Raw genomic sequence first — 144,179 nt, 5'->3', positions numbered from 1 at the left:
AGGAAAACTATCCTACCTGGAAAGGGGGAGGAGTCAGACTGGTCTGAGATGGCTCTGAAACTCTGTGTGCTTGGAGGTTGTCAGGACAACTTAGCCTTCTGAGGTTGTTTATGACGTCACGGTGAACATGTCCCCCAAGATGTCCGCATGGTTACAGTCTGACGATTGGCCTAGGCTGGGCTATTAAAGGGAGACATACCCAGAAACAGCTTTGACAAACAGAAAGCGGGCACAGAAACTGGAAGAGATCAAACCGACTCTGATTCCAGGCATAAGAAAGGAATCCTTGGCAAGAAGCGAGAATAGAGGGACAAGCACTGAGAGGACAACATTGTCATCTGTTCAAGTCTATGGGGAGGCCATGCTGATTCAAGCTTGAAACTTGATTGGAAACACGAGGCCGGACTTGGGCCTTATCAGACCTACAGTGTCCTTCTGCCTTAAGCATAATCCAAAGTCAAGAAGGATCTCTTGAGGACATTGAAGAGAAGAGTCGATGCCTCCTTTCCTAGGCCCCTAGCATTCTTTGAAGATCAGTCTCACTTTCCATAGCTCTGGCGTCACGGGGGCCCACTGGCCACATGCTAAAGCGTCCCAAGACATGTCTTGGAAGCCTTGAAGGAATGGAGCCCTGTCATGCTTGGGGTAGGTCTCTTTGTTGGGAAGGGCTCTACAAGTGTGCTGAAAATCACCCTTTTCCAGAGGGCTTGGTTCCTTTGTGAAGGCTGCCCTCCCAGGCTGGAGTGCTCACTTTGGCTCCAATGAAATTCTCTCCCCCTACCTCTTGCCGTAGAGGGATTATTGATTATGTGCTTTGACGCCATATGGAAGGAAGCTGGCTGAAAATTAGAACACTACAATTCTGTTTCCAGAAAAATGGACATGCCAGGGCTGAGGATGTAGGTCAATCAAATGGCACACCCTATAGACATAAAGTAAGCCCGTATCTAGACGGAATCTAGGGCAACGTTCAAGGGTCAGGGGTGAAGTTCGAAACTTCCCAAGTCATCAAAAGAGAAAGAAAAATATCTTTCCTGGAGAGAGGAATTCATCAGATTTGTCTAATTTGTCTCGGAAAAATATTATCTCCATGAAGGGGGTTGCCAGGAACACCTCGAATTTGGATTTTCTGATCTCAGGATGTCAAACCAACCCAGATGACCACGGGTTCTCAGTGCTTCGTTTGACCTAGGCTAGGATAGCAAAGAGTCCTACAAGTGACCGGTGCAAATTCAAAGACAGCAACCAAGAATCACGAAAGCACTCACACCTCGGCCTAGAGAACATCCGCTGATTCAAGAAATACAAAATTAATCCCTGGGACTGAAGGAGAATGGACTGATAAGCATATCTAAGGGAGATAGCTGAGAAAGACCATGACGAGTATACTGTGGAAAAGAAAAAAAGGTCCCAGAACATGCAAGGCGAACAGATATCACACCTGAATAATCCACGATGAAAGATGTCAGTCTTTAGACAGGCTCTGCTTGAACGTGTGAAAGTCAGAGAAAGTCAGAAGCCAAAAGACGGCAGCGGAGGTCAAACCTGGGCTCACTGGGAAGGGTGAGTTATGAGACTGCTCCAAGCGGGCTCTGAAGCCCTGTGTCCATGAAGCTTGCCGGGACAGCAGACACACAATTATGACCAATCCTCTGACGTCACAGTGGCCCCGACAAACAACCTGGCCTCCTCTACACAGTGCCAGAGTTGGGCTCAAGCAGCATATTCAAGCCCCATTGCGCTCAACTGCAGGTTGCCAATGGAACATGAAAGGGGCCGGCCGGTGGTGCAGTGGTGATGTCCGCATCTTCTGGGTCGGTGGCCCGGGGTGGGCCGGGTGGAATCCTGGTGGTGAGCCTCCTCACCACTGCTTCAGTCATTCTGCGGCAGGCGTCCGAGGGGGTGTAGAACTGCCTCAGAAATTTAAGAATCCATGTCCCATAGGATCCAGCTATTCCTCGGGGGCGTGTTTAGCCAAAGAACTCGGAAACACAACTGCCTAAAGACATGTGCACCGCTGAGTTCACCACAGCCTTGCTCCCGCTCTCCAAGACTTGGAAGCCGCCCTGGTGCCCAGCAAGGGAAGAATGGAGAAGGAGCATGGGCTATAGCCACACAATGGCATACCACTCAGCGGGAACAAAGGATGCAATCCAGCCATTTGTGACCACCAGAACGGCTGGGAGGGTTTTAGGGGAAGTGAAACAGGCCCCAGGGACATAGTCAAATACCGTAGGATCTCACTTTCAAGGAGAAGAAAAAAGAAGCACTAACCAACAGGTGGCGCTGGACATTTGATTGGGGGTGCCCAGAGGCAAAGCGGGGTGGTGGGGGAGGGTGAAAGAGATGATGAGGCACAAGTGTGTGGTGAGGGCCTGTGATTCGGCTTACGCTGGTGAAGAGGATGTCACCTACACGGAAGTCTAAATCGATGAGGATGTAAATCTGAAAGACATAGGATGTTCTAATGCAGGGTTATGGCAATAAATTCACCTACAATCAAAAATCCAAAAAGGGGTCCAGAATGACGGCATACAGCTCTGGGGGCTGAAAGAGATTAGAGAAGGTGAACTTCCAAGGATGGAAAATCACCTCAAAAGGCTTGCTGATGCTACAGAAGGGTAGACCATTCCAAATACATGCCGAGGAATACTACCAAGAGAACCTGATCCGTGCTAAGCCCAGGAACCAACGGAAAACGTTACCGTCCATGATGTTACTACTAATCACCTTCACGAATAATCCAAACAGGCCCACATCTTCCCAAGTTCAGGCCACAGGTTGGTCCAAAAGTACAAGTCAGGGCCGGCCCTGTGGTAGAGAGGGCAAGTGCCCACGTTCCGCTTGGGTGGCCCGGGCCTCACTCTTTCACAGCACGGGTGCAGATCACATTAGCACTGTTAGGAAATAGAGATTTCATGGGACGGTGCGGACAGAGGTCATAAAGAAGTAGCAATTGTGAGGGTCCGTTATCAATACGCCCCAGAAAAACAACCATGAGAATATTCCAATCTCTGAAGGCATCTGGTACACTTCCCCAAAGGAAGAAGGAAGGAAAACATGGGACCTGCCAAGGTGGACTTGGCCTAGTGCTAGGAGATGACACGATCATTGCGCATCAGAGGATTGCCTGGGCAACTTCAACTTGGGAGGGAGTCCAGGACTTTCTCTGGGGAAGGTCCAGCCACTTGGCCCTCTCCCCAAGACATAAGAGAGAAGAGCCAGGGTAATCTTGCAGGGAAGAAACCAGTGTCTCGAGAGAATGGAGCAGGCCTTTCCAAGTTCGAGGAGAAAGTTAGAAACCCACAAGAAATCCAGAAAAAGGAAAACTATCCTACCTGGAAAGGGGGAGGAGTCAGACTGGTCTGAGATGGCTCTGAAACTCTGTGTGCTTGGAGGTTGTCAGGACAACTTAGCCTTCTGAGGTTGTTTATGACGTCACGGTGAACATGTCCCCCAAGATGGCCGCATGGTTACCGTCTGAGGATTGGCCTAGGCTGGGCTATTAAAGGGAGACATACCCAGAAACAGCTTTGACAAACAGAAAGCGGGCACAGAAACTGGAAGAGATCAAACAGACTCTGATTCCAGGCATAAGAAAGGAATCCTTGGCAAGAAGCGAGAATAGAGGGACAAGCACTGAGAGGACAACATTGTCATCTGTTCAAGTCTATGGGGAGGCCATGCTGATTCAAGCTTGAAACTTGATTGGAAACACGAGGCCGGACTTGGGCCTTATCACACCTACAGTGTCCTTCTGCCTTAAGCATAATCCAAAGTCAAGAAGGATCTCTTGAGGACATTGAAGAGAAGAGTCGATGCCTCCTTTCCTAGGCCCCTAGCATTCTTTGAAGATCAGTCTCACTTTCCATAGCTCTGGCGTCACGGGGGCCCACTGGCCACATGCTAATGCGTCCCCAGAGATGTCTTGGAAGCCTTGAAGGAATGGAGCCCTGTCATGCTTGGGGTAGGTCTCTTTGTTGGGAAGGGCTCTACAAGTGTGCTGAAAATCACCCTTTTCCAGAGGGCTTGGTTCCTTTGTGAAGGCTGCCCTCCCAGGCTGGAGTGCTCACTTTGGCTCCAATGAAATTCTCTCCCCCTACCTCTTGCCGTAGAGGGATTATTGATTATGTGCTTTGACGCCATATGGAAGGAAGCTGGCTGAAAATTAGAACACTACAATTCTGTTTCCAGAAAAATGGACATGTCAGGGCTGAGGATGTAGGTCAATCAAATGGCACACCCTATAGACATAAAGTAAGCCCGTATATAGACGGAATCTAGGGCAACGTTCAAGGGTCAGGGGTCAAGTTCGAAACTTCCCAAATCATCAAAAGAGAAAGAAAAATATCTTTCCTGGAGAGAGGAATTCATCAGATTTGTCTAATTTGTCTCGGAAAAACATTATGTCCATGAAGGGGGTTGCCAGGACCACCTCGAATTTGGAGTTTCTGATCTCAGGATGTCAAACCAACCCAGATGACCACGGGTTCTCAGTGCTTCGTTTGACCTAGGCTAGGATAGCAAAGAGTCCTACAAGTGACCGGTGCAAATTCAAAGACAGCAACCAAGAATCACGAAAGCACTCACACCTTGGCCTAGAGAACATCCGGTGATTCAAGAAATACAAAATTAATCCCTGGGACTGAACGAGAACGGACTGATAAGCATATCGAAGGGAGATAGCTGAGAAAGACCATGACGAGTATACTGTGGAAAAGAAAAAAAGTCCCAGAAAATGCAAGGCGAACAGATATCACACCTGAATAATGCACGATGACAGATGTCAGTCTTTAGACAGGCTCTGCTTGAACGTGTGAAAGTCAGAGAAAGTCACAAGCCAAAAGACGGCAGCGGAGGTCAAACCTGGGCTCACTGGGAAGGGTGAGTTATGAGACTGCTCCAAGCGGGCTCTGAAGCCCTGTGTCCATGAAGCTTGCCGGGACAGCAGACACACAATTATGCCCAATCCTCTGACGTCACAGTGGCCGCGACAAACAACCTGGCCTCCTCTACACAGTGCCAGAGTTGGGCTCAAGCAGCATATTCAAGCCCCATTGCGCTCAACTGCAGGTTGCCAATGGAACATGAAAGGGGCCGGCCGGTGGTGCAGCGGTGAGGTCCGCATCTTCTGGGTCGGTGGCCCGGGGTGGGCCGGGTGGAATCCTGGGGGTGAGCCTCCTCACCACTGCTTCAGTCATTCTGCGGCAGGCGTCCGAGGGGGTGTAGAACTGCCTCAGAAATTTAAGAATCCATGTCCCATAGGATCCAGCTATTCCTCGGGGGCGTGTTTAGCCAAAGAACTCGGAAACACAACCGCCTAAAGACATGTGCACCGCTGAGTTCACCACAGCCTTGCTCCCGCTCTCCAAGACTTGGAAGCCGCCCTGGTGCCCAGCAAGGGAAGAATGGAGAAGGAACATGGGCTATAGCCACACAATGGCATACCACTCAGCGGGAACAAAGGATGCAATCCAGCCATTTGTGACCCCCAGAACGGCTGGGAGGGTTTTCGGGGAAGTGAAACAGGCCCCAGGGACATAGTCAAATACCGTAGGATCTCACTTTCAAGGAGAAGAAAAAAGAAGCACTAACCAACAGGTGGCGCTGGACATTTGATTGGGGGTGCCCAGAGGCAAAGCGGGGTGGTGGGGGAGGGTGAAAGAGATGATGAGGCACAAGTGTGTGGTGAGGGCCTGTGATTCGGCTTATGCTGGTGAAGAGGATGTCACCTACACGGAAGTCTAAATCGATGAGGATGTAAATCTGAAAGACATAGGATGTTCTAATGCAGGGTTATGGCAATAAATTCACCTACAATCAAAAATCCAAAAAGGGGTCCAGAATGACGGCATACAGCTCTGGGGGCTGAAAGAGATTAGAGAAGGTGAACTTCCAAGGATGGAAAATCACCTCAAAAGGCTTACTGATGCTACAGAAGGGTAGACCATTCCAAATACATGCAGAGGAATACTACCAAGAGAACCTGATCCGTGCTAAGCCCAGGAACCAACGGAAAACGTTACCGTCCATGATGTTACTACTAATCACCTTCACGAATAATCCAAACAGGCCCACATCTTCCCAAGTTCAGGCCACAGGTTGGTCCAAAAGTACAAGTCAGGGCCGGCCCTGTGGTAGAGAGGGCAAGTGCCCACGTTCCGCTTGGGTGGCCCGGGCCTCACTCTTTCACAGCGCAGGTGCAGATCACATTAGCACTGCTAGGAAATAGAGATTGCATGGGACGGTGCGGACAGAGGTCATAAAGAAGTAGCAATTGTGAGGGTCCGTTATCAATACGCCCCAGAAAAACAACCATGAGAATATTCCAATCTCTGAAGGCATCTGGTACACTTCCCCAAAGGAAGAAGGAAGGAAAACATGGGACCTGCCAAGGTGGACTTGGCAGAGTGCTAGGAGATGACACGATCATTGCGCATCAGAGGATTGCCTGGGCAACTTCAACTTGGGAGGGAGTCCAGGACTTTCTCTGGGGAAGGTCCAGCCACTTGGCCCTCTCCCCAAGACATAAGAGAGAAGAGCCAGGGTAATCTTGCAGGGAAGAAACCAGTGTCTCGAGAGAATGGAGCAGGCCTTTCCAAGTTCGAGGAGAAAGTCAGAAACCCACAAGAAATCCAGAAAAAGGAAAACTATCCTACCTGGAAAGGGGGAGGAGTCAGACTGGTCTGAGATGGCTCTGAAACTCTGTGTGCTTGGAGGTTGTCAGGACAACTTAGCCTTCTGAGGTTGTTTATGACGTCACGGTGAACATGTCCCCCAAGATGTCCGCATGGTTACCGTCTGAGGATTGGCCTAGGCTGGGCTATTAAAGGGAGACATACCCAGAAACAGCTTTGACAAACAGAAAGCGGGCACAGAAACTGGAAGAGATCAAACCGACTCTGATTCCAGGCATAAGAAAGGAATCCTTGGCAAGAAGCGAGAATAGAGGGACAAGCACTGAGAGGACAACATTGTCATCTGTTCAAGTCTATGGGGAGGCCATGCTGATTCAAGCTTGAAACTTGATTGGAAACACGAGGCCGGACTTGGGCCTTATCAGACCTACAGTGTCCTTCTGCCTTAAGCATAATCCAAAGTCAAGAAGGATCTCTTGAGGACATTGAAGAGAAGAGTCGATGCCTCCTTTCCTAGGCCCCTAGCATTCTTTGAAGATCAGTCTCACTTTCCATAGCTCTGGCGTCACGGGGGCGCACTGGCCACATGCTAATGCGTCCCCAGAGATGTCTTGGAAGCCTTGAAGGAATGGAACCCTGTCATGCTTGGGGTAGGTCTCTTTGTTGGGAAGGGCTCTACAAGTGTGCTGAAAATCACCCTTTTCCAGAGGGCTTGGTTCCTTTGTGAAGGCTGCCCTCCCAGGCTGGAGTGCTCACTTTGGCTCCAATGAAATTCTCTCCCCCTACCTCTTGCCGTAGAGGGATTATTGATTATGTGCTTTGACGCCATATGGAAGGAAGCTGGCTGAAAATTAGAACACTACAATTCTGTTTCCAGAAAAATGGACATGCCAGGGCTGAGGTTGTAGGTCAATCAAATGGCACACCCTATAGACATAAAGTAAGCCCGTATCTAGACGGAATCTAGGGCAACGTTCAAGGGTCAGGGGTGAAGTTCGAAACTTCCCAAGTCATCAAAAGAGAAAGAAAAATATCTTACCTGGAGAGAGGAATTCATCAGATTTGTCTAATTTGTCTCGGAAAAACATTATGTCCATGAAGGGGGTTGCCAGGACCACCTCGAATTTGGAGTTTCTGATCTCAGGATGTCAAACCAACCCAGATGACCACGGGTTCTCAGTGCTTCGTTTGACCTAGGCTAGGATAGCAAAGAGTCCTACAAGTGACCGGTGCAAATTCAAAGACAGCAACCAAGAATCACGAAAGCACTCACACCTCGGCCTAGAGAACATCCGGTGATTCAAGAAATACAAAATTAATCCCTGGGACTGAAGGAGAACGGACTGATAAGCATATCGAAGGGAGATAGCTGAGAAAGACAATGACGAGTATACTGTGGAAAAGAAAAAAAGTCCCAGAAAATGCAAGGCGAACAGATATCACACCTGAATAATCCACGATGACAGATGTCAGTCTTTAGACAGGCTCTGCTTGAACGTGTGAAAGTCAGAGAAAGTCACAAGCCAAAAGACGGCAGCGGAGGTCAAACCTGGGCTCACTGGGAAGGGTGAGTTATGAGACTGCTCCAAGCGGGCTCTGAAGCCCTGTGTCCATGAAGCTTGCCGGGACAGCAGACACACAATTATGCCCAATCCTCTGACGTCACAGTGGCCCCGACAAACAACCTGGCCTCCTCTACACAGTGCCAGAGTTGGGCTCAAGCAGCATATTCAAGCCCCATTGCGCTCAACTGCAGGTTGCCAATGGAACATGAAAGGGGCCGGCCGGTGGTGCAGCGGTGAGGTCCGCAGCTTCTGGGTCGGTGGCCCGGGGTGGGCCGGGTGGAATCCTGGGGGTGAGCCTCCTCACCACTGCTTCAGTCATTCTGGGGCAGGCGTCCGAGGGGGTGTAGAACTGCCCCAGAAATTTAAGAATCCATGTCCCATAGGATCCAGCTATTCCTCGGGGGCGTGTTTAGCCAAAGAACTCGGAAACACAACCGCCTAAAGACATGTGCACCGCTGAGTTCACCACAGCCTTACTCCCGCTCTCCAAGACTTGGAAGCCGCCCTGGTGCCCAGCAAGGGAAGAATGGAGAAGGAACATGGGCTATAGCCACACAATGGCATACCACTCAGCGGGAACAAAGGATGCAATCCAGCCATTTGTGACACCCAGAACGGCTGGGAGGGTTTTAGGGGAAGTGAAACAGGCCCCAGGGACATAGTCAAATACCGTAGGATCTCACTTTCAAGGAGAAGAAAAAAGAAGCACTAACCAACAGGTGGCGCTGGACATTTGATTGGGGGTGCCCAGAGGCAAAGCGGGGTGGTGGGGGAGGGTGAAAGAGATGATGAGGCACAAGTGTGTGGTGAGGGCCTGTGATTCGGCTTACGCTTGTGAGGAGGATGTCACCTACACGGAAGTCTAAATCGATGAGGATGTAAATCTGAAAGACATAGGATGTTCTAATGCAGGGTTATGGCAATAAATTCACCTACAATCAAAAATCCAAAAAGGGGTCCAGAATGACGGCATACAGCTCTGGGGGCTGAAAGAGATTAGAGAAGGTGAACTTCCAAGGATGGAAAATCACCTCAAAAGGCTTACTGATGCTACAGAAGGGTTGACCATTCCAAATACACGCAGAGGAATACTAGCAAGAAAACCTGATCCGTGCTAAGCCCAGGAACCAACGGAAAACGTTACCGTCCATGATGTTACTACTAATCACCTTCACGAATAATCCAAACAGGCCCACATCTTCCCAAGTTCAGGCCACAGGTTGGTCCAAAAGTACAAGTCAGGGCCGGCCCTGTGGTAGAGAGGGCAAGTGCCCACGTTCCGCTTGGGTGGCCCGGGCCTCACTCTTTCACAGCACGGGTGCAGATCACATTAGCACTGTTAGGAAATAGAGATTTCATGGGACGGTGCGGACAGAGGTCATAAAGAAGTAGCAATTGTGAGGGTCCGTTATCAATACGCCCCAGAAAAACAACCATGAGAATATTCCAATCTCTGAAGGCATCTGGTACACTTCCCCAAAGGAAGAAGGAAGGAAAACATGGGACCTGCCAAGGTGGACTTGGCCGAGTGCTAGGAGATGACACGATCATTGCGCATCAGAGGATTGCCTGGGCAACTTCAACTTGGGAGGGAGTCCAGGACTTTCTCTGGGGAAGGTCCAGCCACTTGGCCCTCTCCCCAAGACATAAGAGAGAAGAGCCAGGGTAATCTTGCAGGGAAGAAACCAGTGTCTCGAGAGAATGGAGCAGGCCTTTCCAAGTTCGAGGAGAAAGTCAGAAACCCACAAGAAATCCAGAAAAAGGAAAACTATCCTACCTGGAAAGGGGGAGGAGTCAGACTGGTCTGAGATGGCTCTGAAACTCTGTGTGCTTGGAGGTTGTCAGGACAACTTAGCCTTCTGAGGTTGTTTATGACGTCACGGTGAACATGTCCCCCAAGATGTCCGCATGGTTACCGTCTGAGGATTGGCCTAGGCTGGGCTATTAAAGGGAGACATACCCAGAAACAGCTTTGACAAACAGAAAGCGGGCACAGAAACTGGAAGAGATCAAACCGACTCTGATTCCAGGCATAAGAAAGGAATCCTTGGCAAGAAGCGAGAATAGAGGGACAAGCACTGAGAGGACAACATTGTCATCTGTTCAAGTCTATGGGGAGGCCATGCTGATTCAAGCTTGAAACTTGATTGGAAACACGAGGCCGGACTTGGGCCTTATCAGACCTACAGTGTCCTTCTGCCTTAAGCATAATCCAAAGTCAAGAAGGATCTCTTGAGGACATTGAAGAGAAGAGTCGATGCCTCCTTTCCTAGGCCCCTAGCATTCTTTGAAGATCAGTCTCACTTTCCATAGCTCTGGCGTCACGGGGGCCCACTGGCCACATGCTAATGCGTCCCCAGAGATGTCTTGGAAGCCTTGAAGGAATGGAACCCTGTCATGCTTGGGGTAGGTCTCTTTGTTGGGAAGGGCTCTACAAGTGTGCTGAAAATCACCCTTTTCCAGAGGGCTTGGTTCCTTTGTGAAGGCTGCCCTCCCAGGCTGGAGTGCTCACTTTGGCTCCAATGAAATTCTCTCCCCCTACCTCTTGCCGTAGAGGGATTATTGATTATGTGCTTTGACGCCATATGGAAGGAAGCTGGCTGAAAATTAGAACACTACAATTCTGTTTCCAGAAAAATGGACATGCCAGGGCTGAGGATGTAGGTCAATCAAATGGCACACCCTATAGACATAAAGTAAGCCCGTATCTAGACGGAATCTAGGGCAACGTTCAAGGGTCAGGGGTGAAGTTCGAAACTTCCCAAGTCATCAAAAGAGAAAGAAAAATATCTTACCTGGAGAGAGGAATTCATCAGATTTGTCTAATTTGTCTCGGAAAAACATTATGTCCATGAAGGGGGTTGCCAGGACCACCTCGAATTTGGAGTTTCTGATCTCAGGATGTCAAACCAACCCAGATGACCACGGGTTCTCAGTGCTTCGTTTGACCTAGGCTAGGATAGCAAAGAGTCCTACAAGTGACCGGTGCAAATTCAAAGACAGCAACCAAGAATCACGAAAGCACTCACACCTCGGCCTAGAGAACATCCGGTGATTCAAGAAATACAAAATTAATCCCTGGGACTGAAGGAGAACGGACTGATAAGCATATCGAAGGGAGATAGCTGAGAAAGACAATGACGAGTATACTGTGGAAAAGAAAAAAAGTCCCAGAAAATGCAAGGCGAACAGATATCACACCTGAATAATCCACGATGACAGATGTCAGTCTTTAGACAGGCTCTGCTTGAACGTGTGAAAGTCAGAGAAAGTCACAAGCCAAAAGACGGCAGCGGAGGTCAAACCTGGGCTCACTGGGAAGGGTGAGTTATGAGACTGCTCCAAGCGGGCTCTGAAGCCCTGTGTCCATGAAGCTTGCCGGGACAGCAGACACACAATTATGCCCAATCCTCTGACGTCACAGTGGCCCCGACAAACAACCTGGCCTCCTCTACACAGTGCCAGAGTTGGGCTCAAGCAGCATATTCAAGCCCCATTGCGCTCAACTGCAGGTTGCCAATGGAACATGAAAGGGGCCGGCCGGTGGTGCAGCGGTGAGGTCCGCATCTTCTGGGTCGGTGGCCCGGGGTGGGCCGGGTGGAATCCTGGGGGTGAGCCTCCTCACCACTGCTTCAGTCATTCTGCGGCAGGCGTCCGAGGGGGTGTAGAACTGCCTCAGAAATTTAAGAATCCATGTCCCATAGGATCCAGCTATTCCTCGGGGGCGTGTTTAGCCAAAGAACTCGGAAACACAACCGCCTAAAGACATGTGCACCGCTGAGTTCACCACAGCCTTACTCCCGCTCTCCAAGACTTGGAAGCCGCCCTGGTGCCCAGCAAGGGAAGAATGGAGAAGGAAGATGGGCTATAGCCACACAATGGCATACCACTCAGCGGGAACAAAGGATGCAATCCAGCCATTTGTGACACCCAGAACGGCTGGGAGGGTTTTAGGGGAAGTGAAACAGGCCCCAGGGACATAGTCAAATACCGTAGGATCTCACTTTCGAGGAGAAGAAAAAAGAAGCACTAACCAACAGGTGGCGCTGGACATTTGATTGGGGGTGCCCAGAGGCAAAGCGGGGTGGTGGGGGAGGGTGAAAGAGATGATGAGGCACAAGTGTGTGGTGAGGGCCTGTGATTCGGCTTACGCTTGTGAGGAGGATGTCACCTACACGGAAGTCTAAATCGATGAGGATGTAAATCTGAAAGACATAGGATGTTCTAATGCAGGGTTATGGCAATAAATTCACCTACAATCAAAAATCCAAAAAGGGGTCCAGAATGACGGCATACAGCTCTGGGGGCTGAAAGAGATTAGAGAAGGTGAACTTCCAAGGATGGAAAATCACCTCAAAAGGCTTACTGATGCTACAGAAGGGTTGACCATTCCAAATACACGCAGAGGAATACTAGCAAGAAAACCTGATCCGTGCTAAGCCCAGGAACCAACGGAAAACGTTACCGTCCATGATGTTACTACTAATCACCTTCACGAATAATCCAAACAGGCCCACATCTTCCCAAGTTCAGGCCACAGGTTGGTCCAAAAGTACAAGTCAGGGCCGGCCCTGTGGTAGAGAGGGCAAGTGCCCACGTTCCGCTTGGGTGGCCCGGGCCTCACTCTTTCACAGCACGGGTGCAGATCACATTAGCACTGTTAGGAAATAGAGATTTCATGGGACGGTGCGGACAGAGGTCATAAAGAAGTAGCAATTGTGAGGGTCCGTTATCAATACGCCCCAGAAAAACAACCATGAGAATATTCCAATCTCTGAAGGCATCTGGTACACTTCCCCAAAGGAAGAAGGAAGGAAAACATGGGACCTGCCAAGGTGGACTTGGCCGAGTGCTAGGAGATGACACGATCATTGCGCATCAGAGGATTGCCTGGGCAACTTCAACTTGGGAGGGAGTCCAGGACTTTCTCTGGGGAAGGTCCAGCCACTTGGCCCTCTCCCCAAGACATAAGAGAGAAGAGCCAGGGTAATCTTGCAGGGAAGAAACCAGTGTCTCGAGAGAATGGAGCAGGCCTTTCCAAGTTCGAGGAGAAAGTCAGAAACCCACAAGAAATCCAGAAAAAGGAAAACTATCCTACCTGGAAAGGGGGAGGAGTCAGACTGGTCTGAGATGGCTCTGAAACTCTGTGTGCTTGGAGGTTGTCAGGACAACTTAGCCTTCTGAGGTTGTTTATGACGTCACGGTGAACATGTCCCCCAAGATGTCCGCATGGTTACCGTCTGAGGATTGGCCTAGGCTGGGCTATTAAAGGGAGACATACCCAGAAACAGCTTTGACAAACAGAAAGCGGGCACAGAAACTGGAAGAGATCAAACCGACTCTGATTCCAGGCATAAGAAAGGAATCCTTGGCAAGAAGCGAGAATAGAGGGACAAGCACTGAGAGGACAACATTGTCATCTGTTCAAGTCTATGGGGAGGCCATGCTGATTCAAGCTTGAAACTTGATTGGAAACACGAGGCCGGACTTGGGCCTTATCAGACCTACAGTGTCCTTCTGCCTTAAGCATAATCCAAAGTCAAGAAGGATCTCTTGAGGACATTGAAGAGAAGAGTCGATGCCTCCTTTCCTAGGCCCCTAGCATTCTTTGAAGATCAGTCTCACTTTCCATAGCTCTGGCGTCACGGGGGCCCACTGGCCACATGCTAATGCGTCCCCAGAGATGTCTTGGAAGCCTTGAAGGAATGGAACCCTGTCATGCTTGGGGTAGGTCTCTTTGTTGGGAAGGGCTCTACAAGTGTGCTGAAAATCACCCTTTTCCAGAGGGCTTGGTTCCTTTGTGAAGGCTGCCCTCCCAGGCTGGAGTGCTCACTTTGGCTCCAATGAAATTCTCTCCCCCTACCTCTTGCCGTAGAGGGATTATTGATTATGTGCTTTGACGCCATATGGAAGGAAGCTGGCTGAAAATTAGAACACTACAATTCTGTTTCCAGAAAAATGGACATGCCAGGGCTGAGGATGTAGGTCAATCAAATGGCACACCCTATAGACATAAAGTAAGCCCGTATCTAGACGGAATCTAGGGCAACGTTCAAGGGTCAGGGGTGAAGTTCGAAACTTCCCAAGTCATCAAAAGAGAAAGAAAAATATCTTACCTGGAGAGAGGAATTCATCAGATTTGTCTAATTTGTCTCGGAAAAACATTATGTCCATGAAGGGGGTTGCCAGGACCACCTCGAATTTGGAGTTTCTGATCTCAGGATGTCAAACCAACCCAGATGACCACGGGTTCTCAGTGCTTCGTTTGACCTAGGCTAGGATAGCAAAGAGTCCTACAAGTGACCGCTGCAAATTCAAAGACAGCAACCAAGAATCACGAAAGCACTCACACCTCGGCCTAGAGAACATCCGGTGATTCAAGAAATACAAAATTAATCCCTGGGACTGAAGGAGAACGGACTGATAAGCATATCGAAGGGAGATAGCTGAGAAAGACAATGACGAGTATACTGTGGAAAAGAAAAAAAGTCCCAGAAAATGCAAGGCGAACAGATATAACACCTGAATAATCCACGATGACAGATGTCAGTCTTTAGACAGGCTCTGCTTGAACGTGTGAAAGTCAGAGAAAGTCACAAGCCAAAAGACGGCAGCGGAGGTCAAACCTGGGCTCACTAGGAAGGGTGAGTTATGAGACTGCTCCAAGCGGGCTCTGAAGCCCTGTGTCCATGAAGCTTGCCGGGACAGCAGACACACAATTATGCCCAATCCTCTGACGTCACAGTGGCCCCGACAAACAACCTGGCCTCCTCTACACAGTGCCAGAGTTGGGCTCAAGCAGCATATTCAAGCCCCATTGCGCTCAACTGCAGGTTGCCAATGGAACATGAAAGGGGCCGGCCAGTGGTGCAGCGGTGAGGTCCGCATCTTCTGGGTCGGTGGCCCGGGGTGGGCCGGGTGGAATCCTGGGGGTGAGCCTCCTCACCACTGCTTCAGTCATTCTGCGGCAGGCGTCCGAGGGGGTGTAGAACTGCCTCAGAAATTTAAGAATCCATGTCCCATAGGATCCAGCTATTCCTCGGGGGCGTGTTTAGCCAAAGAACTCGGAAACACAACCGCCTAAAGACATGTGCACCGCTGAGTTCACCACAGCCTTACTCCCGCTCTCCAAGACTTGGAAGCCGCCCTGGTGCCCAGCAAGGGAAGAATGGAGAAGGAACATGGGCTATAGCCACACAATGGCATACCACTCAGCGGGAACAAAGGATGCAATCCAGCCATTTGTGACACCCAGAACGGCTGGGAGGGTTTTAGGGGAAGTGAAACAGGCCCCAGGGACATAGTCAAATACCGTAGGATCTCACTTTCGAGGAGAAGAAAAAAGAAGCACTAACCAACAGGTGGCGCTGGACATTTGATTGGGGGTGCCCAGAGGCAAAGCGGGGTGGTGGGGGAGGGTGAAAGAGATGATGAGGCACAAGTGTGTGGTGAGGGCCTGTGATTCGGCTTATGCTGGTGAAGAGGATGTCACCTACACGGAAGTCTAAATCGATGAGGATGTAAATCTGAAAGACATAGGATGTTCTAATGCAGGGTTAGGGCAATAAATTCACCTACAATCAAAAATCCAAAAAGGGGTCCAGAATGACGGCATACAGCTCTGGGGGCTGAAAGAGATTAGAGAAGGTGAACATCCAAGGATGGAAAATCACCTCAAAAGTCTTACGGATGCTACAGAAGGGTAGACCATTCCAAATACATGCAGAGGAATACTACCAAGAGAATCTGATCCGTGCTAAGCCCAGGAACCAACGGAAAACGTTACCGTCCATGATGTTACTACTAATCACCTTCACGAATAATGCAAACAGGCCCACATCTTCCCAAGTTCAGGCCACAGGTTGGTCCAAAAGTACAAGTCAGGGCCGGCCCTGTGGTAGAGAGGGCAAGTGCCCACGTTCCGCTTGGGTGGCCCGGGCCTCACTCTTTCACAGCACGGGTGCAGATCACATTAGCACTGTTAGGAAATAGAGATTTCATGGGACGGTGCGGACAGAGGTCATAAAGAAGTAGCAATTGTGAGGGTCCGTTATCAATACGCCCCAGAAAAACAACCATGAGAATATTCCAATCTCTGAAGGCATCTGGTACACTTCCCCAAAGGAAGAAGGAAGGAAAACATGGGACCTGCCAAGGTGGACTTGGCCGAGTGCTAGGAGATGACACGATCATTGCGCATCAGAGGATTGCCTGGGCAACTTCAACTTGGGAGGGAGTCCAGGACTTTCTCTGGGGAAGGTCCAGCCACTTGGCCCTCTCCCCAAGACATAAGAGAGAAGAGCCAGGGTAATCTTGCAGGGAAGAAACCAGTGTCTCGAGAGAATGGAGCAGGCCTTTCCAAGATCGAGGAGAAAGTTAGAAACCCACAAGAAATCCAGAAAAGGGAAAACTATACTAACTGGAATGGGGGAGGAGTCAGACTGGTCTGAGATGGCTCTGAAACTCTGTGTGCTTGGAGGTTGTCAGGACAACTTAGCCTTCTGAGGTTGTTTATGACGTCACGGTGAACATGTCCCCCAAGATGGCCGCATGGTTACCGTCTGAGGATTGGCCTAGGCTGGGCTATTAAAGGGAGACATACCCAGAAACAGCTTTGACAAACAGAAAGCGGGCACAGAAACTGGAAGAGATCAAACAGACTCTGATTCGAGGCATAAGAAAGGAATCCTTGGCAAGAAGCGAGAATAGAGGGACAAGCACTGAGAGGACAACATTGTCATCTGTTCAAGTCTATGGGGAGGCCATGCTGATTCAAGCTTGAAACTTGATTGGAAACACGAGGCCGGACTTGGGCCTTATCAGACCTACAGTGTCCTTCTGCCTTAAGCATAATCCAAAGTCAAGAAGGATCTCTTGAGGACATTGAAGAGAAGAGTCGATGCCTCCTTTCCTAGGACCCTAGCATTCTTTGAAGATCAGTCTCACTTTCCATAGCTCTGGCGTCACGGGGGCCCACTGGCCACATGCTAATGCGTCCCCAGAGATGTCTTGGAAGCCTTGAAGGAATGGAGCCCTGTCATGCTTGGGGTAGGTCTCTTTGTTGGGAAGGGCTCTACAAGTGTGCTGAAAATCACCCTTTTCCAGAGGGCTTGGTTCCTTTGTGAAGGCTGCCCTCCCAGGCTGGAGTGCTCACTTTGGCTCCAATGAAATTCTCTCCCCCTACCTCTTGCCGTAGAGGGATTATTGATTATGTGCTTTGACGCCATATGGAAGGAAGCTGGCTGAAAATTAGAACACTACAATTCTGTTTCCAGAAAAATAGACATGCCAGGGCTGAGGATGTAGGTCCAACAAATGGCACACCCTATAGACATAAAGTAAGCCCGTATCTAGACGGAATCTAGGGCAACGTTCAAGGGTCAGGGCTCAAGTTCGAAACTTCCCAAATCCACAAAAGAGAAAGAAAAATATCTTTCCTGGAGAGAGGAATTCATCAGATTTGTCTAATTTGTCTCGGAAAAACATTATGTCCATGAAGGGGGTTGCCAGGACCACCTCGAATTTGGAGTTTCTGATCTCAGGATGTCAAACCAACCCAGATGACCACGGGTTCTCAGTGCTTCGCTTCACGTAGCCTAGGATAGCAAAGAGTCCTACAAGTGACCGGTGCAAATTCAAAGACAGCAACCAAGAATCACGAAAGCACTCACACCTCGGCCTAGAGAACATCCGGTGATTCAAGAAATACAAAATTAATCCCTGGGACTGAAGGAGAACGGACTGATAAGCATATCTAAGGGAGATAGCTGAGAAAGACCATGACGAGTATACTGTGGAAAAGAAAAAAAGGTCCCAGAAAATGCAAGGCGAACAGATATCACACCTGAATAATCCACGATGAAAGATGTCAGTCTTTAGACAGGCTCTGCTTGAACGTGTGAAAGTCAGAGAAAGTCACAAGCCAAAAGATGGCAGCGGAGGTCAAACCTGGGCTCACTGGGAAGGGTGAGTTATGAGACTGCTCCAAGCGGGCTCTGAAGCCCTGTGTCCATGAAGCTTGCCGGGACAGCAGACACACATTTATGCCCAATCCTCTGACGTCACAGTGGCCCCGACAAACAACCTGGCCTCCTCTACACAGTGCCAGAGTTGGGCTCAAGCAGCATATTCAAACCCCATTGCGCTCAACTTCAGGTTGCCAATGGAACATGAAAAGGGCCGGCCGGTGGTGCAGCGGTGAGGTCCGCAGCTTCTGGGTCGGTGGCGCGTGGTGGGCCGGGTGGAATCCTGGGGGTGATCCTCCTCACCACTGCTTCAGTCATTCTGGGGCAGGCGTCCGAGGGGGTGTAGAACTGCCTCAGAAATTTAAGAATCCATGTCCCATAGGATCCAGCTATTCCTTGGTGGCGTGTTTAGCCAAAGAACTCGGAAACACAACCGCCTAAAGACATGTGCACCGCTGAGTTCACCACAGCCTTACTCCCGCTCTCCAAGACTTGGAAGCCGCCCTGGTGCCCAGCAAGGGAAGAATGGAGAAGGAACATGGGCTATAGCCACACAATGGCATACCACTCAGCAGGAACTAAGGATGCAATCCAGCCATTTGTGACCCCCAGAACGGCTGGGAGGGTTTTAGGGGAAGTGAAACAGGTCCCAGGGACATAGTCAAATACCGTAGGATCTCACTTTCAAGGAGAAGAAAAAAGAAGCACTAACCAACAGGTGGCGCTGGACATTTGATTGGGGGTGCCCAGAGGCAAAGCGGGGTGGTGGGGGAGGGTGAAAGAGATGATGAGGCACAAGTGTGTGGTGAGGGCCTGTGATTCGGCGTACGCTGGTGAAGAGGATGTCATCTACACGGAAGTCTAAATCGATGAGGATGTAAATCTGAAAGACATAGGATGTTCTAATGCAGGGTTAGGGCAATAAATTCACCTACAATCAAAAATAAAAAAGGGGTCCAGAATGACGGCATACAGCTCTGGGGGCTGAAAGAGATTAGAGAAGGTGAACTTCCAAGGATGGAAAATCACCTCAAAAGGCTTACTGATGCTACAGAAGGGTAGACCATTCCAAATACATGCAGAGGAATACTACCAAGAGAACCTGATCCGTGCTAAGCCCGGGAACCAACGGAAAACGTTACCGTCCATGATGTTACTACTAATCACCTTCACGAATAATCCAAACAGGCCCACATCTTCCCCAGATCAGGCCATAGGTTGGTCCAAAAGTACAAGTCAGGGCCGGCCCTGTGGTAGAGAGGGCAAGTGCCCACGTTCCGCTTGGGTGGCCCGGGCCTCACTCTTTCACAGCACGGGTGCACATCACATTAGCACTGTTAGGAAATAGAGATTTCATGGGACGGTGCAGACAGAGGTCATAAAGAAGTAGCAATTGTGAGGGTCCGTTATCAATACGCCCCAGAAAAACAACCATGAGAATATTCCAATCTCTGAAGGCATCTGGTACACTTCCCCAAAGGAAGAAGGAAGGAAAACATGGGACCTGCCAAGGTGGACTTGGCAGAGTGCTAGGAGATGACACGATCATTGCGCATCAGAGGATTGCCTGGGCAACTTCAACTTGGGAGGGAGTCCAGGACTTTCTCTGGGGAAGGTCCAGCCACTTGGCCCTCTCCCCAAGACATAAGAGAGAAGAGCCAGGGTAATCTTGCAGGGAAGAAACCAGTGTCTCGAGAGAATGGAGCAGGCCTTTCCAAGTTCGAGGAGAAAGTTAGAAACCCACCAGCAATCCAGAAAAAGGAAAACTATCCTACCTGGAAAGGGGGAGGAGTCAGACTGGTCTGAGATGGCTCTGAAACTCTGTGTGCTTGGAGGTTGTCAGGACAACTTAGCCTTCTGAGGTTGTTTATGACGTCACGGTGAACATGTCCCCCAAGATGGCCGCATGGTTACAGTCTGAGGATTGGCCTAGGCTGGGCTATTAAAGGGAGACATACCCAGAAACAGCTTTGACAAACAGAAAGCGGGCTCAGAAACTGGAAGAGATCAAACAGACTCTGATTCCAGGCATAAGAAAGGAATCCTTGGCAAGAAGCGAGAATAGAGGGACAAGCACTGAGAGGACAACATTGTCATCTGTTCAAGTCTATGGGGAGGCCATGCTGATTCAAGCCTGAAACTTGATTGGAAACACGAGGCTGGACTTGGGCCTTATCAGACCTACAGTGTCCTTCTGCCTTAAGCGTAATCCAAAGTCAAGAAGGATCTCTTGAGGACATTGAAGAGAAGAGTCGATGCCTCCTTTCCTAGGCCCCTAGCATTCTTTGAAGATCAGTCTCACTTTCCATAGCTCTGGCGTCACGGGGGCCCACTGGCCACATGCTAATGTGTCCCCAGAGATGTCTTGGAAGCCTTGAAGGAATGGAGCCCTGTCATGCTTGGGGTAGGTCTCTTTGTTGGGAAGGGCTCTACAAGTGTGCTGAAAATCACCCTTTTCCAGAGGGCTTGGTTCCTTTGTGAAGGCTGCCCTCCCAGGCTGGAGTGCTCACTTTGGCTCCAATGAAATTCTCTTCCCCTACCTCTTGCCGTAGAGGTATTATTGATTATGTGCTTTGACGCCATATGGAAGGAAGCTGGCTGAAAATTAGAACATTACAATTCTGTTTCCAGAAAAATAGACATGCCAGGTCTGAGGATGTAGGTCCAACAAATGGCACACCCTATAGACATAAAGGAAGCCCGTATCTAGACGGAATCTAGGGCAACGTTCAAGGGTCGGGGCTCAAGTTAGAAACTTCCCAAATCCACAAAAGAGAAAGAAAAATATCTTTCCTGGAGAGAGGAATTCATCAGATTTTTCTAATTTGTCTCGGAAAAACATTATGTCCATGAAGGGGGTTGCCAGGACCACCTCGAATTTGGAGTTTCTGCTCTCAGGATGTCAAACCAACCCAGATGACCATGGGTTCTCAGTGCTTCGTTTGACCTAGGCTAGGATAGCAAAGAGTCCTACAAGTGACCGGTGCAAATTCAAAGACAGCAACCAAGAATCACGAAAGCACTCACACCTCGGCCTAGAGAACATCCGGTGATTCAAGAAATACAAAATTAATCCCTGGGACTGAAGGAGAACGGACTGATAAGCATATCTAAGGGAGATAGCTGAGAAAGACCATGACGAGTATACTGTGGAAAAGAAAAAAAGGTCCCAGAAAATGCAAGGCGAACAGATATCACACCTGAATAATCCACGATGAAAGATGTCAGTCTTTAGACAGGCTCTGCTTGAACGTGTGAAAGTCAGAGAAATTCACAAGCCAAAAGACGGCAGCGGAGGTCAAACCTGGGCTCACTGGGAAGGGTGAGTTATGAGACTGCTCCAAGCGGGCTCTGAAGCCCTGTGTCCATGAAGCTTGCCAGGACAGCAGACACACAATTATGCCCAATCCTCTGACGTCACAGTGGCCCCGACAAACAACCTGGCCTCCTCTACACAGTGCCAGAGTTGGGCTCAAGCAGCATATTCAAGCCCCATTGCGCTCAACTGCAGGTTGCCAATGGAACATGAAAGGGGCCGGCCGGTGGTGCAGCGGTGAGGTCCGCAGCTTCTGGGTCGGGGCCCGGGGTGGGCCGGGTGGAATCCTGGGGGTGAGCCTCCTCACCACTGCTTCAGTCATTCTGGGGCAGGCGTCCGAGGGGGTGTAGAACTGCCTCAGAAATTTAAGAATCCATGTCCCATAGGATCCAGCTATTCCTCGGGGGCGTGTTTAGCCAAAGAACTCGGAAACACAACCACCTAAAGACATGTGCACCGCTGAGTTCACCACAGCCTCACTCCCGCTCTCCAAGACTTGGAAGCCGCCCTGGTGCCCAGCAAGGGAAGAATGGAGAAGGAACATGGGCTATAGCCACACAATGGCATACCACTCAGCGGGAACAAAGGATGCAATCCAGCCATTTGTGACCCCCAGAACGGCTGGGAGGGTTTTAGGGGAAGTGAAACAGGCCCCAGGGACATAGTCAAATACCGTAGGATCTCACTTTCGAGGACAAGAAAAAAGAAGCACTAACCAACAGGTGGCGCTGGACATTTGATTGGGGGTGCCCAGAGGCAAAGCGGGGTGGTGGGGGAGGGTGAAAGAGATGATGAGGCACAAGTGTGTGGTGAGGGCCTGTGATTCGGCTTACGCTGGTGAAGAGGATGTCACCTACACGGAAGTCTAAATCGATGAGGATGTAAATCTGAAAGACATAGGATGTTCTAATGCAGGGTTAGGGCAATAAATTCACCTACAATCAAAAATCCAAAAAGGGGTCCAGAATGACGGCATACAGCTCTGGGGGCTGAAAGAGATGAGAGAAGGTGAACATCCAAGGATGGAAAATCACCTCAAAAGGCTTACTGATGCTACAGAAGGGTAGACCATTCCAAATACATGCAGAGGAATACTACCAAGAGAACCTGATCCGTGCTAAGCCCAGGAACCAACGGAAAACGTTACCGTCCATGATGTTACTACTAATCACCTTCACGAATAATCCAAACAGGCCCACATCTTCCCAAGTTCAGGCCACAGGTTGGTCCAAAAGTACAAGTCAGGGCCGGCCCTGTGGTAGAGAGGGCAAGTGCCCACGTTCCGCTTGGGTGGCCCGGGCCTCACTCTTTCACAGCACGGGTGCAGATCACATTAGCACTGTTAGGAAATAGAGATTGCATGGGACGGTGCGGACAGAGGTCATAAAGAAGTAGCAATTGTGAGGGTCCGTTATCAATACGCCCCAGAAAAACAACCATGAGAATATTCCAATCTCTGAAGGCATCTGGTACACTTCCCCAAAGGAAGAAGGAAGGAAAACATGGGACCTGCCAAGGTGGACTTGGCAGAGTGCTAGCAGATGACACGATCATTGCGCATCAGAGGATTGCCTGGGCAACTTCAACTTGGGAGGGCGTCCAGGACTTTCTCTGGGGAAGGTCCAGCCACTTGGCCCTCTCCCCAAGACATAAGAGAGAAGAGCCAGGGTAATCTTGCAGGGAAGAAACCAGTGTCTCGAGAGAATGGAGCAGGCCTTTCCAAGTTCAAGGAGAAAGTTAGAAACCCACAAGCAATCCAGAAAAAGGAAAACTATCCTACCTGGAAAGGGGGAGGAGTCAGACTGGTCTGAGATGGCTCTGAAACTCTGTGTGCTTGGAGGTTGTCAGGACAACTTAGCCTTCTGAGGTTGTTTATGACGTCACGGTGAACATGTCCCCCAAGATGGCCGCATGGTTACAGTCTGAAGATTGGCCTAGGCTGGGCTATTAAAGGGAGACATACCCAGAAACAGCTTTGACAAACAGAAAGCGGGCACAGAAACTGGAAGAGATCAAACAGACTCTGATTCCAGGCATAAGAAAGGAATCCTTGGCAAGAAGCGAGAATAGAGGGACAAGCAGTGAGAGGACAACATTGTCATCTGTTCAAGTCTATGGGGAGGCCATGCTGATTCAAGCTTGAAACTTGATTGGAAACACGAGGCCGGACTTGGGCCTTATCAGACCTACAGTGTCCTTCTGCCTTAAGCATAATCCAAAGTCAAGAAGGATCTCTTGAGGACATCGAAGAGAAGAGTCGATGCCTCCTTTCCTAGGCCCCTAGCATTCTTTGAAGATCAGTCTCACTTTCCATAGCTCTGGCATCACGGGGGCCCACTGGCCACATGCTAATGCGTCCCAAGAGATGTCTTGGAGGCCTTGAAGGAATGGAGCCCTGTCAGGCTTGGGGTAGGTCTCTTTGTTGGGAAGGGCTCTACAAGTGTGCTGAAAATCACCCTTTTCCAGAGGGCTTGGTTCCTTTGTGAAGGCTGCCCTCCCAGGCTGGAGTGCTCACTTTGGCTCCAATGAAATTCTCTCCCCCTTCCTCTTGCCGTAGAGGGATTATTGATTATGTGCTTTGACGCCATATGGAAGGAAGCTGGCTGAAAATTAGAACATTACAATTCTGTTTCCAGAAAAATAGACATGCCAGGGCTGAGGATGTAGGTCCAACAAATGGCACACCCTATAGACATAAAGTAAGCCCGTATCTAGACGGAATCTAGGGCAACGTTCAAGGGTCAGGGCTCAAGTTCGAAACTTCCCAAATCCACAAAAGAGAAAGAAAAATATCTTTCCTGGAGAGAGGAATTCATCAGATTTGTCTAATTTGTCTCGGAAAAACATTATGTCCATGAAGGGGGTTGCCAGGACCACCTCGAATTTGGAGTTTCTGCTCTCAGGATGTCAAACCAACCCAGATGACCATGGGTTCTCAGTGCTTCGTTTGACCTAGGCTAGGATAGGAAAGAGTCCTACAAGTGACCGGTGCAAATTCAAAGACAGCAACCAAGAATCACGAAAGCACTCACACCTCGGCCTAGAGAACATCCGGTGATTCAAGAAATACAAAATTAATCCCTGGGACTGAAGGAGAACGGACTGATAAGCATATCTAAGGGAGATAGCTGAGAAAGACCATGACGAGTATACTGTGGAAAAGAAAAAAAGGTCCCAGAAAATGCAAGGCGAACAGATATCACACCTGAATAATCCACGATGAAAGATGTCAGTCTTTAGACAGGCTCTGCTTGAACGTGTGAAAGTCAGAGAAAGTCACAAGCCAAAAGACGGCAGCGGAGGTCAAACCTGGGCTCACTGGGAAGGGTGAGTTATGAGACTGCTCCAAGCGGGCTCTGAAGCCCTGTGTCCATGAAGCTTGCCGGGACAGCAGACACACAATTATGACCAATCCTCTGACGTCACAGTGGCCCCGACAAACAACCTGGCCTCCTCTACACAGTGCCAGAGTTGGGCTCAAGCAGCATATTCAAGCCCCATTGCGCTCAACTGCAGGTTGCCAATGGAACATGAAAGGGGCCGTCCGGGGGTGCAGCGGTGAGGTCCGCATCTTCTGGGTCGGTGGCCCGGGTGGGCCGGGTGGAATCCTGGGTGTGAGCCTCCTCACCACTGCTTCAGTCATTCTGGGGCAGGCGTCCGAGGGGGTGTAGAACTGCCTCAGAAATTTAAGAATCCATGTCCCATAGGATCCAGCTATTCCTCGGGGGCGTGTTTAGCCAAAGAACTCGGAAACACAACCGCCTAAAGACATGTGCACCGCTGAGTTCACCACAGCCTTACTCCCGCTCTCCAAGACTTGGAAGCCGCCCTGGTGCCCAGCAAGGGAAGAATGGAGAAGGAACATGGGCTATAGACACACAATGGCATACCACTCAGCGGGAACCAAGGATGCAATCCAGCCATTTGTGACCTCCAGAATGGCTGGGAGTGTTTTAGGGGAAGTAAAACAAGCCCCAGGGACATAGTCAAATACCCTATGATCTCACTTACATGGAGAAGAAAAAACAAGGACTAACCAACAGGTGGTGCTGGACATTTGACTGGGGGTAGCCAGAGGCAAAACGGGGCGGTGGGGAGGGTGAAAGAGATGATGAGGCACAAGTGTGTGGTGAGGGCCTGTGATTCGGCTTACGCTGGTGAAGAGGATGTCACCTACACGGAAGTCTAAATCGATGAGGATGTAAATCTGAAAGACATAGGATGTTCTAATGCAGGCTTATGGCAATAAATTCACCTACAATCAAAAATCCAAAAAGGGGGCCAGAATGACGGCATACAGCTCTGGGGGCTGAAAGAGATTAGAGAAGGTGAACTTCCAAGGATGGAAAATCACCTCAAAAGGCTTACTGATGCTACAGAAGGGTAGACCATTCCAAATACATGCAGAGGAATACTACCAGGAGAACCTGATCCGTGCTAAGCCCAGGAACCAAAGGAAAACGTTACCGTCCATGATGTTACTACTAATCACCTTCACGAATAATCCAAACAGGCCCACATCTTCCCAAGTTCAGGCCACAGGTTGGTCCAAAAGTACAAGTCAGGGCCGGCCCTGTGGTAGAGAGGGCAAGTGCCCACGTTCCGCTTGGGTGGCCCGGGCCTCACTCTTTCACAGCACGGGTGCAGATCACATTCGCACTGTTAGGAAATAGAGATTTCATGGGACGGTGCGGACAGAGGTCATAAAGAAGTAGCAATTGTGAGGGTCCGTTATCAATACGCCCCAGAAAAACAACCATGAGAATATTCCAATCTCTGAAGGCATCTGGTACACTTCCCCAAAGGAGGAAGGAAGGAAAACATGGGACCTGCCAAGGTGGACTTGGCAGAGTGCTAGGAGATGACACGATCATTGCACATCAGAGGATTGCCTGGGCAACTTCAACTTGGGAGGGAGTCCAGGACTTTCTCTGGGGAAGGTCCAGCCACTTGGCCCTCTCCCCAAGACATAAGAGAGAAGAGCCAGGGTAATCTTGCAGGGAAGAAACCAGTGTCTCGAGAGAATGGAGCAGGCCTTTCCAAGTTCGAGGAGAAAGTTAGAAACCCACAAGAAATCCAGAAAAAGGAAAACTATCCTACCTGGAAAGGGGGAGGAGTCAGACTGGTCTGAGATGGCTCTGAAACTCTGTGTGCTTGGAGGTTGTCAGGACAACTTAGCCTTCTGAGGTTGTTTATGACGTCACGGTGAACATGTCCCCCAACATGGCCGCATGGTTACAGTCTGAGGATTGGCCTAGGCTGGGCTATTAAAGGGAGACATACCCAGAAACAGCTTTGACAAACAGAAAGCGGGCACAGAAACTGGAAGAGATCAAACAGACTCTGATTCCAGGCATAAGAAAGGAATCCTTGGCAAGAAGCGAGAATACAGGGACAAGCACTGAGAGGACATTGTCATCTGTTCAAGTCTATGGGGAGGCCATGCTGATTCAAGCTTGAAACTTGATTGGAAACACGAGGCCGGACTTGGGCCTTATCAGACCTACAGTGTCCTTCTGCCTTAAGCATAATCCAAAGTCAAGAAGGATCTCTTGAGGACATCGAAGAGAAGAGTCGATGCCTCCTTTCCTAGGCCCCTAGCATTCTTTGAAGATCAGTCTCACTTTCCATAGCTCTGGCGTCACGGGGGCCCACTGGCCACATGCTAATGCGTCCCAAGAGATGTCTTGGAGGCCTTGAAGGAATGGAGCCCTGTCCTGCTTGGGGTAGGTCTCTTTGTTGGGAAGGGCTCTACAAGTGTGCTGAAAATCACCCTTTTCCAGAGGGCTTGGTTCCTTTGTGAAGGCTGCCCTCCCAGGCTGGAGTGCTCACTTTGGCTCCAATGAAATTCTCTCCCCCTACCTCTTGCCGTAGAGGGATTATTGATTATGTGCTTTGACGCCATATGGAAGGAAGCTGGCTGAAAATTAGAACATTACAATTCTGTTTCCAGAAAAATAGACATGCCAGGGCTGAGGATGTAGGTCCAACAAATGGCACACCCTATAGACATAAAGTAAGCCCGTATCTAGACGGAATCTAGGGCAACGTTCAAGGGTCAGGGGTCAAGTTCGAAACTTCCCAAATCCACAAAGGAGAAAGAAAAATATCTTTCCTGGAGAGAGGAATTCATCAGATTTGTCTAATTTGTCTCGGGAAAACATTATGTCCATGAAGGGGGTTGCCAGGACCACCTCGAATTTGGAGTTTCTGCTCTCAGGATGTCAAACCAACCCAGATGACCACGGGTTCTCAGTGCTTCGTTTGACCTAGGCTAGGATAGCAAAGAGTCCTACAAGTGACCGGTGCAAATTCAAAGACAGCAACCAAGAATCACGAAAGCACTCACACCTCGGCCTAGAGAACATCCGGTGATTCAAGAAATACAAAATTAATCTCTGGGACTGAAGGAGAACGGACTGATAAGCATATCTAACGGAGATAGCTGAAAAAGACCATGAAGAGTATACTGTGGAAAAGAAAAAAGGTCCCAGAAAATGCAAAGCGAACAGATATCACACCTGAATAATCCACGATGAAAGATGTCAGTCTTTAGACAGGCTCTGCTTGAACGTGTGAAAGTCAGAGAAAGTCAGAAGCCAAAAGACGGCAGCGGAGGTCAAACCTGGGCTCACTGGGAAGGGTGAGTTATGAGACTGCTCCAAGCGGGCTCTGAAGCCCTGTGTCCATGAAGCTTGCCGGGACAGCAGACACACAATTATGACCAATCCTCTGACGTCACAGTGGCCCCGACAAACAACCTGGCCTCCTCTACACAGTGCCAGAGTTGGGCTCAAGCAGCATATTCAAGCCCCATTGCGCTCAACTGCAGGTTGCCAATGGAACATGAAAGGGGCCGTCCGGGGGTGCATCGGTGAGGTCCGCATCTTCTGGGTCGGTGGCCCGGGGTGGGCCGGGTGGAATCCTGGGAGTGAGACTCCTCACCACAGCTTCAGTCATTCTGGGGCAGGCGTTCGAGGGGGTGTAGAACTGCCTCAGAAATTTAAGAATCCATGTCCCATAGGATCCATCTATTCCTCGGGGGCGTGTTTAGCCAAAGAACTCGGAAACACAACCGCCTAAAGACATGTGCACCGCTGAGTTCACCAAAGCCTTGCACCCGCTCTCCAAGACTTGGAAGCCGCCCTGGTGCCCAGCAAGGGAAGAATGGAGAAGGAGCATGGGCTATAGCCACACAATGGCATACCACTCAGTGGGAACAAAGGATGCAATCCAGCCATTTGTGACCACCAGAACGGCTGGGAGGGTTTTAGGGGAAGTGAAACAGGCCCCAGGGACATAGTCAAATACCGTAGGATCTCACTTTCGAGGAGAAGAAAAAAGAAGCACTAACCAACTGGTGGCGCTGGACATTTGATTGGGGGTACCCAGAGGCAAAGCGGGGTGGTGGGGGAGGGTGAAAGAGATGATGAGGCACAAGTGTGTGGTGAGGGCCTGTGATTCGGCTTACGCTGGTGAAGAGGATGTCACCTACACGGAAGTCTAAATCGATGAGGATGTAAATCTGAAAGACATAGGATGTTCTAATGCAGGGTTATGGCAATAAATTCACCTACAATCAAAAATCCAAAAAGGGGGCCAGAATGACGGCATACAGCTCTGGGGGCTGAAAGAGATTAGAGAAGGTGAACTTCCAAGGATGGAAAATCACCTCAAAAGGCTTACGGATGCTACAGAAGGGTAGACCATTCCAAATACATGCAGAGGAATACTACCAAGAGAACCTGATCCGTGCTAAGCCCAGGAACCAACGGAAAACGTTACCGTCCATGATGTTACTACTAATCACCTTCACGAATAATCCAAACAGGCCCACATCTTCCCAAGTTCAGGCCACAGGTTGGTCCAAAAGTACAAGTCAGGGCCGGCCCTGTGGTAGAGAGGGCAAGTGCCCACGTTCCGCTTGGGTGGCCCGGGCCTCACTCTTTCACAGCACGGGTGCAGATCACATTAGCACTGTTAGGAAATAGAGATTGCATGGGACGGTGCGGACAGAGGTCATAAAGAAGTAGCAATTGTGAGGGTCCGTTATCAATACGCCCCAGAAAAACAACCATGAGAATATTCCAATCTCTGAAGGCATCTGGTACACTTCCCCAAAGGAAGAAGGAAGGAAAACATGGGACCTGCCAAGGTGGACTTGGCAGAGTGCTAGGAGATGACACGATCATTGCGTATCAGAGGATTGCCTGGGCAACTTCAACTTGGGAGGGAGTCCAGGACTTTCACTGGGGAAGGTCCAGCCACTTGGCCCTCTCCCCAAGACATAAGAGAGAAGAGCCAGGGTAATCTTGCAGGGAAGAAACCAGTGTCTCGAGAGAATGGAGCAGGCCTTTCCAAGTTCGAGGAGAAAGTTAGAAAGCCACAAGAAATCCAGAAAAAGGAAAACTATCCTACCTGGAAAGGGGGAGGAGTCAGACTGGTCTGAGATGGCTCTGAAACTCTGTGTGCTTGGAGGTTGTCAGGACAACTTAGCCTTCTGAGGTTGTTTATGACGTCACGGTGAACATGTCCCCCAAGATGGCCGCATGGTTACAGTCTGAGGATTGGCCTAGGCTGGGCTATTAAAGGGAGACATACCCAGAAACAGCTTTGACAAACAGAAAGCGGGCACAGAAACTGGAAGAGATCAAACAGACTCTGATTCCAGGCATAAGAAAGGAATCCTTGGCAAGAAGCGAGAATAGAGGGACAAGCACTGAGAGGACAACATTGTCATCTGTTCAAGTCTATGGGGAGGCCATGCTGATTCAAGCTTGAAACTTGATTGGAAACACGAGGCCGGACTTGGGCCTTATCAGACCTACAGTGTCCTTCTGCCTTAAGCATAATCCAAAGTCAAGAAGGATCTCTTGAGGACATTGAAGAGAAGAGTCGATGCCTCCTTTCCTAGGACCCTAGCATTCTTTGAAGATCAGTCTCACTTTCCATAGCTCTGGCGTCACGGGGGCCCACTGGCCACATGCTAATGCGTCCCAAGAGATGTCTTGGAAGCCTTGAAGGAATGGAGCCCTGTCATGCTTGGGCTAGGTCTCTTTGTTGGGAAGGGCTCTACAAGTGTGCTGAAAATCACCCTTTTCCAGAGGGCTTGGTTCCTTTGTGAAGGCTGCCCTCCCAGGCTGGAGTGCTCACTTTGGCTCCAATGAAATTCTCTCCCCCTACCTCTTGCCGTAGAGGGATTATTGATTATGTGTTTGACGCCATATGGAAGGAAGCTGGCTGAAAATTAGAACACTACAATTCTGTTTCCAGAAAAATAGACATGCCAGGGCTGAGGATGTAGGTCCAACAAATGGCACACCCTATAGACATAAAGTAAGCCCGTATCTAGACGGAATCTAGGGCAACGTTCAAGGGTCAGGGGTCAAGTTCGAAACTTCCCAAATCCACAAAAGAGAAAGAAAAATATCTTTCCTGGAGAGAGGAATTCATCAGATTTGTCTAATTTGTCTCGGGAAAACATTATGTCCATGAAGGGTGTTGCCAGGACCACCTCGAATTTGGAGTTTCTGCTCTCAGGATGTCAAACCAACCCAGATGACCACGGGTTCTCAGTGCTTCGTTTGACCTAGGCTAGGATAGCAAAGAGTCCTACAAGTGACCGGTGCAAATTCAAAGACAGCAACCAAGAATCACGAAAGCACTCACACCTCGGCCTAGAGAACATCCGGTGATTCAAGAAATACAATTTTAATCCCAGGGACTGAAGGAGAACGGACTGATAAGCATATCTAAGGGAGATAGCTGAGAAAGACCATGACGAGTATACTGTGGAAAAGAAAAAAAGGTCCCAGAAAATGCAAGGCGAACAGATATCACACCTGAATAATCCACGATGAAAGATGTCAGTCTTTAGACAGGCTCTGCTTGAACGTGTGAAAGTCAGAGAAAGTCACAAGCCAAAAGACGGCAGCGGATTTCAAACCTGGGCTCACTAGGAAGGGTGAGTTATGAGACTGCTCCAAGCGGGCTCTGAAGCCCTGTGTCCATGAAGCTTGCCGGGACAGCAGACAAACAATTATGACGAACCCGCTGACGTCACAGTGGCCCCGACAAACAACCTGGCCTCCTCTACACAGTGCCAGAGTTGGGCTCAAGCAGCATATTCAAGCCCCATTGCGCTCAACTGCAGGTTGCCAATGGAACATGAAAGGGGCCGGCCGGTGGTGCATCAGTGAGGTCGCAGCTTCTGGGTCGGTGGCCCGGGGTGGGCCGGGTGGAATACTGGGGGTGAGCCTCCTCAACACTGCTTCAGTCATTCTGGGGCAGGCATTCGAGGGGGTGTAGAACTGCCTCAGAAATTTAAGAGTCCGTGTCCCATAGGATCCATCTATTCCTCGGGGGCGTGTTTAGCCAAAGAACTCGGAAACACAACCGCCTAAAGACATGTGCACCGCTGAGTTCACCACAGCCTTGCTCCCGCTCTCCAAGACTTGGAAGCCGCCCTGGTGCCCAGCAAGGGAAGAATGGAGAAGGAGCATGGGCTATAGCCACACAATGGCATACCACTCAGCGGGAGCAAAGGATGCAATCCAGCCATTTGTGACCAGCAGAACTGCTGGGAGGGTTCTAGGGGAAGTGAAACAGGCCCCAGGGACATAGTCAAATACCGTAGGATCTCACCTTCAAGGAGAAGAAAAAAGAAGCACTAACCAAAGGGTGGCACTGGACATTTGATTGGGGGTGCCCAGAGGCAAAGCGGGGTGGTGGGGGAGGGTGAAAGAGATGATGAGGCACAAGTGTGTGGTGAGGGCCTGTGATTCGGCTTACGCTGGTGAAGAGGATGTCACCTACACGGAAGTCTAAATCGATGAGGATGTAAATCTGAAAGACATAGGATGTTCTAATGCAGGGTTATGGCAATAAATTCACCTACAATCAAAAATCCAAAAAGGGGTCCAGAATGACGGCATACAGCTCTGGGGGCTGAAAGAGATTAGAGAAGGTGAACTTCCAAGGATGGAAAATCACCTCAAAAGGCTTACTGATGCTACAGAAGGGTAGACCATTCCAAATACATGCAGAGGAATACTACCAAGAGAACCTGATCCGTGCTAAGCCCAGGAACCAGCGGAAAACGTTACCGTCCATGATGTTACTACTACTCACCTTCACGAATAATCCAAACAGGCCCACATCTTCCCAAGTTCAGGCCACAGGTTGGTCCAAAAGTACAAGTCAGGGCCAGCCCTGTGGTAGATAGGGCAAGTGCCCACGTTCCGCTTGGGTGGCCCGGGCCTCACTCTTTCACAGCACGGGTGCAGATCACATTAGCACTGTTAGGAAATAGAGATTGCATGGGACGGTGAGGACAGAGGTCATAAAGAAGTAGCAATTGTGAGGGTCCGTTATCAATACGCCCCAGAAAAACAACCATGAGAATATTCCAATCTCTGAAGGCATCTGGTACACTTCCCCAAAGGAAGAAGGAAGGAAAACATGGGACCTGCCAAGGTGGACTTGGCAGAGTGCTAGGAGATGACACGATCATTGCGCATCCGAGGATTGCCTGGGCAACTTCAACTTGGGAGGGAGTCCAGGACTTTCTCTGGGGAAGGTCCAGCCACTTGGCCCTCTCCCCAAGACATAAGAGAGAAGAGCCAGGGTAATCTTGCAGGGAAGAAACCAGTGTCTCGAGAGAATGGAGCAGGCCTTTCCAAGTTCGAGGAGAAAGTTAGAAACCCACAAGAAATCCAGAAAAAGGAAAACTATCCTACCTGGAAAGGGGGAGGAGTCAGACTGGTCTGAGATGGCTCTGAAACTCTGTGTGCTTGGAGGTTGTCAGGACAACTTAGCCTTCTGAGGTTGTTTATGACGTCACGGTGAACATGTCCCCCAAGATGGCCGCATGGTTACAGTCTGAGGATTGGCCTAGGCTGGGCTATTAAAGGGAGACATACCCAGAAACAGCTTTGACAAACAGAAAGCGGGCACAGAAACTGGAAGAGATCAAACAGACTCTGATTCCAGGCATAAGAAAGGAATCCTTGGCAAGAAGCGAGAATAGAGGGACAAGCACTGAGAGGACAACATTGTCATCTGTTCAAGTCTATGGGGAGGCCATGCTGATTCAAGCTTGAAACTTGATTGGAAACACGAGGCCGGACTTGGGCCTTATCAGACCTACAGTGTCCTTCAGCCTTAAGCATAATCCAAAGTCAAGAAGGATCTCTTGAGGACATTGAAGAGAAGAGTCGATGCCTCCTTTCCTAGGCCCCTAGCATTCTTTGAAGATCAGTCTCACTTGCCATAGCTCTGGCGTCACGGGGGCCCACTGGCCACATGCTAATGCGTCCCAAGAGATGTCTTGGAAGCCTTGAAGGAATGGAGCCCTGTCATGCTTGGGCTAGGTCTCTTTGTTGGGAAGGGCTCTACAAGTGTGCTGAAAATCACCCTTTTCCAGAGGGCTTGGTTCCTTTGTGAAGGCTGCCCTCCCAGGCTGGAGTGCTCACTTTGGCTCCAATGAAATTCTCTCCCCCTACCTCTTGCCGTAGAGGGATTATTGATTATGTGCTTTGACGCCATATGGAAGGAAGCTGGCTGAAAATTAGAACACTACAATTCTGTTTCCAGAAAAATAGACATGCCAGGGCTGAGGATGTAGGTCAAACCAATAGCACACCCTATAGACATAAAGTAAGCCCGTATCTAGACGGAATCTAGGGCAACGTTCAAGGGTCAAGGGTCAAGTTCGAAACTTCCCAAATCCACAAAAGAGAAAGAAAAATATCTTTCCTGGAGAGAGGAATTCATCAGATTTGTCTAATTTGTCTCGGAAAAACATTATGTCCATGAAGGGGGTTGCCAGGACCACCTCGAATTTGGAGTTTCTGCTCTCAGGATGTCAAACCAACCCAGATGACCACGGGTTCTCAGTGCTTCGTTTGACCTAGGCTAGGATAGCAAAGAGTCCTACAAGTGACCGGTGCAAATTCAAAGACAGCAACCAAGAATCACGAAAGCACTCACACCTCGGCCTAGAGAACATCCGGTGATTCAACAAATACAAAATTAATCCCTGGGACTGAAGGAGAATGGACTGATAAGCATATCTAAGGGAGATAGCTGAGAAAGACCATGACGAGTATATTGTGGAAAAGAAAAAAACGTCCCAGAAAATGCAAGGCGAACAGATATCACACCTGAATAATCCACGATGACAGATGTCAGTCTTTAGACAGGCTCTGCTTGAACGTGTGAAAGTCAGAGAAAGTCACAAGCCAAAAGACGGCAGCGGAGGTCAAACCTGGGCTCACTGGGAAGGGTGAGTTATGAGACTGCTCCAAGCGGGCTCTGAAGCCCTGTGTCCATCAAGCTTGCCGGGAGAGCAGACACACAATTATGCCCAATCCTCTGACGTCACAGTGGCCCCGACAAACAACCTGGCCTCCTCTACACAGTGCCAGAGTTGGGCTCAAGCAGCATATTCAAGCCCCATTGCGCTCAACTGCAGGTTGCCAATGGAACATGAAAGGGGCCGGCCGGTGGTGCAGCGGTGAGGTCCGCATCTTCTGGGTCGGTGGCCCGGGGTGGGCCGGGTGGAATCCTGGGGGTGAGCCTCCTCACCACTGCTTCAGTCATTCTGGGGCAGGCGTCCGAGGGGGTGTAGAACTGCCTCAGAAATTTAAGAATCCATGTCCCATAGGATCCAGCTATTCCTCGGGGGCGTGTTTAGCCAAAGAACTCGGAAACACAACCGCCTAAAGACCTGGGCACCGCTGAGTTCACCACAGCCTTGCTCCCGCTCTCCAAGACTTGGAAGCCGCCCTGGTGCCCAGCAAGGGATGAATGGAGAAGGATCATGGGCTATAGCCACACAATGGCATACCACTCAGCGGGAGCAAAGGATGCAATCCAGCCATTTGTGACCAGCAGAACTGCTGGGAGGGTTCTAGGGGAAGTGAAACAGGCCCCAGGGACATAGTCAAATACCGTAGGATCTCACCTTCAAGGAGAAGAAAAAAGAAGCACTAACCAAAGGGTGGCACTGGACATTTGATTGGGGGTGCCCAGAGGCAAAGCGGGGTGGTGGGGGAGGGTGAAAGAGATGATGAGGCACAAGTGTGTGGTGAGGGCCTGTGATTCGGCTTACGCTGGTGAAGAGGATGTCACCTACACGGAAGTCTAAATCGATGAGGATGTAAATCTGAAAGACATAGGATGTTCTAATGCAGGGTTATGGCAATAAATTCACCTACAATCAAAAATCCAAAAAGGGGTCCAGAATGACGGCATACAGCTCTGGGGGCTGAAAGAGATTAGAGAAGGTGAACTTCCAAGGATGGAAAATCACCTCAAAAGGCTTACTGATGCTACAGAAGGGTAGACCATTCCAAATACATGCAGAGGAATACTACCAAGAGAACCTGATCCGTGCTAAGCCCAGGAACCAGCGGAAAACGTTACCGTCCAAGATGTTACTACTACTCACCTTCACGAATAATCCAAACAGGCCCACATCTTCCCAAGTTCAGGCCACAGGTTGGTCCAAAAGTACAAGTCAGGGCCAGCCCTGTGGTAGAGAGGGCAAGTGCCCACGTTCCGCTTGGGTGGCCCGGGCCTCACTCTTTCACAGCACGGGTGCAGATCACATTAGCACTGTTAGGAAATAGAGATTGCATGGGACGGTGAGGACAGAGGTCATAAAGAAGTAGCAATTGTGAGGGTCCGTTATCAATACGCCCCAGAAAAACAACCATGAGAATATTCCAATCTCTGAAGGCATCTGGTACACTTCCCCAAAGGAAGGAGGAAGGAAAACATGGGACCTGCCAAGGTGGACTTGGCAGAGTGCTAGGAGATGACACGATCATTGCGCATCCGAGGATTGCCTGGGCAACTTCAACTTGGGAGGGAGTCCAGGACTTTCTCTGGGGAAGGTCCAGCCACTTGGCCCTCTCCCCAAGACATAAGAGAGAAGAGCCAGGGTAATCTTGCAGGGAAGAAATCAGTGTCTCGAGAGAATGGAGCAGGCCTTTCCAAGTTCGAGGAGAAAGTTAGAAACCCACAAGAAATCCAGAAAAAGGAAAACTATCCTACCTGGAAAGGGGGAGGAGTCAGACTGGTCTGAGATGGCTCTGAAACTCTGTGTGCTTGGAGGTTGTCAGGACAACTTAGCCTTCTGAGGTTGTTTATGACGTCACGGTGAACATGTCCCCCAAGATGGCCGCATGGTTACAGTCTGAGGATTGGCCTAGGCTGGGCTATTAAAGGGAGACATACCCAGAAACAGCTTTGACAAACAGAAAGCGGGCACAGAAACTGGAAGAGATCAAACAGACTCTGATTCCAGGCATAAGAAAGGAATCCTTGGCAAGAAGCGAGAATAGAGGGACAAGCACTGAGAGGACAACATTGTCATCTGTTCAAGTCTATGGGGAGGCCATGCTGATTCAAGCTTGAAACTTGATTGGAAACACGAGGCCGGACTTGGGCCTTATCAGACCTACAGTGTCCTTCAGCCTTAAGCATAATCCAAAGTCAAGAAGGATCTCTTGAGGACATTGAAGAGAAGAGTCGATGCCTCCTTTCCTAGGCCCCTAGCATTCTTTGAAGATCAGTCTCACTTGCCATAGCTCTGGCGTCACGGGGGCCCACTGGCCACATGCTAATGCGTCCCAAGAGATGTCTTGGAAGCCTTGAAGGAATGGAGCCCTGTCATGCTTGGGCTAGGTCTCTTTGTTGGGAAGGGCTCTACAAGTGTGCTGAAAATCACCCTTTTCCAGAGGGCTTGGTTCCTTTGTGAAGGCTGCCCTCCCAGGCTGGAGTGCTCACTTTGGCTCCAATGAAATTCTCTCCCCCTACCTCTTGCCGTAGAGGGATTATTGATTATGTGCTTTGACGCCATATGGAAGGAAGCTGGCTGAAAATTAGAACACTACAATTCTGTTTCCAGAAAAATAGACATGCCAGGGCTGAGGATGTAGGTCAAACCAATAGCACACCCTATAGACATAAAGTAAGCCCGTATCTAGACGGAATCTAGGGCAACGTTCAAGGGTCAAGGGTCAAGTTCGAAACTTCCCAAATCCACAAAAGAGAAAGAAAAATATCTTTCCTGGAGAGAGGAATTCATCAGATTTGTCTAATTTGTCTCGGAAAAACATTATGTCCATGAAGGGGGTTGCCAGGACCACCTCGAATTTGGAGTTTCTGCTCTCAGGATGTCAAACCAACCCAGATGACCACGGGTTCTCAGTGCTTCGTTTGACCTAGGCTAGGATAGCAAAGAGTCCTACAAGTGACCGGTGCAAATTCAAAGACAGCAACCAAGAATCACGAAAGCACTCACACCTCGGCCTAGAGAACATCCGGTGATTCAACAAATACAAAATTAATCCCTGGGACTGAAGGAGAATGGACTGATAAGCATATCTAAGGGAGATAGCTGAGAAAGACCATGACGAGTATATTGTGGAAAAGAAAAAAACGTCCCAGAAAATGCAAGGCGAACAGATATCACACCTGAATAATCCACGATGACAGATGTCAGTCTTTAGACAGGCTCTGCTTGAACGTGCTAAAGTCAGAGAAAGTCACAAGCCAAAAGACGGCAGCGGAGGTCAAACCTGGGCTCACTGGGAAGGGTGAGTTATGAGACTGCTCCAAGCGGGCTCTGAAGCCCTGTGTCCATCAAGCTTGCCGGGAGAGCAGACACACAATTATGCCCAATCCTCTGACGTCACAGTGGCCCCGACAAACAACCTGGCCTCCTCTACACAGTGCCAGAGTTGGGCTCAAGCAGCATATTCAAGCCCCATTGCGCTCAACTGCAGGTTGCCAATGGAACATGAAAGGGGCCGGCCGGTGGTGCAGCGGTGAGGTCCGCATCTTCTGGGTCGGTGGCCCGGGGTGGGCCGGGTGGAATCCTGGGGGTGAGCCTCCTCACCACTGCTTCAGTCATTCTGGGGCAGGCGTCCGAGGGGGTGTAGAACTGCCTCAGAAATTTAAGAATCCATGTCCCATAGGATCCAGCTATTCCTCGGGGGCGTGTTTAGCCAAAGAACTCGGAAACACAACCGCCTAAAGACCTGGGCACCGCTGAGTTCACCACAGCCTTGCTCCCGCTCTCCAAGACTTGGAAGCCGCCCTGGTGCCCAGCAAGGGATGAATGGAGAAGGATCATGGGCTATAGCCACACAATGGCATACCACTCAGCGGGAGCAAAGGATGCAATCCAGCCATTTGTGACCAGCAGAACTGCTGGGAGGGTTCTAGGGGAAGTGAAACAGGCCCCAGGGACATAGTCAAATACCGTAGGATCTCACCTTCAAGGAGAAGAAAAAAGAAGCACTAACCAAAGGGTGGCACTGGACATTTGATTGGGGGTGCCCAGAGGCAAAGCGGGGTGGTGGGGGAGGGTGAAAGAGATGATGAGGCACAAGTGTGTGGTGAGGGCCTGTGATTCGGCTTACGCTGGTGAAGAGGATGTCACCTACACGGAAGTCTAAATCGATGAGGATGTAAATCTGAAAGACATAGGATGTTCTAATGCAGGGTTATGGCAATAAATTCACCTACAATCAAAAATCCAAAAAGGGGTCCAGAATGACGGCATACAGCTCTGGGGGCTGAAAGAGATTAGAGAAGGTGAACTTCCAAGGATGGAAAATCACCTCAAAAGGCTTACTGATGCTACAGAAGGGTAGACCATTCCAAATACATGCAGAGGAATACTACCAAGAGAACCTGATCCGTGCTAAGCCCAGGAACCAGCGGAAAACGTTACCGTCCAAGATGTTACTACTACTCACCTTCACGAATAATCCAAACAGGCCCACATCTTCCCAAGTTCAGGCCACAGGTTGGTCCAAAAGTACAAGTCAGGGCCAACCCTGTGGTAGAGAGGGCAAGTGCCCACGTTCCGCTTGGGTGGCCCGGGCCTCACTCTTTCACAGCACGGGTGCAGATCACATTAGCACTGTTAGGAAATAGAGATTGCATGGGACGGTGAGGACAGAGGTCATAAAGAAGTAGCAATTGTGAGGGTCCGTTATCAATACGCCCCAGAAAAACAACCATGAGAATATTCCAATCTCTGAAGGCATCTGGTACACTTCCCCAAAGGAAGAAGGAAGGAAAACATGGGACCTGCCAAGGTGGACTTGGCAGAGTGCTAGGAGATGACACGATCATTGCGCATCCGAGGATTGCCTGGGCAACTTCAACTTGGGAGGGAGTCCAGGACTTTCTCTGGGGAAGGTCCAGCCACTTGGCCCTCTCCCCAAGACATAAGAGAGAAGAGCCAGGGTAATCTTGCAGGGAAGAAACCAGTGTCTCGAGAGAATGGAGCAGGCCTTTCCAAGTTCGAGGAGAAAGTTAGAAACCCACCAGCAATCCAGAAAAAGGAAAACTATCCTACCTGGAAAGGGGGAGGAGTCAGACTGGTCTGAGATGGCTCTGAAACTCTGTGTGCTTGGAGGTTGTCAGGACAACTTAGCCTTCTGAGGTTGTTTATGACGTCACGGTGAACATGTCCCCCAAGATGGCCGCATGGTTACAGTCTGAGGATTGGCCTAGGCTGGGCTATTAAAGGGAGACATACCCAGAAACAGCTTTGACAAACAGAAAGCGGGCACAGAAACTGGAAGAGATCAAACAGACTCTGATTCCAGGCATAAGAAAGGAATCCTTGGCAAGAAGCGAGAATAGAGGGACAAGCACTGAGAGGACAACCTTGTCATCTGTTCAAGTCTATGCGGAGGCCATGCTGATTCAAGCTTGAAACTTGATTGGAAACACGAGGCCGGACTTGGGCCTTATCAGACCTACAGTGTCCTTCTGCCTTAAGCATAATCCAAAGTCAAGAAGGATCTCTTGAGGACATTGAAGAGAAGAGTCGATGCCTCCTTTCCTAGGCCCCTAGCATTCTTTGAAGATCAGTCTCACTTTCCATAGCTCTGGCGTCACGGGGGCCCACTGGCCACATGCTAATGCGTCCCAAGAGATGTCTTGGAAGCCTTGAAGGAATGGAGCCCTGTCATGCTTGGGCTAGGTCTCTTTGTTGGGAAGGGCTCTACAAGTGTGCTGAAAATCACCCTTTTCCAGAGGGCTTGGTTCCTTTGTGAAGGCTGCCCTCCCAGGCTGGAGTGCTCACTTTGGCTCCAATGAAATTCTCTCCCCGTACCTCTTCAAGTAGAGGGATTATTGATTATGTGCTTTGACGCCATATGGAAGGAAGCTGGCTGAAAATTAGAACATTACAATTCTGTTTCCAGAAAAATAGACATGCCAGGGCTGAGGATGTAGGTCCAACAAATGGCACACCCTATAGACATAAAGTAAGCCCGTATCTAGACGGAATCTAGGGCAACGTTCAAGGGTCAGGGCTCAAGTTCGAAACTTCCCAAATCCACAAAAGAGAAAGAAAAGTATCTTTCCTGGAGAGAGGAATTCATCAGATTTGTCTAATTTGTCTCGGGAAAACATTATGTCCATGAAGGGGGTTGCCAGGACCACCTCGAATTTGGAGTTTCTGCTCTCAGGATGTCAAACCAACCCAGATGACCACGGGTTCTCAGTGCTTCGTTTGACCTAGGCTAGGATAGCAAAGAGTCCTACAAGTGACCGGTGCAAATTCAAAGACAGCAACCAAGAATCACGAAAGCACTCACACCTCGGCCTAGAGAACATCCGGCGATTCAAGAAATACAAAATTAATCCCTGGGACTGAAGGAGAACGGACTGATAAGCATATCTAAGGGAGATAGCTGAGAAAGACCATGACGAGTATACTGTGGAAAAGAAAAAAACGTCCCAGAAAATGCAAGGCGAACAGATATCACACCTGAATAATCCACGATGAAAGATGTCAGTCTTTAGACAGGCTCTGCTTGAACGTGTGAAAGTCAGAGAAAGTCACAAGCCAAAAGACGGCAGCGGAGGTCAAACCTGGGCTCACTGGGAAGGGTGAGTTATGAGACTGCTCCAAGCGGGCTCGGAAGCCCTGTGTCCATGAAGCTTGCCGGGACAGCAGACACACAATTATGCCCAATCCTCTGACGTCACAGTGGGCCCGACAAACAAACTGGCCTCCTCTACACAGTGCCAGAGTTGGGCTCAAGCAGCATATTCAAGCCCCATTGCGCTCAACTGCAGGTTGCCAATGGAACATGAAATGGGCCGGCCGGTGGTGCATCGGTGAGGTCCGCAGCTTCTGGTTCGGTGGCCCGGGGTGGGCCGGGTGGAATCCTGTGGGTGAGCCTCCTCACCACGGCTTCAGTCATTCTGGGGCAGGCGTTCGAGGGGGTGTAGAACTGATTCAGAAATTTAGGAATCCATGTCCCATAGGATCCAGGTATTCCTCGGGGGCGTGTTTAGCCAAAGAACTCGGAAACACAACCGCCTAAAGACATGTGCACCGCTGAGTTCACCACAGCCTTACTCCCGCTCTCCAAGACTTGGAAGCCGCCCTGGTGCCCAGCAAGGGAAGAATGGAGAAGGAACATGGGCTATAGCCACACAATGGCATACCACTCAGCGGGAACAAAGGATGCAATCCAGCCATTTGTGACCACCAGAACGGCTTGGAGGGTTTTAGGGGAAGTGAAACAGGCCCCAGGGACATAGTCAAATACCGTAGGATCTCACTTTCAAGGAGAAGAAAAAAGAAGCACTAACCAACAGGTGGCGCTGGACATTTGATTGGGGGTGCCCAGAGGCAAAGCGGGGTGGTGGGGGAGGGTGAAAGAGAAGATGAGACACAAGTGTGTGGTGAGGGCCTGTGATTCGGCTTACGCTGGTGAAGAGGATGTCACCTACACGGAAGTCTAAATCGATGAGGATGTAAATCTGAAAGACATAGGATGTTCTAATGCAGGGTTATGGCAATAAATTCACCTACAATCAAAAATCCAAAAAGGGGTCCAGAATGACGGCATACAGCTCTGGGGGCTGAAAGAGATTAGAGAAGGTGAACTTCCAAGGATGGAAAATCACCTCAAAAGGCTTACTGATGCTACAGAAGGGTAGACCATTCCAAATACATGCAGAGGACTACTACCAAGAGAACCTGATCCGTGCTAAGCCCAGGAACCAACGGAAAACGTTACCGTCCATGATGTTACTACTAATCACCTTCACGAATAATCCAAACAGGCCCACATCTTCCCAAGTTCAGGCCACAGGTTGGTCCAAAAGTACAAGTCAGGGCCGGCCCTGTGGTAGAGAGGGCAAGTGCCCACGTTCCGCTTGGGTGGCCCGGGCCTCACTCTTTCACAGCACGGGTGCAGATCACATTAGCACTGTTAGGAAATAGAGATTTCATGGGACTGTGCGGACAGAGGTCATAAAGAAGTAGCAATTGTGAGGGTCCGTTATCAATACGCCCCAGAAAGACAACCATGGGAATATTCCAATCTCTGAAGGCATCTGGTACACTTCCCCAAAGGAAGAAGGAAGGAAAACATGGGACCTGCCAAGGTGGACTTGGCAGAGTGCTAGGAGATGACACGATCATTGCGCATCAGAGGATTGCCTGGGCAACTTCAAGTTGGGAGGGAGTCCAGGACTTTCTCTGGGGAAGGTCCAGCCACTTGGCCCTCTCCCCAAGACATAAGAGAGAAGAGCCAGGGTAATCTTGCAGGGAAGAAACCAGTGTCTCGAGAGAATGGAGCAGGCCTTTCCAAGTTCGAGGAGAAAGTTAGAAAGCCACAAGAAATCCAGAAAAAGGAAAACTATCCTACCTGGAAAGGGGGAGGAGTCAGACTGGTCTGAGATGGCTCTGAAACTCTGTGTGCTTGGAGGTTGTCAGGACAACTTAGCCTTCTGAGGCTGTTTATGAGGTCACGGTGAACATGTCCCCGAAGATGGCCGCATGGTTACAGTCTGAGGATTGGCCTAGGCTGGGCTATTAAAGGGAGACATACCCAGAAACAGCTTTGAGAAACAGAAAGCGGGCACAGAAACTGGAAGAGATCAAACAGACTCTGATTCCAGGCATAAGAAAGGAATCCTTGGCAAGAAGCGAGAATAGAGGGACAAGCTCTGAGAGGACAACATTGTCATCTGTTCAAGTCTATGGGGAGGCCATGCTGATTCAAGCTTGAAACTTGATTGGAAACACGAGGCCGGACTTGGGCCTTATCACACCTACAGTGTCCTTCTGCCTTAAGCATAATCCAAAGTCAAGAAGGATCTCTTGAGGACATTGAAGAGAAGAGTCGATGCCTCCTTTCCTAGGCCCCTAGCATTCTTTGAAGATCAGTCTCACTTTCCATAGCTCTGGCGTCACGGGGGCCCACTGGCCACATGCTAATGCGTCCCCAGAGATGTCTTGGAAGCCTTGAAGGAATGGAGCCCTGTCATGCTTGGGGTAGGTCTCTTTGTTGGGAAGGGCTCTACAAGTGTGCTGAAAATCACCCTTTTCCAGAGGGCTTGGTTCCTTTGTGAAGGCTGCCCTCCCAGGCTGGAGTGCTCACTTTGGCTCCAATGAAATTCTCTCCCCCTACCTCTTGCCGTAGAGGGATTATTGATTATGTGCTTTGACGCCATATGGAAGGAAGCTGGCTGAAAATTAGAACATTACAATTCTGTTTCCAGAAAAATAGACATGCCAGGGCTGAGGATGTACGTCAAACAAATGGCACACACTATAGATATAAAGTAAGCCCGTATCTAGACAGAATCTAGGGCAACGTTCAAGGGTCAGGGCTCAAGTTCGAAACTTCCCAAATCCACAAAAGAGAAAGAAAAATATCTTTCCTGGAGAGAGGAATTCATCAGATTTGTCTAATTTGTCTCGGGAAAACATTATGTCCATGAAGGGGGTTGCCAGGACCACCTCGAATTTGGAGTTTCTGCTCTCAGGATGTCAAACCAACCCAGATGACCACGGGTTCTCAGTGCTTCGTTTGACCTAGGCTAGGATAGCAAAGAGTCCTACAAGTGACCGGTGCAAATTCAAAGACAGCAACCAAGAATCACGAAAGCACTCACACCTCGGCCTAGAGAACATCCGGTGATTCAAGAAATACAAAATTAACCCCTGGGACTGAAGGAGAACGGACTGATAAGCATATCTAAGGGAGATAGCTGAGAAAGACCATCACGAGTATACTGTGGAAAAGAAAAAAACATCCCAGAAAATGCAAGGCGAACAGATATCACACCTGAATAATCCACGATGAAAGATGTCAGTCTTTAGACAGGCTCTGCTTGAACGTGTGAAAGTCAGAGAAAGTCACAAGCCAAAAGACGGCAGCGGAGGTCAAACCTGGGCTCACTGGGAAGGGTGAGTTATGAGACTGCTCCAAGCGGGCTCTGAAGCCCTGTGTCCATGAAGCTTGCCGGGACAGCAGACACACAATTATGACCAATCCTCTGACGTCACAGTGGCCCCGACAAACAACCTGGCCTCCTCTACACAGTGCCAGAGTTGGGCTCAAGCAGCATATTCAAGCCCCATTGCGCTCAACTGCAGGTTGCCAATGGAACATGAAAGGGGCCGGCCGGTGGTGCAGCGGTGAGGTCCACATCTTCTGGGTCGGTGGCCCGGGGTGGGCCGGGTGGAATCCTGGGTGTGAGCCTCCTCACCACTGCTTCAGTCATTCTGGGGCAGGCGTCCGAGGGGGTGTAGAACTGCCTCAGAAATTTAAGAATCCATGTCCCATAGGATCCAGCTATTCCTCGGGGGCGTGTTTAGCCAAAGAACTCGGAAACACAACCGCCTAAAGACATGTGCACCGCTGAGTTCACCACAGCCTTGCTCCCGCTCTCCAAGACTTGGAAGCCGCCCTGGTGCCCAGCAAGGGAAGAATGGAGAAGGAGCATGGGCTATAGCCACACAATGGCATACCACTCAGCGGGAACAAAGGATGCAATCCAGCCATTTGTGACCACCAGAACGGCTGGGAGGGTTTTAGGGGAAGTGAAACAGGCCCCAGGGACATAGACAAATACCGTAGGATCTCACTTTCAAGGAGAAGAAAAAAGAAGCACTAACCAACAGGTGGCGCTGGACATTTGATTGGGGGTGCCCAGAGGCAAAGCGGGGTGGTGGGGGAGGGTGAAAGAGATGATGAGGCACAAGTGTGTGGTGAGGGCCTGTGATTCGGCTTACGCTGGTGAAGAGGATGTCACCTACACGGAAGTCTAAATCGATGAGGATGTAAATCTGATAGACATAGGATGTTCCAATGCAGGGTTATGGCAATAAATTCACCTACAATCAAAAATCCAAAAAGGGGTCCAGAATGACGGCATACAGCTGGGGGCAGAATGAGATTAGAGAAGGTGAACTTCCAAGGATGGAAAATCACCTCAAAAGGCTTACTGATGCTACAGAAGGGTAGACCATTCCAAATACATGCAGAGCAATACTACCAAGAGAACCTGATCCGTGCTAAGCCCAGGAACCAACGGAAAACGTTACCGTCCATGATGTTACTACTAATCACCTTCACGAATAATCCAAACAGGCCCACATCTTCCCAAGTTCAGGCCACAGGTTGGTCCAAAAGTACAAGTCAGGGCCGGCCTTGTGGTAGAGAGGGCAAGTGCCCACGTTCCGCTTGGGTGGCCCGGGCCTCACTCTTTCACAGCACGGGTGCAGATCACATTAGCACTGTTAGGAAATAGAGATTTCATGGGACGGTGCGGACAGAGGTCATAAAGAAGTAGCAATTGTGAGGGTCCGTTATCAATACGCCCCAGAAAAACAACCATGAGAATATTCCAATCTCTGAAGGCATCTGGTACACTTCCCCAAAGGAAGAAGGAAGGAAAACATGGGACCTGCCAAGGTGGACTTGGCAGAGTGCTAGGAGATGACACGATCATTGCGCATCAGAGGATTGCCTGGGCAACTTCAACTTGGGAGGGAGTCCAGGACTTTCTCTGGGGAAGGTCCAGCCACTTGGCCCTCTCCCCAAGACATAAGAGAGAAGAGCCAGGGTAATCTTGCAGGGAAGAAACCAGTGTCTCGAGAGAATGGAGCAGGCCTTTCCAAGTTCGAGGAGAAAGTCAGAAACCCACAAGAAATCCAGAAAAAGGAAAACTATCCTACCTGGAAAGGGGGAGGAGTCAGACTGGTCTGAGATGGCTCTGAAACTCTGTGTGCTTGGAGGTTGTCAGGACAACTTAGCCTTCTGAGGTTGTTTATGACGTCACGGTGAACATGTCCCCCAAGATGGCCGCATGGTTACAGTCTGAGGATTGGCCTAGGCTGGGCTATTAAAGGGAGACATACCCAGAAACAGCTTTGACAAACAGAAAGCGGGCACAGAAACTGGAAGAGATCAAACAGACTCTGATTCCAGGCATAAGAAAGGAATCCTTGGCAAGAAGCGAGAATAGAGGGACAAGCTCTGAGAGGACAACATTGTCATCTGTTCAAGTCTATGGGGAGGCCATGCTGATTCAAGCTTGAAACTTGATTGGAAACACGAGTCCGGACTTGGGCCTTATCAGACCTACAGTGTCCTTCTGCCTTAAGCATAATCCAAAGTCAAGAAGGATCTCTTGAGGACATTGAAGAGAAGAGTCGATGCCTCCTTTCCTAGGCCCCTAGCATTCTTTGAAGATCAGTCTCACTTGCCATAGCTCTGGCGTCACGGGGGCCCACTGGCCACATGCTAATGCGTCCCAAGAGATGTCTTGGAAGCCTTGAAGGAATGGAGCCCTGTCATGCTTGGGGTAGGTCTCTTTGTTGGGAAGGGCTCTACAAGTGTGCTGAAAATCACCCTTTTCCAGAGGGCTTTTTCCTTTGTGAAGGCTGCCCTCCCAGGCTGGAGTGCTCACTTTGGCTCCAATGAAATTCTCTCCCTCTACCTCTTTCCGTAGAGGGATTATTGATTATGTGCTTTGACGCCGTATGGAAGGAAGCTGGCTGAAAATTAGAACATTACAATTCTGTTTGCAGAAAAATAGACATGCCAGGGCTGAGGATGTAGGTCAAACCAATGGCACACCCTATAGACATAAAGTAAGCCCCTATCTAGACGGAATCTAGGGCAACATTCAAGGGTCAGGTGTCAAGTTCGAAACTTCCCAAATCCACAAAAGAGAAAGAAAAATATCTTTCCTGGAGAGAGGAATTCATCAGATTTGTCTAATTTGTCTCGGGAAAACATTATGTCCATGAAGGGGGTTGCCAGGACCACCTCGAATTTGGAGTTTCTGCTCTCAGGATGTCAAACCAACCCAGATGACCACGGGTTCTCAGTGCTTCGTTTGACCTAGGCTAGGATAGCAAAGAGTCCTACAAGTGACCGGTGCAAATTCAAAGACAGCAACCATGAATCACGAAAGAACTCACACCTCGGCCTAGAGAACATCCGGTGATTCAAGAAATACAAAATTAATCCCTGGGGCTGAAGGAGAACGGACTGATAAGCATATCTAAGGGAGATAGCTGAGAAAGACCATGACGAGTATACTGTGGAAAAGGAAAAATGGTCCCAGAAAATGCAAGGCGAACAGATATCACACCTGAATAATCCACGATGACAGATGTCAGTCTTTAGACAGGCTCTGCTTGAACGTGTGAAAGTCAGAGAAAGTCACAAGCCAAAAGATGGCAGCGGAGGTCAAACCTGGGCTCACTGGGAAGGGTGAGTTATGAGACTGCTCCAAGCGGGCTCGGAAGCCCTGTGTCCATGAAGCTTGCCGGGACAGCAGACACACAATTATGCCCAATCCTCTGACGTCACAGTGGCCCCGACAAACAACCTGGCCTCCTCTACACAGTGCCAGAGTTGGGCTCAAGCAGCATATTCAAGCCCCATTGCGCTCAACTGCAGGTTGCCAATGGAACATGAAAGGGGCCGGCCGGTGGTGCAGCGGTGAGGTCCACATCTTCTGGGTCGGTGGCCCGGGGTGGGCCGGGTGGAATCCTGGGGGTGAGCCTCCTCACCACTGCTTCAGTCATTCTGGGGCAGGCGTCCGAGGGGGTGTAGAACTGCCTCAGAAATTTAAGAATCCATGTCCCATAGGATCCAGCTATTCCTCGGGGGTGTGTTTAGCCAAAGAACTCGGAAACACAACCGCCTAAAGACAGGTGCACCGCTGAGTTCACCACAGCCTTGCTCCCGCTCTCCAAGACTAGGAAGCCGCCCAGGTGCCCAGCAAGGGAAGAATGGAGAAGGAGCATGGGCTATAGCCACACAATGGCATACCACTCAGCGGGAACAAAGGATGCAATCCAGCCATTTGTGACCACCAGAACGGATGGGAGGGTTTTAGGGGAAGTGAAACAGGCCCCAGGGACATAGTCAAATACCGTAGGATCTCACTTTCAAGAATAAGAAAAAAGAAGCACTAACCAACAGGTGGCGCTGGACATTTGATTGGGGGTGCCCAGAGGCAAAGCGGGGTGGTGGGGGAGGGTGAGAGAGATGATGAGGCACAAGTGTGTGGTGAGGGCCTGTGATTCGGCTTACGCTGGTGAAGAGGATGTCACCTACACGGAAGTCTAAATCGATGAGGATGTAAATCTGAAAGACATAGGATGTTCTAATGCAGGGTTATGGCAATAAATTCACCTACAATCAAAAATCCAAAAAGGGGTCCAGAATGACGGCATACAGCTCTGGGGGCTGAAAGAGATTAGAGAAGGTGAACTTCCAAGGATGGAAAATCACCTCAAAAGGCTTACTGATGCTACAGAAGGGTAGACCATTCCAAATACATGCAGAGGAATACTACCAAGAGAACCTGATCCGTGCTAAGCCCAGGAACCAACGGAAAACGTTACCGTCCATGATGTTACTACTAATCACCTTCACGAATAATCCAAACAGGCCCACATCTTCCCAAGTTCAGGCCACAGGTTGGTCCAAAAGTACAAGTCAGGGCCGGCCCTGTGGTGGAGAGGGCAAGTGCCCACGTTCCGCTTTGGTGGCCCGGGCCTCACTCTTTCAGAGCACGGGTGCAGATCACATTAGCACTGTTAGGAAATAGAGATTTCATCGGACGGTGCGGACAGAGGTCATAAAGAAGTAGCAATTGTGAGGGTCCGTTATCAATACGCCCCAGAAAAACAACCATGAGAATATTCCAATCTCTGAAGGCATCTGGTACACTTCCCCAAAGGAAGAAGGAAGGAAAACATGGGACCTGCCAAGGTGGACTTGGCAGAGTGCTAGGAGATGACACGATCATTGCGCATCAGAGGATTGCCTGGGCAACTTCAACTTGGGAGGGAGTCCAGGACTTTCTCTGGGGAAGGTCCAGCCACTTGGCCCTCTCCCCAAGACATAAGAGAGAAGAGCCAGGGTAATCTTGCAGGGAAGAAACCAGTGTCTCGAGAGAATGGAGCAGGCCTTTCCAAGTTCGAGGAGAAAGTTAGAAACCCACAAGAAATCCAGAAAAAGGAAAACTATCCTACCTGGAAAGGGGGAGGAGTCAGACTGGTCTGAGATGGCTCTGAAACTCTGTGTGCTTGGAGGTTGTCAGGACAACTTAGCCTTCTGAGGTTGTTTATGACGTCACGGTGAACATGTCCCCCAAGATGGCCGCATGGTTACAGTCTGAGGATTGGCCTAGGCTGGGCTATTAAAGGGAGACATACCCAGAAACAGCTTTGACAAACAGAAAGCGGGCACAGAAACTGGAAGAGATCCAACAGACTCTTATTCCAGGCATAAGAAAGGAATCCTTGGCAAGAAGCGACAAAAGAGGGACAAGCACTGAGAGGACAACATTGTCATCTGTTCAAGTCTATGGGGAGGCCATGCTGATTCAAGCTTGAAACTTGATTGGAAACACGAGGCCGGACTTGGGCCTTATCAGACCTACAGTGTCCTTCTGCCTTAAGCATAATCCAAAGTCAAGAAGGATCTCTTGAGGACATTGAAGAGAAGAGTCGATGCCTCCTTTCCTAGGCCCCTAGCATTCTTTGAAGATCAGTCTCACTTTCCATAGCTCTGGCGTCACGGGGGCCCACTGGCCACATGCTAATGCGTTCCAAGAGATGTCTTGGAAGCCTTGAAGGAATGGAGCCCTGTCATGCTTGGGGTAGGTCTCTTTGTTGGGAAGGGCTCTACAAGTGTGCTGAAAATCACCCTTTTCCAGAGGGCTTGGTTCCTTTGTGAAGGCTGCCCTCCCAGGCTGGAGTGCTCACTTTGGCTCCAATGAAATTCTCTCCCTGTACGTCTTGCCGTAGAGGGATTATTGATTATGTGCTTTGACGCCATCTGGAAGGAAGCTGGCTGAAAATTAGAACATTACAATTCTGTTTCCAGAAAAATAGACATGCCAGGGCTGAGGATGTAGGTCAAACCAATGGCACACCCTATAGACATAAAGTAAGCCCGTATCTAGACGGAATCTAGGGCAACGTTCAAGGGTCAGGGGTCAAGTTCGAAACTTCCCAAATCCACAAAAGAGAAAGAAAAATATCTTTCCTGGAGAGAGGAATTCATCAGATTTGTCTAATTTGTCTCGGAAAAACAATATGTCCATGAAGGGGGTTGCCAGGACCACCTCGAATTTGGAGTTTCTGCTCTCAGGATGTCAAACCAACCCAGATGACCACGGGTTCTCAGTGCTTCGTTTGACCTAGGCTAGGATAGCAAAGAGTCCTACAAGTGACCGGTGCAAATTCAAAGACAGCAACCATGAATCACGAAAGAACTCACACCTCGGCCTAGAGAACATCCGGTGATTCAAGAAATACAAAATTAATCCCTGGGGCTGAAGGAGAACGGACTGATAAGCATATCGAAGGGAGATAGCTGAGAAAGACCATGACGAGTATACTGTGGAAAAGGAAAAATGGTCCCAGAAAATGCAAGGCGAACAGATATCACACCTGAATAATCCACGATGACAGATGTCAGTCTTTAGACAGGCTCTGCTTGAACGTGTGAAAGTCAGAGAAAGTCACAAGCCAAAAGATGGCAGCGGAGGTCAAACCTGGGCTCACTGGGAAGGGTGAGTTATGAGACTGCTCCAAGCGGGCTCTGAAGCCCTGTGTCCATGAAGCTTGCCGGGACAGCAGACACACAATTATGCCCAATCCTCTGACGTCACAGTGGCCCCGACAAACAACCTGGCCTCCTCTACACAGTGCCAGAGTTGGGCTCAAGCAGCATATTCAAGCCCCATTGCGCTCAACTGCAGGTTGCCAATGGAACATGAAAGGGGCCGGCCGGTGGTGCAGCGGTGAGGTCCACATCTTCTGGGTCGGTGGCCCGGGGTGGGCCGGGTGGAATCCTGGGTGTGAGCCTCCTCACCACTGCTTCAGTCATTCTGGGGCAGGCGTCCGAGGGGGTGTAGAACTGCCTCAGAAATTTAAGAATCCATGTCCCATAGGATCCAGCTATTCCTCGGGGGTGTGTTTAGCCAAAGAACTCGGAAACACAACCGCCTAAAGACAGGTGCACCGCTGAGTTCACCACAGCCTTGCTCCCGCTCTCCAAGACTTGGAAGCCGCCCTGGTGCCCAGCAAGGGAAGAATGGAGAAGGAACATGGGCTATAGCCACACAATGGCATACCACTCAGCGGGAACAAAGGATGCAATCCAGCCATTTGTGACCACCAGAACGGATGGGAGGGTTTTAGGGGAAGTGAAACAGGCCCCAGGGACATAGTCAAATACCGTAGGATCTCACTTTCAAGAATAAGAAAAAAGAAGCACTAACCAACAGGTGGCGCTGGACATTTGATTGGGGGTGCCCAGAGGCAAAGCGGGGTGGTGGGGGAGGGTGAAAGAGATGATGAGGCACAAGTGTGTGGTGAGGGCCTGTCATTCGGCTTACGCTGGTGAAGAGGATGTCACCTACACGGAAGTCTAAATCGATGAGGATGTAAATCTGAAAGACATAGGATGTTCTAATGCAGGGTTATGGCAATAAATTCACCTACAATCAAAAATCCAAACAGGGGTCCAGAATGACGGCATACAGCTCTGGGGACTGAAAGAGATTAGAGAAGGTGAACTTCCAAGGATGGAAAATCACCTCAAAAGGCTTACTGATGCTACAGAAGGGTAGACCATTCCAAATACATGCAGAGGAATACTACCAAGAGAACCTGATCCGTGCTAAGCCCAGGAACCAACGGAAAACGTTACCGTCCATGATGTTACTACTAATCACCTTCACGAATAATCCAAACAGGCCCACATCTTCCCAAGTTCAGGCCACAGGTTGGTCCAAAAGTACAAGTCAGGGCCGGCCCTGTGGTGGAGAGGGCAAGTGCCCACGTTCCGCTTGGGTGGCCCGGGCCTCACTCTTTCACATCACGGGTGCAGATCACATTCGCACTGTTAGGAAATAGAGATTTCATGGGACGGTGCGGACAGAGGTCATAAAGAAGTAGCAATTGTGAGGGTCCGTTATCAATACGCCCCAGAAAAACAACCATGAGTATATTCCAATCTCTGAAGGCATCTGGTACACTTCCCCAAAGGAAGAAGGAAGGAAAACATGGGACCTGCCAAGGTGGACTTGGCAGAGTGCTAGGAGATGACACGATCATTGCGCATCAGAGGATTGCCTGGGCAACTTCAACTTGGGAGGGAGTCCAGGACTTTCTCTGGGGAAGGTCCAGCCACTTGGCCCTCTCCCCAAGACATAAGAGAGAAGAGCCAGGGTAATCTTGCAGGGAAGAAACCAGTGTCTCGAGAGAATGGAGCAGGCCTTTCCCAGTTCGAGGAGAAAGTTAGAAACCCACAAGAAATCCAGAAAAAGGAAAACTATCCTACCTGGAAAGGGGGAGGAGTCAGACTGGTCTGAGATGGCTCTGAAACTCTGTGTGCTTGGAGGTTGTCAGGACAACTTAGCCTTCTGAGGTTGTTTATGACGTCACGGTGAACATGTCCCCCAAGTTGGCCGCATGGTTACAGTCTGAGGATTGGCCTAGGCTGGGCTATTAAAGGGAGACATACCCAGAAACAGCTTTGACAAACAGAAAGCGGGCACAGAAACTGGAAGAGATCAAACAGACTCTGATTCCAGGCATAAGAAAGGAATCCTTGGCAAGAAGCGAGAATAGAGGGACAAGCACTGAGAGGACAACATTGTCATCTGTTCAAGTCTATGGGGAGGCCATGCTGATTCAAGCTTGAAACTTGATTGGAAACACGAGGCCGGACTTGGGCCTTATCAGACCTACAGTGTCCTTCTGCCTTAAGCATAATCCAAAGTCAAGAAGGATCTCTTGAGGACATTGAAGAGAAGACTCGATGCCTCCTTTCCTAGGCCCCTAGCATTCTTTGAAGATCAGTCTCACTTGCCATAGCTCTGGCGTCACGGGGGCCCACTGGCCACATGCTAATGCGTCCCAAGAGATGTCTTGGAAGCCTTGAAGGAATGGAGCCCTGTCATGCTTGGGGTAGGTCTCTTTGTTGGGAAGGGCTCTACAAGTGTGCTGAAAATCACCCTTTTCCAGAGGGCTTGGTTCCTTTGTGAAGGCTGCCCTCCCAGGCTGGAGTGCTCACTTTGGCTCCAATGAAATTCTCTCCCCGTACCTCTTGCCGTAGAGGGATTATTGAATATGTGCTTTGACGCCATCTGGAAGGAAGCTGGCTGAAAATTAGAACATTACAATTCTGTTTCCAGAAAAATAGACATGCCAGGGCTGAGGATGTAGGTCAAACCAATGGCACACCCTATAGACATAAAGTAAGCCCGTATCTAGACGGAATCTAGGGCAACGTTCAAGGGTCAGGGGTCAAGTTCGAAACTTCCCAAATCCACAAAAGAGAAAGAAAAATATCTTTCCTGGAGAGAGGAATTCATCAGATTTGTCTAATTTGTCTCGGAAAAACATTATGTCCATGAAGGGGGTTGCCAGGACCACATCGAATTTGGAGTTTCTGCTCTCAGGATGTCAAACCAACCCAGATGACCACGGGTTCTCAGTGCTTCGTTTGACCTAGGCTAGGATAGCAAAGAGTCCTACAAGTGACCGGTGCAAATTCAAAGACAGCAACCAAGAATCACGAAAGCACTCACACCTCGGCCTAGAGAACATCCGGTGATTCAAGAAATACAAAATTAATCCCTGGGACTGAAGGAGAACGGACTGATAAGCATATCGAAGGGAGATAGCTGAGAAAGACCATGACGAGTATACTGTGGAAAAGAAAAAAAGGTCCCAGAAAATGCAAGGCGAACAGATATCACACCTGAATAATCCACGATGACAGATGTCAGTCTTTAGACAGGCTCTGCTTGAACGTGTGAAAGTCAGAGAAAGTCACAAGCCAAAAGACGGCAGCGGAGGTCAAACCTGGGCTCACTGGGAAGGGTGAGTTATGAGACTGCTCCAAGCGGGCTCTGAAGCCCTGTGTCCATGAAGCTTGCCGGGACAGCAGACACACAATTATGACCAATCCTCTGACGTCACAGTGGCCCCGACAAACAACCTGGCCTCCTCTACACAGTGCCAGAGTTGGGCTCAAGCAGCATATTCAAGCCCCATTGCGCTCAACTGCAGGTTGCCAATGGAACATGAAAGGGGCCGGCCGTTGGTGCAGCGGTGAGGTCCGCATCTTCTGGGTCGGTGGCCCGGGGTGGGCCGGGTGGAATCCTGGGGGTGAGCCTCCTCACCACTGCTTCAGTCATTCTGGGGCAGGCGTCCGAGGGGGTGTAGAACTGCCTCAGAAATTTAAGAATCCATGTCCCATAGGATCCAGCTATTCCTCGGGGGTGTGTTTAGCCAAAGAACTCGGAAACACAACCGCCTAAAGACATGTGCACCGCTGCGTTCACCACAGCCTTGCTCCCGCTCTCCAAGACTTGGAAGCCGCCCTGGTGCCCAGCAAGGGAAGAATGGAGAAGGAGCATGGGCTATAGCCACACAATGGCATACCACTCAGCGGGAACAAAGGATGCAATCCAGCCATTTGTGACCACCAGAACGGATGGGAGGGTTTTAGGGGAAGTGAAACAGGCCCCAGGGACATAGTCAAATACCGTAGGATCTCACTTTCAAGGAGAAGAAAAAAGAAGCGCTAACCAACAGGTGGCACTGGACATTTGATTGGGGGTGCCCAGAGGCAAAGCGGGGTGGTGGGGGAGGGTGAAAGAGATGATGAGGCACAAGTGTGTGGTGAGGGCCTGTGATTCGGCTTACGCTGGTGAAGAGGATGTCACCTACACGGAAGTCTAAATCGATGAGGATGTAAATCTGAAAGACATATGATGTTCTAATGCAGGGTTATGGCAATAAATTCACCTACAATCAAAAATCCAAAAAGGGGTCCAGAATGACGGCATACAGCTCTGGGGACTGAAAGAGATTAGAGAAGGTGAACTTCCAAGGATGGAAAATCACCTCAAAAGGCTTACTGATGCTACAGAAGGGTAGGCCATTCCAAATACATGCAGAGGAATACTACCAAGAGAACCTGATCCGTGCTAAGCCCAGGAACCAACGGAAAATGTTACCGTCCATGATGTTACTACTAATCACCATCACGAGTAATCCAAACAGGCCCACATCTTCCCAAGTTCAGGCCACAGGTTGGTCCAAAAGTACAAGTCAGGGCCGGCCCTGCGGTGGAGAGGGCAAGTGCCCACGTTCCGCTTGGGTGGCCCGGGCCTCACTCTTTCACAGCACGGGTGCAGATCACATTCGCACTGTTAGGAAATAGAGATTTCATGGGATGGTGCGGACAGAGGTCATAAAGGAGTAGCAATTGTGAGGGTCCGTTATCAATACGCCCCAGAAAAACAACCATGAGAATATTCCAATCTCTGAAGGCATCTGGTACACTTCCCCAAAGGAAGAAGGAAGGAAAGCATGGGACCTGCCAAGGTGGACTTGGCAGAGTGCTAGGAGATGACACGATCATTGCGCATCAGAGGATTGCCTGGGCAACTTCAACTTGGGAGGGAGTCCAGGACTTTCTCTGGGGAAGGTCCAGCCACTTGGCCCTCTCCCCAAGACATAAGAGAGAAGAGCCAGGGTAATCTTGCAGGGAAGAAACCAGTGTCTCGAGAGAATGGAGCAGGCCTTTCCAAGTTCGAGGAGAAAGTTAGAAACCCACAAGAAATGCAGAAAAAGGAAAACTATCCTACCTGGAAATGGTGAGGAGTCAGACTGGTCTGAGATGGCTCTGAAACTCTGTGTGCTTGGAGGTTGTCAGGACTACTTAGCCTTCTGAGGTTGTTTATGACGTCACGGTGAACATGTCCCCCAAGTTGGCCGCATGGTTACAGTCTGAGGATTGGCCTAGGCTGGGCTATTAAAGGGAGACATACCCAGAAACAGCTTTGACAAACAGAAAGCGGGCACAGAAACTGGAAGAGATCAAACAGACTCTGATTCCAGGCATAAGAAAGGAATCCTTGGCAAGAAGCGAGAATAGAGGGACAAGCACTGAGAGGACAACATTGTCATCTGTTCAAGTCTATGGGGAGGCCATGCTGATTCAAGCTTGAAACTTGATTGGAAACACGAGGCCGGACTTGGGCCTTATCAGACCTACAGTGTCCTTCTGCCTTAAGCATAATCCAAAGTCAAGAAGGATCTCTTGAGGACATTGAAGAGAAGAGTCGATCCCTCCTTTCCTAGGCCCCTAGCATTCTTTGAAGATCAGTCTCACTTTCCATAGCTCTGGCGTCATGGGGGCCCACTGGCCACATGCTAATGCGTCCCAAGAGATGTCTTGGAAGCCTTGAAGGAATGGAGCCCTGTCATGCTTGGGGTAGGTCTCTTTGTTGGGAAGGGCTCTACAAGTGTGCTGAAAATCACCCTTTTCCAGAGGGCTTGGTTCCTTTGTGAAGGCTGCCCTCCCAGGCTGGAGTGCTCACTTTGGCTCCAATGAAATTCTCTCCCCGTACCTCTTGCCGTAGAGGGATTATTGATTATGTGCTTTGACGCCATATGGAAGGAAGCTGGCTGAAAATTACAACATTACAATTCTGTTTCCAGAAAAATAGACATGCCAGGGCTGAGGATGTAGGTCCAAAAAATGGCACACCCTATAGACATAAAGAAAGCCCGTATCTAGACGGAATCTAGGGCAACGTTCAAGGGTCAGGGGTCAAGTTCGAAACTTCCCAAATCCACAAAAGAGAAAGAAAAATATCTTTCCTGGAGAGAGGAATTCATCAGATTTGTCTAATTTGCCTCGGAAAAACATTATGTCCATGAAGGGGGTTGCCAGGACCACCTCGAATTTGGAGTTTCTGCTCTCAGGATGTCAAACCAACCCAGATGACCACGGGTTCTCAGTGCTTCGTTTGACCTAGGCTAGGATAGCAAAGAGTCCTACAAGTGACCGGTGCAAATTCAAAGACAGCAACCAAGAATCACGAAAGCACTCACACCTCGGCCTAGAGAACATCCGGTGATTCAAGAAATACAAAATTAATCCCTGGGACTGAAGGAGAACGGACTGATAAGCATATCTAAGGGAGATAGCTGAGAAAGACCATGACGAGTATACTGTGGAAAAGAAAAAAAGGTCCCAGAAAATGCAAGGCGAACAGATATCACACCTGAATAATCCACAATGAAAGATGTCAGTCTTTAGACAGGCTCTGCTTGAACGTGTGAAAGTCAGAGAAAGTCACAAGCCAAAAGACGGCAGCGGAGGTCAAACCTGGGCTCACTGGGAAGGGTGAGTTTTGAGAATGCTCCAAGCGGGCTCTGAAGCCCTGTGTCCATGTAGCTTGACGGGACAGCAGACACACAATTATGACCAATCCTCTGACGTCACAGTGGCCCCGACAAACAACCTGGCCTCCTCTACACAGTGCCAGAGTTGGGCTCAAGCAGCATATTCAAGCCCCATTGCGCTCAACTACAGGTTGCCAATGGAACATGAAAGGGGCCGGCCGGTGGTGCAGCGGTGAGTTCCGCAGCTTCTGGGTCGGTGGCCCGGGGTGGGCCGGGTGGAATACTGGGGGTGAGCCTCCTCACCACAGCTTTAGTCATTCTGGGGCAGGCGTCCGAGGGGGTGTAGAACTGCCTCAGAAATTTAAGAATCCATGTCCCATAGGATCCAGCTATTCCTCGGGGGCGTGTTTAGCCAAAGAACTCGGAAACACAACCGCCTAAAGACATGTGCACCGCTGAGTTCACCACAGCCTTACTCCCGCTCTCCAAGACTTGGAAGCCGCCCTGGTGCCCAGCAAGGGAAGAATGGAGAAGGAGCATGGGCTATAGCCACACAATGGCATACCACTCAGCGGGAACAAAGGATGCAATCCAGCCATTTGTGACCACCAGAACGGCTGGGAGGGTTTTAGGGGAAGTGAAACAGGCCCCAGGGACATAGTCAAATACCGTAGGATCTCACTTTCAAGGAGAAGAAAAAAGAAGCACTAACCAACAGGTGGCGCTGGACATTTGATTGGGGGTGCCCAGAGGCAAAGCAGGGTGGTGGGGGAGGGTGAAAGAGATGATGAGGCACAAGTGTGTGGTGAGGGCCTGTGATTCGGCTTACGCTGGTGAAGAGGATGTCACCTACACGGAAGTCTAGATCGATGAGGATGTAAATCTGAAAGACATAGGATGTTCTAATGCAGGGTTATGGCAATAAATTCACCTACAATCAAAAATCCAAAAAGGGGTCCAGAATGACGGCATACAGCTCTGGGGGCTGAAAGAGATTAGAGAAGGTGAACTTCCAAGGATGGAAAATCACCTCAAAAGGCTTACTGATGCTACAGAAGGGTAGACCATTCCAAATACATGCAGAGGAATACTACCAAGAGAACCTGATCCGTGCTAAGCCCAGGAACCAACGGAAAACGTTACCGTCCATGATGTTACTACTAATCACCTTCACGAATAATCCAAACAGGCCCACATCTTCCCAAGTTCAGGCCACAGGTTGGTCCAAAAGTACAAGTCAGGGCCGGCCCTGTGGTAGAGAGGGCAAGTGCCCACGTTCCGCTTGGGTGGCCCGGGCCTCACTCTTTCACAGCACGGGTGCAGATCACATTAGCACTGTTAGGAAATAGAGATTTCATGGGACAGTGCGGACAGAGGTCATAAAGAAGTAGCAATTGTGAGGGTCCGTTATCAATACGCCCCAGAAAAACAACCATGAGAATATTCCAATCTCTGAAGGCATCTGGTACACTTCCCCAAAGGAAGAAGGAAGGAAAACATGGGACCTGCCAAGGTGGACTTGGCAGAGTGCTAGGAGATGACACGATCATTGCGCATCAGAGGATTGCCTGGGCAACTTCAACTTGGGAGGGAGTCCAGGACTTTCTCTGGGGAAGGTCCAGCCACTTGGCCCTCTCCCCAAGACATAAGAGAGAAGAGCCAGGGTAATCTTGCAGGGAAGAAACCAGTGTCTCGAGAGAATGGAGCAGGCCTTTCCAAGTTCGAGGAGAAAGTTAGAAACCCACAAGAAATGCAGAAAAAGGAAAACTATCCTACCTGGAAAGGGGGAGGAGTCAGACTGGTCTGAGATGGCTCTGAAACTCTGTGTGCTTGGAGGTTGTCAGGACTACTTAGCCTTCTGAGGTTGTTTATGACGTCACGGTGAACATGTCCCCCAAGTTGGCCGCATGGTTACAGTCTGAGGATTGGCCTAGGCTGGGCTATTAAAGGGAGACATACCCAGAAACAGCTTTGACAAACAGAAAGCGGGCACAGAAACTGGAAGAGATCAAACAGACTCTGATTCCAGGCATAAGAAAGGAATCCTTGGCAAGAAGCGAGAATAGAGGGACAAGCACTGAGAGGACAACATTGTCATCTGTTCAAGTCTATGGGGAGGCCATGCTGATTCAAGCTTGAAACTTGATTGGAAACACGAGGCCGGACTTGGGCCTTATCAGACCTACAGTGTCCTTCTGCCTTAAGCATAATCCAAAGTCAAGAAGGATCTCTTGAGGACATTGAAGAGAAGAGTCGATGCCTCCTTTCCTAGGCCCCTAGCATTCTTTGAAGATCAGTCTCACTTTCCATAGCTCTGGCGTCACGGGGGCCCACTGGCCACATGCTAATGCGTCCCAAGAGATGTCTTGGAAGCCTTGAAGGAATGGAGCCCTGTCATGCTTGGGGTAGGTCTCTTTGTTGGGAAGGGCTCTACAAGTGTGCTGAAAATCACCCTTTTCCAGAGGGCTTGGTTCCTTTGTGAAGGCTGCCCTCCCAGGCTGGAGTGCTCACTTTGGCTCCAATGAAATTCTCTCCCCGTACCTCTTGCCGTAGAGGGATTATTGATTATGTGCTTTGACGCCATATGGAAGGAAGCTGGCTGAAAATTACAAAATTACAATTCTGTTTCCAGAAAAATAGACATGCCAGGGCTGAGGATGTAGGTCCAAAAAATGGCACACCCTATAGACATAAAGAAAGCCCGTATCTAGACGGAATCTAGGGCAACGTTCAAGGGTCAGGGGTCAAGTTCGAAACTTCCCAAATCCACAAAAGAGAAAGAAAAATATCTTTCCTGGAGAGAGGAATTCATCAGATTTGTCTAATTTGCCTCGGAAAATCATTATGTCCATGAAGGGGGTTGCCAGGACCACCTCGAATTTGGAGTTTCTGCTCTCAGGATGTCAAACCAACCCAGATGACCACGGGTTCTCAGTGCTTCGTTTGACCTAGGCTAGGATAGCAAAGAGTCCTACAAGTGACCGGTGCAAATTCAAAGACAGCAACCAAGAATCACGAAAGCACTCACACCTCGGCCTAGAGAACATCCGGTGATTCAAGAAATACAAAATTAATCCCTGGGACTGAAGGAGAACGGACTGATAAGCATATCTAAGGGAGATAGCTGAGAAAGACCATGACGAGTATACTGTGGAAAAGAAAAAAAGGTCCCAGAAAATGCAAGGCGAACAGATATCACACCTGAATAATCCACAATGAAAGATGTCAGTCTTTAGACAGGCTCTGCTTGAACGTGTGAAAGTCAGAGAAAGTCACAAGCCAAAAGACGGCAGCGGAGGTCAAACCTGGGCTCACTGGGAAGGGTGAGTTATGAGACTGCTCCAAGCGGGCTCTGAAGCCCTGTGTCCATGTAGCTTCACGGGACAGCAGACACACAATTATGACCAATCCTCTGACGTCACAGTGGCCCCGACAAACAACCTGGCCTCCTCTACACAGTGCCAGAGTTGGGCTCAAGCAGCATATTCAAGCCCCATTGCGCTCAACTACAGGTTGCCAATGGAACATGAAAGGGGCCGGCCGGTGGTGCAGCGGTGAGTTCCGCAGCTTCTGGGTCGGTGGCCCGGGGTGGGCCGGGTGGAATCCTGGGGGTGAGCCTCCTCACCACAGCTTTAGTCATTCTGGGGCAGGCGTCCGAGGGGGTGTAGAACTGCCTCAGAAATTTAAGAATCCATGTCCCATAGGATCCAGCTATTCCTCGGGGGCGTGTTTAGCCAAAGAACTCGGAAACACAACCGCCTAAAGACATGTGCACCGCTGAGTTCACCACAGCCTTACTCCCGCTCTCCAAGACTTGGAAGCCGCCCTGGTGCCCAGCAAGGGAAGAATGGAGAAGGAGCATGGGCTATAGCCACACAATGGCATACCACTCAGCGGGAACAAAGGATGCAATCCAGCCATTTGTGACCCCCAGAACGGCTGGGAGGGTTTTAGGGGAAGTGAAACAGGCCCCAGGGACATAGTCAAATACCGTAGGATCTCACTTTCAAGGAGAAGAAAAAAGAAGCACTAACCAACAGGTGGCGCTGGACATTTGATTGGGGGTGCCCAGAGGCAAAGCGGGGTGGTGGGGGAGGGTGAAAGAGATGATGAGGCACAAGTGTGTGGTGAGGGCCTGTGATTCGGCTTACGCTGGTGAAGAGGATGTCACCTACACGGAAGTCTAGATCGATGAGGATGTAAATCTGAAAGACATAGGATGTTCTAATGCAGGGTTATGGCAATAAATTCACCTACAATCAAAAATCCAAAAAGGGGTCCAGAATGACGGCATACAGCTCTGGGGGCTGAAAGAGATTAGAGAAGGTGAACTTCCAAGGATGGAAAATCACCTCAAAAGGCTTACTGATGCTACAGAAGGGTAGACCATTCCAAATACATGCAGAGGAATACTACCAAGAGAACCTGATCCGTGCTAAGCCCAGGAACCAACGGAAAACGTTACCGTCCATGATGTTACTACTAATCACCTTCACGAATAATCCAAACAGGCCCACATCTTCCCAAGTTCAGGCCACAGGTTGGTCCAAAAGTACAAGTCAGGGCCGGCCCTGTGGTAGAGAGGGCAAGTGCCCACGTTCCGCTTGGGTGGCCCGGGCCTCACTCTTTCACAGCGCAGGTGCAGATCACATTAGCACTGCTAGGAAATAGAGATTGCATGGGACGGTGCGGACAGAGGTCATAAAGAAGTAGCAATTGTGAGGGTCCGTTATCAATACGCCCCAGAAAAACAACCATGAGAATATTCCAATCTCTGAAGGCATCTGGTACACTTCCCCAAAGGAAGAAGGAAGGAAAACATGGGACCTGCCAAGGTGGACTTGGCAGAGTGCTAGGAGATGACACGATCATTGCGCATCAGAGGATTGCCTGGGCAACTTCAACTTGGGAGGGAGTCCAGGACTTTCTCTGGGGAAGGTCCAGCCACTTGGCCCTCTCCCCAAGACATAAGAGAGAAGAGCCAGGGTAATCTTGCAGGGAAGAAACCAGTGTCTCGAGAGAATGGAGCAGGCCTTTCCAAGTTCGAGGAGAAAGTTAGAAACCCACAAGAAATGCAGAAAAAGGAAAACTATCCTACCTGGAAAGGGGGAGGAGTCAGACTGGTCTGAGATGGCTCTGAAACTCTGTGTGCTTGGAGGTTGTCAGGACTACTTAGCCTTCTGAGGTTGTTTATGACGTCACGGTGAACATGTCCCCCAAGTTGGCCGCATGGTTACAGTCTGAGGATTGGCCTAGGCTGGGCTATTAAAGGGAGACATACCCAGAAACAGCTTTGACAAACAGAAAGCGGGCACAGAAACTGGAAGAGATCAAACAGACTCTGATTCCAGGCATAAGAAAGGAATCCTTGGCAAGAAGCGAGAATAGAGGGACAAGCACTGAGAGGACAACATTGTCATCTGTTCAAGTCTATGGGGAGGCCATGCTGATTCAAGCTTGAAACTTGATTGGAAACACGAGGCCGGACTTGGGCCTTATCAGACCTACAGTGTCCTTCTGCCTTAAGCATAATCCAAAGTCAAGAAGGATCTCTTGAGGACATTGAAGAGAAGAGTCGATGCCTCCTTTCCTAGGCCCCTAGCATTCTTTGAAGATCAGTCTCACTTTCCATAGCTCTGGCGTCACGGGGGCCCACTGGCCACATGCTAATGCGTCCCAAGAGATGTCTTGGAAGCCTTGAAGGAATGGAGCCCTGTCATGCTTGGGGTAGGTCTCTTTGTTGGGAAGGGCTCTACAAGTGTGCTGAAAATCACCCTTTTCCAGAGGGCTTGGTTCCTTTGTGAAGGCTGCCCTCCCAGGCTGGAGTGCTCACTTTGGCTCCAATGAAATTCTCTCCCCGTACCTCTTGCCGTAGAGGGATTATTGAATATGTGCTTTGACGCCATATGGAAGGAAGCTGGCTGAAAATTACAACATTACAATTCTGTTTCCAGAAAAATAGAAATGCCAGGGCTGAGGATGTAGGTCCAACAAATGGCACACCCTATAGACATAAAGTAAGCCTTTATCTAGACGGAATCTAGGACAACGTACAAGCGTCAGGGGTCAAGTTTGAAACTTCCCAAATCCACAAAAGAGAAAGAAAAATATCTTTCCTGGAGAGAGGAATTCATCAGATTTGTCTAATTTGCCTCGGAAAAACATTATGTCCATGAAGGGGGTTGCCAGGACCACCTCGAATTTGGAGTTTCTGCTCTCAGGATGTCAAACCAACCCAGATGACCACGGGTTCTCAGTGCTTCGTTTGACCTAGGCTAGGATAGCAAAGAGTCCTACAAGTGACCGGTGCAAATTCAAAGACAGCAACCATGAATCACGAAAGAACTCACACCTCGGCCTAGAGAACATCCGGTGATTCAAGAAATACAAAATTAATCCCTGGGGCTGAAGGAGAACGGACTGATAAGCATATCTAAGGGAGATAGCTGAGAAAGACCATGACGAGTATACTGTGGAAAAGAAAAAAAGTCCCAGAAAATGCAAGGCGAACAGATATCACACCTGAATAATCCACGATGACAGATGTCAGTCTTTAGACAGGCTCTGCTTGAACGTGTGAAAGTCAGAGAAAGTCACAAGCCAAAAGACGGCAGCGGAGGTCAAACCTGGGCTCACTGGGAAGGGTGAGTTATGAGACTGCTCCAAGCGGGCTCTGAAGCCCTGTGTCCATGAAGCTTGCCGGGACAGCAGACACACAATTATGCCCAATCCTTTGACGTCACAGTGGCCCCGACAAACAACCTGGCCTCCTCTACACAGTGCCAGAGTTGGGCTCAAGCAGCATATTCAAGCCCCATTGCGCTCAACTGCAGGTTGCCAATGGAACATGAAAGGGGCCGGCCGGTGGTGCAGCGGTGAGGTCCGCATCTTCTGGGTCGGTGGCCCGGGGTGGGCCGGGTGGAATCCTGGGGATGAGCCTCCTCACCACTGCTTCAGTCATTCTGGGGCAGGCGTCCGAGGGGGTGTAGAACTGCCTCAGAAATTTAAGAATCCATGTCCCATAGGATCCAGCTATTCCTCGGGGGCGTGTGTAGCCAAAGAACTCGGAAACACAACCGCCTAAAGACCTGGGCACCGCTGAGTTCACCACAGCCTTACTCCCGCTCTCCAAGACTTGGAAGCCGCCCTGGTGCCCAGCAAGGGAAGAATGGAGAAGGAACATGGGCTATAGCCACACAATGGCATACCACTCAGCGGGAACAAAGGATGCAATCCAGCCATTTGTGACCACCAGAACGGCTGGGAGGCTTTTAGGGGAAGTGAAACAGGCCCCAGGGACATAGTCAAATACCGTAGGATCTCACTTGCAAGGAGAAGAAAAAAGAAGCACTAACCAACAGGTGGCGCTGGACATTTGATTGGGGGTGCCCAGAGGCAAAGCGGGGTGGTGGGGGAGGGTGAAAGAGATGATGAGGCACAAGTGTGTGGTGAGGGCCTGTGATTCGGCTTACGCTGGTGAAGAGGATGTCACCTACACGGAAGTCTAAATCGATGAGGATGTAAATCTGAAAGACATAGGATGTTCTAATGCAGGGTTATGGCAATAAATTCACCTACAATCAAAAATCCAAAAAGGGGTCCAGAATGACGGCATACAGCTCTGGGGGCTGAAAGAGATTAGAGAAGGTGAACTTCCAAGGATGGAAAATCACCTCAAAAGGCTTACTGATGCTACAGAAGGGTAGACCATTCCAAATACATGCGGAGGAATACTACCAAGAGAACCTGATCCGTGCTAAGCCCAGGAACCAACGGAAAACGTTACCGTCCATGATGTTACTACTAATCACCTTCACGAATAATCCAAACAGGCCCACATCTTCCCAAGTTCAGGCCACAGGTTGGTCCAAAAGTACAAGTCAGGGCCGGCCCTGTGGTGGAGAGGGCAAGTGCCCACGTTCCGCTTGGGTGGCCCGGGCCTCACTCTTTCACAGCACGGGTGCAGATCACATTCGCACTGTTAGGAAATAGAGATTTCATGGGACGGTGCGGACAGAGGTCATAAAGAAGTAGCAATTGTGAGGGTCCGTTATCAATACGCCCCAGAAAAACAACCATGAGAATATTCCAATCTCTGAAGGCATCTGGTACACTTCCCCAAAGGAAGAAGGAAGGAAAACATGGGACCTGCCAAGGTGGACTTGGCAGAGTGCTAGGAGATGACACGATCATTGCGCATCAGAGGATTGCCTGGGCAACTTCAACTTGGGAGGGACTCCAGGACTTTCTCTGGGGAAGGTCCAGCCACTTGGCCCTCTCCCCAAGACGTAAGAGAGAAGAGCCAGGGTAATCTTGCAGGGAAGAAACCAGTGTCTCGAGAGAATGGAGCAGGCCTTTCCAAGTTCGAGGAGAAAGTTAGAAACCCACAAGAAATCCAGAAAAAGGAAAACTATCCTACCTGGAAAGGGGGAGGAGTCAGACTGGTCTGAGATGGCTCTGAAACTCTGTGTGCTTGGAGGTTGTCAGGACAACTTAGCCTTCTGAGGTTGTTTATGACGTCACGGTGAACATGTCCCCCAAGATGGCCGCATGGTTACAGTCTGAGGATTGGCCTAGGCTGGGCTATTAAAGGGAGACATACCCAGAAACAGCTTTGACAAACAGAAAGCGGGCACAGAAACTGGAAGAGATCAAACAGACTCTGATTCCAGGCATAAGAAAGGAATCCTTGGCAAGAAGCGAGAATAGAGGGACAAGCACTGAGAGGACAACATTGTCATCTGTTCAAGTCTATGGGGAGGCCATGCTGATTCAAGCTTGAAACTTGATTGGAAACACGAGGCCGGACTTGGGCCTTATCAGACCTACAGTGTCCTTCTGCCTTAAGCATAATCCAAAGTCAAGAAGGATCTCTTGAGGACATTGAAGAGAAGAGTCGATGCCTCCTTTCCTAGGCCCCTAGCATTCTTTGAAGATCAGTCTCACTTTCCATAGCTCTGGCGTCACGGGGGCCCACTGGCCACATGCTAATGCGTCCCAAGAGATGTCTTGGAAGCCTTGAAGGAATGGAGCCCTGTCATGCTTGGGCTAGGTCTCTTTGTTGGGAAGGGCTCTACAAGTGTGCTGAAAATCACCCTTCTCCAGAGGGCTTGGTTCCTTTGTGAAGGCTGCCCTCCCAGGCTGGAGTGCTCACTTTGGCTCCAATGAAATTCTCTCCCCGTACCTCTTGCCGTAGAGGGATTATTGATTATGTGCTTTGACGCCATATGGAAGGAAGCTGGCTGAAAATTAGAACATTACAATTCTGTTTGCAGAAAAATAGACATGCCAGGGCTGAGGATGTAGGTCAAACCAATGGCACACCCTATAGACATAAAGTAAGCCCGTATCTAGACGGAATCTAGGGCAACGTTCAAGGGTCAGGGGTCAAGTTCGAAACTTCCCAAATCCACAAAAGAGAAAGAAAGATATCTTTCCTGGAGAGAGGAATTCATCAGATTTGTCTAATTTGTCTCGGAAAAACATCATGTCCATGAAGGGGGTTGCCAGGACCACCTCGAATTTGGAGTTTCTGCTCTCAGGATGTCAAACCAACCCAGATGACCACGGGTTCTCAGTGCTTCGTTTGACCTAGGCTAGGATAGCAAAGAGTCCTACAAGTGACCGGTGCAAATTCAAAGACAGCAACCAAGAATCACGAAAGCACTCACACCTCGGCCTAGAGAACATCCGGTGATTCAAGAAATACAAAATTAATCCCTGGGGCTGAAGGAGAACGGACTGATAAGCATATCTAAGGGAGATAGCTGAGAAAGACCATGACCAGTATACTGTGGAAAAGAAAAAAACGTCCCAGAAAATGCAAGGCGAACAGATATCACACCTGAATAATCCACGATGAAAGATGTCAGTCTTTAGACAGGCTCTGCTTGAACGTGTGAAAGTCAGAGAAAGTCACAAGCCAAAAGACGGCAGCAGAGGTCAAACCTGGGCTCACTGGGAAGGGTGAGTTATGAGACTGCTCCAAGCGGGCTCTGAAGCCCTGTGTCCATGAAGCTTGCCGGGACAGCAGACACACAATTATGCCCAATCCTCTGACGTCACAGTGGCCCCGACAAACAACTTGGCCTCCTCTACACAGTGCCAGAGTTGGGCTCAAGCAGCATATTCAAGCCCCATTGCGCTCAACTGCAGGTTGCCAATGGAACATGAAAGGGGCCGGCTGGTGTTGCATCGGTGAGGTCCGCAGCTTCTGGGTCGGTGGCCCGGGGTGGGCTGGGTGGAATCCTGGGGGTGAGCCTCCTCACCACAGCTTCAGTCATTCTGGGGCAGGCGTTCGAGGGGGTGTAGAACTGCCTCAGAAATTTAAGAATCCATGTCCCATAGGATCCAGCTATTCCTCGGGGGCGTGTTTAGCCAAAGAACTCGGAAACACAACCGCCTAAAGACTTGGGCACCGCTGAGTTCACCACAGCCTTGCTCCCGCTCTCCAAGACTTGGAAGCCGCCCTGGTGCCCAGCAAGGGAAGAATGGAGAAGGAACATGGGCTATAGCCACACGATGGCATACCACTCAGCGGGAACAAAGGATGCAATCCAGCCATTTGTGACCACCAGAACGGCTGGGAGGGTTTTAGGGGAAGTGAAACAGGCCCAAGGGACATAGTCAAATACCGTAGGATCTCACTTTCAAGGAGAAGAAAAAAGAAGCACTAACCAACAGGTGGCGCTGGACATTTGATTGGGGGTGCCCAGAGGCAAAGCGGGGTGGTGGGGGAGGGTGAAAGAGATGATGAGGCACAAGTGTGTGGTGAGGGCCTGTGATTCGGCTTACGCTGGTGAAGAGGATGTCACCTACACGGAAGTCTAAATCGATGAGGATGTAAATCTGAAAGACATAGGATGTTCTAATGCAGGGTTATGGCAATAAATTCACCTACAATCAAAAATCCAAAAAGGGGTCCAGAATGACGGCATGCAGCTCTGGGGGCTGAAAGAGATTAGAGAAGGTGAACTTCCAAGGATGGAAAATCACCTCAAAAGGCTTACTGATGCTACAGAAGGGTAGACCATTCCAAATACATGCCGAGGAATACTACCAAGAGAACCTGATCCGTGCTAAGCCCAGGAACCAACGGAAAACGTTACCGTCCATGATGTTACTACTAATCACCTTCACGAATAATCCAAACAGGCCCACATCTTCCCAAGTTCAGGCCACAGGTTGGTCCAAAAGTACAAGTCAGGGCCGGCCCTGTGGTGGAGAGGGCAAGTGCCCACGTTCCGCTTGGGTGGCCCGGGCCACACTCTTTCACAGCACGGGTGCAGATCACATTAGCACTGTTAGGAAATAGAGATTTCATGGGACGGTGCGGACAGAGGTCATAAAGAAGTAGCAATTGTGAGGGTCCGTTATCAATACGCCCCAGAATAACAACCATGAGAATATTCCAATCTCTGAAGGCATCTGGTACACTTCCCCAAAGGAAGAAGGAAGGAAAACATGGGACCTGCCAAGGTGGACTTGGCAGAGTGCTAGGAGATGACACGATCATTGCGCATCAGAGGATTGCCTGGGCAACTTCAACTTGGGAGGGACTCCAGGACTTTCTCTGGGGAAGGTCCAGCCACTTGGCCCTCTCCCCAAGACATAAGAGAGAAGAGCCAGGGTAATCTTGCAGGGAAGAAACCAGTGTCTCGAGAGAATGGAGCAGGCCTTTCCAAGTTCAAGGAGAAAGTTAGAAACCCACAAGAAATCCAGAAAAAGGAAAACTATCCTACCTGGAAAGGGGGAGGAGTCAGACTGGTCTGAGATGGCTCTGAAACTCTGTGTGCTTGGAGGTTGTCAGGACAACTTAGCCTTCTGAGGTTGTTTATGACGTCACGGTGAACATGTCCCCCAAGATGGCCGCATGGTTACAGTCTGAGGATTGGCCTAGGCTGGGCTATTAAAGGGAGACATACCCAGAAACAGCTTTGACAAACAGAAAGCGGGCACAGAAACTGGAAGAGATCAAACAGACTCTGATTCCAGGCATAAGAAAGGAATCCTTGGCAAGAAGCGAGAATAGAGGGACAAGCACTGAGAGGACAACATTGTCATCTGTTCAAGTCTATGGGGAGGCCATGCTGATTCAAGCTTGAAACTTGATTGGAAACACGAGGCCGGACTTGGGCCTTATCAGACCTACAGTGTCCTTCTGCCTTAAGCATAATCCAAAGTCAAGAAGGATCTCTTGAGGACATTGAAGAGAAGAGTCGATGCCTCCTTTCCTAGGCCCCTAGCATTCTTTGAAGATCAGTCTCACTTTCCATAGCTCTGGCGTCACGGGGGCCCACTGGCCACATGCTAATGCGTCCCAAGAGATGTCTTGGAAGCCTTGAAGGAATGGAGCCCTGTCATGCTTGGGCTAGGTCTCTTTGTTGGGAAGGGCTCTACAAGTGTGCTGAAAATCACCCTTTTCCAGAGGGCTTGGTTCCTTTGTGAAGGCTGCCCTCCCAGGCTGGAGTGCTCACTTTGGCTCCAATGAAATTCTCTCCCCCTACCTCTTGCTGTAGAGGGATTATTGATTATGTGCTTTGACGCCATATGGAAGGAAGCTGGCTGAAAATTAGAACATTACAATTCTGTTTGCAGAAAAATAGACATGCCAGGGCTGAGGATGTAGGTCAAACCAATGGCACACCCTATAGACATAAAGTAAGCCCGTATCTAGACGGAATCTAGGGCAACGTTCAAGGGTCAGGGGTCAAGTTCGAAACTTCCCAAATCCACAAAAGAGAAAGAAAAATATCTTTCCTGGAGAGAGGAATTCATCAGATTTGTCTAATTTGCCTCGGAAAAACATTATGTCCATGAAGGGGGTTGCCAGGACCACCTCGAATTTGGAGTTTCTGATCTCAGGATGTCAAACCAACCCAGATGACCACGGGTTCTCAGTGCTTCGTTTGTCCTAGGCTAGGATAGCAAAGAGTCCTACAAGTGACCGGTGCAAATTCAAAGACAGCAACCAAGAATCACGAAAGCACTCACACCTCGGCCTAGAGAACATCCGGTGATTCAAGAAATACAAAATTAATCCCTGGGACTAAAGGAGAACGGACTGATAAGCATATCGAAGGGAGATAGCTGAGAAAGACCATGACCAGTATACTGTGGAAAAGAAAAAAAGTCCCAGAAAATGCAAGGCGAACAGATATCACACCTGAATAATCCACGATGACAGATGTCAGTCTTTAGACAGGCTCTGCTTGAACGTGTGAAAGTCAGAGAAAGTCACAAGCCAAAAGACGGCAGCGGAGGTCAAACCTGGGCTCACTGGGAAGGGTGAGTTATGAGACTGCTCCAAGCGGGCTCTGAAGCCCTGTGTCCATGAAGCTTGCCGGGACAGCAGACACACATTTATGCCCAATCCTCTGACGTCACAGTGGCCCCGACAAACAACCTGGCCTCCTCTACACAGTGCCAGAGTTGGGCTCAAGCAGCATATTCAAGCCCCATTGCGCTCAACTGCAGGTTGCCAATGGAACATGAAAGGGGCCGGCCGGTGGTGCAGCGGTGAGGTCCGCATCTTCTGGGTCGGTGGCCCGGGGTGGGCCGGGTGGAATCCTGGATGTGAGCCTCCTCACCACTGCTTCAGTCATTCTGGGGCAGGCGTCCGAGGGGGTGTAGAACTGCCTCAGAAATTTAAGAATCCATGTCCCATAGGATCCAGCTATTCCTCGGGGGCGTGTTTAGCCAAAGAACTCGGAAACACAACCGCCTAAAGACCTGGGCACCGCTGAGTTCACCACAGCCTTACTCCCGCTCTCCAAGACTTGGAAGCCGCCCTGGTGCCCAGCAAGGGAAGAATGGAGAAGGAACATGGGCTATAGCCACACAATGGCATACCACTCAGCGGGAACAAAGGATGCAATCCAGCCATTTGTGACCACCAGAACGGCTGGGAGGCTTTTAGGGGAAGTGAAACAGGCCCCAGGGACATAGTCAAATACCGTAGGATCTCACTTGCAAGGAGAAGAAAAAAGAAGCACTAACCAACAGGTGGCGCTGGACATTTGATTGGGGGTGCCCAGAGGCAAAGCGGGGTGGTGGGGGAGGGTGAAAGAGATGATGAGGCACAAGTGTGTGGTGAGGGCCTGTGATTCGGCTTACGCTGGTGAAGAGGATGTCACCTACACGGAAGTCTAAATCGATGAGGATGTAAATCTGAAAGACATAGGATGTTCTAATGCAGGGTTATGGCAATAAATTCACCTACAATCAAAAATCCAAAAAGGGGTCCAGAATGACGGCATACAGCTCTGGGGGCTGAAAGAGATTAGAGAAGGTGAACTTCCAAGGATGGAAAATCACCTCAAAAGGCTTACTGATGCTACAGAAGGGTAGACCATTCCAAATACATGCCGAGGAATACTACCAAGAGAACCTGATCCGTGCTAAGCCCAGGAACCAACGGAAAACGTTACCGTCCATGATGTTACTACTAATCACCTTCACGAATAATCCAAACAGGCCCACATCTTCCCAAGTTCAGGCCACAGGTTGGTCCAAAATTACAAGTCAGGGCCGGCCCTGTGGTGGAGAGGGCAAGTGCCCACGTTCCGCTTGGGTGGCCCGGGCCTCACTCTTTCACAGCACGGGTGCAGATCACATTAGCACTGTTAGGAAATAGAGATTTCATGGGACGGTGCGGACAGAGGTCATAAAGAAGTAGCAATTGTGAGGGTCCGTTATCAATACGCCCCAGAAAAACAACCATGAGTATATTCCAATCTCTGAAGGCATCTGGTACACTTCCCCAAAGGAAGAAGGAAGGAAAACATGGGACCTGCCAAGGTGGACTTGGCAGAGTGCTAGGAGATGACACGATCATTGCGCATCAGAGGATTGCCTGGGCAACTTCAACTTGGGAGGGAGTCCAGGACTTTCTCTGGGGAAGGTCCAGCCACTTGGCCCTCTCCCCAAGACATAAGAGAGAAGAGCCAGGGTAATCTTGCAGGGAAGAAACCAGTGTCTCGAGAGAATGGAGCAGGCCTTTCCAAGTTCGAGGAGAAAGTTAGAAACCCACAAGAAATCCAGAAAAAGGAAAACTATCCTACCTGGAAAGGGGGAGGAGTCAGACTGGTCTGAGATGGCTCTGAAACTCTGTGTGCTTGGAGGTTGTCAGGACAACTTAGCCTTCTGAGGTTGTTTATGACGTCGCGGTGAACATGTCCCCCAAGATGGCCGCATGGTTACAGTCTGAGGATTGGCCTAGGCTGGGCTATTAAAGGGAGACATACCCAGAAACAGCTTTGACAAACAGAAAGCGGGCACAGAAACTGGAAGAGATCAAACAGACTCTGATTCCAGGCATAAGAAAGGAATCCTTGGCAAGAAGCGAGAATAGAGGGACAAGCACTGAGAGGACAACATTGTCATCTGTTCAAGTCTATGGGGAGGCCATGCTGATTCAAGCTTGAAACTTGATTGGAAACACGAGGCCGGACTTGGGCCTTATCAGACCTACAGTGTCCTTCTGCCTTAAGCATAATCCAAAGTCAAGAAGGATCTCTTGAGGACATTGAAGAGAAGAGTCGATGCCTCCTTTCCTAGGCCCCTAGCATTCTTTGAAGATCAGTCTCACTTTCCATAGCTCTGGCGTCACGGGGGCCCACTGGCCACATTCTAATGCGTCCCAAGAGATGTCTTGGAAGCCTTGAAGGAATGGAGCCCTGTCATGCTTGGGCTAGGTCTCTTTGTTGGGAAGGGCTCTACAAGTGTGCTGAAAATCACCCTTTTCCAGAGGGCTTGGTTCCTTTGTGAAGGCTGCCCTCCCAGGCTGGAGTGCTCATTTTGGCTCCAATGAAATTCTCTCCCCCTACCTCTTGCCGTAGAGGGATTATTGATTATGTGTTTGACGCCATATGGAAGGAAGCTGGCTGAAAATTAGAACACTACAATTCTGTTTCCAGAAAAATACACATGCCAGGGCTGAGGATGTAGGTCAAACAAATGGCACACCCTATAGACATAAAGTAAGCCCGTATCTAGACGGAATCTAGGGCAACGTTCAAGGGTCAGGGGTCAAGTTCGAAACTTCCCAAATCCACAAAAGAGAAAGAAAAATATCTTTCCTGGAGGGAGGAATTCATCAGATTTGTCTAATTTGTCTCGGGAAAACATTATGTCCATGAAGGGGGTTGCCAGGACCACCTCGAATTTGGGGTTTCTGCTCTCAGGATGTCAAACCAACCCAGATGACCACGGGTTCTCAGTGCTTCGTTTGACCTAGGCTAGGATAGCAAAGAGTCCTACAAGTGACCGGTGCAAATTCAAAGACAGCAACCAAGAATCACGAAAGCACTCACACCTCGGCCTAGAGAACATCCGGTGATTCAAGAAATACAAAATTAATCCCTGGGACTGAAGGAGAACGGACTGATAAGCATATCGAAGGGAGATAGCTGAGAAAGACCATGACCAGTATACTGTGGAAAAGAAAAAAAGTCCCAGAAAATGCAAGGCGAACAGATATCACACCTGAATAATCCACGATGACAGATGTCAGTCTTTAGACAGGCTCTGCTTGAACGTGTGAAAGTCAGAGAAAGTCACAAGCCAAAAGACGGCAGCGGAGGTCAAACCTGGGCTCACTGGGAAGGGTGAGTTATGAGACTGCTCCAAGCGGGCTCTGAAGCCCTGTGTCCATGAAGCTTGCCGGGACAGCAGACACACATTTATGCCCAATCATCTGACGTCACAGTGGCCCCGACAAACAACCTGGCCTCCTCTACACAGTGCCAGAGTTGGGCTCAAGCAGCATATTCAAGCCCCATTGCGCTCAACTGCAGGTTGCCAATGGAACATGAAAGGGGCCGGCCGGTGGTGCAGCGGTGAGGTCCGCATCTTCTGGGTCGGTGGCCCGGGGTGGGCCGGGTGGAATCCTGGATGTGAGCCTCCTCACCACTGCTTCAGTCATTCTGGGGCAGGCGTCCGAGGGGGTGTAGAACTGCCTCAGAAATTTAAGAATCCATGTCCCATAGGATCCAGCTATTCCTCGGGGGCGTGTTTAGCCAAAGAACTCGGAAACACAACCGCCTAAAGACCTGGGCACCGCTGAGTTCACCACAGCCTTACTCCCGCTCTCCAAGACTTGGAAGCCGCCCTGGTGCCCAGCAAGGGAAGAATGGAGAAGGAACATGGGCTATAGCCACACAATGGCATACCACTCAGCGGGAACAAAGGATGCAATCCAGCCATTTGTGACCACCAGAACGGCTGGGAGGCTTTTAGGGGAAGTGAAACAGGCCCCAGGGACATAGTCAAATACCGTAGGATCTCACTTTCGAGGAGAAGAAAAAAGAAGCACTAACCAACAGGTGGCGCTGGACATTTGATTGGGGGTGCCCAGAGGCAAAGCGGGGTGGTGGGGGAGGGTGAAAGAGATGATGAGGCACAAGTGTGTGGTGAGGGCCTGTGATTCGGCTTACGCTGGTGAAGAGGATGTCACCTACACGGAAGTCTAAATCGATGAGGATGTAAATCTGAAAGACATAGGATGTTCTAATGCAGGGTTATGGCAATAAATTCACCTACAATCAAAAATCCAAAAAGGGGTCCAGAATGACGGCATACAGCTCTGGGGGCTGAAAGAGATTAGAGAAGGTGAACTTCCAAGGATGGAAAATCACCTCAAAAGGCTTACTGATGCTACAGAAGGGTAGACCATTCCAAATACATGCCGAGGAATACTACCAAGAGAACCTGATCCGTGCTAAGCCCAGGAACCAACGGAAAACGTTACCGTCCATGATGTTACTACTAATCACCTTCACGAATAATCCAAACAGGCCCACATCTTCCCAAGTTCAGGCCACAGGTTGGTCCAAAATTACAAGTCAGGGCCGGCCCTGTGGTGGAGAGGGCAAGTGCCCACGTTCCGCTTGGGTGGCCCGGGCCTCACTCTTTCACAGCACGGGTGCAGATCACATTAGCACTGTTAGGAAATAGAGATTTCATGGGACGGTGCGGACAGAGGTCATAAAGAAGTAGCAATTGTGAGGGTCCGTTATCAATACGCCCCAGAAAAACAACCATGAGTATATTCCAATCTCTGAAGGCATCTGGTACACTTCCCCAAAGGAAGAAGGAAGGAAAACATGGGACCTGCCAAGGTGGACTTGGCAGAGTGCTAGGAGATGACACGATCATTGCGCATCAGAGGATTGCCTGGGCAACTTCAACTTGGGAGGGAGTCCAGGACTTTCTCTGGGGAAGGTCCAGCCACTTGGCCCTCTCCCCAAGACATAAGAGAGAAGAGCCAGGGTAATCTTGCAGGGAAGAAACCAGTGTCTCGAGAGAATGGAGCAGGCCTTTCCAAGTTCGAGGAGAAAGTTAGAAACCCACAAGAAATCCAGAAAAAGGAAAACTATCCTACCTGGAAAGGGGGAGGAGTCAGACTGGTCTGAGATGGCTCTGAAACTCTGTGTGCTTGGAGGTTGTCAGGACAACTTAGCCTTCTGAGGTTGTTTATGACGTCGCGGTGAACATGTCCCCCAAGATGGCCGCATGGTTACAGTCTGAGGATTGGCCTAGGCTGGGCTATTAAAGGGAGACATACCCAGAAACAGCTTTGACAAACAGAAAGCGGGCACAGAAACTGGAAGAGATCAAACAGACTCTGATTCCAGGCATAAGAAAGGAATCCTTGGCAAGAAGCGAGAATAGAGGGACAAGCACTGAGAGGACAACATTGTCATCTGTTCAAGTCTATGCGGAGGCCATGCTGATTCAAGCTTGAAACTTGATTGGAAACACGAGGCCGGACTTGGGCCTTATCAGACCTACAGTGTCCTTCTGCCTTAAGCATAATCCAAAGTCAAGAAGGATCTCTTGAGGACATTGAAGAGAAGAGTCGATGCCTCCTTTCCTAGGCCCCTAGCATTCTTTGAAGATCAGTCTCACTTTCCATAGCTCTGGCGTCACGGGGGCCCACTGGCCACATGCTAATGCGTCCCCAGAGATGTCTTGGAAGCCTTGAAGGAATGGAGCCCTGTCATGCTTGGGCTAGGTCTCTTTGTTGGGAAGGGCTCTACAAGTGTGCTGAAAATCACCCTTTTCCAGTGGGCTTGGTTCCATTGTGAAGACTGCCCTCCCAGGCTGGAGTGCTCACTTTGGCTCCAAAGAAATTCTCTCCCCCTACCTCTTGCCGTAGAGGGATTATTGATTATGTGCTTTGACGCCATATGGAAGGAAGCTGGCTGAAAATTAGAACATTACAATTCTGTTTCCAGAAAAATAGACATGCCAGGGCTGAGGATGTAGGTCAAACAAATGGCACACCCTATAGACATAAAGTAAGCCCGTATCTAGACGGAATCTAGGGCAACGTTCAAGGATCAGGGGTCAAGTTCGAAACTTCCCAAATCCACAAAAGAGAAAGAAAAATATCTTTCCTGGAGAGAGGAATTCATCAGATTTGTCTAATTTGTCTCGGAAAACCATTGTGTGCATGAAGGGGTTGCCAGGACCACCTCGAATTTGGAGTTTCTGATCTCAGGATGTCAAACCAACCCACATGACCACGGGTTCTCAGTGCTTCGTTTGACCTAGGCTAGGATAGCAAAGAGTCCTACAAGTGACCGGTGCAAATTCAAAGACAGCAACCAAGAATCACGAAAGCACTCATACCTCGGCCTAGAGAACATCCGGTGATTCAAGAAATACAAAATTAATCACTGGGACTGAAGGACAACGGACTGATAAGCATATCGAAGGGAGATAGCTGAGAAAGACCATGACGAGTATACTGTGGAAAAGAAAAAAAGGTCCCAGAAAATGCAAGGCGAACAGATATCACACCTGAATAATCCACGATGAAAGATGTCAGTCTTTAGACAGGCTCTGCTTGAACGTGTGAAAGTCAGAGAAAGTCACAAGCCAAAAGACGGATCGGAGGTCAAACCTGGGCTCACTGGGAAGGGTGAGTTATGAGACTGCTCCAAGCGGGCTCTGAAGCCCTGTGTCCATGAAGCTTGCCGGGACAGCAGACACACAATTATGACCAATCCTCTGACGTCACAGTGGCCCCGACAAACAACCTGGCCTCCCCTACACAGTGCCAGAGTTGGGCTCAAGCAGCATATTCAAGCCCCATTGCGCTCAACTGCAGGTTGCCAATGGAACATGAAAGGGGCCGGCCGGTGGTGCAGCGGTGAGGTCCGCATCTTCTGGGTCGGTGGCCCGGGGTGGGCCGGGTGGAATCCTGGGGGTGAGCCTCCTCACCACTGCTTCAGTCATTCTGGGGCAGGCGTCCGAGGGGGTGTAGAACTGCCTCAGAAATTTAAGAATCCATGTCCCATAGGATCCAGCTATTCCTCGGGGGCGTGTTTAGCCAAAGAACTCGGAAACACAACCGCCTAAAGACATGTGCCCAGACTGGTGCCCAGCAAGGGAAGAATGGTGCCCAGCAAGGGAAGAATGGAGAAGGAACATGGGCTATAGCCACACAATGGCATACCACTCAGCGGGAACAAAGGATGCAATCCAGCCATTTGTGACCAGCAGAACGGCTGGGAGGGTTCTAGGGGAAGTGAAACAGGCCCCAGGGACATAGTCAAATACCCTAGGATCTCACCTTCGAGGAGAAGAAAAAAGAAGCACTAACCAACGGGTGGCGCTGGACATTTGATTGGGGGTGCCCAGAGGCAAAGCGGGGTGGTGGGGGAGGGTGAAAGAGATGATGAGGCACAAGTGTGTGGTGAGGGCCTGTGATTCGGCTTACGCTGGTGAAGAGGATGTCACCTACACGGAAGTCTAAATCGATGAGGATGTAAATCTGAAAGACATAGGATGTTCTAATGCAGGGTTATGGCAATAAATTCACCTACAATCAAAAATCCAAAAAGGGGTCCAGAATGACGGCATACAGCTCTGGGGGCTGAAAGAGATTAGAGAAGGTGAACTTCCAAGGATGGAAAATCACCTCAAAAGGCTTACTGATGCTACAGAAGGGTAGACCATTCCAAATACATGCAGAGGAATACTACCAAGAGAACCTGATCCGTGCTAAGAACAGGAACCAATGGAAAACGTTACCGTCCATGATGTTACTACTAATCACCTTCACGAATAATCCAAACAGGCCCACATCTTCCCAAGTTCAGGCCACAGGTTGGTCCAAAAGTACAAGTCAGGGCCGGCCCTGTGGTAGAGAGGGCAAGTGCCCACGTTCCGCTTGGGTGGCCCGGGCCTCACTCTTTCACAGCACGGGTGCACATTACATTAGCACTGTTAGGAAATAGAGATTTCATGGGACGGTGCAGACAGAGGTCATAAAGAAGTAGCAATTGTGAGGGTCCGTTATCAATACGCCCCAGAAAAACAACCATGAGAATATTCCAATCTCTGAAGGCATCTGGTACACTTCCCCAAAGGAAGAAGGAAGGAAAACATGGGACCTGCCAAGGTGGACTTGGCAGAGTGCTAGGAGATGACACGATCATTGCGCATCAGAGGATTGCCTGGGCAACTTCAACTTGGGAGGGAGTCCAGGACTTTCTCTGGGGAAGGTCCAGCCACTGGGCCCTCTCCCCAAGACATAAGAGAGAAGAGCCAGGGTAATCTTGCAGGGAAGAAACCAGTGTCTCGAGAGAATGGAGCAGGCCTTTCCAAGTTCGAGGAGAAAGTTAGAAACCCACAAGAAATCCAGAAAAAGGAAAACTATCCTACCTGGAAAGGGGGAGGAGTCAGACTGGTCTGAGATGGCTCTGAAACTCTGTGTGCTTGGAGGTTGTCAGGACAACTTAGCCTTCTGAGGTTGTTTATGACGTCGCGGTGAACATGTCCCCCAAGATGGCCGCATGGTTACAGTCTGAGGATTGGCCTAGGCTGGGCTATTAAAGGGAGACACACCCAGAAACAGCTTTGACAAACAGAAAGCGGGCACAGAAACTGGAAGAGATCAAACAGACTCTGATTCCAGGCATAAGAAAGGAATCCTTGGCAAGAAGCGAGAATAGAGGGACAAGCACTGAGAGGACAACCTTGTCATCTGTTCAAGACTATGGGGAGGCCATGCTGATTAAAGCTTGAAACTTGATTGGAAACACGAGGCCGGACTTGGGCCTTATCAGACCTACAGTGTCCTTCAGCCTTAAGCATAATCCAAAGTCAAGAAGGATCTCTTGAGGACATTGAAGAGAAGAGTCGATGCCTCCTTTCCTAGGCCCCTAGCATTCTTTGAAGATCAGTCTCACTTTCCATAGCTCTGGCGTCACGGGGGCCCACTGGCCACATGCTAATGCGTCCCAAGAGATGTCTTGGAAGCCTTGAAGGAATGGAGCCCTGTCATGCTTGGGCTAGGTCTCTTTGTTGGGAAGGGCTCTACAAGTGTGATGAAAATCACCCTTTTCCAGTGGGCTTGGTTCCTTTGTGAAGGCTGCCCTCCCAGGCTGGAGTGCTCACTTTGGCTCCAACGAAATTCTCTCCCCCTACCTCTTGCCGTAGAGGGATTATTGATTATGTGTTTGACGCCATATGGAAGGAAGCTGGCTGAAAATTAGAACACTACAATTCTGTTTCCAGAAAAATACACATGCCAGGGCTGAGGATGTAGGTCAAACAAATGGCACACCCTATAGACATAAAGTAAGCCCGTATCTAGACGGAATCTAGGGCAACGTTCAAGGGTCAGGGGTCAAGTTCGAAACTTCCCAAATCCACAAAAGAGAAAGAAAAATATCTTTCCTGGAGGGAGGAATTCATCAGATTTGTCTAATTTGTCTCGGGAAAACATTATGTCCATGAAGGGGGTTTCCAGGACCACCTCGAATTTGGGGTTTCTGCTCTCAGGATGTCAAACCAACCCAGATGACCACGGGTTCTCAGTGCTTCGTTTGACCTAGGCTAGGATAGCAAAGAGTCCTACAAGTGACCGGTGCAAATTCAAAGACAGCAACCAAGAATCACGAAAGCACTCACACCTCGGCCTAGAGAACATCCGGTGATTCAAGAAATACAAAATTAACCCCTGGGACTGAAGGAGAACGGACTGATAAGCATATCGAAGGGAGATAGCTGAGAAAGACCATGACGAGTATACTGTGGAAAAGAAAAAAAGGTCCCAGAAAATGCAAGGCGAACAGATATCACACCTGAATAATCCACGATGACAGATGTCAGTCCTTACACAGGCTCTGCTTGAACGTGTGAAAGTCAGAGAAAGTCACAAGCCAAAAGACGCAGCGGAGGTCAAACCTGGGCTCACTGGGAAGGGTGAGTTATGAGACTGCTCCAAGCGGGCTCTGAAGCCCTGTGTCCATGAAGCTTGCCGGGACAGCAGACACACAATTATGACCAATCCTCTGACGTCACAGTGGCCCCGACAAACAACCTGGCCTCCCCTACACAGTGCCAGAGTTGGGCTCAAGCAGCATATTCAAGCCCCATTGCGCTCAACTGCAGGTTGCCAATTCAACATGAAAGGGGCCGGCCGGTGGTGCAGCGGTGAGGTCCGCAGCTTCTGGGTCGGTGGCCCGGGGTGGGCCGGGTGGAATCCTGGGGGAGAGCCTCCTCACCACTGCTTCAGTCATTCTGGGGCAGGCGTCCGAGGGGGTGTAGAACTGACTCAGAAATTTAAGAATCCATGTCCCATAGGATCCAGCTATTCCTCGGGGGCGTGTTTAGCCAAAGAACTCGGAAACACAACCGCCTAAAGACATGTGCACCACTGAGTTCACCACAGCCTTGCTCCCGCTCTCCAAGACTTGGAAGCCGCCCTGGTGCCCAGCAAGGGAAGAATGGAGAAGGGACATGGGCTATAGCCACACAATGGCATACCACTCAGCGGGAACAAAGGATGCAATCCAGCCATTTGTGACCCCCAGAACGGCTGGGAGGGTTTTAGGGGAAGTGAAACAGGCCCCAGGGACATAGTCAAATACCGTAGGATCTCACCTTCGAGGAGAAGAAAAAAGAAGCACTAACCAACGGGTGGCGCTGGACATTTGATTGGGGGTGCCCAGAGGCAAAGCGGGGTGGTGGGGGAGGGTGAAAGAGATGATGAGGCACAAGTGTGTGGTGAGGGCCTGTGATTCGGCTTACGCTGGTGAAGAGGATGTCACCTACACGGAAGTCTAAATCGATGAGGATGTAAATCTGAAAGACATAGGATGTTCCAATGCAGGGTTATGGCAATAAATTCACCTACAATCAAAAATCCAAAAAGGGGTCCAGAATGACGGCATACAGCTCTGGGGGCTGAAAGAGATTAGAGAAGGTGAACTTCCAAGGATGGAAAATCACCTCAAAAGGCTTACTGATGCTACAGAAGGGTAGACCATTCCAAATACATGCAGAGGAATACTACCAAGAGAACCTGATCCGTGCTAAGCCCAGGAACCAACGGAAAACGTTACCGTCCATGATGTTACTACTAATCACCTTCACGAATAATCCAAACAGGCCCACATCTTCCCAAGTTCAGGCCACAGGTTGGTCCAAAAGTACAAGTCAGGGCCGGCCCTGTGGTGGAGAGGGCAAGTGCCCACGTTCCGCTTGGGTGGCCCGGGCCTCACTCTTTCACAGCACGGGTGCAGATCACATTAGCACTGTTAGGAAATAGAGATTTCATGGGACGGTGTGGACAGAGGTCATAAAGAAGTAGCAATTGTGAGGGTCCGTTATCAATACGCCCCAGAAAAACAACCATGAGTATATTCCAATCTCTGAAGGCATCTGGTACACTTCCCCAAAGGAAGAAGGAAGGAAAACATGGGACCTGCCAAGGTGGACTTGGCAGAGTGCTAGGAGATGACACGATCATTGCGCATCAGAGGATTGCCTGGGCAACTTCAACTTGGGAGGGAGTCCAGGACTTTCTCTGGGGAAGGTCCAGCCACTTGGCCCTCTCCCCAAGACATAAGAGAGAAGAGCCAGGGTAATCTTGCAGGGAAGAAACCAGTGTCTCGAGAGAATGGAGCAGGCCTTTCCAAGTTCGAGGAGAAAGTTAGAAACCCACAAGAAATCCAGAAAAAGGAAAACTATCCTACCTGGAAAGGGGGAGGAGTCAGACTGGTCTGAGATGGCTCTGAAACTCTGTGTGCTTGGAGGTTGTCAGGACAACTTAGCCTTCTGAGGTTGTTTATGACGTCGCGGTGAACATGTCCCCCAAGATGGCCGCATGGTTACAGTCTGAGGATTGGCCTAGGCTGGGCTATTAAAGGGAGACATACCCAGAAACAGCTTTGACAAACAGAAAGCGGGCACAGAAACTGGAAGAGATCAAACAGACTCTGATTCCAGGCATAAGAAAGGAATCCTTGGCAAGAAGCGAGAATAGAGGGACAAGCACTGAGAGGACAACATTGTCATCTGTTCAAGTCTATGGGGAGGCCATGCTGATTCAAGCTTGAAACTTGATTGGAAACACGAGGCCGGACTTGGGCCTTATCAGACCTACAGTGTCCTTCTGCCTTAAGCATAATCCAAAGTCAAGAAGGATCTCTTGAGGACATTGAAGAGAAGAGTCGATGCCTCCTTTCCTAGGCCCCTAGCATTCTTTGAAGATCAGTCTCACTTTCCATAGCTCTGGCGACACGGGGGCCCACTGGCCACATTCTAATGCGTCCCAAGAGATGTCTTGGAAGCCTTGAAGGAATGGAGCCCTGTCATGCTTGGGGTAGGTCTCTTTGTTGGGAAGGGCTCTACAAGTGTGCTGAAAATCACCCTTTTCCAGAGGGCTTGGTTCCTTTGTGAAGGCTGCCCTCCCAGGCTGGAGTGCTCATTTTGGCTCCAATGAAATTCTCTCCCCCTACCTCTTGCCGTAGAGGGATTATTCATTATGTGTTTGACGCCATATGGAAGGAAGCTGGCTGAAAATTAGAACACTACAATTCTGTTTCCAGAAAAATACACATGCCAGGGCTGAGGATGTAGGTCAAACCAATGGCACACCCTATAGACATAAAGTAAGCCCGTATCTAGACGGAATCTAGGGCAACGTTCAAGGGTCAGGGGTCAAGTTCGAAACTTCCCAAATCCACAAAAGAGAAAGAAAAATATCTTTCCTGGAGGGAGGAATTCATCAGATTTGTCTAATTTGTCTCGGAAAAACATTATGTCCATGAAGGGGGTTGCCAGGACCACCTCGAATTTGGGGTTTCTGCTCTCAGGATGTCAAACCAACCCAGATGACCACGGGTTCTCAGTGCTTCGTTTGACCTAGGCTAGGATAGCAAAGAGTCCTACAAGTGACCGGTGCAAATTCAAAGACAGCAACCAAGAATCACGAAAGCACTCACACCTCGGCCTAGAGAACATCCGGTGATTCAAGAAATACAAAATTAATCCCTGGGACTGAAGGAGAACGGACTGATAAGCATATCGAAGGGAGATAGCTGAGAAAGACCATGACGAGTATACTGTGGAAAAGAAAAAAAGGTCCCAGAAAATGCAAGGCGAATAGATATCACACCTGAATAATCCACGATGACAGATGTCAGTCCTTACACAGGCTCTGCTTGAACGTGTGAAAGTCAGAGAAAGTCACAAGCCAAAAGACGGCAGCGGAGGTCAAACCTGGGCTCACTGGGAAGGGTGAGTTATGAGACTGCTCCAAGCGGGCTCTGAAGCCCTGTTTCCATGAAGCTTGCCGGGACAGCAGACACACAATTATGACCAATCCTCTGACGTCACAGTGGCCCCGACAAACAACCTGGCCTCCTCTACACAGTGCCAGAGTTGGGCTCAAGCAGCATATTCAAGCCCCATTGCGCTCAACTGCAGGTTGCCAATGGAACATGAAAGGGGCCGGCCGGTGGTGCAGCGGTGAGGTCCGCAGCTTCTGGGTCGGTGGCCCGGGGTGGGCCGGGTGGAATCCTGGGGGAGAGCCTCCTCACCACTGCTTCAGTCATTCTGGGGCAGGCGTCCGAGGGGGTGTAGAACTGACTCAGAAATTTAAGAATCCATGTCCCATAGGATCCAGCTATTCCTCGGGGGCGTGTTTAGCCAAAGAACTCGGAAACACAACCGCCTAAAGACATGTGCACCACTGAGTTCACCACAGCCTTACTCCCGCTCTCCAAGACTTGGAAGCCGCCCTGGTGCCCAGCAAGGGAAGAATGGAGAAGGAACATGGGCTATAGCCACACAATGTCATACAACTCAGCGGGAACAAAGGATGCAATGGAGCCATTTGTGACCACCAGAACGGCTGGGAGGCTTTTAGGGGAAGTGAAACAGGCCCCAGGGACATAGTCAAATACCGTAGGATCTCACGTTCAAGGAGAAGAAAAAAGAAGCACTAACCAACAGGTGGCGCTGGACATTTGATTGGGGGTGCCCAGAGGCAAAGCGGGGTGGTGGGGGAGGGTGAAAGAGATGATGAGGCACAAGTGTGTGGTGAGGGCCTGTGATTCGGCTTACGCTGTTGAAGAGGATGTCACCTACACGGAAGTCTAAATCGATGAGGATGTAAATCTGAAAGACATAGGATGTTCTAATGCAGGGTTATGGCAATAAATTCACCTACAATCAAAAATCCAAAAAGGGGTCCAGAATGACGGCATACAGCTCTGGGGGCTGAAAGAGATTAGAGAAGGTGAACTTCCAAGGATGGAAAATCACCTCAAAAGGCTTACTGATGCTACAGAAGGGTAGACCATTCCAAATACATGCAGAGGAATACTACCAAGAGAACCTGATCCGTGCTAAGCCCAGGAACCAACGGAAAACTTTACCGTCCATGATGTTACTACTAATCACCTTCACGAATAATCCAAACAGGCCCACATCTTCCCAAGTTCAGGACACAGGTTGGTCCAAAAGTACAAGTCAGGGCCGGCCCTGTGGTAGAGAGGGCAAGTGCCCACGTTCCGCTTGGGTGGCCCGGGCCTCACTCTTTCACAGCACGGGTACAGATCACATTAGCACTGTTAGGAAATAGAGATTTCATGGGACGGTGCGGACACAGGTCATAAAGAAGTAGCAATTGTGAGGGTCCGTTATCAATACGCCCCAGAAAAACAACCATGAGAATATTCCAATCTCTGAAGGCATCTGGTACACTTCCCCAAAGGAAGAAGGAAGGAAAACATGGGACCTGCCAAGGTGGACTTGGCAGAGTGCTAGGAGATGACACGATCATTGCGTATCAGAGGATTGCCTGGGCAACTTCAACTTGGGAGGGAGTCCAGGACTTTCTCTGGGGAAGGTCCAGCCACTTGGCCCTCTCCCCAAGACATAAGAGAGAAGAGCCAGGGTAATCTTGCAGGGAAGAAACCAGTGTCTCGAGAGAATGGAGCAGGCCTTTCCAAGTTCGAGGAGAAAGTTAGAAACCCACAAGAAATCCAGAAAAAGGAAAACTATCCTACCTGGAAAGGGGGAGGAGTCAGACTGGTCTGAGATGGCTCTGAAACTCTGTGTGCTTGGAGGTTGTCAGGACAACTTAGCCTTCTGAGGTTGTTTATGACGTCACGGTGAACATGTCCCCCAAGATGGCCGCATGGTTACAGTCTGAGGATTGGCCTAGGCTGGGCTATTAAAGGGAGACACACCCAGAAACAGCTTTGACAAACAGAAAGCGGGCACAGAAACTGGAAGAGATCAAACAGACTCTGATTCCAGGCATAAGAAAGGAATCCTTGGCAAGAAGCGAGAATAGAGGGACAAGCACTGTGAGGACAACATTGTCATCTGTTCAAGTCTATGGGGAGGCCATGCTGATTCAAGCTTGAAATTTGATTGGAAACACGAGGCCGGACTTGGGCCTTATCAGACCTACAGTGTCCTTCTGCCTTAAGCATAATCCAAAGTCAAGAAGGATCTCTTGAGGACATTGAAGAGAAGAGTCGATGCCTCCTTTCCTAGGCCCCTAGCATTCTTTGAAGATCAGTCTCACTTTCCATAGCTCTGGCGTCACGGGGGCCCACTGGCCACATGCTAATGCGTCCCAAGAGATGTCTTGGAAGCCTTGAAGGAATGGAGCCCTGTCATGCTTGGGGTAGGTCTCTTTGTTGGGAAGGGCTCTACAAGTGTGCTGAAAATCACCCTTTTCCAGAGGGCTTGGTTCCTTTGTGAAGGCTGCCCTCCCAGGCTGGAGTGCTCACTTTGGCTCCAATGAAATTCTCTCCCCGTACCTCTTGCCCTAGAGGGATTATTGATTATGTGCTTTGACGCCATATGGAAGGAAGCTGGCTGAAAATTAGAACATTACAATTCTGTTTGCAGAAAAATAGACATGCCAGGGCTGAGGATGTAGGTCAAACCAATGGCACACCCTATAGACATAAAGTAAGCCCGTATCTAGACGGAATCTAGGGCAACGTTCAAGGGTCAGGGGTCAAGTTCGAAACTTCCCAAATCCACAAAAGAGAAAGAAAAATATCTTTCCTGGAGAGAGGAATTCATCAGATTTGTCTAATTTGTCTCGGAAAAACATTATGTCCATGAAGGGGGTTGCCAGGACCACCTCGAATTTGGAGTTTCTGCTCTCAGGATGTCAAACCAACCCAGATGACCACGGGTTCTCAGTGCTTCGTTTGACCTAGGCTAGGATAGCAAAGAGTCCTACAAGTGACCGGTGCAAATTCAAAGACAGCAACCAAGAATCACGAAAGCACTCACACCTCGGCCTAGAGAACATCCGGTGATTCAAGAAATACAAAATTAATCCCTGGGACTGAAGGAGAACGGACTGATAAGCATATCGAAGGGAGATAGCTGAGAAAGACCATGACGAGTATACTGTGGAAAAGAGAAAAAGTCCCAGAAAATGCAAGGCGAACAGATATCACACCTGAATAATCCACGATGACAGATGTCAGTTTTTAGACAGGCTCTGCTTGAACGTGTGAAAGTCAGAGAAAGTCACAAGCCAAAAGACGGCAGCGGAGGTCAAACCTGGGCTCACTGGGAAGGGTGAGTTATGAGACTGCTCCAAGCGGGCTCTGAAGCCCTGTGTCCATGAAGCTTGCCGGGACAGCAGACACACATTTATGCCCAATCCTCTGACGTCACAGTGGCCCCGACAAACAACCTGGCCTCCTCTACACAGTGCCAGAGTTGGGCTCAAGCAGCATATTCAAGCCCCATTGCGCTCAACTGCAGGTTGCCAATGGAACATGAAAGGGGCCGGCCGGTGGTGCAGCGGTGAGGTCCGCATCTTCTGGGTCGGTGGCCCGGGGTGGGCCGGGTGGAATCCTGGATGTGAGCCTCCTCACCACTGCTTCAGTCATTCTGGGGCAGGCGTTCGAGGGGGTGTAGAACTGCCTCAGAAATTTAAGAATCCATGTCCCATAGGATCCAGCTATTCCTCGGGGGCGTGTTTAGCCAAAGAACTCGGAAACACAACCGCCTAAAGACCTGGGCACCGCTGAGTTCACCACAGCCTTACTCCCGCTCTCCAAGACTTGGAAGCCGCCCTGGTGCCCAGCAAGGGAAGAATGGAGAAGGAGCATGGGCTATAGCCACACAATGGCATACCACTCAGCGGGAACAAAGGATGCAATCCAGCCATTTGTGACCCCCAGAACGGCTGGGAGGGTTTTAGGGGAAGTGAAACAGGCCCCAGGGACATAGTCAAATACCGTAGGATCTCACTTTCAAGGAGAAGAAAAAAGAAGCACTAACCAACAGGTGGCGCTGGACATTTGATTGGGGGTGCCCAGAGGCAAAGCGGGGTGGTGGGGGAGGGTGAAAGAGATGATGAGGCACAAGTGTGTGGTGAGGGCCTGTGATTCGGCTTACGCTGGTGAAGAGGATGTCACCTACACGGAAGTCTAAATCGATGAGGATGTAAATCTGAAAGACATAGGATGTTCTAATGCAGGGTTATGGCAATAAATTCACCTACAATCAAAAATCCAAAAAGGGGTCCAGAATGACGGCATACAGCTCTGGGGGCTGAAAGAGATTAGAGAAGGTGAACTTCCAAGGATGGAAAATCACCTCAAAAGGCTTACTGATGCTACAGAAGGGTAGACCATTCCAAATACATGCCGAGGAATACTACCAAGAGAACCTGATCCGTGCTAAGCCCAGGAACCAACGGAAAACGTTACCGTCCATGATGTTACTACTAATCACCTTCACGAATAATCCAAACAGGCCCACATCTTCCCAAGTTCAGGCCACAGGTTGGTCCAAAATTACAAGTCAGGGCCGGCCCTGTGGTGGAGAGGGCAAGTGCCCACGTTCCGCTTGGGTGGCCCGGGCCTCACTCTTTCACAGCACGGGTGCAGATCACATTAGCACTGTTAGGAAATAGAGATTTCATGGGACGGTGTGGACAGAGGTCATAAAGAAGTAGCAATTGTGAGGGTCCGTTATCAATACGCCCCAGAAAAACAACCATGAGTATATTCCAATCTCTGAAGGCATCTGGTACACTTCCCCAAAGGAAGAAGGAAGGAAAACATGGGACCTGCCAAGGTGGACTTGGCAGAGTGCTAGGAGATGACACGATCATTGCGCATCAGAGGATTGCCTGGGCAACTTCAACTTGGGAGGGAGTCCAGGACTTTCTCTGGGGAAGGTCCAGCCACTTGGCCCTCTCCCCAAGACATAAGAGAGAAGAGCCAGGGTAATCTTGCAGGGAAGAAACCAGTGTCTCGAGAGAATGGAGCAGGCCTTTCCAAGTTCGAGGAGAAAGTTAGAAACCCACAAGAAATCCAGAAAAAGGAAAACTATCCTACCTGGAAAGGGGGAGGAGTCAGACTGGTCTGAGATGGCTCTGAAACTCTGTGTGCTTGGAGGTTGTCAGGACAACTTAGCCTTCTGAGGTTGTTTATGACGTCGCGGTGAACATGTCCCCCAAGATGGCCGCATGGTTACAGTCTGAGGATTGGCCTAGGCTGGGCTATTAAAGGGAGACATACCCAGAAACAGCTTTGACAAACAGAAAGCGGGCACAGAAACTGGAAGAGATCAAACAGACTCTGATTCCAGGCATAAGAAAGGAATCCTTGGCAAGAAGCGAGAATAGAGGGACAAGCACTGAGAGGACAACATTGTCATCTGTTCAAGTCTATGGGGAGGCCATGCTGATTCAAGCTTGAAACTTGATTGGAAACACGAGGCCGGACTTGGGCCTTATCAGACCTACAGTGTCCTTCTGCCTTAAGCATAATCCAAAGTCAAGAAGGATCTCTTGAGGACATTGAAGAGAAGAGTCGATGCCTCCTTTCCTAGGCCCCTAGCATTCTTTGAAGATCAGTCTCACTTTCCATAGCTCTGGCGTCACGGGGGCCCACTGGCCACATTCTAATGCGTCCCAAGAGATGTCTTGGAAGCCTTGAAGGAATGGAGCCCTGTCATGCTTGGGGTAGGTCTCTTTGTTGGGAAGGGCTCTACAAGTGTACTGAAAATCACCCTTTTCCAGAGGGCTTGGTTCCTTTGTGAAGGCTGCCCTCCCAGGCTGGAGTGCTCATTTTGGCTCCAATGAAATTCTCTCCCCCTACCTCTTGCCGTAGAGGGATTATTGATTATGTGTTTGACGCCATATGGAAGGAAGCTGGCTGAAAATTAGAACACTACAATTCTGTTTCCAGAAAAATACACATGCCAGGGCTGAGGATGTAGGTCAAACAAATGGCACACCCTATAGACATAAAGTAAGCCCGTATCTAGACGGAATCTAGGGCAACGTTCAAGGGTCAGGGGTCAAGTTCGAAACTTCCCAAATCCACAAAAGAGAAAGAAAAATATCTTTCCTGGAGGGAGGAATTCATCAGATTTGTCTAATTTGTCTCGGAAAAACATTATGTCCATGAAGGGGGTTGCCAGGACCACCTCGAATTTGGGGTTTCTGATCTCAGGATGTCAAACCAACCCAGATGACCACGGGTTCTCAGTGCTTCGTTTGACCTAGGCTAGGATAGCAAAGAGTCCTACAAGTGACCGGTGCAAATTCAAAGACAGCAACCAAGAATCACGAAAGCACTCACACCTCGGCCTAGAGAACATCCGGTGATTCAAGAAATACAAAATTAATCCCTGGGACTGAAGGAGAACGGACTGATAAGCATATCGAAGGGAGATAGCTGAGAAAGACCATGACGAGTATACTGTGGAAAAGAAAAAAAGGTCCCAGAAAATGCAAGGCGAATAGATATCACACCTGAATAATCCACGATGACAGATGTCAGTCCTTACACAGGCTCTGCTTGAACGTGTGAAAGTCAGAGAAAGTCACAAGCCAAAAGACGGCAGCGGAGGTCAAACCTGGGCTCACTGGGAAGGGTGAGTTATGAGACTGCTCCAAGCGGGCTCTGAAGCCCTGTGTCCATGAAGCTTGCCGGGACAGCAGACACACAATTATGACCAATCCTCTGACGTCACAGTGGCCCCGACAAACAACCTGGCCTCCTCTACACAGTGCCAGAGTTGGGCTCAAGCAGCATATTCAAGCCCCATTGCGCTCAACTGCAGGTTGCCAATGGAACATGAAAGGGGCCGGCCGGTGGTGCAGCGGTGAGGTCCGCAGCTTCTGGGTCGGTGGCCCGGGGTGGGCCGGGTGGAATCCTGGGGGAGAGCCTCCTCACCACTGCTTCAGTCATTCTGGGGCAGGCGTCCGAGGGGGTGTAGAACTGACTCAGAAATTTAAGAATCCATGTCCCATAGGATCCAGCTATTCCTCGGGGGCGTGTTTAGCCAAAGAACTCGGAAACACAACCGCCTAAAGACATGTGCACCACTGAGTTCACCACAGCCTTACTCCCGCTCTCCAAGACTTGGAAGCCGCCCTGGTGCCCAGCAAGGGAAGAATGGAGAAGGGACATGGGCTATAGCCACACAATGTCATACAACTCAGCGGGAACAAAGGATGCAATCCAGCCATTTGTGACCACCAGAACGGCTGGGAGGCTTTTAGGGGAAGTGAAACAGGCCCCAGGGACATAGTCAAATACCGTAGGATCTCACTTTCGAGGAGAAGAAAAAAGAAGCACTAACCAACAGGTGGCGCTGGACATTTGATTGGGGGTGCCCAGAGGCAAAGCGGGGTGGTGGGGGAGGGTGAAAGAGATGATGAGGCACAAGTGTGTGGTGAGGGCCTGTGATTCGGCTTACGCTGGTGAAGAGGATGTCACCTACACGGAAGTCTAAATCGATGAGGATGTAAATCTGAAAGACATAGGATGTTCTAATGCAGGGTTATGGCAATAAATTCACCTACAATCAAAAATCCAAAAAGGGGTCCAGAATGACGGCATACAGCTCTGGGGGCTGAAAGAGATTAGAGAAGGTGAACTTCCAAGGATGGAAAATCACCTCAAAAGGCTTACTGATGCTACAGAAGGGTAGACCATTCCAAATACATGCCGAGGAATACTACCAAGAGAACCTGATCCGTGCTAAGCCCAGGAACCAACGGAAAACGTTACCGTCCATGATGTTACTACTAATCACCTTCACGAATAATCCAAACAGGCCCACATCTTCCCAAGTTCAGGCCACAGGTTGGTCCAAAATTACAAGTCAGGGCCGGCCCTGTGGTGGAGAGGGCAAGTGCCCACGTTCCGCTTGGGTGGCCCGGGCCTCACTCTTTCACAGCACGGGTGCAGATCACATTAGCACTGTTAGGAAATAGAGATTTCATGGGACGGTGTGGACAGAGGTCATAAAGAAGTAGCAATTGTGAGGGTCCGTTATCAATACGCCCCAGAAAAACAACCATGAGTATATTCCAATCTCTGAAGGCATCTGGTACACTTCCCCAAAGGAAGAAGGAAGGAAAACATGGGACCTGCCAAGGTGGACTTGGCCTAGTGCTAGGAGATGACACGATCATTGCGCATCAGAGGATTGCCTGGGCAACTTCAACTTGGGAGGGAGTCCAGGACTTTCTCTGGGGAAGGTCCAGCCACTTGGCCCTCTCCCCAAGACATAAGAGAGAAGAGCCAGGGTAATCTTGCAGGGAAGAAACCAGTGTCTCGAGAGAATGGAGCAGGCCTTTCCAAGTTCGAGGAGAAAGTTAGAAACCCACAAGAAATCCAGAAAAAGGAAAACTATCCTACCTGGAAAGGGGGAGGAGTCAGACTGGTCTGAGATGGCTCTGAAACTCTGTGTGCTTGGAGGTTGTCAGGACAACTTAGCCTTCTGAGGTTGTTTATGACGTCGCGGTGAACATGTCCCCCAAGATGGCCGCATGGTTACAGTCTGAGGATTGGCCTAGGCTGGGCTATTAAAGGGAGACATACCCAGAAACAGCTTTGACAAACAGAAAGCGGGCACAGAAACTGGAAGAGATCAAACAGACTCTGATTCCAGGCATAAGAAAGGAATCCTTGGCAAGAAGCGAGAATAGAGGGACAAGCACTGAGAGGACAACATTGTCATCTGTTCAAGTCTATGGGGAGGCCATGCTGATTCAAGCTTGAAACTTGATTGGAAACACGAGGCCGGACTTGGGCCTTATCAGACCTACAGTGTCCTTCTGCCTTAAGCATAATCCAAAGTCAAGAAGGATCTCTTGAGGACATTGAAGAGAAGAGTCGATGCCTCCTTTCCTAGGCCCCTAGCATTCTTTGAAGATCAGTCTCACTTTCCATAGCTCTGGCGTCACGGGGGCCCACTGGCCACATTCTAATGCGTCCCAAGAGATGTCTTGGAAGCCTTGAAGGAATGGAGCCCTGTCATGCTTGGGGTAGGTCTCTTTGTTGGGAAGGGCTCTACAAGTGTACTGAAAATCACCCTTTTCCAGAGGGCTTGGTTCCTTTGTGAAGGCTGCCCTCCCAGGCTGGAGTGCTCATTTTGGCTCCAATGAAATTCTCTCCCCCTACCTCTTGCCGTAGAGGGATTATTGATTATGTGTTTGACGCCATATGGAAGGAAGCTGGCTGAAAATTAGAACACTACAATTCTGTTTCCAGAAAAATACACATGCCAGGGCTGAGGATGTAGGTCAAACAAATGGCACACCCTATAGACATAAAGTAAGCCCGTATCTAGACGGAATCTAGGGCAACGTTCAAGGGTCAGGGGTCAAGTTCGAAACTTCCCAAATCCACAAAAGAGAAAGAAAAATATCTTTCCTGGAGGGAGGAATTCATCAGATTTGTCTAATTTGTCTCGGAAAAACATTATGTCCATGAAGGGGGTTGCCAGGACCACCTCGAATTTGGGGTTTCTGATCTCAGGATGTCAAACCAACCCAGATGACCACGGGTTCTCAGTGCTTCGTTTGACCTAGGCTAGGATAGCAAAGAGTCCTACAAGTGACCGGTGCAAATTCAAAGACAGCAACCAAGAATCACGAAAGCACTCACACCTCGGCCTAGAGAACATCCGGTGATTCAAGAAATACAAAATTAATCCCTGGGACTGAAGGAGAACGGACTGATAAGCATATCGAAGGGAGATAGCTGAGAAAGACCATGACGAGTATACTGTGGAAAAGAAAAAAAGGTCCCAGAAAATGCAAGGCGAATAGATATCACACCTGAATAATCCACGATGACAGATGTCAGTCCTTACACAGGCTCTGCTTGAACGTGTGAAAGTCAGAGAAAGTCACAAGCCAAAAGACGGCAGCGGAGGTCAAACCTGGGCTCACTGGGAAGGGTGAGTTATGAGACTGCTCCAAGCGGGCTCTGAAGCCCTGTGTCCATGAAGCTTGCCGGGACAGCAGACACACAATTATGACCAATCCTCTGACGTCACAGTGGCCCCGACAAACAACCTGGCCTCCTCTACACAGTGCCAGAGTTGGGCTCAAGCAGCATATTCAAGCCCCATTGCGCTCAACTGCAGGTTGCCAATGGAACATGAAAGGGGCCGGCCGGTGGTGCAGCGGTGAGGTCCGCAGCTTCTGGGTCGGTGGCCCGGGGTGGGCCAGGTGGAATCCTGGGGGAGAGCCTCCTCACCACTGCTTCAGTCATTCTGGGGCAGGCGTCCGAGGGGGTGTAGAACTGACTCAGAAATTTAAGAATCCATGTCCCATAGGATCCAGCTATTCCTCGGGGGCGTGTTTAGCCAAAGAACTCGGAAACACAACCGCCTAAAGACATGTGCACCACTGAGTTCACCACAGCCTTACTCCCGCTCTCCAAGACTTGGAAGCCGCCCTGGTGCCCAGCAAGGGAAGAATGGAGAAGGGACATGGGCTATAGCCACACAATGTCATACAACTCAGCGGGAACAAAGGATGCAATCCAGCCATTTGTGACCACCAGAACGGCTGGGAGGCTTTTAGGGGAAGTGAAACAGGCCCCAGGGACATAGTCAAATACCGTAGGATCTCACTTTCGAGGAGAAGAAAAAAGAAGCACTAACCAACAGGTGGCGCTGGACATTTGATTGGGGGTGCCCAGAGGCAAAGCGGGGTGGTGGGGGAGGGTGAAAGAGATGATGAGGCACAAGTGTGTGGTGAGGGCCTGTGATTCGGCTTACGCTGGTGAAGAGGATGTCACCTACACGGAAGTCTAAATCGATGAGGATGTAAATCTGAAAGACATAGGATGTTCTAATGCAGGGTTATGGCAATAAATTCACCTACAATCAAAAATCCAAAAAGGGGTCCAGAATGACGGCATACAGCTCTGGGGGCTGAAAGAGATTAGAGAAGGTGAACTTCCAAGGATGGAAAATCACCTCAAAAGGCTTACTGATGCTACAGAAGGGTAGACCATTCCAAATACATGCAGAGGAATACTACCAAGAGAACCTGATCCGTGCTAAGCCCAGGAACCAACGGAAAACGTTACCGTCCATGATGTTACTACTAATCACCTTCACGAATAATCCAAACAGGCCCACATCTTCCCAAGTTCAGGCCACAGGTTGGTCCAAAAGTACAAGTCAGGGCCGGCCCTGTGGTAGAGAGGGCAAGTGCCCACGTTCCGCTTGGGTGGCCCGGGCCTCACTCTTTCACAGCACGGGTACAGATCACATTAGCACTGTTAGGAAATAGAGATTTCATGGGACGGTGCGGACACAGGTCATAAAGAAGTAGCAATTGTGAGGGTCCGTTATCAATACGCCCCAGAAAAACAACCATGAGAATATTCCAATCTCTGAAGGCATCTGGTACACTTCCCCAAAGGAAGAAGGAAGGAAAACATGGGACCTGCCAAGGTGGACTTGGCAGAGTGCTAGGAGATGACACGATCATTGCGTATCAGAGGATTGCCTGGGCAACTTCAACTTGGGAGGGAGTCCAGGACTTTCTCTGGGGAAGGTCCAGCCACTTGGCCCTCTCCCCAAGACATAAGAGAGAAGAGCCAGGGTAATCTTGCAGGGAAGAAACCAGTGTCTCGAGAGAATGGAGCAGGCCTTTCCAAGTTCGAGGAGAAAGTTAGAAACCCACAAGAAATCCAGAAAAAGGAAAACTATCCTACCTGGAAAGGGGGAGGAGTCAGACTGGTCTGAGATGGCTCTGAAACTCTGTGTGCTTGGAGGTTGTCAGGACAACTTAGCCTTCTGAGGTTGTTTATGACGTCACGGTGAACATGTCCCCCAAGATGGCCGCATGGTTACAGTCTGAGGATTGGCCTAGGCTGGGCTATTAAAGGGAGACATACCCAGAAACAGCTTTGACAAACAGAAAGCGGGCACAGAAACTGGAAGAGATCAAACAGACTCTGATTCCAGGCATAAGAAAGGAATCCTTGGCAAGAAGCGAGAATAGAGGGACAAGCACTGAGAGGACAACATTGTCATCTGTTCAAGTCTATGGGGAGGCCATGCTGATTCAAGCTTGAAATTTGATTGGAAACACGAGGCCGGACTTGGGCCTTATCAGACCTACAGTGTCCTTCTGCCTTAAGCATAATCCAAAGTCAAGAAGGATCTCTTGAGGACATTGAAGAGAAGAGTCGATGCCTCCTTTCCTAGGCCCCTAGCATTCTTTGAAGATCAGTCTCACTTTCCATAGCTCTGGCGTCACGGGGGCCCACTGGCCACATGCTAATGCGTCCCAAGAGATGTCTTGGAAGCCTTGAAGGAATGGAGCCCTGTCATGCTTGGGGTAGGTCTCTTTGTTGGGAAGGGCTCTACAAGTGTGCTGAAAATCACCCTTTTCCAGAGGGCTTGGTTCCTTTGTGAAGGCTGCCCTCCCAGGCTGGAGTGCTCACTTTGGCTCCAATGAAATTCTCTCCCCGTACCTCTTGCCCTAGAGGGATTATTGATTATGTGCTTTGACGCCATATGGAAGGAAGCTGGCTGAAAATTAGAACATTACAATTCTGTTTGCAGAAAAATAGACATGCCAGGGCTGAGGATGTAGGTCAAACCAATGGCACACCCTATAGACATAAAGTAAGCCCGTATCTAGACGGAATCTAGGGCAACGTTCAAGGGTCAGGGGTCAAGTTCGAAACTTCCCAAATCCACAAAAGAGAAAGAAAAATATCTTTCCTGGAGAGAGGAATTCATCAGATTTGTCTAATTTGTCTCGGAAAAACATTATGTCCATGAAGGGGGTTGCCAGGACCACCTCGAATTTGGAGTTTCTGCTCTCAGGATGTCAAACCAACCCAGATGACCACGGGTTCTCAGTGCTTCTTTTGACCTAGGCTAGGATAGCAAAGAGTCCTACAAGTGACCGGTGCAAATTCAAAGACAGCAACCAAGAATCACGAAAGCACTCACACCTCGGCCTAGAGAACATCCGGTGTTTCAAGAAATACAAAATTAATCCCTGGGGCTGAAGGAGAACGGACTGATAAGCATATCTAATGGAGATATCTGAGAAAGACCATGACGAGTATACTGTGGAAAAGAAAAAAACGTCCCAGAACATGCAAGGCGAACAGATATCACACCTGAATAATCCACGATGAAAGATGTCAGTCTTTAGACAGGCTCTGCTTGAACGTGTGAAAGTCAGAGAAAGTCACAAGCCAAAAGACGGCAGCAGAGGTCAAACCTGGGCTCACTGGGAAGGGTGAGTTATGAGACTGCTCCAAGCGGGCTCTGAAGCCCTGTGTCCATGAAGCTTGCCGGGACAGCAGACACACAATTATGCCCAATCCTCTGACGTCACAGTGGCCCCGACAAACAACCTGGCCTCCCCTACACAGTGCCAGAGTTGGGCTCAAGCAGCATATTCAAGCCCCATTGCGCTCAACTGCAGGTTGCCAATTCAACATGAAAGGGGCCGGCCGATGGTGCAGCAGTGAGGTCCGCATCTTCTGGGTCGGTGGCCCGGGGTGGGCCGGGTGGAATCCTGGGGGTGAGCCTCCTCACCACTGCTTCAGTCATTCTGGGGCAGGCGTCCGAGGGGGTGTAGAACTGCCTCAGAAATTTAAGAATCCATGTCCCATAGGATCCAGCTATTCCTCGGGGGCGTGTTTAGCCAAAGAACTCGGAAACACAACCGCCTAAAGACATGTGCACCGCTGAGTTCACCACAGCCTTACTCCCGCTCTCCAAGACTTGGAAGCCGCCCTGGTGCCCAGCAAGGGAAGAATGGAGAAGGAACATGGGCTATAGCCACACAATGGCATACCACTCAGCGGGAACAAAGGATGCAATCCAGCCATTTGTGACCACCAGAACGGCTGGGAGGGTTCTAGGGGAAGTGAAACAGGCCCCAGGGACATAGTCAAATACCGTAGGATCTCACCTTCAAGGAGAAGAAAAAAGAAGCACTAACCAACAGGTGGCACTGGACATTTGATTGGGGGTGCCCAGAGGCAAAGCGGGGTGGTGGGGGAGGGTGAAAGAGATGATGAGGCACAAGTGTGTGATGAGAGCCTGTGATTCGGCTTACGCTGGTGAAGAGGATGTCACCTACACGGAAGTCTAAATCGATGAGGATGTAAATCTGAAAGACATAGGATGTTCTAATGCAGGGTTATGGCAATAAATTCACCTACAATCAATAATCCAAAAAGGGGTCCAGAATGACGGCATACAGCTCTGGGGGCTGAAAGAGATTAGAGAAGGTGAACTTCCAAGGATGGAAAATCACCTCAAAAGGCTTACTGATGCTACAGAAGGGTAGACCATTCCAAATACATGCAGAGGAATACTACCAAGAGAACCTGATCCGTGCTAAGAACAGGAACCAATGGAAAACGTTACCGTCCATGATGTTACTACTAATCACCTTCACGAATAATGCAAACAGGCCCACATCTTCCCAAGTTCAGGCCACAGGTTGGTCCAAAAGTACAAGTCAGGGCCGGCCCTGTGGTAGAGAGGGCAAGTGCCCACGTTCCGCTTGGGTGGCCCGGGCCTCACTCTTTCACAGCACGGGTGCAGATCACATTAGCACTGTTAGGAAATAGAGATTTCATGGGACGGTGCGGACAGAGGTCATAAAGAAGTAGCAATTGTGAGGGTCTGTTATCAATACGCCCCAGAAAAACAACCATGAGAATATTCCAATCTATGAAGGCATCTGGTACACTTCCCCAAAGGAAGAAGGAAGGAAAACATGGGACCTGCCAAGGTGGACTTGGCAGAGTGCTAGGAGATGACACGATCATTGTGCATCAGAGGATTGCCTGGGCAACTTCAACTTGGGAGGGAGTCCAGGACTTTCTCTGGGGAAGGTCCAGCCACTTGGCCCTCTCCCCAAGACATAAGAGAGAAGAGCCAGGGTAATCTTGCAGGGAAGAAACCAGTGTCTTGACAGAATGGAGCAGGCCTTTCCAAGTTCGAGGAGAAAGTTAGAAACCCACAAGAAATCCAGAAAAAGGAAAACTATCCTACCTGGAAAGGGGGAGGAGTCAGACTGGTCTGAGATGGCTCTGAAACTCTGTGTGCTTGGAGGTTGTCAGGACAACTTAGCCTTCTGAGGTTGTTTATGACGTCACGGTGAACATGTCCCCCAAGATGGCCGCATGGTTACAGTCTGAGGATTGGCCTAGGCTGGGCTATTAAAGGGAGACATACCCAAAAACAGCTTTGACAAACAGAAAGCGGGCACAGAAACTGGAAGAGATCAAACAGACTCTGATTCGAGGCATAAGAAAGGAATCCTTGGCAAGAAGCGAGAATAGAGGGACAAGCACTGAGAGGACAACATTGTCATCTGTTCAAGTCTATGGGGAGGCCATGCTGATTCAAGCTTGAAACTTGATTGGAAACACGAGGCCGGACTTGGGCCTTATCAGACCTACAGTGTCCTTCTGCCTTAAGCATAATCCAAAGTCAAGAAGGATCTCTTGAGGACATTGAAGAGAAGAGTCGATGCCTCCTTTCCTAGGCCCCTAGCATTCTTTGAAGATCAGTCTCACTTTCCATAGCTCTGGCGTCACGGGGGCCCACTGGCCACATGCTAATGCGTCCCAAGAGATGTCTTGGAAGTCTTGAAGGAATGGAGCCCTGTCATGCTTGGGGTAGGTCTCTTTGTTGGGAAGGGCTCTACAAGTGTGCTGAAAATCACCCTTTTCCAGAGGGCTTGGTTCCTTTGTGAAGGCTGCCCTCCCAGGCTGGAGTGCTCACTTTGGCTCCAATGAAATTCTCTCCCCCTACCACTTGCTGTAGAGGGATTATTGAATATGTGCTTTGACGCCATATGGAAGGAAGCTGGCTGAAAATTAGAACATTACAATTCTGTTTCCAGAAAAATAGACATGCCAGGGCTGAGGATGTAGGTCAAACCAATGGCACACCCTATAGACATAAAGTAAGCCCGTATCTAGACGGAATCTAGGGCAACGTTCAAGGGTCAGGGGTCAAGTTCGAAACTTCCGAAATCCACAAAAGAGAAAGAAAAATATCTTTCCTGGAGAGAGGAATTCATCAGATTTGTCTAATTTGTCTCGGGAAAACATTATGTCCATGAAGGGGGTTGCCAGGACCACCTCGAATTCGGAGTTTCTGATCTCAGGATGTCAAACCAACCCAGATGACCACGGGTTCTCAGTGCTTCGTTTGACCTAGGCTAGGATAGCAAAGAGTCCTACAAGTGACCGGTGCAAATTCAAAGACAGCAACCAAGAATCACAAAAGCACTCACACCTCGGCCTAGAGAACATCCGGTGATTCAACAAATACAACATTAACCCCTGGGACTGAAGGAGAACTGACTGATAAGCATATCTAAGGGAGATAGCTGAGAAAGACCATGACGAGTATACTGTGGAAAAGAAAAAAGTTCGCAGAAAATGCAAGGCGAACAGATATCACACCTGAATAATCCACGATGAAAGATGTCAGTCTTTAGACAGGCTCTGCTTGAACGTGTGAAAGTCAGAGAAAGTCACAAGCCAAAAGATGGCAGCGGAGGTCAAACCTGGGCTCACTGGGAAGGGTGAGTTATGAGACTGCTCCAAGTGGGCTCTGAAGCCCTGTGTCCATGAAGCTTGCCGGGACAGCAGACACACAATTATGCCCAATCCTCTGACGTCACAGTGGCCCCGACAAACAACCTGGCCTCCTCTACACAGTGCCAGAGTTGGGCTCAAGCAGCATATTCAAGCCCCATTGCGCTCAACTGCAGGTTGCCAATGGAACATGAAATGGGCCGGCCGGTGGTGCATCGGTGAGGTCCGCATCTTCTGGTTCGGTGGCCCGGGGTGGGCCGGGTGGAATCCTGGGGGTGAGCCTCCTCACCACAGCTTCAGTCATTCTTGGGCAGGCGTTTGAGGGGGTGTAGAACAGCCTCAGAAATTTAAGAATCCATGTCCCATAGGATCCAGCTATTCCTCGGGGGCGTGTTTAGCCAAAGAACTCGGAAACTCAACCGCCTAAAGACATGTGCACCACTGAGTTCACCACAGCCTTGCTCCCGCTCTCCAAGACTTGGAAGCCGCCCTGGTGCCCAGCAAGGGAAGAATGGAGAAGGAACATGGGCTATAGCCACACGATGGCATACCACTCAGCGGGAACAAAGGATGCAATCCAGCCATTTGTGACCCCCATAACGGCTGGGAGGGTTTTAGGGGAAGTGAAACAGGCCCCAGGGACATAGTCAAATACCGTAGGATCTCACGTTCAAGGAGAAGAAAAAAGAAGCACTAACCAACAGGTGGCGCTGGACATTTGATTGGGGGTGCCCAGAGGCAAAGCGGGTTGGTGGGGGAGGTTGAAAGAGATGATGAGGCACAAGTGTGTGGTGAGGGCCTGTGATTCGGCTTACGCTGGTGAAGAGGATGTCACCTACACGGATGTCTAAATCGATGAGGATGTAAATCTGAAAGACATAGGATGTTCCAATGCAGGGTTATGGCAATAAATTCACCTACAATCAAAAATCCAAAAAGGGGTCCAGAATGACGGCATACAGCTCTGGGGGCTGAAAGAGATTAGAGAAGGTGAACTTCCAAGGATGGAAAATCACCTCAAAAGGCTTGCTGATGCTACAGAAGGGTAGACCATTCCAAATACATGCAGAGGAATACTACCAAGAGAACCTGATCCGTGCTAAGCCCAGGAACCAACGGAAAACGTTACCGTCCATGATGTTACTACTAATCACCTTCACGAATAATCCAAACAGGCCCACATCTTCCCAAGTTCAGGCCACAGGTTGGTCCAAAAGTACAAGTCAGGGCCGGCCCTGTGGTAGAGAGGGCAAGTGCCCACGTTCCGCTTGGGTGGCCCGGGCCTCACTCTTTCACAGCACGGGTGCAGATCACATTAGCACTGTTAGGAAATAGAGATTTCAAGGGACGGTGCGGACAGAGGTCATAAAGAAGTAGCAATTGTGAGGGTCCGTTATCAATACGCCCCAGAAAAACAACCATGAGAATATTCCAATCTCTGAAGGCATCTGGTACACTTCCCCAAAGGAAGAAGGAAGGAAAACATGGGACTTGCCAAGGTGGACTTGGCAGAGTGCTAGGAGATGACACGATCATTGCGCATCAGAGGATTGCCTGGGCAACTTCAACTTGGGAGGGAGTCCAGGACTTTCTCTGGGGAAGGTCCAGCCACTTGGCCCTCTCCCCAAGACATAAGAGAGAAGAGCCAGGGTAATCTTGCAGGGAAGAAACCAGTGTCCCGAGAGAATGGAGCAGGCCTTTCCAAGTTCGAGGAGAAAGTTAGAAAGCCACAAGAAATCCAGAAAAAGGAAAACTATCCTACCTGGAAAGGGGGAGGAGTCAGACTGGTCTGAGATGGCTCTGAAACTCTGTGTGCTTGGAGGTTGTCAGGACAACTTAGCCTTCTGAGGTTGTTTATGACGTCACGGTGAACATGTCCCCCAAGATGGCCGCATGGTTACCGTCTGAGGATTGGCCTAGGCTGGGCTATTACAGGGAGACATACCCAGAAACAGCTTTGACAAACAGAAAGCGGGCACAGAAACTGGAAGAGATCAAACAGACTCTGATTCCAGGCATAAGAAAGGAATCCTTGGCAAGAAGCGAGAATAGAGGGACAAGCACTGAGAGGACAACCTTGTCATCTGTTCAAGTCTATGCGGAGGCCATGCTGATTCAAGCTTGAAACTTGATTGGAAACACGAGGCCGGACTTGGGCCTTAGCAGACCTACAGTGTCCTTCTGCCTTAAGCATAATCCAAAGTCAAGAAGGATCTCTTGAGGACATTGAAGAGAAGAGTCGATGCCTCCTTTCCTAGGCCCCTAGCATTCTTTGAAGATCAGTCTCACTTTCCATAGCTCTGGCGTCACGGGGGCCCACTGGCCACATGCTAATGCGTCCCAAGAGATGTCTTGGAAGCCTTGAAGGAATGGAGCCCTGTCATGCTTGGGCTAGGTCTCTTTGTTGGGAAGGGCTCTACAAGTGTGCTGAAAATCACCCTTTTCCAGTGGGCTTGGTTCCTTTGTGAAGGCTGCCCTCCCAGGCTGGAATGCTCACTTTGGCTCCAATGAAATTCTCTCCCCCTACTTCTTGCCGTAGAGGGATTATTGATTATGTGCTTTGATGCCATATGGAAGGAAGCTGGCTGAAAATTATTATATTACAATTCTGTTTCCAGAAAAATAGACAGGCCAGGGCTGAGGATGTAGGTCAAACAAATGGCACACCCTATAGACATAAAGTAAGCCCGTTTCTAGACGGAATCTAGGGCAACGTTCAAGGATCTGAGGTCAAGTTCGAAACTTCCCTAATCCACAAAAGAGAAAGAAAAATATCTTTCCTGGAGAGAGGAATTCATCAGATTTGTCTAATTTGTCTCGGAAAAACATTATGTCCATGAAGGGGGTTGCCAGGACCACCTCGAATTTGGAGTTTCTGCTCTCAGGATGTCAAACCAACCCAGATGACCACGGGTTCTCAGTGCTTCGTTTGACCTAGGCTAGGATAGCAAAGAGTCCTACAAGTGACCGCTGCAAATTCAAAGACAGCAACCAAGAATCACGAAAGCACTCACACCTCGGCCTAGAGAACATCCGGTGATTCAAGAAATACAAAATTAACCCCTGGGACTGAAGGAGAACGGACTGATAAGCATATCGAAGGGAGATAGCTGAGAAAGACCATGACGAGTATACTGTGGAAAAGAAAAAAACGTCCCAGAAAATGCAAGGCGAACAGATATCACACCAGAATAATCCACGATGAAAGATGTCAGTCTTTAGACAGGCTCTGCTTGAACGTGTGAAAGTCAGAGAAAGTCACAAGCCAAAAGACGGCAGCAGAGGTCAAACCTGGGCTCACTGGGAAGGGTGAGTTATGAGACTGCTCCAAGCGGGCTCTGAAGCCCTGTGTCCATGAAGCTTGCCGGGACAGCAGACACACAATTATGCCCAATCCTCTGATGTCACAGTGGCCCGGACAAACAACCTGGCCTCCTCTACACAGTGCCAGAGTTGGGCTCAAGCAGCATATTCAAGCCCCATTGCGCTCATCTGCAGGTTGCCAATGGAACATGAAATGGGCCGGCCGGTGGTGCATCGGTGAGGTCCGCATCTTCTGGTTCGGTGGCCCGGGGTGGGCCGGGTGGAATCCTGGGGGTGAGCCTCCTCACCACAGCTTCAGTCATTCTGGGGCAGGCGTTCGAGGGGGTGTAGAACTGCCTCAGAAATTTAAGAATCCATGTCCCATAGGATCCAGCTATTCCTCGGGGGCGTGTTTAGCCAAAGAACTCGGAAACACAACCGCCTAAAGACATGTGCACCGCTGAGTTCACCACAGCCTTGCTCCCGCTCTCCAAGACTTGGAAGCCGCCCTGGTGCCCAGCAAGGGAAGAATGGAGAAGGAACATGGGCTATAGCCACACAATGGCATACCACTCAGCGGGAACAAAGGATGCAATCCAGCCATTTGTGACCCCCATAACGGCTGGGAGGGTTTTAGGGGAAGTGAAACAGGCCCCAGGGACATAGTCAAATACCGTAGGATCTCACGTTCAAGGAGAAGAAAAAAGAAGCACTAACCAACAGGTGGCGCTGGACATTTGATTGGGGGTGCCCAGAGGCAAAGCGGGTTGGTGGGGGAGGGTGAAAGAGATGATGAGGCACAAGTGTGTGGTGAGGGCCTGTGATTCGGCTTACGCTGGTGAAGAGGATGTCACCTACACGGATGTCTAAATCGATGAGGATGTAAATCTGAAAGACATAGGATGTTCCAATGCAGGGTTATGGCAATAAATTCACCTACAATCAAAAATCCAAAAAGGGGTCCAGAATGACGGCATACAGCTCTGGGGGCTGAAAGAGATTAGAGAAGGTGAACTTCCAAGGATGGAAAATCACCTCAAAAGGCTTGCTGATGCTACAGAAGGGTAGACCATTCCAAATACATGCAGAGGAATACTACCAAGAGAACCTGATCCGTGCTAAGCCCAGGAACCAACGGAAAACGTTACCGTCCATGATGTTACTACTAATCACCTTCACGAATAATCCAAACAGGCCCACATCTTCCCAAGTTCAGGCCACAGGTTGGTCCAAAAGTACAAGTCAGGGCCGGCCCTGTGGTAGAGAGGGCAAGTGCCCACGTTCCGCTTGGGTGGCCCGGGCCTCACTCTTTCACAGCACGGGTGCAGATCACATTAGCACTGTTAGGAAATAGAGATTTCAAGGGACGGTGCGGACAGAGGTCATAAAGAAGTAGCAATTGTGAGGGTCCGTTATCAATACGCCCCAGAAAAACAACCATGAGAATATTCCAATCTCTGAAGGCATCTGGTACACTTCCCCAAAGGAAGAAGGAAGGAAAACATGGGACTTGCCAAGGTGGACTCGGCAGAGTGCTAGGAGATGACACGATCATTGCGCATCAGAGGATTGCCTGGGCAACTTCAACTTGGGAGGGAGTCCAGGACTTTCTCTGGGGAAGGTCCAGCCACTTGGCCCTCTCCCCAAGACATAAGAGAGAAGAGCCAGGGTAATCTTGCAGGGAAGAAACCAGTGTCCCGAGAGAATGGAGCAGGCCTTTCCAAGTTCGAGGAGAAAGTTAGAAAGCCACAAGAAATCCAGAAAAAGGAAAACTATCCTACCTGGAAAGGGGGAGGAGTCAGACTGGTCTGAGATGGCTCTGAAACTCTGTGTGCTTGGAGGTTGTCAGGACAACTTAGCCTTCTGAGGTTGTTTATGACGTCACGGTGAACATGTCCCCCAAGATGGCCGCATGGTTACCGTCTGAGGATTGGCCTAGGCTGGGCTATTACAGGGAGACATACCCAGAAACAGCTTTGACAAACAGAAAGCGGGCACAGAAACTGGAAGAGATCAAACAGACTCTGATTCCAGGCATAAGAAAGGAATCCTTGGCAAGAAGCGAGAATAGAGGGACAAGCACTGAGAGGACAACCTTGTCATCTGTTCAAGTCTATGCGGAGGCCATGCTGATTCAAGCTTGAAACTTGATTGGAAACACGAGGCCGGACTTGGGCCTTAGCAGACCTACAGTGTCCTTCTGCCTTAAGCATAATCCAAAGTCAAGAAGGATCTCTTGAGGACATTGAAGAGAAGAGTCGATGCCTCCTTTCCTAGGCCCCTAGCATTCTTTGAAGATCAGTCTCACTTTCCATAGCTCTGGCGTCACGGGGGCCCACTGGCCACATGCTAATGCGTCCCAAGAGATGTCTTGGAAGCCTTGAAGGAATGGAGCCCTGTCATGCTTGGGCTAGGTCTCTTTCTTGGGAAGGGCTCTACAAGTGTGCTGAAAATCACCCTTTTCCAGTGGGCTTGGTTCCTTTGTGAAGGCTGCCCTCCCAGGCTGGAATGCTCACTTTGGCTCCAATGAAATTCTCTCCCCCTACTTCTTGCCGTAGAGGGATTATTGATTATGTGCTTTGATGCCATATGGAAGGAAGCTGGCTGAAAATTATTATATTACAATTCTGTTTCCAGAAAAATAGACAGGCCAGGGCTGAGGATGTAGGTCAAACAAATGGCACACCCTATAGACATAAAGTAAGCCCGTTTCTAGACGGAATCTAGGGCAACGTTCAAGGATCTGAGGTCAAGTTCGAAACTTCCCTAATCCACAAAAGAGAAAGAAAAATATCTTTCCTGGAGAGAGGAATTCATCAGATTTGTCTAATTTGTCTCGGAAAAACATTATGTCCATGAAGGGGGTTGCCAGGACCACCTCGAATTTGGAGTTTCTGCTCTCAGGATGTCAAACCAACCCAGATGACCACGGGTTCTCAGTGCTTCGTTTGACCTAGGCTAGGATAGCAAAGAGTCCTACAAGTGACCGCTGCAAATTCAAAGACAGCAACCAAGAATCACGAAAGCACTCACACCTCGGCCTAGAGAACATCCGGTGATTCAAGAAATACAAAATTAACCCCTGGGACTGAAGGAGAACGGACTGATAAGCATATCGAAGGGAGATAGCTGAGAAAGACCATGACGAGTATACTGTGGAAAAGAAAAAAACGTCCCAGAAAATGCAAGGCGAACAGATATCACACCAGAATAATCCACGATGAAAGATGTCAGTCTTTAGACAGGCTCTGCTTGAACGTGTGAAAGTCAGAGAAAGTCACAAGCCAAAAGACGGCAGCAGAGGTCAAACCTGGGCTCACTGGGAAGGGTGAGTTATGAGACTGCTCCAAGCGGGCTCTGAAGCCCTGTGTCCATGAAGCTTGCCGGGACAGCAGACACACAATTATGCCCAATCCTCTGATGTCACAGTGGCCCGGACAAACAACCTGGCCTCCTCTACACAGTGCCAGAGTTGGGCTCAAGCAGCATATTCAAGCCCCATTGCGCTCAACTGCAGGTTGCCAATGGAACATGAAATGGGCCGGCCGGTGGTGCATCGGTGAGGTCCGCATCTTCTGGTTCGGTGGCCCGGGGTGGGCCGGGTGGAATCCTGGGGGTGAGCCTCCTCACCACAGCTTCAGTCATTCTGGGGCAGGCGTTCGAGGGGGTGTAGAACTGCCTCAGAAATTTAAGAATCCATGTCCCATAGGATCCAGCTATTCCTCGGGGGCGTGTTTAGCCAAAGAACTCGGAAACACAACCGCCTAAAGACATGTGCACCGCTGAGTTCACCACAGCCTTGCTCCCGCTCTCCAAGACTTGGAAGCCGCCCTGGTGCCCAGCAAGGGAAGAATGGAGAAGGAACATGGGCTATAGCCACACAATGGCATACCACTCAGCGGGAACAAAGGATGCAATCCAGCCATTTGTGACCACCAGAACGGCTGGGAGGGTTTTAGGGGAAGTGAAACAGGCCCCAGGGACATAGTGAAATACCGTAGGATCTCACTTTCAAGGAGAAGAAAAAAGAAGCACTAACCAACAGGTGGCGCTGGACGTTTGATTGGGGGTGCCCAGAGGCAAAGCGGGGTGGTGGGGGAGGGTGAAAGAGATGATGAGGCACAAGTGTGTGGTGAGGGCCTGTGATTCGGCTTACGCTGGTGAAGAGGATGTCACCTACACGGAAGCCTAAATCGATGAGGATGTAAATCTGAAAGACATAGGATGTTCCAATGCAGGGTTATGGCAATAAATTCACCTACAATCAAAAATCCAAAAAGGGGTCCAGAATGACGGCATACAGCTCTGGGGGCTGAAAGAGATTAGAGAAGGTGAACTTCCAAGGATGGAAAATCACCTCAAAAGGCTTACTGATGCTACAGAAGGGTAGACCATTCCAAATACATGCAGAGGAATACTACCAAGAGAACCTGATCCGTGCTAAGCCCAGGAACCAACGGAAAACGTTACCGTCCATGATGTTACTACTAATCACCTTCACGAATAATCCAAACAGGCCCACATCTTCCCAAGTTCAGGCCACAGGTTGGTCCAAAAGTACAAGTCAGGGCCGGCCCTGTGGTAGAGAGGGCAAGTGCCCACGTTCCGCTTGGGTGGCCCGGGCCTCACTCTTTCACAGCACGGGTGCACATCACATTAGCACTGTTAGGAAATAGAGATTTCATGGGACGGTGCGGACAGAGGTCATAAAGAAGTAGCAATTGTGAGGGTCCGTTATCAATACGCCCCAGAAAAACAACCATGAGAATATTCCAATCTCTGAAGGCATCTGGTACACTTCCCCAAAGGAAGAAGGAAGGAAAACATGGGACCTGCCAAGGTGGACTTGGCCTAGTGCTAGGAGATGACACGATCATTGCGCATCAGAGGATTGCCTGGGCAACTTCAACTTGGGAGGGAGTCCAGGACTTTCTCTGGGGAAGGTCCAGCCACTGGGCCCTCTCCCCAAGACATAAGAGAGAAGAGCCAGGGTAATCTTGCAGGGAAGAAACCAGTGTCTCGAGAGAATGGAGCAGGCCTTTCCAAGTTCGAGGAGAAAGTTAGAAACCCACAAGAAATCCAGAAAAAGGAAAACTATCCTACCTGGAAAGGGGGAGGAGTCAGACTGGTCTGAGATGGCCCTGAAACTCTGTGTGCTTGGAGGTTGTCAGGACAACTTAGCCTTCTGAGGTTGTTTATGACGTCACGGTGAACATGTCCCCCAAGATGGCCGCATGGTTACAGTCTGAGGATTGGCCTAGGCTGGGCTATTAAAGGGAGACATACCCAGAAACAGCTTTGACAAACAGAAAGCGGGCACAGAAACTGGAAGAGATCCAACAGACTCTGATTCCAGGCATAAGAAAGGAATCCTTGCCAAGAAGCGAGAATAGAGGGACAAGCTCTGAGAGGACAACATTGTCATCTGTTCAAGTCTATGGGGAGGCCATGCTGATTCAAGCTTGAAACTTGATTGGAAACACGAGGCCGGACTTGGGTCTTTTCAGACCTACAGTGTCCTTCTGCCTTAAGCATAATCCAAAGTCAAGAAGGATCTCTTGAGGACATTGAAGAGAAGAGTCGATGCCTCCTTTCCTAGGCCCCTAGCATTCTTTGAAGATCAGTCTCACTTTCCATAGCTCTGGCGTCACGGGGGCCCACTGGCCACATGCTAATGCGTCCCAAGAGATGTCTTGGAAGCCTTGAAGGAATGGAGCCCTGTCATGCTTGGGCTAGGTCTCTTTGTTGGGAAGGGCTCTACAAGTGTGCTGAAAATCACCCTTCTCCAGTGGGCTTGGTTCATTTGTGAAGACTGCCCTCCCAGGCTGAAGTGCTCACTTTGGCTCCAATGAAATTCTCTCCCCCTACCTCTTGCCATAGAGGGATTATTGATTATGTGCTTTGACGCCATATGGAAGGAAGCTGGCTGAAAATTAGAACATTACAATTCTGTTTCCAGAAAAATAGACATGCCAGGGCTGAGGATGTAGGTCCAACAAATGGCACACCCTATAGACATAAAGTAATCCCGTATCTAGACGGAATCTAGGGCAACGTTCAAGGATCAGGGGTCAAGTTCGAAACTTCCCAACTTCAACTTGGGAGGGAGTCCAGGACTTTCTCTGGGGAAGGTCCAGCCACTTGGCCCTCTCCCCAAGACATAAGAGAGAAGAGCCAGGGTAATCTTGCAGGGAAGAAACCAGTGTCCCGAGAGAATGGAGCAGGCCTTTCCAAGTTCGAGGAGAAAGTTAGAAAGCCACAAGAAATCCAGAAAAAGGAAAACTATCCTACCTGGAAAGGGGGAGGAGTCAGACTGGTCTGAGATGGCTCTGAAACTCTGTGTGCTTGGAGGTTGTCAGGACAACTTAGCCTTCTGAGGTTGTTTATGACGTCACGGTGAACATGTCCCCCAAGATGGCCGCATGGTTACCGTCTGAGGATTGGCCTAGGCTGGGCTATTACAGGGAGACATACCCAGAAACAGCTTTGACAAACAGAAAGCGGGCACAGAAACTGGAAGAGATCAAACAGACTCTGATTCCAGGCATAAGAAAGGAATCCTTGGCAAGAAGCGAGAATAGAGGGACAAGCACTGAGAGGACAACCTTGTCATCTGTTCAAGTCTATGCGGAGGCCATGCTGATTCAAGCTTGAAACTTGATTGGAAACACGAGGCCGGACTTGGGCCTTAGCAGACCTACAGTGTCCTTCTGCCTTAAGCATAATCCAAAGTCAAGAAGGATCTCTTGAGGACATTGAAGAGAAGAGTCGATGCCTCCTTTCCTAGGCCCCTAGCATTCTTTGAAGATCAGTCTCACTTTCCATAGCTCTGGCGTCACGGGGGCCCACTGGCCACATGCTAATGCGTCCCAAGAGATGTCTTGGAAGCCTTGAAGGAATGGAGCCCTGTCATGCTTGGGCTAGGTCTCTTTCTTGGGAAGGGCTCTACAAGTGTGCTGAAAATCACCCTTTTCCAGTGGGCTTGGTTCCTTTGTGAAGGCTGCCCTCCCAGGCTGGAATGCTCACTTTGGCTCCAATGAAATTCTCTCCCCCTACTTCTTGCCGTAGAGGGATTATTGATTATGTGCTTTGATGCCATATGGAAGGAAGCTGGCTGAAAATTATTATATTACAATTCTGTTTCCAGAAAAATAGACAGGCCAGGGCTGAGGATGTAGGTCAAACAAATGGCACACCCTATAGACATAAAGTAAGCCCGTTTCTAGACGGAATCTAGGGCAACGTTCAAGGATCTGAGGTCAAGTTCGAAACTTCCCTAATCCACAAAAGAGAAAGAAAAATATCTTTCCTGGAGAGAGGAATTCATCAGATTTGTCTAATTTGTCTCGGAAAAACATTATGTCCATGAAGGGGGTTGCCAGGACCACCTCGAATTTGGAGTTTCTGCTCTCAGGATGTCAAACCAACCCAGATGACCACGGGTTCTCAGTGCTTCGTTTGACCTAGGCTAGGATAGCAAAGAGTCCTACAAGTGACCGCTGCAAATTCAAAGACAGCAACCAAGAATCACGAAAGCACTCACACCTCGGCCTAGAGAACATCCGGTGATTCAAGAAATACAAAATTAACCCCTGGGACTGAAGGAGAACGGACTGATAAGCATATCGAAGGGAGATAGCTGAGAAAGACCATGACGAGTATACTGTGGAAAAGAAAAAAACGTCCCAGAAAATGCAAGGCGAACAGATATCACACCAGAATAATCCACGATGAAAGATGTCAGTCTTTAGACAGGCTCTGCTTGAACGTGTGAAAGTCAGAGAAAGTCACAAGCCAAAAGACGGCAGCAGAGGTCAAACCTGGGCTCACTGGGAAGGGTGAGTTATGAGACTGCTCCAAGCGGGCTCTGAAGCCCTGTGTCCATGAAGCTTGCCGGGACAGCAGACACACAATTATGCCCAATCCTCTGATGTCACAGTGGCCCGGACAAACAACCTGGCCTCCTCTACACAGTGCCAGAGTTGGGCTCAAGCAGCATATTCAAGCCCCATTGCGCTCAACTGCAGGTTGCCAATGGAACATGAAATGGGCCGGCCGGTGGTGCATCGGTGAGGTCCGCATCTTCTGGTTCGGTGGCCCGGGGTGGGCCGGGTGGAATCCTGGGGGTGAGCCTCCTCACCACAGCTTCAGTCATTCTGGGGCAGGCGTTCGAGGGGGTGTAGAACTGCCTCAGAAATTTAAGAATCCATGTCCCATAGGATCCAGCTATTCCTCGGGGGCGTGTTTAGCCAAAGAACTCGGAAACACAACCGCCTAAAGACATGTGCACCGCTGAGTTCACCACAGCCTTGCTCCCGCTCTCCAAGACTTGGAAGCCGCCCTGGTGCCCAGCAAGGGAAGAATGGAGAAGGAACATGGGCTATAGCCACACAATGGCATACCACTCAGCGGGAACAAAGGATGCAATCCAGCCATTTGTGACCCCCATAACGGCTGGGAGGGTTTTAGGGGAAGTGAAACAGGCCCCAGGGACATAGTGAAATACCGTAGGATCTCACTTTCAAGGAGAAGAAAAAAGAAGCACTAACCAACAGGTGGCGCTGGACGTTTGATTGGGGGTGCCCAGAGGCAAAGCGGGGTGGTGGGGGAGGGTGAAAGAGATGATGAGGCACAAGTGTGTGGTGAGGGCCTGTGATTCGGCTTACGCTGGTGAAGAGGATGTCACCTACACGGAAGCCTAAATCGATGAGGATGTAAATCTGAAAGACATAGGATGTTCCAATGCAGGGTTATGGCAATAAATTCACCTACAATCAAAAATCCAAAAAGGGGTCCAGAATGACGGCATACAGCTCTGGGGGCTGAAAGAGATTAGAGAAGGTGAACTTCCAAGGATGGAAAATCACCTCAAAAGGCTTACTGATGCTACAGAAGGGTAGACCATTCCAAATACATGCAGAGGAATACTACCAAGAGAACCTGATCCGTGCTAAGCCCAGGAACCAACGGAAAACGTTACCGTCCATGATGTTACTACTAATCACCTTCACGAATAATCCAAACAGGCCCACATCTTCCCAAGTTCAGGCCACAGGTTGGTCCAAAAGTACAAGTCAGGGCCGGCCCTGTGGTAGAGAGGGCAAGTGCCCACGTTCCGCTTGGGTGGCCCGGGCCTCACTCTTTCACAGCACGGGTGCACATCACATTAGCACTGTTAGGAAATAGAGATTTCATGGGACGGTGCGGACAGAGGTCATAAAGAAGTAGCAATTGTGAGGGTCCGTTATCAATACGCCCCAGAAAAACAACCATGAGAATATTCCAATCTCTGAAGGCATCTGGTACACTTCCCCAAAGGAAGAAGGAAGGAAAACATGGGACCTGCCAAGGTGGACTTGGCCTAGTGCTAGGAGATGACACGATCATTGCGCATCAGAGGATTGCCTGGGCAACTTCAACTTGGGAGGGAGTCCAGGACTTTCTCTGGGGAAGGTCCAGCCACTGGGCCCTCTCCCCAAGACATAAGAGAGAAGAGCCAGGGTAATCTTGCAGGGAAGAAACCAGTGTCTCGAGAGAATGGAGCAGGCCTTTCCAAGTTCGAGGAGAAAGTTAGAAACCCACAAGAAATCCAGAAAAAGGAAAACTATCCTACCTGGAAAGGGGGAGGAGTCAGACTGGTCTGAGATGGCCCTGAAACTCTGTGTGCTTGGAGGTTGTCAGGACAACTTAGCCTTCTGAGGTTGTTTATGACGTCACGGTGAACATGTCCCCCAAGATGGCCGCATGGTTACAGTCTGAGGATTGGCCTAGGCTGGGCTATTAAAGGGAGACATACCCAGAAACAGCTTTGACAAACAGAAAGCGGGCACAGAAACTGGAAGAGATCCAACAGACTCTGATTCCAGGCATAAGAAAGGAATCCTTGGCAAGAAGCGAGAATAGAGGGACAAGCTCTGAGAGGACAACATTGTCATCTGTTCAAGTCTATGGGGAGGCCATGCTGATTCAAGCTTGAAACTTGATTGGAAACACGAGGCCGGACTTGGGTCTTTTCAGACCTACAGTGTCCTTCTGCCTTAAGCATAATCCAAAGTCAAGAAGGATCTCTTGAGGACATTGAAGAGAAGAGTCGATGCCTCCTTTCCTAGGCCCCTAGCATTCTTTGAAGATCAGTCTCACTTTCCATAGCTCTGGCGTCACGGGGGCCCACTGGCCACATGCTAATGCGTCCCAAGAGATGTCTTGGAAGCCTTGAAGGAATGGAGCCCTGTCATGCTTGGGCTAGGTCTCTTTCTTGGGAAGGGCTCTACAAGTGTGCTGAAAATCACCCTTTTCCAGTGGGCTTGGTTCCTTTGTGAAGGCTGCCCTCCCAGGCTGGAATGCTCACTTTGGCTCCAATGAAATTCTCTCCCCCTACTTCTTGCCGTAGAGGGATTATTGATTATGTGCTTTGATGCCATATGGAAGGAAGCTGGCTGAAAATTATTATATTACAATTCTGTTTCCAGAAAAATAGACAGGCCAGGGCTGAGGATGTAGGTCAAACAAATGGCACACCCTATAGACATAAAGTAAGCCCGTTTCTAGACGGAATCTAGGGCAACGTTCAAGGATCTGAGGTCAAGTTCGAAACTTCCCTAATCCACAAAAGAGAAAGAAAAATATCTTTCCTGGAGAGAGGAATTCATCAGATTTGTCTAATTTGTCTCGGAAAAACATTATGTCCATGAAGGGGGTTGCCAGGACCACCTCGAATTTGGAGTTTCTGCTCTCAGGATGTCAAACCAACCCAGATGACCACGGGTTCTCAGTGCTTCGTTTGACCTAGGCTAGGATAGCAAAGAGTCCTACAAGTGACCGCTGCAAATTCAAAGACAGCAACCAAGAATCACGAAAGCACTCACACCTCGGCCTAGAGAACATCCGGTGATTCAAGAAATACAAAATTAACCCCTGGGACTGAAGGAGAACGGACTGATAAGCATATCGAAGGGAGATAGCTGAGAAAGACCATGACGAGTATACTGTGGAAAAGAAAAAAACGTCCCAGAAAATGCAAGGCGAACAGATATCACACCAGAATAATCCACGATGAAAGATGTCAGTCTTTAGACAGGCTCTGCTTGAACGTGTGAAAGTCAGAGAAAGTCACAAGCCAAAAGACGGCAGCAGAGGTCAAACCTGGGCTCACTGGGAAGGGTGAGTTATGAGACTGCTCCAAGCGGGCTCTGAAGCCCTGTGTCCATGAAGCTTGCCGGGACAGCAGACACACAATTATGCCCAATCCTCTGATGTCACAGTGGCCCGGACAAACAACCTGGCCTCCTCTACACAGTGCCAGAGTTGGGCTCAAGCAGCATATTCAAGCCCCATTGCGCTCAACTGCAGGTTGCCAATGGAACATGAAATGGGCCGGCCGGTGGTGCATCGGTGAGGTCCGCATCTTCTGGTTCGGTGGCCCGGGGTGGGCCGGGTGGAATCCTGGGGGTGAGCCTCCTCACCACAGCTTCAGTCATTCTGGGGCAGGCGTTCGAGGGGGTGTAGAACTGCCTCAGAAATTTAAGAATCCATGTCCCATAGGATCCAGCTATTCCTCGGGGGCGTGTTTAGCCAAAGAACTCGGAAACACAACCGCCTAAAGACATGTGCACCGCTGAGTTCACCACAGCCTTGCTCCCGCTCTCCAAGACTTGGAAGCCGCCCTGGTGCCCAGCAAGGGAAGAATGGAGAAGGAACATGGGCTATAGCCACACAATGGCATACCACTCAGCGGGAACAAAGGATGCAATCCAGCCATTTGTGACCACCAGAACGGCTGGGAGGGTTTTAGGGGAAGTGAAACAGGCCCCAGGGACATAGTGAAATACCGTAGGATCTCACTTTCAAGGAGAAGAAAAAAGAAGCACTAACCAACAGGTGGCGCTGGACGTTTGATTGGGGGTGCCCAGAGGCAAAGCGGGGTGGTGGGGGAGGGTGAAAGAGATGATGAGGCACAAGTGTGTGGTGAGGGCCTGTGATTCGGCTTACGCTGGTGAAGAGGATGTCACCTACACGGAAGCCTAAATCGATGAGGATGTAAATCTGAAAGACATAGGATGTTCCAATGCAGGGTTATGGCAATAAATTCACCTACAATCAAAAATCCAAAAAGGGGTCCAGAATGACGGCATACAGCTCTGGGGGCTGAAAGAGATTAGAGAAGGTGAACTTCCAAGGATGGAAAATCACCTCAAAAGGCTTACTGATGCTACAGAAGGGTAGACCATTCCAAATACATGCAGAGGAATACTACCAAGAGAACCTGATCCGTGCTAAGCCCAGGAACCAACGGAAAACGTTACCGTCCATGATGTTACTACTAATCACCTTCACGAATAATCCAAACAGGCCCACATCTTCCCAAGTTCAGGCCACAGGTTGGTCCAAAAGTACAAGTCAGGGCCGGCCCTGTGGTAGAGAGGGCAAGTGCCCACGTTCCGCTTGGGTGGCCCGGGCCTCACTCTTTCACAGCACGGGTGCACATCACATTAGCACTGTTAGGAAATAGAGATTTCATGGGACGGTGCGGACAGAGGTCATAAAGAAGTAGCAATTGTGAGGGTCCGTTATCAATACGCCCCAGAAAAACAACCATGAGAATATTCCAATCTCTGAAGGCATCTGGTACACTTCCCCAAAGGAAGAAGGAAGGAAAACATGGGACCTGCCAAGGTGGACTTGGCCTAGTGCTAGGAGATGACACGATCATTGCGCATCAGAGGATTGCCTGGGCAACTTCAACTTGGGAGGGAGTCCAGGACTTTCTCTGGGGAAGGTCCAGCCACTGGGCCCTCTCCCCAAGACATAAGAGAGAAGAGCCAGGGTAATCTTGCAGGGAAGAAACCAGTGTCTCGAGAGAATGGAGCAGGCCTTTCCAAGTTCGAGGAGAAAGTTAGAAACCCACAAGAAATCCAGAAAAAGGAAAACTATCCTACCTGGAAAGGGGGAGGAGTCAGACTGGTCTGAGATGGCCCTGAAACTCTGTGTGCTTGGAGGTTGTCAGGACAACTTAGCCTTCTGAGGTTGTTTATGACGTCACGGTGAACATGTCCCCCAAGATGGCCGCATGGTTACAGTCTGAGGATTGGCCTAGGCTGGGCTATTAAAGGGAGACATACCCAGAAACAGCTTTGACAAACAGAAAGCGGGCACAGAAACTGGAAGAGATCCAACAGACTCTGATTCCAGGCATAAGAAAGGAATCCTTGGCAAGAAGCGAGAATAGAGGGACAAGCTCTGAGAGGACAACATTGTCATCTGTTCAAGTCTATGGGGAGGCCATGCTGATTCAAGCTTGAAACTTGATTGGAAACACGAGGCCGGACTTGGGTCTTTTCAGACCTACAGTGTCCTTCTGCCTTAAGCATAATCCAAAGTCAAGAAGGATCTCTTGAGGACATTGAAGAGAAGAGTCGATGCCTCCTTTCCTAGGCCCCTAGCATTCTTTGAAGATCAGTCTCACTTTCCATAGCTCTGGCGTCACGGGGGCCCACTGGCCACATGCTAATGCGTCCCAAGAGATGTCTTGGAAGCCTTGAAGGAATGGAGCCCTGTCATGCTTGGGCTAGGTCTCTTTGTTGGGAAGGGCTCTACAAGTGTGCTGAAAATCACCCTTCTCCAGTGGGCTTGGTTCATTTGTGAAGACTGCCCTCCCAGGCTGAAGTGCTCACTTTGGCTCCAATGAAATTCTCTCCCCCTACCTCTTGCCATAGAGGGATTATTGATTATGTGCTTTGACGCCATATGGAAGGAAGCTGGCTGAAAATTAGAACATTACAATTCTGTTTCCAGAAAAATAGACATGCCAGGGCTGAGGATGTAGGTCCAACAAATGGCACACCCTATAGACATAAAGTAATCCCGTATCTAGACGGAATCTAGGGCAACGTTCAAGGATCAGGGGTCAAGTTCGAAACTTCCCAAATCCACAAAAGAGAAAGAAAAATATCTTTCCTGGAGAGAGGAATTCATCAGATTTGTCTAATTTGTCTCGGAAAACCATTATGTGCATGAAGGGGTTGCCACGACCACCTCAAATTTGGAGTTTCTGATCTCAGGATGTCAAACCAACCCACAGGACCACGGGTTCTCAGTGCTTCGTTTGACCTAGGCTAGGATAGCAAAGAGTCCTACAAGTGACCGGTGCAAATTCAAAGACAGCAACCAAGAATCACGAAAGCACTCACACCTCGGCCTAGAGAACATCCGGTGATTCAAGAAATACAAAATTAATCCCTGGGACTGAAGGAGAACGGACTGATAAGCATATCGAAGGGAGATAGCTGAGAAAGACCATGACGAGTATACTGTGGAAAAGAAAAAAAGGTCCCAGAAATTGCAAGGCGAACAGATATCACACCTGAATAATCCACGATGAAAGATGTCAGTCTTTAGACAGGCTCTGCTTGAACGTGCGAAAGTCAGAGAAAGTCACAAGCCAAAAGACGGCAGCGGAGGTCAAACCTGGGCTCACTGGGAAGGGTGAGTTATGAGACTGCTCCAAGCGGGCTCTGAAGCCCTGTGTCCATGAAGCTTGCCGGGACAGCAGACACACAATTATGACCAATCCTCTGACGTCACAGTGGCCCCGACAAACAACCTGGCCTCCCCTACACAGTGCCAGAGTTGGGCTCAAGCAGCATATTCAAGCCCCATTGCGCTCAACTGCAGGTTGCCAATTCAACATGAAAGGGGCCGGCCGATGGTGCAGCGGTGAGGTCCGCATCTTCTGGGTCGGTGGCCCGGGGTGGGCCGGGTGGAATCCTGGGGGTGAGCCTCCTCACCACTGCTTCAGTCATTCTGGGGCACTCATCCGAGGGGGTGTAGAACTGCCTCAGAAATTTAAGAATCCATGTCCCATAGGATCCAGCTATTCCTCGGGGGCGTGTTTAGCCAAAGAACTCGGAAACACAACCGCCTAAAGACATGTGCACCGCTGAGTTCACCACAGCCTTACTCCCGCTCTCCAAGACTTGGAAGCCGCCCTGGTGCCCAGCAAGGGAAGAATGGAGAAGGAGCATGGGCTATAGCCACACAATGGCATACCACTCAGCGGGAACAAAGGATGCAATCCAGCCATTTGTGACCCCCAGAACGGCTGGGAGGGTTTTAGGGGAAGTGAAACAGGCCCCAGGGACATAGTCAAATACCGTAGGATCTCACTTTCAAGGAGAAGAAAAAAGAAGCACTAACCAACAGGTGGCGCTGGACGTTTGATTGGGGGTGCCCAGAGGCAAAGCGGGGTGGTGGGGGAGGGTGAAAGAGATGATGAGGCACAAGTGTGTGGTGAGGGCCTGTGATTCGGCTTACGCTGGTGAAGAGGATGTCACCTACACGGAAGTCTAAATCGATGAGGATGTAAATCTGAAAGACATAGGATGTTCTAATGCAGGGTTATGGCAATAAATTCACCTACAATCAAAAATCCAAAAAGGGGTCCAGAATGACGGCATACAGCTCTGGGGGCTGAAAGAGATGAGAGAAGGTGAACTTCCAAGGATGGAAAATCACCTCAAAAGGCTTACTGATGCTACAGAAGGGTAGACCATTCCAAATACATGCAGAGGAATACTACCAAGAGAACCTGATCCGTGCTAAGCCCAGGAACCAACGGAAAACGTTACCGTCCATGATGTTACTACTAATCACCTTCACGAATAATCCAAACAGGCCCACATCTTCCCAAGTTCAGGCCACAGGTTGGTCCAAAAGTACAAGTCAGGGCCGGCCCTGTGGTAGAGAGGGCAAGTGCCCACGTTCCGCTTGGGTGGCCCGGGCCTCACTCTTTCACAGCACGGGTGCACATCACATTCGCACTGTTAGGAAATAGAGATTTCATGGGACGGTGCGGACAGAGGTCATAAAGAAGTAGCAATTGTGAGGGTCCGTTATCAATACGCCCCAGAAAAACAACCATGAGAATATTCCAATCTCTGAAGGCATCTGGTACACTTCCCCAAAGGAAGAAGGAAGGAAAACATGGGACCTGCCAAGGTGGACTTGGCCTAGAGCTAGGAGATGACACGATCATTGCGCATCAGAGGATTGCCTGGGCAACTTCAACTTGGGAGGGAGTCCAGGACTTTCTCTGGGGAAGGTCCAGCCACTTGGCCCTCTCCCCAAGAGATAAGAGAGAAGAGCCAGGGTAATCTTGCAGGGAAGAAACCAGTGTCTCGAGAGAATGGAGCAGGCCTTTCCCAGTTCGAGGAGAAAGTTAGAAACCCACAAGAAATCCAGAAAAAGGAAAACTATCCTACCTGGAAAGGGGGAGGAGTCAGACTGGTCTGGGATGGCTCTGAAACTCTGTGTATTTGGAGGTTGTCAGGACAACTTAGCCTTCTGAGGTTGTTTATGACGTCACGGTGAACATGTCCCCCAAGATGGCCGCATGGTTACAGTCTGAGGATTGGCCTAGGCTGGGCTATTAAAGGGAGACATACCCAGAAACAGCTTTGACAAACATAAAGCGGGCACAGAAACTGGAAGAGATCCAACAGACTCTGATTCCAGGCATAAGAAAGGAATCCTTGGCAAGAAGCGAGAATAGAGGGACAAGCACTGAGAGGACAACATTGTCATCTGTTCAAGTCTATGGGGAGGCCATGCTGATTCAAGCTTGAAACTTGATTGGAAACTCGAGGGCGGACTTGGGCCTTATCAGAACTACAGTGTCCTTCTGCCTTAAGCATAATCCAAAGTCAAGAAGGATCTCTTGAGGACATTGAAGAGAAGAGTCTATGCCTCCTTTCCTAGGCCCCTAGCATTCTTTGAAGATCAGTCTCACTTTCCATAGCTCTGGCGTCACGGGGGCCCACTGGCCACATGCTAATGCGTCCTCAGAGATGTCTTGGAGGCCTTGAAGGAATGGAGCCCTGTCATGCTTGGGGTAGGTCTCTTTGTTGGGAAGGGCTCTACCAGTGTGCTGAAAATCACCCTTTTCCAGAGGGCTTGGTTCCTTTGTGAAGGCTCCCCTCCCAGGCTGGAGTGCTCACTTTGGCTCCAATGAAATTCTCTCCCCGTACCTCTTGCCGTAGAGGGATTATTGATTATGTGCCTTGACGCCATATGGAAGGAAGCTGGCTGAAAATTAGAACATTACAATTCTGTTTCCAGAAAAATAGACATGCCAGGGCTGAGGATTTAGGTCAAACCAATGGCACACCCTATAGACATAAAGTAAGCCCGTATCTAGACGGAATCTAGGGCAACGTTCAAGGGTCAGGGGTCAAGTTCGAAACTTCCCAAATCCAAAAAAGAGAAAGAAAAATATCTTTCCTGGAGATAGGAATTCATCAGATTTGTCTAATTTGTCTCGGAAAAACATTATGTCCATGAAGGGGGTTGCCAGGACCACCTCGAATTTGGAGTTTCTGCTCTCAGGATGTCAAACCAACCCAGATGACCACAGGTTCTCAGTGCTTCGTTTGACCTAGGCTAGGATAGCAAAGAGTCCTACAAGTGACCGGTGCAAATTCAAAGACAGCAACCAAGAATCACGAAAGCACTCACACCTCGGCCTAAAGAACATCCGGTGATTCAAGAAATACAAAATTAATCCCTGGGACTGAAGGAGAACGGACTGATAAGCATATCTAAGGGAGATAGCTGAGAAAGACCATGACGAGTATACTGTGGAAAAGAAAAAAACGTCCCAGAAAATGCAAGGCGAACAGATATCACACCTGAATAATCCACGATGAAAGATGTCAGTCTTTAGACAGGCTCTGCTTGAACGTGTGAAAGTCAGAGAAAGTCACAAGCCAAAAGACGGCAGCGGAGGTCAAACCTGGGCTCACTTGGAAGGGTGAGTTATGAGACTGCTCCAAGCGGGCTCTGAAGCCCTGTGTCCATGAAGCTTGCCGGGACAGCAAACACACAATTATGACCAATCCTCTGATGTCACAGTGGCCCCGACAAACAACCTGGCCTCCTCTACACAGTGCCCGAGTTGGGCTCAAGCAGCATATTCAAGCCCCATTGCGCTCAACTGCAGGTTGCCAATGGAACATGAAAGGGGCCGGCCGGTGGTGCAGCGGTGAGGTCTGCATCTTCTGGGTCGGTGGCCCGGGGTGGGCCGGGTGGAATCCTGGGGGTGAGCCTCCTCACCACTGCTTCAGTCATTCTGGGGCAGGCGTCCGAGGGGGTGTAGAGGCAGATGGGAAGGGACGTTAGATAGGGCCAGACTTCCACAGCAAATACAGGAGCATTGCCAGCACATGTGAGCACAGCGATGCACTTCTGCCAAAACAGAACCAATTACAAGTTGCAAAGAATAGAAAAACGGAAGCTAAAAACAAGCAAACAAACAAAAAACACAGCTTGCCAGTACGAAGAAGAAGATCTCTATGAAGAACCTTAGCAAAACAGGTGAAAGCTATGTCAATCGAAAACCAGCAAACGTTTGGGGAAAGAAATTCAAGAAGACACAAGGAAAAAGAAGGATATTCCGGGACCTAGGAATGGAAGAATTAACACACTGGAAACGTCCATAGCAGAGAATGGAATCTCTGGATTCCATGCAATCCCAGTCAAAGTGGCAGCCATATTTGCCAGAGAGATAGAAGAGAGAATCCTAAAGTTTCTAGCCAGCAACAAGAGCCCCTGAATAGGCCAAGGAATCCTCAGGAAAACGAACAAAACAGGACGTATCACACTTTCTGATTTCAACCTAGAGGACGAAGCGCTAGGTACCGAAACGGCACAGTCCGGGCCCAAAAACAGGCACACAGACCCATGCAACAGAATCGAGAGCCCAGAGCCCAACTCAAACATACATGGACAGCCCATTTGCGACCAGGGAGCCAAGAGGAGACAGTGGACAAAGGAGAGTCTCTCCAATAAACGGTGCTGGCAAGCCTGCACAGCCACATGGAACACAACGAGAGTACACCATGATGTTCCACCTGGCACACGCACCACCTGAAATGGATTAAAGCCCTGAATGGCACACTTGAAACCGTGAAACTTGTAGGAGAAGACCTAGGCAGAGTGCTCTTTGCCATCTGTCTGAGCCGCCTATTTGGAAGAAGCCTGTCTGACTGGGCAAGGGCAGCAAAGGAGACAAGAAACAAACGGGACCACCTCAAATGCAGACTCTTCTGCCCAGTCAAGGAAACCATCGACTCAATGGAAAGACAGCACAACAAATGGGAGTGGGTGTTTGCAAAGCAAACATCGGACAAGGGGTGAAAAGCCCAAAGATACAATCAACTCACACGTCTCCACAAGAAAAAAAACAAGCCAATGAAAACCTGGGCAAAAGATGGACACAGAGATTTCTCCCAAGAAGATCTAAAGAGGGCCAACAGGTGCATGAAAACTTGTTCACCCTCATTAAGTCTGAGGCCAATGCAAATCCAAACCGCAATGACATAGCAGCTCACTGTGGTCAGAATGGCTATAAGGAGGCAGACAGGAAAACAACAAGTGTCAGAGAGGAGGTGGAGAGAAGGGAAGCCTCCTGCACTGCTGTTGGCAGTGTAAACGGGTGCAGCCACTAGGCCAAGCGGTGTGGAACTGCCTCAGAAATTTAAGAATCCATGTCCCATAGGATCCAGCTATTCCTCGGGGGCGTGTTTAGCCAAAGAACTCGGAAACACAACCGCCTAAAGACATGTGCACCGCTGAGTTCACCACAGCCTTACTCCCGCTCTCCAAGACTTGGAAGCCGCCCTGGTGCCCAGCAAGGGAAGAATGGAGAAGGAGCATGGGCTATAGCCACACAATGGCATACCACTCAGCGGGAACAAAGGATGCAATCCAGCCATTTGTGACCCCCAGAACGGCTGGGAGGGTTTTAGGGGAAGTGAAACAGGCCCCAGGGACATAGTCAAATACCGTAGGATCTCACTTTCAAGGAGAAGAAAAAAGAAGCACTAACCAACAGGTGGCGCTGGACGTTTGATTGGGGGTGCCCAGAGGCAAAGCGGGGTGGTGGGGGAGGGTGAAAGAGATGATGAGGCACAAGTGTGTGGTGAGGGCCTGTGATTCGGCTTACGCTGGTGAAGAGGATGTCACCTACACGGAAGTCTAAATCGATGAGGATGTAAATCTGAAAGACATAGGATGTTCTAATGCAGGGTTATGGCAATAAATTCACCTACAATCAAAAATCCAAAAAGGGGTCCAGAATGACGGCATACAGCTCTGGGGGCTGAAAGAGATTAGAGAAGGTGAACTTCCAAGGATGGAAAATCACCTCAAAAGGCTTACTGATGCTACAGAAGGGTAGACCATTCCAAATACATGCAGAGGAATACTACCAAGAGAACCTGATCCGTGCTAAGCCCAGGAACCAACGGAAAACGTTACCGTCCATGATGTTACTACTAATCACCTTCACGAATAATCCAAACAGGCCCACATCTTCCCAAGTTCAGGCCACAGGTTGGTCCAAAAGTACAAGTCAGGGCCGGCCCTGTGGTAGAGAGGGCAAGTGCCCACGTTCCGCTTGGGTGGCCCGGGCCTCACTCTTTCACAGCACGGGTGCACATCACATTCGCACTGTTAGGAAATAGAGATTGCATGGGACGGTGCGGACAGAGGTCATAAAGAAGTAGCAATTGTGAGGGTCCGTTATCAATACGCCCCAGAAAAACAACCATGAGAATATTCCAATCTCTGAAGGCATCTGGTACACTTCCCCAAAGGAAGAAGGAAGGAAAACATGGGACCTGCCAAGGTGGACTTGGCCTAGAGCTAGGAGATGACACGATCATTGCGCATCAGAGGATTGCCTGGGCAACTTCAACTTGGGAGGGAGTCCAGGACTTTCTCTGGGGAAGGTCCAGCCACTTGGCCCTCTCCCCAAGAGATAAGAGAGAAGAGCCAGGGTAATCTTGCAGGGAAGAAACCAGTGTCTCGAGAGAATGGAGCAGGCCTTTCCCAGTTCGAGGAGAAAGTTAGAAACCCACAAGAAATCCAGAAAAAGGAAAACTATCCTACCTGGAAAGGGGGAGGAGTCAGACTGGTCTGGGATGGCTCTGAAACTCTGTGTATTTGGAGGTTGTCAGGACAACTTAGCCTTCTGAGGTTGTTTATGACGTCACGGTGAACATGTCCCCCAAGATGGCCGCATGGTTACCGTCTGAGGATTGGCCTAGGCTGGGCTATTAAAGGGAGACATACCCAGAAACAGCTTTGACAAACAGAAAGCGGGCACAGAAACTGGAAGAGATCCAACAGACTCTGATTCCAGGCATAAGAAAGGAATCCTTGGCAAGAAGCGAGAATAGAGGGACAAGCACTGAGAGGACAACATTGTCATCTGTTCAAGTCTATGGGGAGGCCATGCTGATTCAAGCTTGAAACTTGATTGGAAACACGAGGCCGGACTTGGGCCTTATCAGACCTACAGTGTCCTTCTGCCTTAAGCATAATCCAAAGTCAAGAAGGATCTCTTGAGGACATTGAAGAGAAGAGTCGATGCCTCCTTTCCTAGGCCCCTAGCATTCTTTGAAGATCAGTCTCACTTTCCATAGCTCTGGCGTCACGGGGGCCCACTGGCCACATGCTAATGTGTCCCAAGAGATGTCTTGGAAGCCTTGAAGGAATGGAGCCCTGTCATGCTTGGGCTAGGTCTCTTTGTTGGGAAGGGCTCTACAAGTGTGCTGAAAATCACCCTTTTCCAGAGGGCTTGGTTCCTTTGTGAAGGCTGCCCTCCCAGGCTGGAGTGCTCACTTTGGCTCCAATGAAATTCTATCCAACTACCTCTTGCCGTAGAGGGATTATTGATTATGTGCTTTGACGCCATATGGAAGGAAGCTGGCTGAAAATTAGAACACTACAATTCTGTTTCCAGAAAAATGGACATGCCAGGGCTGAGGATGTAGGTCAATCAAATGGCACACCCTATAGACATAAAGTAAGCCCGTATCTAGACGGAATCTAGGGCAACGTTCAAGGGTCAGGGGTCAAGTTCGAAACTTCCCAAGTCATCAAAAGAGAAAGAAAAATATCTTTCCTGGAGAGAGGAATTCATCAGATTTGTCTAATTTGTCTCGGAAAAATATTATGTCCATGAAGGGGGTTGCCAGGAACACCTCGAATTTGGAGTTTCTGATCTCAGGATGTCAAACCAACCCAGATGACCACGGGTTCTCAGTGCTTCGTTTGACCTAGGCTAGGATAGCACAGAGTCCTACAAGTGACCGGTGCAAATTCAAAGACAGCAACCAAGAATCAGGAAAGCACTCACACCTCGGCCTAGAGAACATCCGCTGATTCAAGAAATACAAAATTAATCCCTGGGACTGAAGGAGAACGGACTGATAAGCATATCTAAGGGAGATAGCTGAGAAAGACCATGACGAGTATACTGTGGAAAAGAAAAAAAGGTCCCAGGAAATGCAAGGCGAACAGATATCACACCTGAATAATCCACGATGAAAGATGTCAGTCTTTAGACAGGCTCTGCTTGAACGTGTGAAAGTCAGAGAAAGTCACAAGCCAAAAGACGGCAGCGGAGGTCAAACCTGGGCTCACTGGGAAGGGTGAGTTATGAGACTGCTCCAAGCGGGCACTGAAGCCCTGTGTCCATGAAGCTTGCCGGGACAGCAGACACACAATTATGACCAATCCTCTGATGTCACAGTGGCCCCGACAAACAACCTGGCCTCCTCTACACAGTGCCAGAGTTGGGCTCAAGCAGCATATTCAAGCCCCATTGCGCTCAACTGCAGGTTGCCAATGGAACATGAAAGGGGCCTGCCGGTGGTGCAGTGGTGAGGTCCGCATCTTCTGGGTCGGTGGCCTGGGGTGGGCCGGGTGGAATCCTGGGGGTGAGCCTCCTCACCACTGCTTCAGTCATTCTGGGGCAGGCGTCTGAGGGGGTGTAGAACTGCCTCAGAAATTTAAGAATCCATGTCCCATAGGATCCAGCTATTCCTCGGGGGCGTGTTTAGCCAAAGAACTCGGAAACACAACCGCCTAAAGACATGTGCACCGCTGAGTTCACCGCAGCCTTACTCACGCTCTCCAAGACTTGGAAGCCGCCCTGGTGCCCAGCAAGGGAAGAATGGAGAAGGAACATGGGCTATAGCCACACAATGGCATACCACTCAGCGGGAACAAAGGATGCAATCCAGCCATTTGTGACCCCCAGAACTGCTGGGAGGGTTTTAGGGGAAGTGAAACAGGCCCCAGGGACATAGTCAAATACCGTAGGATCTCACTTTCAAGGAGAAGAAAAAAGAAGCACTAACCAACAGGTGGCGCTGGCCGTTTGATTGGGGGTGCCCAGAGGCAAAGCGGGTTGGTGGGGGAGGGTGAAAGAGATGATGAGGCACAAGTGTGTGGTGAGGGCCTGTGATTCGGCTTACGCTGGTGAAGAGGATGTCACCTACACGGAAGTCTAAATCGATGAGGATGTAAATCTGAAAGACATAGGATGTTCTAATGCAGGGTTATGGCAATAAATTCACCTACAATCAAAAATCCAAATAGGGGTCCAGAATGACGGCATACAGCTCTGGGGGCTGAAAGAGATTAGAGAAGGTGAACTTCCAAGGATGGAAAATCACCTCAAAAGGCTTACTGATGCTACAGAAGGGTAGACCATTCCAAATACATGCAGAGGAATACTACCAAGAGAACCTGATCCGTGCTAAGCCCAGGAACCAACGGAAAACGTTACCGTCCATGATGTTACTACTAATCACCTTCACGAATAATCCAAACAGGCCCACATCTTCCCAAGTTCAGGCCACAGGTTGGTCCAAAAGTACAAGTCAGGGCCGGCCCTGTGGTAGAGAGGGCAAGTGCCCACGTTCCGCTTGGGTGGCCCGGGCCTCACTCTTTCACAGCACGGGTGCAGATCACATTAGCACTGTTAGGAAATAGAGATTTCATGGGACGGTGCGGACAGAGGTCATAAAGAAGTAGCAATTGTGAGGGTCCGTTATCAATACGCCCCAGAAAAACAACCATGAGAATATTCCAATCTCTGAAGGCATCTGGTACACTTCCCCAAAGGAAGAAGGAAGGAAAACATGGGACCTGCCAAGGTGGACTTGGCCTAGAGCTAGGAAATGACACGATCATTGCGCATCAGAGGATTGCCTGGGCATCTTCAACTTGGGAGGGAGTCCAGGACTTTCTCTGGGGAAGGTCCAGCCACTTGGCCCTCTCCCCAAGAGATAAGAGAGAAGAGCCAGGGTAATCTTGCAGGGAAGAAACCAGTGTCTCGAGAGAATGGAGCAGGCCTTTCCGAGTTCGAGGAGAAAGTTAGAAACCCACAAGAAATCCAGAAAAAGGAAAACTATCCTACCTGGAAAGGGGGAGGAGTCAGACTGGTCTGAGATGGCTCTGAAACTCTGTGTGCTTGGAGGTTGTCAGGACAACTTAGCCTTCTGAGTTTGTTTATGACGTCACGGTGAACATGTCCCCCAAGATGGCCGCATGGTTGCAGTCTGAGGATTGGCCTAGGATGGGCTATTAAAGGGAGACATACCCAGAAACAGCTTTGACAAACAGAAAGCGGGCACAGAAACTGGAAGAGATCAAACAGACTCTGATTCCAGGCATAAGAAAGGAATCCTTGGCAAGAAGCGAGAATAGAGGGACAAGCACTGAGAGGACAACATTGTCATCTGTTCAAGTCTATGGGGAGGCCATGCTGATTCAAGCTTGAAACTTGATTGGAAACTCGAGGGCGGACTTGGGCCTTATCAGAACTACAGTGTCCTTCTGCCTTAAGCATAATCCAAAGTCAAGAAGGATCTCTTGAGGACATTGAAGAGAAGAGTCGATGCCTCCTTTCCTAGGCCCCTAGCATTCTTTGAAGATCAGTCTCACTTTCCATAGCTCTGGCGTCACGGGGGCCCACTGGCCACATGCTAATGCGTCCTCAGAGATGTCTTGGAGGCCTTGAAGGAATGGAGCCCTGTCATGCTTGGGGTAGGTCTCTTTGTTGGGAAGGGCTCTACAAGTGTGCTGAAAATCATCCTTTTCCAGAGGGCTTGGTTCCTTTGTGAAGGCTCCCCTCCCAGGCTGGAGTGCTCACTTTGGCTCCAATGAAATTCTCTCCCCGTACCTCTTGCCGTAGAGGGATTATTGATTATGTGCCTTGACGCCATATGGAAGGAAGCTGGCTGAAAATTAGAACATTACAATTCTGTTTCCAGAAAAATAGACATGCCAGGGCTGAGGATTTAGGTCAAACCAATGGCACACCCTATAGACATAAAGTAAGCCCGTATCTAGACGGAATCTAGGGCAACGTTCAAGGGTCAGGGGTCAAGTTCGAAACTTCCCAAATCCAAAAAAGAGAAAGAAAAATATCTTTCCTGGAGATAGGAATTCATCAGATTTGTCTAATTTGTCTCGGAAAAACATTATGTCCATGAAGGGGGTTGCCAGGACCACCTCGAATTTGGAGTTTCTGCTCTCAGGATGTCAAACCAACCCAGATGACCACGGGTTCTCAGTGCTTCGTTTGACCTAGGCTAGGATAGCAAAGAGTCCTACAAGTGACCGGTGCAAATTCAAAGACAGCAACCAAGAATCACGAAAGCACTCACACCTCGGCCTAAAGAACATCCGGTGATTCAAGAAATACAAAATTAATCCCTGGGACTGAAGGAGAACGGACTGATAAGCATATCTAAGGGAGATAGCTGAGAAAGACCATGACGAGTATACTGTGGAAAAGAAAAAAACGTCCCAGAAAATGCAAGGCGAACAGATATCACACCTGAATAATCCACGATGAAAGATGTCAGTCTTTAGACAGGCTCTGCTTGAACGTGTGAAAGTCAGAGAAAGTCACAAGCCAAAAGACGGCAGCGGAGGTCAAACCTGGGCTCACTGGGAAGGGTGAGTTATGAGACTGCTCCAAGCGGGCTCTGAAGCCCTGTGTCCATGAAGCTTGCCGGGACAGCAGACACACAACTATGCCCAATCCTCTGATGTCACAGTGGCCCCGACAAACAACCTGGCCTCCTCTACACAGTGCCCGAGTTGGGCTCAAGCAGCATATTCAAGCCCCATTGCGCTCAACTGCAGGTTGCCAATGGAACATGAAAGGGGCCGGCCGGTGGTGCAGCGGTGAGGTCCGCATCTTCTGGGTCGGTGGCCCGGGGTGGGCCGGGTGGAATCCTGGGGGTGAGCCTCCTCACCACTGCTTCAGTCATTCTGGGGCAGGCGTCCGAGGGGGTGTAGAGGCAGATGGGAAGGGACGTTAGATAGGGCCAGACTTCCACAGCAAATACAGGAGCATTGCCAGCACATGTGAGCACAGCGATGCACTTCTGCCAAAACAGAACCAATTACAAGTTGCAAAGAATAGAAAAACGGAAGCTAAAAACAAGCAAACAAACAAAAAACACAGCTTGCCAGTACGAAGAAGAAGATCTCTATGAAGAACCTTAGCAAAACAGGTGAAAGCTATGTCAATCGAAAACCAGCAAACGTTTGGGGAAAGAAATTCAAGAAGACACAAGGAAAAAGAAGGATATTCCGGGACCTAGGAATGGAAGAATTAACACACTGGAAACGTCCATAGCAGAGAATGGAATCTCTGGATTCCATGCAATCCCAGTCAAAGTGGCAGCCATATTTGCCAGAGAGATAGAAGAGAGAATCCTAAAGTTTCTAGCCAGCAACAAGAGCCCCTGAATAGGCCAAGGAATCCTCAGGAAAACGAACAAAACAGGACGTATCACACTTTCTGATTTCAACCTAGAGGACGAAGCGCTAGGTACCGAAACGGCACAGTCCGGGCCCAAAAACAGGCACACAGACCCATGCAACAGAATCGAGAGCCCAGAGCCCAACTCAAACATACATGGACAGCCCATTTGCGACCAGGGAGCCAAGAGGAGACAGTGGACAAAGGAGAGTCTCTCCAATAAACGGTGCTGGCAAGCCTGCACAGCCACATGGAACACAACGAGAGTACACCATGATGTTCCACCTGGCACACGCACCACCTGAAATGGATTAAAGCCCTGAATGGCACACTTGAAACCGTGAAACTTGTAGGAGAAGACCTAGGCAGAGTGCTCTTTGCCATCTGTCTGAGCCGCCTATTTGGAAGAAGCCTGTCTGACTGGGCAAGGGCAGCAAAGGAGACAAGAAACAAACGGGACCACCTCAAATGCAGACTCTTCTGCCCAGTCAAGGAAACCATCGACTCAATGGAAAGACAGCACAACAAATGGGAGTGGGTGTTTGCAAAGCAAACATCGGACAAGGGGTGAAAAGCCCAAAGATACAATCAACTCACACGTCTCCACAAGAAAAAAAACAAGCCAATGAAAACCTGGGCAAAAGATGGACACAGAGATTTCTCCCAAGAAGATCTAAAGAGGGCCAACAGGTGCATGAAAACTTGTTCACCCTCATTAAGTCTGAGGCCAATGCAAATCCAAACCGCAATGACATAGCAGCTCACTGTGGTCAGAATGGCTATAAGGAGGCAGACAGGAAAACAACAAGTGTCAGAGAGGAGGTGGAGAGAAGGGAAGCCTCCTGCACTGCTGTTGGCAGTGTAAACGGGTGCAGCCACTAGGCCAAGCGGTGTGGAACTGCCTCAGAAATTTAAGAATCCATGTCCCATAGGATCCAGCTATTCCTCGGGGGCGTGTTTAGCCAAAGAACTCGGAAACACAACCGCCTAAAGACATGTGCACCGCTGAGTTCACCACAGCCTTACTCCCGCTCTCCAAGACTTGGAAGCCGCCCTGGTGCCCAGCAAGGGAAGAATGGAGAAGGAGCATGGGCTATAGCCACACAATGGCATACCAGTCAGCGGGAACAAAGGATGCAATCCAGCCATTTGTGACCCCCAGAACGGCTGGGAGGGTTTTAGGGGAAGTGAAACAGGCCCCAGGGACATAGTCAAATACCGTAGGATCTCACTTTCAAGGAGAAGAAAAAAGAAGCACTAACCAACAGGTGGCGCTGGACGTTTGATTGGGGGTGCCCAGAGGCAAAGCGGGGTGGTGGGGGAGGGTGAAAGAGATGATGAGGCACAAGTGTGTGGTGAGGGCCTGTGATTCGGCTTACGCTGGTGAAGAGGATGTCACCTACACGGAAGTCTAAATCGATGAGGATGTAAATCTGAAAGACATAGGATGTTCTAATGCAGGGTTATGGCAATAAATTCACCTACAATCAAAAATCCAAAAAGGGGTCCAGAATGACGGCATACAGCTCTGGGGGCTGAAAGAGATTAGAGAAGGTGAACTTCCAAGGATGGAAAATCACCTCAAAAGGCTTACTGATGCTACAGAAGGGTAGACCATTCCAAATACATGCAGAGGAATACTACCAAGAGAACCTGATCCGTGCTAAGCCCAGGAACCAACGGAAAACGTTACCGTCCATGATGTTACTACTAATCACCTTCACGAATAATCCAAACAGGCCCACATCTTCCCAAGTTCAGGCCACAGGTTGGTCCAAAAGTACAAGTCAGGGCCGGCCCTGTGGTAGAGAGGGCAAGTGCCCACGTTCCGCTTGGGTGGCCCGGGCCTCACTCTTTCACAGCACGGGTGCAGATCACATTCGCACTGTTAGGAAATAGAGATTGCATGGGACGGTGCGGACAGAGGTCATAAAGAAGTAGCAATTGTGAGGGTCCGTTATCAATACGCCCCAGAAAAACAACCATGAGAATATTCCAATCTCTGAAGGCATCTGGTACACTTCCCCAAAGGAAGAAGGAAGGAAAACATGGGACCTGCCAAGGTGGACTTGGCCTAGAGCTAGGAGATGACACGATCATTGCGCATCAGAGGATTGCCTGGGCAACTTCAACTTGGGAGGGAGTCCAGGACTTTCTCTGGGGAAGGTCCAGCCACTTGGCCCTCTCCCCAAGAGATAAGAGAGAAGAGCCAGGGTAATCTTGCAGGGAAGAAACCAGTGTCTCGAGAGAATGGAGCAGGCCTTTCCCAGTTCGAGGAGAAAGTTAGAAACCCACAAGAAATCCAGAAAAAGGAAAACTATCCTACCTGGAAAGGGGGAGGAGTCAGACTGGTCTGGGATGGCTCTGAAACTCTGTGTATTTGGAGGTTGTCAGGACAACTTAGCCTTCTGAGGTTGTTTATGACGTCACGGTGAACATGTCCCCCAAGATGGCCGCATGGTTACAGTCTGAGGATTGGCCTAGGCTGGGCTATTAAAGGGAGACATACCCAGAAACAGCTTTGACAAACAGAAAGCGGGCACAGAAACTGGAAGAGATCCAACAGACTCTGATTCCAGGCATAAGAAAGGAATCCTTGGCAAGAAGCGAGAATAGAGGGACAAGCACTGAGAGGACAACATTGTCATCTGTTCAAGTCTATGGGGAGGCCATGCTGATTCAAGCTTGAAACTTGATTGGAAACACGAGGCCGGACTTGGGCCTTATCAGACCTACAGTGTCCTTCTGCCTTAAGCATAATCCAAAGTCAAGAAGGATCTCTTGAGGACATTGAAGAGAAGAGTCGATGCCTCCTTTCCTAGGCCCCTAGCATTCTTTGAAGATCAGTCTCACTTTCCATAGCTCTGGCGTCACGGGGGCCCACTGGCCACATGCTAATGTGTCCCAAGAGATGTCTTGGAAGCCTTGAAGGAATGGAGCCCTGTCATGCTTGGGCTAGGTCTCTTTGTTGGGAAGGGCTCTACAAGTGTGCTGAAAATCACCCTTTTCCAGAGGGCTTGGTTCCTTTGTGAAGGCTGCCCTCCCAGGCTGGAGTGCTCACTTTGGCTCCAATGAAATTCTATCCAACTACCTCTTGCCGTAGAGGGATTATTGATTATGTGCTTTGACGCCATATGGAAGGAAGCTGGCTGAAAATTAGAACACTACAATTCTGTTTCCAGAAAAATGGACATGCCAGGGCTGAGGATGTAGGTCAATCAAATGGCACACCCTATAGACATAAAGTAAGCCCGTATCTAGACGGAATCTAGGGCAACGTTCAAGGGTCAGGGGTCAAGTTCGAAACTTCCCAAGTCATCAAAAGAGAAAGAAAAATATCTTTCCTGGAGAGAGGAATTCATCAGATTTGTCTAATTTGTCTCGGAAAAATATTATGTCCATGAAGGGGGTTGCCAGGAACACCTCGAATTTGGAGTTTCTGATCTCAGGATGTCAAACCAACCCAGATGACCACGGGTTCTCAGTGCTTCGTTTGACCTAGGCTAGGATAGCACAGAGTCCTACAAGTGACCGGTGCAAATTCAAAGACAGCAACCAAGAATCAGGAAAGCACTCACACCTCGGCCTAGAGAACATCCGCTGATTCAAGAAATACAAAATTAATCCCTGGGACTGAAGGAGAACGGACTGATAAGCATATCTAAGGGAGATAGCTGAGAAAGAACATGACGAGTATACTGTGGAAAAGAAAAAAAGGTCCCAGGAAATGCAAGGCGAACAGATATCACACCTGAATAATCCACGATGAAAGATGTCAGTCTTTAGACAGGCTCTGCTTGAACGTGTGAAAGTCAGAGAAAGTCACAAGCCAAAAGACGGCAGCGGAGGTCAAACCTGGGCTCACTGGGAAGGGTGAGTTATGAGACTGCTCCAAGCGGGCACTGAAGCCCTGTGTCCATGAAGCTTGCCGGGACAGCAGACACACAATTATGACCAATCCTCTGATGTCACAGTGGCCCCGACAAACAACCTGGCCTCCTCTACACAGTGCCAGAGTTGGGCTCAAGCAGCATATTCAAGCCCCATTGCGCTCAACTGCAGGTTGCCAATGGAACATGAAAGGGGCCGGCCGGTGGTGCAGTGGTGAGGTCCGCATCTTCTGGGTCGGTGGCCTGGGGTGGGCCGGGTGGAATCCTGGGGGTGAGCCTCCTCACCACTGCTTCAGTCATTCTGGGGCAGGCGTCTGAGGGGGTGTTGAACTGCCTCAGAAATTTAAGAATCCATGTCCCATAGGATCCAGCTATTCCTCGGGGGCGTGTTTAGCCAAAGAACTCGGAAACACAACCGCCTAAAGACATGTGCACCGCTGAGTTCACCGCAGCCTTACTCCCGCTCTCCAAGACTTGGAAGCCGCCCTGGTGCCCAGCAAGGGAAGAATGGAGAAGGAACATGGGCTATAGCCACACAATGGCATACCACTCAGCGGGAACAAAGGATGCAATCCAGCCATTTGTGACCCCCAGAACTGCTGGGAGGGTTTTAGGGGAAGTGAAACAGGCCCCAGGGACATAGTCAAATACCGTAGGATCTCACTTTCAAGGAGAAGAAAAAAGAAGCACTAACCAACAGGTGGCGCTGGCCGTTTGATTGGGGGTGCCCAGAGGCAAAGCGGGTGGTGGGGGAGGGTGAAAGAGATGATGAGGCACAAGTGTGTGGTGAGGGCCTGTGATTCGGCTTACGCTGGTGAAGAGGATGTCACCTACACGGAAGTCTAAATCGATGAGGATGTAAATCTGAAAGACATAGGATGTTCTAATGCAGGGTTATGGCAATAAATTCACCTACAATCAAAAATCCAAATAGGGGTCCAGAATGACGGCATACAGCTCTGGGGGCTGAAAGAGATTAGAGAAGGTGAACTTCCAAGGATGGAAAATCACCTCAAAAGGCTTACTGATGCTACAGAAGGGTAGACCATTCCAAATACATGCAGAGGAATACTACCAAGAGAACCTGATCCGTGCTAAGCCCAGGAACCAACGGAAAACGTTACCGTCCATGATGTTACTACTAATCACCTTCACGAATAATCCAAACAGGCCCACATCTTCCCAAGTTCAGGCCACAGGTTGGTCCAAAAGTACAAGTCAGGGCCGGCCCTGTGGTAGAGAGGGCAAGTGCCCACGTTCCGCTTGGGTGGCCCGGGCCTCACTCTTTCACAGCACGGGTGCAGATCACATTAGCACTGTTAGGAAATAGAGATTTCATGGGACGGTGCGGACAGAGGTCATAAAGAAGTAGCAATTGTGAGGGTCCGTTATCAATACGCCCCAGAAAAACAACCATGAGAATATTCCAATCTCTGAAGGCATCTGGTACACTTCCCCAAAGGAAGAAGGAAGGAAAACATGGGACCTGCCAAGGTGGACTTGGCCTAGAGCTAGGAAATGACACGATCATTGCGCATCAGAGGATTGCCTGGGCATCTTCAACTTGGGAGGGAGTCCAGGACTTTCTCTGGGGAAGGTCCAGCCACTTGGCCCTCTCCCCAAGAGATAAGAGAGAAGAGCCAGGGTAATCTTGCAGGGAAGAAACCAGTGTCTCGAGAGAATGGAGCAGGCCTTTCCGAGTTCGAGGAGAAAGTTAGAAACCCACAAGAAATCCAGAAAAAGGAAAACTATCCTACCTGGAAAGGGGGAGGAGTCAGACTGGTCTGAGATGGCTCTGAAACTCTGTGTGCTTGGAGGTTGTCAGGACAACTTAGCCTTCTGAGGTTGTTTATGACGTCACGGTGAACATGTCCCCCAAGATGGCCGCATGGTTACAGTCTGAGGATTGGCCTAGGATGGGCTATTAAAGGGAGACATACCCAGAAACAGCTTTGACAAACAGAAAGCGGGCACAGAAACTGGAAGAGATCAAACAGACTCTGATTCCAGGCATAAGAAAGGAATCCTTGGCAAGAAGCGAGAATAGAGGGACAAGCACTGAGAGGACAACATTGTCATCTGTTCAAGTCTATGGGGAGGCCATGCTGATTCAAGCTTGAAACTTGATTGGAAACTCGAGGGCGGACTTGGGCCTTATCAGAACTACAGTGTCCTTCTGCCTTAAGCATAATCCAAAGTCAAGAAGGATCTCTTGAGGACATTGAAGAGAAGAGTCGATGCCTCCTTTCCTAGGCCCCTAGCATTCTTTGAAGATCAGTCTCACTTTCCATAGCTCTGGCGTCACGGGGGCCCACTGGCCACATGCTAATGCGTCCTCAGAGATGTCTTGGAGGCCTTGAAGGAATGGAGCCCTGTCATGCTTGGGGTAGGTCTCTTTGTTGGGAAGGGCTCTACAAGTGTGCTGAAAATCACCCTTTTCCAGAGGGCTTGGTTCCTTTGTGAAGGCTCCCCTCCCAGGCTGGAGTGCTCACTTTGGCTCCAATGAAATTCTCTCCCCGTACCTCTTGCCGTAGAGGGATTATTGATTATGTGCCTTGACGCCATATGGAAGGAAGCTGGCTGAAAATTAGAACATTACAATTCTGTTTCCAGAAAAATAGACATGCCAGGGCTGAGGATTTAGGTCAAACCAATGGCACACCCTATAGACATAAAGTAAGCCCGTATCTAGACGGAATCTAGGGCAACGTTCAAGGGTCAGGGGTCAAGTTCGAAACTTCCCAAATCCAAAAAAGAGAAAGAAAAATATCTTTCCTGGAGATAGGAATTCATCAGATTTGTCTAATTTGTCTCGGAAAAACATTATGTCCATGAAGGGGGTTGCCAGGACCACCTCGAATTTGGAGTTTCTGCTCTCAGGATGTCAAACCAACCCAGATGACCACGGGTTCTCAGTGCTTCGTTTGACCTAGGCTAGGATAGCAAAGAGTCCTACAAGTGACCGGTGCAAATTCAAAGACAGCAACCAAGAATCACGAAAGCACTCACACCTCGGCCTAAAGAACATCCGGTGATTCAAGAAATACAAAATTAATCCCTGGGACTGAAGGAGAACGGACTGATAAGCATATCTAAGGGAGATAGCTGAGAAAGACCATGACGAGTATACTGTGGAAAAGAAAAAAACGTCCCAGAAAATGCAAGGCGAACAGATATCACACCTGAATAATCCACGATGAAAGATGTCAGTCTTTAGACAGGCTCTGCTTGAACGTGTGAAAGTCAGAGAAAGTCACAAGCCAAAAGACGGCAGCGGAGGTCAAACCTGGGCTCACTGGGAAGGGTGAGTTATGAGACTGCTCCAAGCGGGCTCTGAAGCCCTGTGTCCATGAAGCTTGCCGGGACAGCAGACACACAACTATGCCCAATCCTCTGATGTCACAGTGGCCCCGACAAACAACCTGGCCTCCTCTACACAGTGCCCGAGTTGGGCTCAAGCAGCATATTCAAGCCCCATTGCGCTCAACTGCAGGTTGCCAATGGAACATGAAAGGGGCCGGCCGGTGGTGCAGCGGTGAGGTCCGCATCTTCTGGGTCGGTGGCCCGGGGTGGGCCGGGTGGAATCCTGGGGGTGAGCCTCCTCACCACTGCTTCAGTCATTCTGGGGCAGGCGTCCGAGGGGGTGTAGAGGCAGATGGGAAGGGACGTTAGATAGGGCCAGACTTCCACAGCAAATACAGGAGCATTGCCAGCACATGTGAGCACAGCGATGCACTTCTGCCAAAACAGAACCAATTACAAGTTGCAAAGAATAGAAAAACGGAAGCTAAAAACAAGCAAACAAACAAAAAACACAGCTTGCCAGTACGAAGAAGAAGATCTCTATGAAGAACCTTAGCAAAACAGGTGAAAGCTATGTCAATCGAAAACCAGCAAACGTTTGGGGAAAGAAATTCAAGAAGACACAAGGAAAAAGAAGGATATTCCGGGACCTAGGAATGGAAGAATTAACACACTGGAAACGTCCATAGCAGAGAATGGAATCTCTGGATTCCATGCAATCCCAGTCAAAGTGGCAGCCATATTTGCCAGAGAGATAGAAGAGAGAATCCTAAAGTTTCTAGCCAGCAACAAGAGCCCCTGAATAGGCCAAGGAATCCTCAGGAAAACGAACAAAACAGGACGTATCACACTTTCTGATTTCAACCTAGAGGACGAAGCGCTAGGTACCGAAACGGCACAGTCCGGGCCCAAAAACAGGCACACAGACCCATGCAACAGAATCGAGAGCCCAGAGCCCAACTCAAACATACATGGACAGCCCATTTGCGACCAGGGAGCCAAGAGGAGACAGTGGACAAAGGAGAGTCTCTCCAATAAACGGTGCTGGCAAGCCTGCACAGCCACATGGAACACAACGAGAGTACACCATGATGTTCCACCTGGCACACGCACCACCTGAAATGGATTAAAGCCCTGAATGGCACACTTGAAACCGTGAAACTTGTAGGAGAAGACCTAGGCAGAGTGCTCTTTGCCATCTGTCTGAGCCGCCTATTTGGAAGAAGCCTGTCTGACTGGGCAAGGGCAGCAAAGGAGACAAGAAACAAACGGGACCACCTCAAATGCAGACTCTTCTGCCCAGTCAAGGAAACCATCGACTCAATGGAAAGACAGCACAACAAATGGGAGTGGGTGTTTGCAAAGCAAACATCGGACAAGGGGTGAAAAGCCCAAAGATACAATCAACTCACACGTCTCCACAAGAAAAAAAACAAGCCAATGAAAACCTGGGCAAAAGATGGACACAGAGATTTCTCCCAAGAAGATCTAAAGAGGGCCAACAGGTGCATGAAAACTTGTTCACCCTCATTAAGTCTGAGGCCAATGCAAATCCAAACCGCAATGACATAGCAGCTCACTGTGGTCAGAATGGCTATAAGGAGGCAGACAGGAAAACAACAAGTGTCAGAGAGGAGGTGGAGAGAAGGGAAGCCTCCTGCACTGCTGTTGGCAGTGTAAACGGGTGCAGCCACTAGGCCAAGCGGTGTGGAACTGCCTCAGAAATTTAAGAATCCATGTCCCATAGGATCCAGCTATTCCTCGGGGGCGTGTTTAGCCAAAGAACTCGGAAACACAACCGCCTAAAGACATGTGCACCGCTGAGTTCACCACAGCCTTACTCCCGCTCTCCAAGACTTGGAAGCCGCCCTGGTGCCCAGCAAGGGAAGAATGGAGAAGGAGCATGGGCTATAGCCACACAATGGCATACCACTCAGCGGGAACAAAGGATGCAATCCAGCCATTTGTGACCCCCAGAACGGCTGGGAGGGTTTTAGGGGAAGTGAAACAGGCCCCAGGGACATAGTCAAATACCGTAGGATCTCACTTTCAAGGAGAAGAAAAAAGAAGCACTAACCAACAGGTGGCGCTGGACGTTTGATTGGGGGTGCCCAGAGGCAAAGCGGGGTGGTGGGGGAGGGTGAAAGAGATGATGAGGCACAAGTGTGTGGTGAGGGCCTGTGATTCGGCTTACGCTGGTGAAGAGGATGTCACCTACACGGAAGTCTAAATCGATGAGGATGTAAATCTGAAAGACATAGGATGTTCTAATGCAGGGTTATGGCAATAAATTCACCTACAATCAAAAATCCAAAAAGGGGTCCAGAATGACGGCATACAGCTCTGGGGGCTGAAAGAGATTAGAGAAGGTGAACTTCCAAGGATGGAAAATCACCTCAAAAGGCTTACTGATGCTACAGAAGGGTAGACCATTCCAAATACATGCAGAGGAATACTACCAAGAGAACCTGATCCGTGCTAAGCCCAGGAACCAACGGAAAACGTTACCGTCCATGATGTTACTACTAATCACCTTCACGAATAATCCAAACAGGCCCACATCTTCCCAAGTTCAGGCCACAGGTTGGTCCAAAAGTACAAGTCAGGGCCGGCCCTGTGGTAGAGAGGGCAAGTGCCCACGTTCCGCTTGGGTGGCCCGGGCCTCACTCTTTCACAGCACGGGTGCAGATCACATTCGCACTGTTAGGAAATAGAGATTGCATGGGACGGTGCGGACAGAGGTCATAAAGAAGTAGCAATTGTGAGGGTCCGTTATCAATACGCCCCAGAAAAACAACCATGAGAATATTCCAATCTCTGAAGGCATCTGGTACACTTCCCCAAAGGAAGAAGGAAGGAAAACATGGGACCTGCCAAGGTGGACTTGGCCTAGAGCTAGGAGATGACACGATCATTGCGCATCAGAGGATTGCCTGGGCAACTTCAACTTGGGAGGGAGTCCAGGACTTTCTCTGGGGAAGGTCCAGCCACTTGGCCCTCTCCCCAAGAGATAAGAGAGAAGAGCCAGGGTAATCTTGCAGGGAAGAAACCAGTGTCTCGAGAGAATGGAGCAGGCCTTTCCCAGTTCGAGGAGAAAGTTAGAAACCCACAAGAAATCCAGAAAAAGGAAAACTATCCTACCTGGAAAGGGGGAGGAGTCAGACTGGTCTGGGATGGCTCTGAAACTCTGTGTATTTGGAGGTTGTCAGGACAACTTAGCCTTCTGAGGTTGTTTATGACGTCACGGTGAACATGTCCCCCAAGATGGCCGCATGGTTACAGTCTGAGGATTGGCCTAGGCTGGGCTATTAAAGGGAGACATACCCAGAAACAGCTTTGACAAACAGAAAGCGGGCACAGAAACTGGAAGAGATCCAACAGACTCTGATTCCAGGCATAAGAAAGGAATCCTTGGCAAGAAGCGAGAATAGAGGGACAAGCACTGAGAGGACAACATTGTCATCTGTTCAAGTCTATGGGGAGGCCATGCTGATTCAAGCTTGAAACTTGATTGGAAACACGAGGCCGGACTTGGGCCTTATCAGACCTACAGTGTCCTTCTGCCTTAAGCATAATCCAAAGTCAAGAAGGATCTCTTGAGGACATTGAAGAGAAGAGTCGATGCCTCCTTTCCTAGGCCCCTAGCATTCTTTGAAGATCAGTCTCACTTTCCATAGCTCTGGCGTCACGGGGGCCCACTGGCCACATGCTAATGTGTCCCAAGAGATGTCTTGGAAGCCTTGAAGGAATGGAGCCCTGTCATGCTTGGGCTAGGTCTCTTTGTTGGGAAGGGCTCTACAAGTGTGCTGAAAATCACCCTTTTCCAGAGGGCTTGGTTCCTTTGTGAAGGCTGCCCTCCCAGGCTGGAGTGCTCACTTTGGCTCCAATGAAATTCTATCCAACTACCTCTTGCCGTAGAGGGATTATTGATTATGTGCTTTGACGCCATATGGAAGGAAGCTGGCTGAAAATTAGAACACTACAATTCTGTTTCCAGAAAAATGGACATGCCAGGGCTGAGGATGTAGGTCAATCAAATGGCACACCCTATAGACATAAAGTAAGCCCGTATCTAGACGGAATCTAGGGCAACGTTCAAGGGTCAGGGGTCAAGTTCGAAACTTCCCAAGTCATCAAAAGAGAAAGAAAAATATCTTTCCTGGAGAGAGGAATTCATCAGATTTGTCTAATTTGTCTCGGAAAAATATTATGTCCATGAAGGGGGTTGCCAGGAACACCTCGAATTTGGAGTTTCTGATCTCAGGATGTCAAACCAACCCAGATGACCACGGGTTCTCAGTGCTTCGTTTGACCTAGGCTAGGATAGCACAGAGTCCTACAAGTGACCGGTGCAAATTCAAAGACAGCAACCAAGAATCAGGAAAGCACTCACACCTCGGCCTAGAGAACATCCGCTGATTCAAGAAATACAAAATTAATCCCTGGGACTGAAGGAGAACGGACTGATAAGCATATCTAAGGGAGATAGCTGAGAAAGAACATGACGAGTATACTGTGGAAAAGAAAAAAAGGTCCCAGGAAATGCAAGGCGAACAGATATCACACCTGAATAATCCACGATGAAAGATGTCAGTCTTTAGACAGGCTCTGCTTGAACGTGTGAAAGTCAGAGAAAGTCACAAGCCAAAAGACGGCAGCGGAGGTCAAACCTGGGCTCACTGGGAAGGGTGAGTTATGAGACTGCTCCAAGCGGGCACTGAAGCCCTGTGTCCATGAAGCTTGCCGGGACAGCAGACACACAATTATGACCAATCCTCTGATGTCACAGTGGCCCCGACAAACAACCTGGCCTCCTCTACACAGTGCCAGAGTTGGGCTCAAGCAGCATATTCAAGCCCCATTGCGCTCAACTGCAGGTTGCCAATGGAACATGAAAGGGGCCGGCCGGTGGTGCAGTGGTGAGGTCCGCATCTTCTGGGTCGGTGGCCTGGGGTGGGCCGGGTGGAATCCTGGGGGTGAGCCTCCTCACCACTGCTTCAGTCATTCTGGGGCAGGCGTCTGAGGGGGTGTTGAACTGCCTCAGAAATTTAAGAATCCATGTCCCATAGGATCCAGCTATTCCTCGGGGGCGTGTTTAGCCAAAGAACTCGGAAACACAACCGCCTAAAGACATGTGCACCGCTGAGTTCACCGCAGCCTTACTCCCGCTCTCCAAGACTTGGAAGCCGCCCTGGTGCCCAGCAAGGGAAGAATGGAGAAGGAACATGGGCTATAGCCACACAATGGCATACCACTCAGCGGGAACAAAGGATGCAATCCAGCCATTTGTGACCCCCAGAACTGCTGGGAGGGTTTTAGGGGAAGTGAAACAGGCCCCAGGGACATAGTCAAATACCGTAGGATCTCACTTTCAAGGAGAAGAAAAAAGAAGCACTAACCAACAGGTGGCGCTGGCCGTTTGATTGGGGGTGCCCAGAGGCAAAGCGGGTGGTGGGGGAGGGTGAAAGAGATGATGAGGCACAAGTGTGTGGTGAGGGCCTGTGATTCGGCTTACGCTGGTGAAGAGGATGTCACCTACACGGAAGTCTAAATCGATGAGGATGTAAATCTGAAAGACATAGGATGTTCTAATGCAGGGTTATGGCAATAAATTCACCTACAATCAAAAATCCAAATAGGGGTCCAGAATGACGGCATACAGCTCTGGGGGCTGAAAGAGATTAGAGAAGGTGAACTTCCAAGGATGGAAAATCACCTCAAAAGGCTTACTGATGCTACAGAAGGGTAGACCATTCCAAATACATGCAGAGGAATACTACCAAGAGAACCTGATCCGTGCTAAGCCCAGGAACCAACGGAAAACGTTACCGTCCATGATGTTACTACTAATCACCTTCACGAATAATCCAAACAGGCC

The sequence above is a fragment of the Equus caballus genome, chromosome X (genome assembly GCF_041296265.1).
Source record: "Equus caballus isolate H_3958 breed thoroughbred chromosome X, TB-T2T, whole genome shotgun sequence".
Classification (NCBI taxonomy): domain Eukaryota; kingdom Metazoa; phylum Chordata; class Mammalia; order Perissodactyla; family Equidae; genus Equus; species Equus caballus.
The sequence above is the reverse complement of the archived record's forward strand: the minus strand, read 5'-3'. Positions refer to the sequence as shown.